This window comes from Poecilia mexicana, unplaced genomic scaffold (assembly GCF_051168715.1).
Source record: "Poecilia mexicana isolate PSO_F unplaced genomic scaffold, ASM5116871v1 scaffold_6, whole genome shotgun sequence".
NCBI lineage: Eukaryota > Metazoa > Chordata > Actinopteri > Cyprinodontiformes > Poeciliidae > Poecilia > Poecilia mexicana.
Window position 1 is genome coordinate 27,175,253 of NW_028263375.1, and position 144,179 is coordinate 27,319,431.

Here is a 144,179-nt window from a genome sequence, read left to right on the forward strand (position 1 = left end):
AGTATTGCTTAGTTATTTATGTCTTTTTAAAATGTTTGCTTTTTTAAAAGATGTTCATTAATCTTCAGTCTTCCAATATCACATGATTATCAAGTGATATTTTCAAATTTCCTTTCAACTATAACATTATTCTACTCAATAACACAACAGGCTGGATGATTGACTGTCGTGGCACCCAACCACTGGATGTAGCAAGTTTTCTGGGGGAAACCTTGGTTTTACTTTGTGAATTTAGTTACTGAAATAAATCAGCTTTTTATTGTATAGACTATGACTTGAAATTTGAAGCTACATGCATCAAATTCAAACTTGAATGAAGCAATTTGTGAATGTAAACTTCTGACCAGCACTCTGTCTCTTCAACTACACCTTTTCCGTTCTAGTTTCTTTCAAGGTAGGAGAATTTCTTTATTTCATTTTTTTCCCCAACGTCTTGAGTAAATAGGACAGATGCAAACATGACTGACAGGTGGTGAGGTTAGGGTGAGGCCATATCACAGCACATCTAATTACCCTTTCAAATTCCTAGCATTAATATTTGATTACCATTAAAACTGGGCTGGCAACGTTGGCACCGATGAATGAAAGGTGGGATTTTTTTTTTTTCCCAGAGTCTGGCATCATCACGCTGTCACGTCGCCGTGTCACCGGCAGCAGAAATCAGAAAGGCAGACGATCGTAATGACAATGATTTATGCAAATGCATCACGATTTTTTTTAGCAGTCTTGAGTTTCACATTTGCAAACGGCGTTCTCAGCGCGGGAGTGTGTGAAAGTTTCACCGTCGGTGTTTTTATTCATGGATTGGTTTTATGTGCATGTCAAGCAACAAACATGAGAAGACTGGCTCCTTTAAAAAACAGATTTTTTTTTTCTTCTCTGCCCAAGCTTCAAAACATAACCTCCTTCCTGCTAGGAGCCACAAAACCTCTGAGATTTGATTTCCATGTGGAGTGGAGAAAAGAGGAATACAGAAAAGCAAACCAAGTCTTTGGATTTCAGTCAAAGATGAAGAAAGTTCTAAAACTGCTTATAAAAATCTGTCCCTGAACCTTTTTACCCCTGGCTTAGGTCTTTTGAGCATTTCAGACGGTCACTCGGCTGTCAGAGCGAATCGATTTGCAGTTACACGGCTACCAGACGAACATTTAAACCCCTTCTAATAAAACTACAATCCCGACTACGTCTACCATCACATTGTCAAATCAGATCTGATTCGTGTTGTTTTGTAATCATCTCATGGCGGCAGAATAACCCATTCTTGCGTCTCTAGCATTTGTGTTCAGCCTCTCATGTGTCCCATTGTCTCTTCCACAAAACGGAGGAAACTGGGATATTCAGGACAAAAAAAATAAAATAAAACAGATGATTCAGCTTGTCAGCCATGAAGAGATTAGCCCTTCAAGTCATGACCAGGCCATTTCCTCCTTGAAGAGGCAACCAATTGTTCTCCAAATCTTTTATTTCAAAGATCCTCTAGGTAGGCATTCCTCTGCAACAGCTGCTTTTGTATCCAAAAACCTTGAACATACAGTCTCTTAACTATAGAGAATTCAGGTAGAAGTAGCTAAGAGAAAGAGAAATGTGTTCACTTTTTGCAGCATCACAAACCTAGAAGTATTATGTTCATTAGAGAGAGAGACCAAATCTATGTAGCTACGGAAACTATTTATTGGGCACATGGTGTGGCAGACCTTGGCATTTTTTAAGTGTCACTGGATGGCATTGAACTTAAAGTGTATCAACCCTCCTTTGAAAGCTAAACCTCCTTCCTTGGAAAATTAGAAAAATTCCAGCAAAGTGGGCGGAGCCAAGAGTCATGGCTGAGTGAGGGTGTGATCAGGATGAAAGAAGCACTGTTGTCAACGTATCTACTTTATCGTTATAGTTACCGATTTACCAGACTCCTCCAGTGACTTTCTTCACAACTCGTGATAAATACAGTCATTCTTTCTCTGTGTTGTTGGAGACTGTCGTAGCGACAACGCTCGGCCGAAGGCAGCCTGTCAGTCCTGAGCGAGTAGCAAGAGTGGCCATTAGCCGCCGTAAGCTTCTCCCACTTCCTCGTCACTGCAGCGAGTCAGTCGTTCAACACCATACCTTCAGCAATCGTCAGCTTTTATAGTTTTTATACCAGAACTGACAAAGTTGTACCAAGCCATACCGCTGTGACCAATAGGAAGTCAACTGCCTAAGAACCTTTTGACCCGAGAGGCCAGTAGTGAGACGGTTTTAGGTCAAATAATGTTGGACTTAACAAATTGCATAAAAATGTCAAAATTCACACAGAAACATAAAGATAGAACTCTAGGAAACCTATTTAGACAGTTTATGAGCAAAATGAAAAGCTTATTTGTGGGTCAGTTTCTCTTTATGTACAGCTTTAAAGAGCAACTAGCTTTATTTTCTACTGGTCGCAAGTGAGTTACTTTGAAATTCTTGCCTTAGTCTCTAGCTTCAGTAAGCATAAATGCATTAATGGAATGAGAAACTCACTGTGCACAAATTGGAAAAAGAAAAGAAGAAATATATACAGATCGCCACAGCAGACGCCTCGAGCCGCTGAAAATCATCACTGTGAAGTGCACAGTTCCACAAACTGCACAAAATCAATGGTTTAGTCAGATATCAAAATACAGGCATATGTGGGTATGTGCAGATACAGATATTGATGTTTTTCCCTTTTATTGCTTGGCGAAGGTGCGAGGAAGTTCTCTTCAATAAAATTGCCACCTGGCCAACTCAAGCAGAGTGCATTAGATCTTGCCTGTTGCTATGGCTACAGCCGGGACGGATCCTTGCTAGGAGTTCACTGGACTCGTCGGCAGGCAGACAGACTGGCAGGCTGAACTCTAATTTCCCTCAGTGCATCGGTCGGGCCTGAATGCGAAAATAACACCGACCCTCGTGATCCATATGGAGGAGTCCTGGAGGACCAGCTGCTCGGGGGCTTTTAAGGCCGCAATCTTTACTTCTCTCCCTCAGTGAGCCGTTTTTTATAAAATAAATATATTTCTGATGCAGCACAGGTCGTGTTGAAGCAGTCAGCACAGAGAGGGAAGCCACCTTCATGTGTCCACAGTAATTAGTTGGTATCCACAAACACCTTGAAGTTTGTCTTGTTTTTTGTTTTTTTCTTTGTTTCTTTATTCCATCATTAAGAGCTAAATATAACCAGGTCCTTACTAAAGTCTCAGTCTCTTAAGATTGTTAGAACTGGAAACCAATTTTGTGCGCGCTCAACTCTGGGCCTGAATTAGTATTGCAACAAGAGGCTGGTAATTTAATTTTGCCAATGGAAATTGGAAACTTTCAGTGAGTAGAATAATTTAGAAAAACTAAAGAAAACACCTAACCATAGCAAAAAAATAAAAAAGACTAAACTTTCTCTTGTGAGTGATGTTAGTGTTACCTTTCACTGTCTGGTATATTATAAGCTATCAATACACAAAGGCTCCAGTGTGAAGCACTGAATGTCATTTCAGTATGAGACTGCATATCCCCAGATGGTCATCACTGACTTTAAATTTCCAGAGTTGATTTGACTTGTATTTAACAACTGAACGGATTAAGTGCTGTAATTATGTATTTTCTTTCACTTTCCTTTGGGTTTACAGCCATGTTCAGTTAAAGCTAAAGGAGTATGCGTTTGTACTGAGAAGTATACATGCATGTGAAACTGAAAGAGGTACGGGTTAATAGCTGGGCCAGGGGACGATATCCATTTAAGGTAACAGTATGTAACTTTTATGAGAAAATATGTTTTGTACATATTTATTAAAACTGTCACCATGTCATGATATAGTGAGATAAATGAAGTATAATCATGTTGTAATACTCCTGAAGAAAACCAACCAATCAGAGTAAGGAGGAAGATCTTAGGGCTGTCAATCATGCTCGCCTGCGCACTGCTACAACAGCTTGGTGTTCCAGGAAAATAGTTTATCTGCTGTGATCGGTGGCCAGGGAGCAGCTGCAGGCTATAGCAAAGAGCAAGGGGGAGGAGAGTGGGCATGATTGACAACACTAAGACCCGCCTCCTGGCTCTGATTGGTTGTTTCTAGTTAGCACTGAGATAAAGGAGAGGAGCTCAACATTCTGTCTCATACTGTTAGGGCATAGTGACAGTTTAACAAACGTGACCTTCTTTTAATAAACGTTACATATTTCATGTTTAGGTAAGTAAGAGGAACAGTGCCATCACTATCTTCTCACAATGGCTTTGCATTCATAGGTTGCCCATTTGAGTGGCAGAAAGATAAAAAGCACAAAAATGGGGAAGAATGCACTGTAAAAAGCCAATAAAACAGATTCAGATGAAAGGAACCAGTTGAATCATGGCAGCTCATAAAGACAACTAGCATTCAGAATCAGATATGGGAATTTCAGTGTGCACTGCTTCTGTCCTGTTAGGTTTTAAAGTGCTGTGTAACAATGTTTTGATTATTATATAGACTGTTGATTGAATTAAAATTTTCTGCGTTAAAGATGCTAGCTTGACTTAAGCATCTATTCAGCAAGAAAAAAACAAAAGTGGTGCACGATATATCAGTACCAACATCGATATCGGTCGACATTAGTCATTTTTTAACATAACGGTCTCTGTCCATAGATAAAACAGGGCCCATATTAACAACCCGCATTAGTTTTCATGTTGCTATTTGTTTCTGGTTGTTTTTTTGTTTTGTTTTTTTTCCAAAGGTGTCAAAACCATACCGAAATATAATATCGGTAAATGTGGTTATAACAGCAATATTAATATCTGATATTGGCCCAATTTTTTACGTCAATACATCTGTACTTTCAATGTCTGCCTTTTAAAACATCTGTTCTTAATTTTGTTCACATACTGTGGGCTGTTATAAAAACCCATTAAGGAGACTCAAGATAATGTTTTAGTTGTTTATGAATCCGATATCGGGCCTTAAAATGTAACAATGAAAATTCTTCTATAAAATCTCCCTGGAGACAATTATTTTCTGTAATCTTCGAGAAATAATGAAACTTCCACAGGTGTTCATTATCAAGCTGCAGAAACACAGAGCAGATTAGTTAGAGACTTTACTGTCATATCCACCATTACATGCCCTATGAAACACCGGGAGGTTGCAGGAATCTGTGATTGTGTGGGTGTATTTGGTTTGAGCGTGACAGAACAGTGAGAACAAAGAGACTGTAAGACAGCAGCATATATAAGGAAAATAACATGTGGCATCAGCAGGTGATCTCAGCTTTAAAGAAGCAGACATACTCTTCTAACTAGAAATGTATTGGTTGGATTTAAGAAAGGGAAAAAAAAAAAAGTACTGCCGTATGCCGCATATTTTATGAGTTGGTGTGAATGTGTGCTGACATGTGTGAGGGGAAAGCAGTTTACTGACTTAGCCAGAAATCTTAAAGATGACAGAAGTTGAAGCACCAAGACAGCATGACAGAAACGACCCAGGAATATCTGCAGAGATAAACCGATGCGTCTGCCAGAAATATATATATGAAAAAGGAAACCATCTAATCCAAACTGCGTTCCAGTTACCTGGGAAGTGAGAACTGGAGCCGGGTTTGACCCGAGGTGACAGCGTTCTGGTTCAGAAGTCGGAATTTCAACATGGCGACGCCCGTAAACACTCTTTGCTATAGCTTTTACAACCATCGTTTTAAACTTTATGTTCCGTAATAAAACACCACTTTTCATTTGCTGAGTTTATTATTATGGGTGCTGCACGTGACATTGGCTTAAGACAAACTTTAACATGTGTGCCTTGTTAAATAAACTTATTTCCACCACAGCTGTTGACGTGAGGAGCGGCCATATTGAAACGCAAAGTTCACCTTATATGTCGTAACTGGGGAGAAGTCGGACTTGCTCCCAATTAGTAAGTTTCTTACTTTATTTATGGCACTTTCTTATTTCTTTGGTAGAAGGAGAGAGAGAGACAAAAGAAGAACAAACTATCATGAAAAAGGAAATTATTGAGCTCATTTGAATTTATCATGCAAGTAATTTACTTAATACTTAAACACAAGAAATACACACAACAGTACAAAGTGTTTCTGTTTCATAATCTATTATATTCTATCAATAACTATTTCTATGAATCACTCGACTCACTGCAGAAGCATCTATATGAGATGTCAGTAGTTTGCTTATTGCCATGGACCAACATTTTTTTTTTCATTTTGATTTATTTATATTTATTACTCTCTGGCAGTGATATATATATATATATATATATATATATATATATATATATATATATATATATATATATATATATATATATATATATATATATATATATATATATATATATATGAGACCCCGCTGGGCTATGATCAACATCACAGTTTTTGGTTCTCTCTTTTTTTTGACATCTTGTATTTAAAATGTCATATGAATTTGCCTTGGCGTAATTAATTATATGCTGAAAATATGAATGTATGAATATGTGGAAATTTGAATTTGTGTTCCCCTGATTGCATGGCCTGTAATTTAGGATAGACAGACAGATAGACTAATGGTCTGTCATACGAAAACACACAAAAGAGCCGATCACATCTTTTATTAGTGGCAGGTTTCTGCTCTCCAGTGGGGAAATGTTGTTTTGCTGTCAAGCCCATCCCTCTCGCCCGAGCTTATATTTGCGGAGACAGCTCCCAATTAAACACAGCGGCCAATGACACATATCAAAATAACGCGTGCCAGGAATGGGCTGAAATGGAGAAACTTGCGGCTAAATCTTTAATTTTCGTCCCGCGTTGTGGATAAATGGAGGCAGAGTTACCTCAGCGGTCCGCTTCCAACGACAATCCGCCACGGCAACAGATGTACATGCTATTCTACAGATACTGTACACTGAGGGATTTAGTTTGCAATGCACAGATTGGAAAATATATGTTTGTTTGTTTTTTGTTACAGAACAGGAGCATGGATGTTCACACCACACTGTGCCCTGTCACAAAAATTAGAGTAATTCATGCTGCAGCGCCTCATAAGGAGTCTGTCAATGAGGCTCAACCATTCTTTAGATTTCCTTTTTCATCAGCATCAAACACAGACCCTCGAGCGCCTCTGTTTCATGAGTAAATAAATTCTTAATGCCTAAATGTAGAACCGCAGTGCAGCTTTGAAACAGAACAAACAGAACCGAGCTGGCTTTGAACAATTCGTACCAGAGAACAAGAGAAATAAACGAAACGAAGCAAAGAAAAAAAAAAAAGAGCCAACAGAGGAAAAAAAAACTTAGAAAACTTCCTAATATGATATTTAATCTATTTTGTTTAATCAAGAACTGATTCTTAATTCAGGATATCTAATTGGATTGAGATTGTTAATTGTGGTTGCTGAGGCGAAGGAAACAAAACAAAAAAATTGATTATGTGGGACAAACTTCGAGGCGCAGAGCCATAGAAGAATATCGATGTAATTAAAAAAAAAAAGAAAAAACACACAGCATAAATATTCACACACGAGAGCAGCGTGACTGAACATCAGCCTAACAAGCCATATTTCTGACAAATACTCCATGACCTTAAGAGGGTTGACTCCCTCATTGACCTCTGGGGTCAGGATAAAAAACAACAAATCACCATGGATACAAGACACAAAACCTCAAAGGCATTTTCAGCTCCGCAACTTCAAAAAGTTGTATTCAAATTCTGAACTCGAACTTCACACACCTTTATGTGGTCGTTTAATTCAAGGTTTATGCAAAGTCATAATGCTGCTAAATTGCTTCAGCAAAGCTAAGGTGCTTAAGTTGGGCACAATAGCCTGCCAATCAGGAAAATGGAGGGAAAAATCGGAATAAATCAAAACTGTTAACTTTGCTTTTCCCGGCGTTGATTACACACCGAACCGCCTTGTAGGACCGAGTCAGAAAATAACAGATTACCCTCTTGGTTTGCATGAATAATGAGAAGCTGTGAAAAAAAAAATCAGCTTTTACTTGAATAATGTATTTCATAATCAGAAGTGGAACAAGAACACTGGAGGGACATATTGCATATATTATTACAGCCAATGAAATCTGCCAGCAGCGGTGAAATGGTAAATCAACAGTGGAATATTTATGACTTGATGATCTGGACTACCAAGCAGTTTCCGTGTGGAAATGCAATATTGCAATTCTCACTAACTCATAATTATGCATTGTATCAAAACCTGTCTGATTAGAGGATGAAAGCTTGTCTCAGTTGCAGGACAATATTTCTCATTTCTGTTTCTTAGTATAAAACCATCCTGCAAGCCAGATGTAGAAACTTTTAACTTTTTACATGTATATTAGTTCAAAGCATTCTTTTGTTTTTTTATATTTTTTTTAAACATTTTTAGTATTTGTATTACATGTTTATATGTCAGTTTAACCATTTTGTTTGATTTATTTATGGAGTTTAGAGTTGTATTTTTTGTTAACTCACTACTATAAAAGAATGTGGTAAAGGGCTTTAATAAATAATAACAGTTTCCAGTAGGTCTGTTAGTGTTGGGTTGATGTTTTCGCATGTTTCATAGGGTCAACTGGTCCAAATGGCTCTTGGATTTTTGACAAAAGACAAAAGTTACTGTACACTGTAACTTTTTTTTGGCTTCACACGAGTCACATGATCAAGTGCCGGATGCTGCCACGGGTGCAAACCACGAAGACGAAGAAGACAGGAAGTAGTCGCATGTAGTAGTAGATGATGTCATGGCATGTTTTTAATGACTTATTGCATGAACAAACTTCTTCATGTGTGATTTTTAATTGCATTTCTTATTTAATGGAAACATCCCAATTGAGATATTATGGTTTTTACACTAATGTAATGTAGACATTTGTAATGGAAACACAGCTGGTGGTGCTTGGTACATATGTTAACTATTTGGGCCTCTTCTTCAGTGGACCCTGCAACAAATCTATTGCAATTTGCAGAGTGAATTTGGACAATCACTCTGCTGTGATGACCTGTTATTGCCCTGGCACCGTCTGTGCACACTCAAGCATCCTTATTTTACAAGTCTTCCTCCATCCCCACAACAACTGAACCCCAATTTGGGATCATTTGAACCGCATTCACTCACAGTTTCACACCTCTTGTTGAAAACTAGTCCAAGCAAGACGTCACTCGCCGTGCTCAAGCGGCTGCTGGCACTCGTTCCACGTGCATTGTTGTCCACTCCAATTTCCACTGGAGTTTTCCCAACTACTGTCCACTGCGTTTCTCTGGCCTGCGGTTTGTAGCTGTGGAAGTTGTGTGCTCGGTGTAAACTCCAGTCTTGTTTTCCTGCTACAAATAGTAATTGGCATGTGGGTCAAAAAGTTCAGTTCTGCCTTCTTTTGACCAGAGCACCTTGTGCCATATGATTCCTGTGTGAAAACCGCCAAAGGGACTTGTTCTTTTTCTTGAGCCGTGGTTTTCTTCTTTGCCAGTTCTTGCATAGTGACCCTTTACCTTTCGGCTACTTGTATGATTAATGCAGACGCGGTCCAGCCTGTCTCTAGGTGGGCGAACATGTATTAGTAGATGGTTGGTATTATTTTATAACCTAACTCTGCTTTAAGCTTCTCCATAGCTTTCTCTCCGACCCGTCTGCTGTGTTTCTTGGTCTGTAAAATTCTGTTTATTCACCAATGTTCTCAAATTAAAACTCTTGACAGAACAGCTGGCAAGTGCTTTGTAAACTGAAGATTTTGTACTGACTTCTTTTCATTTTAGTAACTACATACAGACATTTTCCCTTTACCATGCTTGGCTAGCTTGTTCCCAACCCTACGGAGCAGTCGGTCTTCACAGCATTTAATTTGTTGGAAAAATTATCCTTACATTTCATCAAAAGCAAGGCCACACACACGCACGCACGCACGCACGCACGCACGCACGCACGCACGCACACACACACACACAGTTAATTTAGGAGAGAACATTTTACCCAATAGTCATCTTTGTGGGCTGCGGGACAAAACCAGAGTACCCAGAGAGAAACCATGACCTTCTTGCCACAGGGCAACAGTGCTACCGCCTGTGCCATCATGCAACCTTACAGGAAATTACACTGAATAAATTCAAAACCTTACATTTTTGAAGCATTTTTTTTATGACAGCAGAAATATTTTAACTCCAAGATATATCCTTATCCAGCCAACAAAATTATAGAAAAAAAAATTATTTGCAATTCTGTTTCTCCAGGGAAGGATTCTGTAATTTCAAAAGACTTACTGGCATGACTTTCCACTGAGAAATCCGAAAGGGTACCTCGGTCTGTCTGTGTTTGCATTTTTTTTTTCTAACAGTCTTCTCTGCAGGAGGTTCTTATCAATCTTGAGCTGCATGACAACCCGGTTGTCATACAGTATGAAAAATGTAAAGGTATCAGTGTGTGGCAGCAAAGTGGAAGGTTAGATTCTTAGGCATCCCAGTTCCAGTAACTGACTATGTAACCTTGGGAATCTCACCTAAAGAATAAATTGGTTATTTTATCTCGTACCTGGCAGTGTGTTCAAGGGGCTCAATAAGGGACCGGAGTTAATTTTCTTTAAAAAGATGAGTGTTCTGCATGGAGCTTGTATTTTCTTCCCATGGATTCACGCGTCCTTACTCAAAACAAGATCTATTGACAACAATTTGTATTCTAACAGTTATCTGTCTCTCTGACATTGGTCTGAGATGGACGGACTTTCCTGTCTTTTCTCACTTTCAGCAGTGCAGTTTTTGAGGAGGTTCTTGTTTAAACGCCATATCATCTCAATAGCTGTGTTTACACGCACAAAACTCATTGATCTGATTGAAATGGATTCAGAATAAATAACCCAAATGTAGCATTTGTACTGGCACAAAGCTAATAAATCTGTTCATGATGTCTGTTTACATGCACAAAGCTTTATTCAGAGTAGAAGCACTGAGACGTGCAGAGTTGTTAAATTTCCTCGCAGTGGCTGTAATGGCCCCCAAACAACCAATGAGAACAAAGTTCTGCAATAAGAAGGGAGGAGCCACTCAGAGTGAGAGTGAGAGCTGAGCAGCGAAAAGAAGAAACCATGGGAAGTCAGCTCTTCTGATAAACTTCAAAACATTTTCTCTTAGAGTAGATTCTTTTGAGCACAACCGATCTCTAGACTCATCACTTGCATTAAGGTCAGTGGTCATGATTGAAGACTAAAAACAAGAGATGGAGCTAAAAACACTTTTTGGAAGGTGGACATCCTGTTACATTTGAGATAAAAAAACAATGCAAAGTCATAGAAATAGAACATGACAACCTTGAACAAGAATGTTTTCAAATAGATAGTTTGGATAGATTTTTTTCTAAATTAAATGATCAATTAAAAACTGTTTTATATTTGCACGGGTAACTTATTAAAATTTGATTGATTTCTGAGAACTTGTAAACATATTGCTAAATAACAACAACAGCAGGGATGACAGAAGAGAAGAAAGCTCACAAAACAAATACAATTTTAAATTTACATCTCTCAAGCTAAAATAATACCTCAACTACAGTGTCAAATATCAGATGAGTAGAAAAGGTGATGCAGTTCAATCGATCATAAAACGTTCTGTCAAAAAAAAAAAAAAAACAGAACTTTGGCAACAAAATGGATGAACTCTAAGGCCTATTCAGGGTACGACAACAAAGCAAACGAGGGCAACTGTGGCTCAGTGTTAGAAAATGTTAAAGGTTTAATTCCACTTGCTGCACCGTTGTGAGAGTACAGGATCACAATCACAATTCACACACTTCATCCCAATAAACACACAATGCACGTAATGGGTTTCCATATTAAATGATACACATATTTCGTTTAAAGTGAAGGAGGGCCTTTGATGTTCCACAAAAGTGTATTTTTTTTTACGGGAATCCACATGAAAAATATAGATACACCAGGCTTTGTAGCAGGATACAAAAAACAGTGTAACAACAGCTGTAAAGAAAAAAAGAAGAGTCAAAACAAATAGGAGCATTTTGGAAAATGTTTCATCTGTGTTGACAATAAAATTGAAGCGATGCATCTTGCAGCAGGTGATGGATGGTGGTATAAATAGCAGCAGATGCTGATAGAAAGCTCCAATCCTCATCTGAGAAGGGCAGGGCCTTTTCAAAGCCTGCTTGCGTGTTTGTTCCCAGGCCCTTAATTAAGAGACCCTGCATTGCCACAAGTGTGACTCCACATGAAGTTATAACGCATGACAGAGCAAAAAGGAGGCCAGATTGCTTTTGGGCCCTTGTCCGTTCACTGGTGATCTTCTTCCTGTATCTTTTTTGAAAATATTTTCAACAGTTGTGGAGATTTGTGAGGACAGTGTATACACACACATACACGCACACACACCCCCACACACACACACACACACACACACACACATATATATATATATATATATATATATATATATATATATATATATATATATATATATGTTTTATCTGTGCACACTTTTGTGTAAGGTATCTTTCTTTGAATTATTCTCAATAGCTGTGGTTCAGTTACAAATGTGCACAACTCTTGTGCACATTTGTGTCTTTTCTTATTGTGTCGAAAAAACACAATTTCGCAATTGGACTGTTTCCATTAAATAAGAAAACAATAAGCCTGTTCAAGTTATAAGACAATAAAAATCATGGCAGCGACGAATGTAAACAGTTAAATGAGATGTTTTCATAATTCAGACATTGCGCTAGCATTCATCATCTATCAGCCGTCGCCGATTCAACACGTTATGGATTCAACACGTTTGAATGACACACAACCTTTTATAAACTGTGTGATGTTCTGAGAGCTCTGATATTGATATTGCATATTGTTAAAAAAAACAAAAAACATCTTCCTACTACTTCCTGTCGTCTTCTTCTTTGTCATTTTTGCCAGTAGTAACACCCGGCTGTTGATCATGTGGCTTGTGTGATGTGATAAATGTGTTTCTGTTGCAGGTAGTTTTACAAAATGCATCTATGACAATACGGCTACAAAATCGACCTCACCCTAGCGCAAAAACTTTTTGTCGAAAAACCTGATTTTTTTTAAAAAACTGGCATGTTTCTGTTAAGCAAATTTATCTTCATAATTGCAATTTACACAATTTTACGGTTAATGGAAGCGCAGCCACTATCAGCCGTACAAGCAGAATATGATATACCATCCTACATATAATCCAGATAAGTTTTGTTTACAGAAAGTAAACATTTAAAGGAATTACCGATTTCTAAGTCTAAATATGCAAATCAATATAAAGGTCTGAAAAACCCCCCATCAAACTCCTGACCTAAAGTGTCTAAGTCGCTAAGAGTCATTTAATCCCGTTGACATGTTTTGCAAAAAAAAAAACAAAAAAAAAAACAGAAAAAAACTGTTTTAAAATCTGCTCCTTACACACTTCTAATCATAAATTTTTCAAAGCTTTTCTGGGATTTGGCAAATGTCAGTGGTGACAGACAGTTCAGTAAGCCCAGAAGGATGTATCAACAATGCAGCCCACTAATGCACGGTTAGTGTCAGTCACTCTACTGCTCAGTCACCGCTTTTCAAAACTGCCAGGTTGAATAAAATCTGGACATAATAAGCCTCCATCAAAGTGACAACTCTCCTGCTTATTTTTCTTTTTTTATATATATTTATTTTTTTCTTTTGACCTCCACTACCCAAGTCTTTTTGACATATTAAATGCGATATAACTAAAAGTAGTTTGCAGTTATCAGTTTAAAGTAAATATTTCTTCTTAAAAACACAGCATAGCAACAGAGAAAAACTGTGTAGCAGCAAGTCTGCTGGGTTAAAATAACTAACCATTCTTTAAATAAGAAAATATTGAACATTTTTATTGATTTCATAACCGAAGATGAAGTTGGTCTGGTAAAAAAAAAAAATTCCCCCCCCCCCATAGTAAATAGCTGGAGCAAAACATCCCCTATCTTTATTATTGCATTTGATTGCTTTTCTCAACTGACACTGTTTATGTTTATCTCCGCCCTGGGAGTAAAAGTGTAATCAGTGCTCACGAAGGAGGTGTTTCAAAATCTGTCAAATGGGTATTTTAATAATATTGAAACAGAAGCTCATAAAGTTAAGACTCGATAATAATTCCAGGCAGGGCATTTCATGTTTAAATGAGTTCTCCATCTTAATAAGGTTTTCTTTACTCTTCCCGTCTCTCGCTGTTGCTATCCCAGGCATTTCGCTGATGCACATCTTCAGAGCTATGACTGTAAAAGCTGATTAAGTCTTAGCTCCTGGATTTTCTGTTTTACAAGCATTTAACTAAACAAGATGTAGAGTCACGAGGGCTGCACTCTGCCGCTGCGAGCCGAAAGCAATCATGTAGGATATAAAATCAATTAAGAGATTCTAAATTGTGGGTATAGCAGACATCATGTGCATATTTTTTCTTAAGCTGCCATGAAAGTGTAACAGTTTTCAAGTACATGGCAAGCTTGAAAAAATATTACTAGTCACAAGGCATATTTTGTTGTACCCTCAAAGAAGTAAAACAGGGCAGTTGTTCACATTGTGTTAATATTTTATTTCAAGTCAACACATAAAAAAAATGTTTGTTGTGTTTAATTCATTCTAGTAAAGATAACATGGTTTTGTCACATTTTAACCGAACAAAATAATTTTATTTTTGTGAACGCAACAAAATTGAGTTAATTGAATTAGGACGCCGATACCTCTCTTGGCCATAAGGGGGCAGTAATGCAACAACAAAACAGCACCTATCCAGTTTAAACCGGATAAGTCTGGCTGTTCATCCGAACATCTTTTACTTTTCAGTTGTTTGTTAGCTTGTAGCTCTGGATGCCTCTATTTATTTTCTATTTATTTTTTATATTTAAAAAAAAAAGTAAAGAAAGGTGTTTAAAAACGAAACTAAACGCAAGTCTGCAGACCGTGCTGCTGAAAATTTCAAAAGACTGCTGACATTACGATAACTCTGAACTCAGGCATCAGTAGCACAATGGTCACCAAGAGGAAAGTAGTGATACCAAAGCCTGCCATTCACATCTCTAATACGCTGAACATGTCAAATTGTGCAACGAGTCGCAGGAGGTCGGGAAAATATTGTTCTTCAGAGACAGTAGCTTGCAGACGTTAACAGACGGGCACTTTACTCAGGAAATCACAAACGCTCTTGTTAGGAAAAACTGGAACTTGCAACATTTTAAACCAGGCAGCGTTTAGGTCGATGCCGAAATTCCTGTTCCAGTTGTTACCTTGACGCACACAGAAGTTTTTTTTTTCTTCATACGACTTTGTCATAGTAATATTTCATATTAGTTACCAATGCGGTGTAACTATTGGTGAATGGAAGCAGCTGAAAGTCACACTTATTCTACACATAATTCAAGCGTTTCTTGTGATTGTCTAGCTGCACAACAGTGATGGTGCTGTTAAAACATTACTCTGAAAACATCAAAAGTAGCTGTTTCCATTGACCATATTTCTTATTCAGTGGAAACACCGCAATTGCAATTTTTTTTTGACATTAGCAAATGGTCAACAAACTTTTGGTCACATTTGCTTTGTACAGAGACTCTGAGCTCTTGGCTACTGGCAAAAGATTACTTCCTGGAAGCGTGGACTGTGTTGAGGTTTGAAATTTGACCCAGTCGCTAACGTTTGTACGTGAGGTATCTATTGCACCTGTTTGACCCAATGATGCTTGCCGGAGATTGACTGCGCTCTAAACAATCATCCTCTAGTGCGAAAACAGAAGTGCCGAGCTGAACAAGCTGGTTGTTAATGTTAGTTCAATATTTGGAAGAATGATCGAACTGATTCATTCACTTCCTCTGTTGCCACTTTGACTTCTGTTTTCTGATTGGAAAATCTCCTGGAGGGAATCCAAGTAAATGGGAGAAAGTTCAATTGCTGGCCACCTTCAACCACACTGTGAAACTCTGTGTATATGGTAGGGCAGAGTCCAGTCTTCGAAGGCCTAGAAAATGATTAATCTGCCTTTGACAAAAAACAAAGACTTATGTTTCATACTTGTGAACTTTCTAAGTTTCCTGGTACCAAAATATAGTGACATTTGCAATTAGAGTGAAGTCATTAGTGAGACATATTTGATGTGCCACAGACAGACGGATTTCATTTTCCACGCAATTGCACCCCCTCAGCTACTCCTCCATCAGTACAAGATGCAGTCCCACCGTGTGCTTGATATTTAGCCACAGGCTAGTCAGCTGTTAGCCTCTTTTATTTATTTATTTATTTTATTTTTTAATGGCCTACTTTCCAGCCAGGAAGAAGGTTTTTGGGACCTGGGGGAAAAAAAAAACTAGTCCCATAACAGCTCCGTGCCTTGAAGTCATAATTTGTACTGTGGTGCTGCAGATGTTGCACTGTGCATGTATCTCACATGTGATGACGGTCAGAAATGAGTTGGCGAGGAGCCAGGTGGGGTTTAGTCAAGCCAACAACAGATGTGCTGCTGATCCCATGTAAAAGTTATTTGAAGCTCCTGTTATTCCGTGTATGTGTGTTTGTGTGTGAATGGATTTACAAATGCAGAGATCAGAAGTGGATAGTCACTTTGGTTTGAGGATAATATTATATAATTATGCAGAGTAATAAAAATAATGCATTTCTGGCTGGATTAACCGCTACTTACTCATTCTGAGTACAATTGTTGCTTTTAATTTACAATAAATTATGATGCAAAGTGAGAATTTTTTAAAGTCAATATAGAAGGATATTAATTTATATAACATATGTATTTTTATTTTCTTTAATTCCACAGTTGTCATTCTGAAAATTATTTTTTTTAGGCTGAACTGACACCTTATGCTACAGTGACTTCAGATCCTTGAGAAAAAGTTTAAATCTTCAATAGTCCACCTGCCAGGAAGCAATTGTTTCTCAATAGCTGAGAGCCCAGATGCTTAGAAACGTAGAACGAGGGGCTGGTTTATACCAGGCTAGCTTAAGCTAGGAAAGAGCTAGTATTGCCAAGCTCTAAAGATACCAAAATACTCACAATGTTGGTGTCAGCACAAGTAGTCTGCAATCCCTCTATGTGTAAATACTCAAAACATGATTTACACCTTCTTACTTCTCTTTTAATTCATGTAGCGGCTTAATTCCAGTGCTCAGCATTTACAGCAGCTATTATTAAACTGTTTTGTCCTGACATGTAATCAATCTGCCATTTTCATCAACACTGAGCACTTATTTGGAGCTTGATGTGTTTTAGCAGAAGTAAATGGGGAAACTGCTATCGCCCTGGAGTTAAAGTCTCCGAGAATCTGCTCACTCTCATTTTCCCGCTCCCTCTTTCGTTCACGGTGCCGCTCCTGATAAACCTACATCAAATGAAGCAGAACAGGGCCTGGATGGCTTCTATCACAAAAGCAGAAGAATGAATATATTCCTTGAGCTACAGGGTAGAGAAATTTAATGACTTTAACACACGCCGGTGATTTAATTGAACGCCTTCAACTTCTGAGCAAAATGCATACTTGGTGTCACTCGCAGGCAGAAATGCTGTCAAAAATAAAATGAGAATTCTTCTAACAAATTCTTCACCTAACAAGGCGATGTTACTTCATTTTTTTTTTTTTTTTGCTTTGCTTTATTGTGTCATCAAATACAAAATTACTGAACAAAGTGATCCAGTGCCACTGGCATTGAAGCATTGGTATGGAGATGTAATGTTTTTAGTTAAGGCTGAGGAGTTTCCTGAAAAACTGATATTAGCCTCAACACTGGAAAACCTGGAATATTCTTACTGCTACTTATACTTTTAAGACTGGTTAATACTTTTTTTTTAGTGGATATTTTTAAACAAATTTGTAATGAATACTTTTATTTTATAGCACAATCAAGTATGTTACCTTTAGCTGTCATAAAAATTCTGTATTTATCAATATGACTAAAATAAATTTGACTTGGTGATTTAACGCCTTGAATTTGGGCTTCTGTCTCTTTAAGAAACTCATTCTTTCTGAAACTCCGCCTTCTGGAAGTCATCAAAACAACGCTCCTCTATTAGCCCTTTAGCAACATTTTTACCAGCGTTGCCATGAAGTACGTAATGAGCTTGGAAGCTTGGAAACTGAAGCTCTGAGGAGGAGCTTCGTCCTGGAAGGCGGGGCTTGGTCCACCCAGGCGTTTTGTACAGCTGCATGGTTGCCATGGGGGATTAAAGGATTTCTCAAATATGTATGAAAGAATCAAGGCAACACTCCAGTTATGTTCTTGATGAAGGAATAACAGTATAACATGATGTAAAGCAAAAAAAAAAAAAAAAAACATATTTTACTTAATACTTTCTTAAAGTTCTTCTTCCAAATGTAAAAGATGTATTGCTTTGCATTTATTGTCCTTTTTTCTTTTAATATATGCTTGAGACCACACATTCATCTAACAATTAGAATGGAAGATTGTATTTTCCGCATGAAATGCAAACCCAACAATAATATTTCTCTCAAAATAATGGAAATTCAAGAGCAGTTTAATTGTTCTTATCCTTTGCCTCATCCTGATCTTTCAAGGTAGGACGCTCACACTTTGCAGCAGATGTTATTCATTATCCTGCTGTTTATACACCACACCTTGCTGTAGGCAGCAGCACACTGAGCCAAGAGCTGATTCTATTTATTGAATACACAAGAACAACCAAACTATTAAAACTTGCCGTCTGAGCAACAGAACAGCAAGGCCAGCGGAGATAATTTTATTAATATAATTACACAAACCAGTGAAACGGGAAAAACTTCAATTTTTTTCCCTTCCTTTGTTCAAGGTACTGATCATTACTCTCACTGTTGGTTGGCATACCAATTTTGGGAGTATTCTTTGCTGGCATTATCTGGTATTCTTGTGTCGAGCTGAGATCGCCTGGCAAGGGAACGGGGAGGTCATAAAATCCAAGAGCCTGAAGCCAGAGCTTTGGAACGTAAATGAGCCTGTATTTCCTCCCCTTTCAAATTAATTGATTCTACTTCAAGAAAAATGAGCAGCAGCAGAAACTCGCACAATGGAAATTACTTTTACAAAGCAAAGGAGTAACTCACCAGTTCCTGGGGTTGCAAAATTAATTCGTCTGCCAAATGAATGCCAGCATTTCCACATATTCATTAACAATTGACTGCTTTTCTGAGCGTGACGGCACACTTGGTCATAATCTCGTTTATCTTGTGTTAATACTTGATTTTTGGGGTCTATCATTCAAGACCCCATGGCAATAAACCTCTTAATGCCAAAGACTTCTCACAGCCATGTTTCCTGCTGAGTCAAACATGACTGATGTTGCTGAATCACGTGCCATTTTTAGTAAAATTGAGTTTATTTGTACAAATAACCAACAATCTCATTTTAAATGAATGTTGCTTCATAGATCTGTTTTTTGTGCCATCTGGGATTAATACCTCCAAGTCACAGACTCTTGTGTAATTCTTTTAGACTATCATGGAAACTTCTCTTACGGTGCTTTGACACCTGGTAGTCCGGTAGGCTCGGCTTGATTTGAGACCAAAATTGCAACTATTGATACATTTTCAGATGGTGCGGTTCGCTTTCACCTGTATCCAACACGCCAAACCATCTGAAAAACCTGTTCACCCCCTCGCCTGTGGTGGCGCTGCATCACGAACCACTGAAGGAAATGACATGAAAACCTCTGAAGAAGACAACTTCCTCCTTCACAAAATGTAAACAGGAATAGAGTAGTGTCAGATGTTCGCGTTTGTAGGATTTCTCTCTTGTCTTTGGTGGAAAACTATGAGTTCTTTCTCCAGCTAGCACGTTTGGATCAGCTGCGCTGTAGTTTGCTTCCTGCTTTTATAGAGCGGCCTGTGCTCTGCTTTTATGGGGAATTTTACCTCCATAAGTCAAGAGCACACATTTTCAGTTTGAAAGCAGGATTTCATTTCCTTGTTCTCAAAACTTACGTAATACTCGCACTCAAAGCTTCTGCTCTTCTTCTAATATTCTCTGTGCTCTCTCAAACCTTTGTGCTCACGCTCAGATTTTGTCCTCACTCACAAAACTTCTCTCTGCACAGATTAAGTCTTCGCTCGCAAATTCTTTTCTGCGCTCTCGTGGAACAAAACTGCACCGTTGCCTGGCAACCGTCCCAGCCAATAGAATGAAAGTGTTGAACTGGGCAGTGGGAGCGTCCTGCTTTTCTGTGCCGCCAACTGGATGTAGAGAGAAACAACCTCAGCTTCCTGCTCAGAGTAACATGGACAAAACCAGCTTATTATCAGGTGTAAGAACCTTTAGTGCTTCATCTGTGAACAACTTTAATATTGAAGAACCAGTTTTAGCTTTCAATTACATTCCTCTCTATTTAAAATCATGACCATTCAGATGGTGACCTTCACAACTCTGGGATGATTGTAAAGTACTGGCATTTATCGCGGCCAATTTGGTTTCCTGACATATAAAATTAAGGTTCTGTAAAAATGCTTTGGCTCCTGTTTTTTTTTTTTTTCACAATTTGACATTTTGTGACAATGTGATTCAAAAATGTTATATCACAAAGTTGTAGGTATTTGCGAAACTGAAAACATTTTCCACACATAAAATCGGGAAAATGGGGGTTTTGAATGAGGAGAATTTACTGCGGTGTCCCTAAATACAAGAAATTAGAATCAATTTCATTTAGAAATTCAGGAATCACGTCGTATAGAACTGGCTAGTTGTATAGCTGCAAAATCAAGGATGGCTTTGAGAAGTTCAATGAAGGGTTAGGTTATAAAACTATACATAGTCAATCATATTATTGTTCAGTGCATTTCTCAAAACTGGAAAGATACATTTCTATTTCTACAAACGGTCATGACTTTGGCCTTTTTAAAAAAAAAAAAGTTTTAAGAACAAAGCTGGTTGCAAAAGAAAACCATGATGGTAAATTCTAGTTGAATATATCTGCTCACTGCACTTTTTAGATTCGCTTTTAGTAAAAATACATTTTTTATTTGAAAACTAAGCATCTTCTCTAAAAGTGTGCTCATTTGTGTCTCATCACGTAAAGTTCCCATAAAACACACGAACGTTTGTGGTTGAGACGCGACAAAATCTCGACACATTTAAACCGCTTTTCGGAAGCGACTCAATCAGCACCACACATCAGGTAAACCTCTTTTTTTTTATTCTCAATTATTAATCTTTTAGTTTCGCTCCGAACTGAAGCCTCAGAGATCAACAGATGTCGATTTCAGTTAAGAGCTCCCATGGCTTCCATTGTGTTGGCCTATTTTTTTGCGTTGTTGTTGCCTATGTGTAGTTTTCCCTTTTGACTCTCGCCACAAAAAAAAGGACTCTTGATTCTCTCCCTGAATTTGAAATTAAAATGAATATTAATCAATTCCCCTGGCAAGTCTCAACCGAAGTGAGAATTGAGTGAAGCTGCAAGATGTCTTACTGAAGAGCAACTCCCCTGCTGCTCCTCTATGTAACATGGTTTTCCACATCTTAAAGGAAGCAGGGGGGGGGAGGGGGAGGTCTTTTTTTTTATTTTATTTTATTTTTTCAAAAGACAGGCCTGACATCACGCTTGACAAAGCAAAAATTGTATTAAATGCATCTTTATTTTTCTATGGAAGCCCTCAAAACTTTTTTTCTTTGTTCTTCGTGGGATGGAAACCACGTCGCCCACATTCTCAGGTTTGTTCAAAACGCTGATTCAATCTTCTGCCTGGAATTTCGGAGAGCAGCAGGGCGCCCGGCGGGGGGTAAATCTGCTAAGGCTTCCGTCAAACTGCAGACGCATCATGAAATCGCACGGCGCCGACAAGACGCCGCATTTTATTCCTGACTGTTTAAACAACAGCAGCCGCTAATTACAAGCTTAGCATTTCTGTTAACACGCTGTTCATATTTCGGGGAGTTAAAAAAAATAAATAAAAAAGTAGTTGAATTGCGAGTGAGGATTAGGTTACCTTCCACATCGGTCATTTAACATGCTTTGGTTTTAATAGAGGGGGTTCTGCAGGAAATTTGCATTGTGTGTGTGGAGAGGAGTGGAGGCTGCTGAGATGTCTGAAAGCTTGGGAGACCATGCATGTTGCTGTGCCCTCTGGGAAACTAATGACCAATGCACAGAGGCTATGCAAGGAGGATCCCCAGCACAGCTCTGGCTCTCGCTCTCTGGTCGAGGGGATTTTCTCCAGTAATTGAACTTGAGAGTGGCTGCACATACAATTTAGGAGAAATGTAACTGTGGTGCGAAGCTGGATGATGCCTACATACTACAACACGCTTAGTGTGTCTATTGGCTTATTTTTTTTACAATACTATACTACTAAAAAATACTATTTATTTTGTTAACTATGTATATGTATATAAAAATAGTTATATTGTACAGTTTAATCGCAAACAGCGTGATCTATTTTCAATTTTAAATGAAGACAAAAATGATCCTAAAATTTCATGAAGACTAATTGTAAAGAACCCCAAATTAAGTTATTTGCTTTTGTCCTTTGTTGACACTTATTGCTTTTACTTGCGTTTATCTATGATTAACTTCTGGTTTGATGCTTTTATTTTGAAGGGACAGTAGCAGGAAAATTCTCTCTCTCCAATAGACCTGCAAAGAAAAGAACCTGGGTTTCAGCATTTCTACAATCAAGATGATTCGCCAACATTCACCTATTATTTCCATGCAACTCTATCATTCAACAAAAGTATAACATACATATTTTATCCCTGTTTGCTCAGTGACATTGTCATGATTTGTTTTTTTTTCCTTCCCCAATCATCTAAACTCCCAACTTCATTAGCTGCTCAGCACATGTTAGCCCACAGGATTCACATGTCAGTAGAGCCACAGTCGCAACAAAATGAGTCACCCCAGGGAAGTGATTTAATGGAGTGGTTTAAATTGCTCTAGGCATAGATGAGTGCCCCTTTGTTAGCAGTCCCATGAGATAGCAGACCCAAGCGGCAAAGACGTTTTGTTTTGTTTTTCTTTTTCCTCATTTTCTCACATTCCCTTGTCATTTGGACCTGATTGTTGGTGTGAATATGCAAGCATGGTTTGAAATCCAAACAGAAATGGAAACCAGTAAAGGGCCCTTGTTTGCTTTTCTTAGCACCGCGAGGAAAAGTTTTCAAAGTTTGGAGTCGTAAAAATATTTGCATGCGTCGCGTCGCTGGAGAACCCGAGGTGGGGGCTGCCTGTGTCATCGGGCCCCTGCTTCACTCATTACTGAGGCTTCCAGCTGTTTTACACCGCAAAAGTATTCCTTTATTTCCATCTCGCTGTGTTGTTTTTATCCCCAAAAATCGACTCGTGATGGAATGAATTCATTTAAACACAGCAGCGGATGACGGTAATTAGCCAGAATCCTCCAAATTACTCCTGATCAGAGATAGTACTTCAGATAGTGAGTTATTTTCCAAACCCTTCCTCGGCCCCACATAGAGTTAAATTATGCATGCCCAGTCACTTTGACTTAGTTTATGTATTTATTTAGGAGTTTTATACACAAATTGTTTTTTTTTTTTTTTAAGTTTTATTGGCTCTAGTGGCTTTTATTTGATAGTGAATTGTCATCAAAGTGGGTAATGAGAGAAGAGGGAAGACAAAGGTGACCAGGCCGGGAATCAAACCTGTGACAGCCTCCTTAAGTGGGTTGTTCTTAACTACTGCGCCACCACTGCACCCTTTTACACAAATTGTTAAATTTCAAAGCAGGATTTCACCAAAAGCCACAGGGTTACATAAGGAGAGTGAACATCCGGGTCGCTGATGTAAAATTTGGGTATTAAGGCGATCATAAGAATAGAAATAATTGTAAACAGTAAAGGTTGACACAAATACCTGCGATTTGGGGAGGAGCGAGTCGTTCCAAAGAAGACTGACTTTTCTCCTGCCAGATAAAGCTCTGACAGGGAGATCGCTGCAGACTGATGATCCACATTCTTAAATATGGATTCAGAGGCTGAAACAATTGGTGACAAAGATGATTGTCTTCAGAAGTGGCATCGATCTTTTCATTTTGCTTTCATATTGCTTGTGTGAAATGTCCGTAAAACAGTCAAACAGACGACAGACAAATCGGTGTGGTTATGCATTAAACGCTCTGCAAAGTGCATAACCACACAGGAGAGGACTTTTCTCCCTATGAATAGCTGAATCGTGCTCTGTGTCTTAATGCTCACCCATTCAGCAACTGTGACGCAGCTTGGTCTTTGCGTAGTTTCTGCTTTAACGTCTGCTGAACCGTCTCTCAAGTGCAGCCATTCTTGGGTTGCTGCTTTGAGAGGATCCACTCACTATTTGTCCACATTGATGATCATTTTTAGCAGAAATGGAGGAATTTGTGGTTTTTCGGGTCAACAAAACCAGCAAAACCGCAAGTTTGTTTCCATTTAACTAAAGAGTTGTGAATACGCAATCATCTTAATTTGAAGTACAAAAACATGTTCAAAATTATTATTGCTCATTATTCCTGAATTGAGTGAATAAAAGTATTATTTACTGTCCTAAAAGATGAAAACTAAAATTATTATTATTTTTTTTAACAATGCAAAGCCTGGCTGTGTCCTTTGATACTGTGCATCATGTGTTTTGTGTTCATCATTTATGCCTCATAGCCAGAATATCCAGAATATCTTCGGTTTAAATAGTCAGGAAGAAAACCTGGACTTTTCCTGCCCATGTTGGTTTTCCGTGGGCACTTTCCATTCTAGCTGCGCTGGATTAATTGGCCACTCTAAATTCCCTTTAGGTGAAGCTGTGCGCCTGTATGGGTGTCTGTGTAATGTGTCTGTGTGTTTGCCCTTTGGTCGACTGGTAGCCTGTCCGAGGTGTAACCCTCTAATTGCATCTGCTTGTTGGATGCTAAAAAGGGCCCCAAACCTCCATAACCTCAAGCATGATGGAACGTGTAGGGAAAAAAACGTGCAGTTAAAAAGTTCATAGTTTGGTGTCAAATGCAATCTGTCAAAGCTCTGCTGCTTCTTCTTCTTGTTTTTTTTTTACTCCAAACAAAGCCTCAATTATGTAACTGAGGGATTGTTTTTCTCAGAGCTGATAAGATTTCCTGAGGGTTCTGGAAATTAAAGAAATTAACATGTCAAAATAAAAACAGAAGACAAGCAAGATTAATTACTAGCGCATGTAAAAAAAAAAAAAAGAATATTGCATTAAAGTGCAATAATTCTTGCCAGTTTTTTCAGAAAATGAAACCCATGTAGTATATATATAATCTTCACACCAAGCCTTTGCTTCTTGTGAATTTGATGATTATGGCTTAAAGATGATGACAACTCAAAATTCAATGTCTGACTATTTGAATACTGTGAAAAAATGCCATTAATGGAAACTAATGGAGTCACACTCTAATCAGCTAATTAATTCAAAACACCAACAAGGAGGCACAGAATCCACAATGCTTGAAATCCAGTGTGACTGTGACCATCATCACAGTCATGGTGATGGTCAGTGATGGTTTGGGTTGCCATGTCAACTGCTGGTTCTGGTCCACTGGTTTTTCTGAAGTCCACAGACCACACAGCTGTCTACCAGGAAGTTCTAGAGCACTTCATGCTTCCTTCTACTGACGAGCTGAGTGGAGACGATACATTTTTTCCCAGCATTACTTGGTACCTCCCCACACTGCCAAAGGTACCAAAAGCTGGTTCAATGGCCATGGTGTTCCTGCTCCAGGTTGACCTTTAACCCCACAGAAAGTCTATGAGGTGTTAAGACGAACATGAGAGACACCAGACCCAACATGTCAGATGACCAGAAGGCATCTGGGCTCCCATTACACCTACGCTGAACCACAAGCTTATTGTCTGTGTGCGACGGCGCACTGATGCAACAATTTATGAAAGAGGACGCCAGGAGCAAAAAAAAAAAAAAAAATCTCACTTTACACAACATTCCAAATTTCTGATATTTTCTTTACGGCTGAGTTGTCTTGTAGATTCCCACACATTTAACACAAGACCTTGAAAAACACTTTAAAACCAATTCTATGCTCAAACTATTGAGTTCGTTTCATCTTCGTTCACGGAAGACAATGCAATTTGTCCAAGAAATAACTGCACAGGTGTTGCTGTAAACTCTCGCGGCGAGCCTTCGTGAACAGCAGAGCTCTGGCGCAGGGGGGACACCGAAATAGATTCTCACCATAATTAATGTAATTGTTTACACCTGTGTTTGACAAGCCATGCCATCCACAGCAAGGGGCAGACTGACTGCCCAGCTCGTTTTAAACCTGCAATAAACTACAGAGGGATAATGAGGGATTAGAAACAGGTGTCAGAACTCCAGGAGTGCACGTTGTTGAGCTTTTATCCGACTATCCGACTAACACCTCCTAACAGCGCACACTGCTTTGTTTGTTCTACTCAGAGAGCAATATTAGTTAAAGGGAAAGCAATCCCTTGAGAAAATCAGAAATACCGTCTGCAGGTAATCTAATCGCATTCCTATCATGCTTTATAACCGGGCATCATAAAGCTCTGTTGTCTCAGACTCCTTTAGATTATGCATAATTCTGTAGTGGTTGCACACCTTCTCCTGCCTGGAATATTAATGATATGAACTGAGCACCTCATCACATACCTGCAGGCTGATTCATGCTCACACACATAAAAATCAGCAACAACACAGAAGAAGAAAAAAATAACAACAACTGATGTTACAGTATCACAACACGTATTCAGTTTCTGTTTTACCCCATTCTTGGTTGTTGCTAGGTTACAAGGTTTTGCTGGTCTAGTTTGATCAGAAAGTCAAGGGTTACTTAACTCTGGATGTGGACATGTTGGTGTAAAACTGGTGAAGATGGAATAAGATCAGTCACATTAGCTGAGTTTGCATCTCAAATGGGAGCAAATCTCTGTCTGTATTTCATGAATGTAAAAAAACAAACAATTTTGCAATTGCGGTGTTTCCATTAAATAGGAAATCAATTTATTATCACATGTGAATAAGTTCACTTATTCAAATAAGTAAATAAGCTGCCCATTGTCTGGAACCCCCCCCCCAAAAAAAACTTCATCCTCCCACCACTTCCTGTTGTCTTCTTTGTGGTTTTTGCCAGCAGTAACATCCTGCTGCTGATCATGTGACTCATGTGAAGCGGAAAAAAAGTGTTTCCATTGCAGTTTTGCTAAATTATTCATCTATTTCGATAAGGCTGAAAAACAAAGGAAGAAAAAAAGTTTTGTCAAAACTGGTGTGTTTCTATTAAGCAAATGTATTTTTGCTACTTCTATTTGTGTAATTTTCTGGTTACTAGAAACAAATCTAGAGATGTGATCTTGAACACATCTGCAAAGGAACAATTTGATGTGCTTTATCCAAAATTACTGTTAATTTGTAACTTCCTAATTCTAACTACAACAATTAAAGTAATCCTTCCCTCTTTACATCAGCAGGAATCTGGATTTTTTTTTTTTTTTTGGTATGCCTTGGAAAGAGTTTGAGGTAAAATTAAGACATAAAAGTTTGACTTACAGAGGTTTTCCTTGAGGTTTTAAATTTGGTTTTAAATGGAGGCTCAAGTTACCTCAAACAACCTTTCATCCTGTTTTACAGAGCAGGGCTCTGGTCTGCTGAGAGACAATGAATAGTGCTAATTTATTTAACAAAGTTAATAATTCATACCACAACATGGTAAAACACCTCTAGACACAATGGCAAACATCTGAGAATTGCAGATTTTACATGTTTTGATTTACATGCAAGGTCACACATGGAGCAAATTTAGATTGACATGGGATATGAAGCTCCAATAGGCCTTAACGTTGTGATTCATAAATAATTATGTTGTCTTTAGCTGACATTATGCAACCGATTTTATGTGTAAAAAGATGCTGAGTCAATTTTATTATTATTATTATTATTATTATTATTATTATTATTATTATTATTATTATGTAATCCTTTAGTTAAAAAAAGGAGTCAAAGACAGAAATAATTAAGTTGAACCGTTTGCGTCGGTGCTTGACGAAACACACACTCTTGTTAAATGTTGTCTTGCCATAAGGTCTCCAGTGTTCAGTTCAGTTCAAATCACATTTATTTTGCTGTTCCTTTCAACATTTAAGTTTAAGAACAGACACTTAGTACTATATCCCAAATATTTTCGTTGTGCCCACATAACCACTCCAATTTGATCAGTTTCTTTTAACCAGCAACTTTTTTATTACAAGATGTTCACTTCCTTGTTGCATCTCTCTGATTTCCTGCCTTGGCAACATTCAAGCTGTTACGTATTCAGATCCTCGTTCGTTTGTTTTGTTTTTCAAAGCTCAGTCAGACTCTCTGGCTTCAGAACAACTCAGGATTTCTCTTCACATACACAATAAGAGCATGTTCAGAAAGGCCTTGAGTGAAAGTCTAGTTTCAACTCGTAATATTGAAACAACTGTAAATCCTTTGCGACGCCCGATGGCATGTTGTTCAACATATTACATGCTACACGGCCTAATAATGTGCTACTGGGTGAAGTTAAACTGCCTTAGGCTTGACTCTGCAGAGTCTTCTGGGTAAAACATGTTTCACCAGCCGGGCTCTCCTGCTGTACAGTCCCAACAGTCACAGTTTCCGTCATGCACAGACGATGCTGTAGACCACAGAGCCACTGTTTGTCTCCGGGTTACCAACAGAATGTGAACAATCACTTGTTTCTGCTGAAGCAATAGGAGTGGCAGTAGGTCAAGAATACTGAGATATGATCAGTGTTGCAAAAGTAAACTTGGATTGTGTTTTATTTGTGTTGGGGTGAAGTTACACAAAGGCAGTTATTTTAGTAATCAAGTAATCTATTGATTATTCTTTTGATTAATCGAGTAAAAATGTTGGTAAATTCTGCCAAATTTTTGTATCATATCAAACTTACTTTTCTGTAGCTTAGAAAATTAACCTGCAACAATAACAACTCGTTTTTTAAGTCAACCTGGACAAAAACACTCAAAAATCTATAATTAGTAATAATGAAAAAGACACACTCAGCTAAAAATGAGAGAAAATGATACTGTGGTTCTCAGTTCATTTGATCATATTCATTCAATTTAATAAACTCTCACTTTGTACAGCCATTCTTAGCTTTTCTGTCCATGTGAGCGACGGGATCTTTGGTAACCTGGTCACACACAGAAACACACCTGCCATCTATGTAAAGGCCTTTCAGTTAGCTAAACCTGTCCTGACATTGGCTAGGAAGTAACTTTTAGGTTTTCTGTCGCTGCTCTCATCAGTCGTGTTCATCGACTTTTTATTATCCGACCTCGTCTAAGACTCACAGAAAGACCATTGTTTCTACAGACTCTTGTGGGATATTTTCCCTCTGTTACGATGGATCCTCTGCATTCCTGGTTGCTGTACGTAGATCAGGAAATGCGTAATGCGAAGTGTGTGCAAACAAAACTCTGAACGGTGTTGTGTGTTTGAATTCTGGTCTTGTGTTCTTCTTCCATGTGCTAGTTTGCTAGTTTCCCTCCATGACTTTTGGCAAACTACAATCAGGACTTCATGGCTTTCTTGTATCAGTGGCTTTCTTCTTAGCTTGCTTTAATAGGAAGGACAGATTTTGTGGCTCGTAGTTCTTTGAGTTTGTTGGTTTATCAAAGACCAACTAGCTCACAAAACTGGGAATTTTCTCCCCCCCCGCCCCGTTTTCCGTAAACTATTCATGACACAAATAGTACATTTTAAATAATTTAAAAGTTTTATTCTGGTTTTGAGGATGTCATTTCTTCCAGCATTGACAAGGTCAGCTAAAGGTAAGAGCAACATAAAGCCGCTATCGCTCTTAGCTCTAGAAAAACAGTCATCTGATCCTCTCCCAGATGTTATCCTGCTAGTGCTGGATAGAAACCAGTCGTAAACAGAGGGACTCAATTGCCTTTTTCTATATCCTTTGGCATAGAAACATCTCACGTCTGGCTTGCTGCTTAGGCCGACCTCTATTCTGTCACTTAACCACAGATGATAAGACGGAGGGAGAGTGGTGCTGACTTATTCATGCTCAACCAATTAAGGGGCAAACACACGGTGTGGTAAATTTCCCACGCCAACTGGGTGTTTGTTGTTTGGCAACTACAAAACGACGACGGTCAAAGCTAGTTTCTGCTGCACTCTTGACAACACTTTTTGTTTCGCGGTAAGAAAATAGTGGGTGGTGAGTTGCATGAATGTGCAGAAAACAGTATTTATACTGAGCATTAATGTCCACATTTTATATGCAATATTATTGTCTCCCACTGAAAGATTTGCTTCGGTGTAAAACTCAGGATGTCTGTAAGATAAATCAGACGGTGGTTTGCCAGCAAAGTCACAAACTGATGAGCTGGCTGCACAGAGACTACAAAACTGCTGAGGAAAATGCGAAGCTGCAGTGTGTAACTTTTACAAAAACTTCTGTTTTTTACATATTTGTCAAGATGATCACTATGTTGTGACAGTACAAAAAAAGGCAGATAATCTGCTTTCAGTGCGACTGTCATTTTGAACAGATACACAGCTCTGTCAGAAACGACCAGTCAGAGCCAGGAGGAGGTTGTTAGCGCTGTCAATCATCCTCATGCACGCTTCGCTCACCCCTCTGTCTCTCTGCTAAGCTACAGCTGGTTCACCACATCATAACCTGCCACGAATGCTAAGGCTAGTTAGCATAGCCAAAGATGACAGAGAATAAACAGTTTTCCTGTAATGGTGAGTTGTTTCACCACTATTAGCACATTTAGCACTAAGACCCTCCTCCTGGCTCTGATTGGTTGTTTTCGGCTGGTGCATTTCTTCAGATGGCAATAGTAAGACATCGATCTTTTCAAAGATCATCTGTCTTATATTGTCACAACATTGTGACGGTTTTAACAAATATGTTTTGCCAGATTCGTAGTTGGATTTAGGTCCGGCCTTTGACTGGACCACTCTAATGACGTCTAGCACAACGTTATGAAGTATTCTGTTTGTAGCTTTTGTTGCATGTTTGGGGGTCATTGCCCTCATGGAAGCTGGGAGACAGAGTGAGAGTGAGCATGATGCTGCCACCACCGTATTTCTTTGTTGGTCAAAAAGTTCAATTTTGAATTCAACTTAGAGTCATTGTGTTTCCAAACTGGGACTTCTTATGGCATTTTACCCCCAATAATTGTCTTCTTCTATTCCGTTTCCTCCATTCTGTTTATTTTATTTTATTCAAATAATAGATATTGACATTAACGCTTATAGGATGAGCAAAAGATGGAACATTTTCAAAGCTCTTCCTATTGAGGCACTTAGCTACGCCTTGTGGAGTCCAGGAATGTTTTGTTCCTTGTTTGTTCACTTTTTGTTTTAAAACCAGGCAGATTTTGTTTCCCGGTTTGTTGAGGATTAAATCAAAAGCTTTTTTTTTTGTTTTGTCTTTTTTTGTCAGAAAACGAAGGAAATGCTGTTAGTCTCAGAATTTCTCTAGGTTGTTTTTTTTCCCTCCCCTCATCAGTTTCTCAGCTGCTAATTTATTTCAAATTTTTGTCACCTCCTCACTGTTAATTTATTTCGCTATCTTGTCAATTTACCATTTGGAGCATGAGAAGCCAATTAAAATATTGTTGAGTTTGTGCCAAATGTTCTGTGAGGAAGTAAAAGCGACAAACTTTTAACTTCGTTTAAACGAGGAGCTGCACAGCGGTAGTGATGTTAAATACACTTTCTCACAAACGGAGAAATGACAGAGTACAGCCCTTTGTTTTTCTTAGAAATGACAGTAAGGTGATGGCGAATTTATAAAAAAGAAAAGAGAGAGAGAAAGTGTAAATTAGAAGGTTTTTTTGTAATTCTTTGCTTTTTCAGTTCTCAATATTCCACTAAGTCATCAGGACAGACATTTGTTGCACTGGATGCATGTGGGCGCTGTGATTCTGCAATCAGCGGATGTGTTGAAGCTTTTTTTGCTTGGCATGTAGCCACTCCCCCCCCCCCCCCCCTTTTTTTTTAAAGATGCAAAGAAAACAGCCTTGAAGGCTGACAAACATGGCAGGAGACATCTTGATTAAAAACTATGTAGGCTTTTTATGTACTTCTGTACAGCATTAATTTATAAAACAGTGAAACAGATTTGATTCTTCCACATGAGAAGCATCTATACTGATTGAGAGTAAGTCAAGACAGCTTCCTCTGCGATTTTCTGGTTGTTTAGATTCTTGGTACGTCTTAATTTCTCAACAACCTGATGACAAAATGTCCAGGGAATCTTTCTGTCCTCCTCATAATGTGTCATATTGGTTTTTGTAGTGTTGAACAGCTCCATGGTATGAGCCTTGAAACTCAGAGACACTTTGTAAACGGCTTTATCAGGCAGTTTGGGTCTCAAAAATCTTTACGTGGAAACAGGTTTACTAGCTGATTATAATGAGAAATTAAATATTTTCAGGCCCTAATTCTCACCAAAACACAAACACTCAAAGTCACAGTAATTTTCAGCAGTCATTAATATTTTACAACATTGTTACACCCATTGGTTTGTGAAATATTAATAAAGCAACAACAAATACAGGCAACATTTTCTTTTGGGTACAACTACCTGCTTGATGTAAAATTATTATTATTATTATTATTTTAAAAGGAGCAACAACTCACGTTATTACCAGCATGGGGTTCTCCATTTATGCTGTCATTGTGGAGAAAACTTGGAAAGGAGAAGGAGTACATAGGCTGCGCTTCCGTTTGCCATAAAATTGCGCAAATTGAACTTATGAAAATAAACTTGCTTATTGGAAGCACGGTAATTTGGGAAAAACTCATGTTTTCTGATAAAAGTTTCTTGTGCTAAGATGAGGTGGTTTTTCAGTTGTAGTTATTATATATTTTGCAAAATTGCAAAGGAAACTTTATTTTCCCCATCATGCGAGTCACGTGATCAACAGCTGGATGTTACTACTGGAGGAAAAGATGAAGAAAAAGACGGGAAGTGTTAGGAAGATGATGTTTTGTTTTTGTTTTTCCAGACGATACGGATCCGGCTCTACCGGAGCTCTCACAGCATCGCACAGATCATAAAAAAGTTGTGCATCATTCCAACTTGTGGAATCCATAACTAATCTGTAAAATCACCGACTATGATTTACCCAAAAGGCCACATCCATAGCTACTCCCAGGTATGAGGGGCTCGTCGATCCAACGTCTCCTCTGACTGGCTGATACATGATGAGCGCTATGGCTGCATTATGAATATATTTCATTTAACTGTTTAAAAATCACAACAGTGACTGATGTAATGATTTGTTGCGTAATTTCACATTTTCATTTCATTTCTTATTTAACGGAAACGTCATAATTGCGAAATTGTATTTTTTCCGACATTGGCGGAATATAGAAAAAGATTTGCAATGGAAACACTGCTATTTATAGCAGCAACATCTTAACTCTACCAGAAAAACAAAGCCTGGGACTGGAGCTAGCAGCACGCTAGCTTACAACCACTGCTATCCTGTAAAATAGTTCATAAAGAAAAATCTGTGTTTGGGGCGTTTAGAAGCTGGTCATGTTTCCCACAAGTCCTGATGAGATGCATTTATATTCATAAGTTCCAGTACTGATGCCACTACTAGAGAAAATAAGCAAGGAATACTCAAAAGTCATAGCATTATGTAATCTCATGCTGTGATATGCAGAAGCTCTGTCTGCACTAATGAAGATTAACTCACCATTTCTTCAACTAGTCATTTTTTGACCACTTGGAGGCAGTCATAGACTCATCTTGAGGCAGTGATAATTACGTTTGGAGAGAAAACAAAGCAACAACATGCTGACGTTACTGCAGAACGTCTTTTGAGCTGCATAAAGCAACGCTTTGGAAAGATAAATGGTGTGGAAGCAGCTCGCACGTCAGCAGTGAGTCAAATTCAACAGAAAACACCAACAGCAGAGGAAGGTAAGACGTGGAGATTTCTCACCCACACAGCTAGACAAGCACCACTCACACAGCTAGTTGTATGTTATTAGTTTAAACGTTGAGGCTGTCAAGGGAGAGCAAAAAAAAAAGCTTGGATTTTTATTTCCCAAAGCTGGATGCCAAAAAACTCTTAAGCTTTCAAAACATGGGTAAATAAAATGAGACGGCGTGCGTTTGCTAGCCTTGCAGGATTCAGGAGTCTTTAGAGTGAAAAGCAACATATTTAATACCGGTCAGCACTTCAGGCGTCTTCCTATCTCCCCCCAACTCTTGATTCTGGACTTTTGCCTTTTTATCTGCTTCATTTTTTTCAGGGAAAATTTGCTTGAAGCCCAACACAGTGATATCCTAAAGTACAGAGCTAACATTCGGCCTAAACTCATCTAGAAAGCCTGGTCACAAAATGTCCTGAACGGTTTTCGGTAATCAATCTCATGTGGATATTTAATTCATAGTAACCCAATTTTATATGTGCTGATTCTGCTGATAGTAGTAATAAAACATCAGTGCTTTGTAGTGAGCAGATGGCTCTTTGTGTTTTTTTTTTCAGGAAGTGGAGGTTTACAGTAAATTACATGGAACACCCTGCAGGTATGATCTGATGACATCTGCTACTAATGTTGGTATTTATAATACAGCCGCCACAAAAGTATTCTCACCCCTGAAGGTGTTTTACATTTTACTTTACGATTTTTTTATGAGGGTTTAATGTGATAAACTGAGACAAAGGAGTAAAATTTGAGAATAGGGGCTTTTTTTTTTAATTACAGTGTACCTTAATCACTTTTGTACCGCTTAATGTGATTTACTCCATTTGCTGTTTCTGCTTCTCTTTTCCGGTGCTGGTTCCTCTGTCTTCAGGAATAAGGACTTCCTGGAGAAGTCCTGGAGAAGTGCTTGTTCTCCAGGAAGTGAGACTGGCAACATGTCTGCATCGCATGGCAACATAAGCTGCGTTTCCGTGACAAATGTACGCAAAACGTTGTCGATATTCAGTAAATGTTGAAAAAAAAAACACAATTTTGTAATTGCGGCATTTCCATTAAATAAGAAAGGCAATTAAAATCACATGAGAATCAGCTTGCTCTCGCGAGAAATCGTTGAAAAATGATCCCAAAACTACTTCCTGTTGTCGTCTTCAGGGCTTGTGGCGACATCCGGTTGTTGAAAACGTGACTCTTGTGATGCAAAGAAAATGTTTCCAAGGTAGTTTTGCAAAATAAACTGTAAAATTAGTAAATATATCTTTCTTTCTTAAGGGAGCATTGATAAAAAGTTCAGTCTTCAGATGACATAATCATGAATCAATGAAGTATTGATCCGGGGTCTAAACACAAACAGTTGAGACTTTGTAGCTTTTAATGCTATTTTGAAAAAAAAAATTATTTTATTTTCATTTGTGTTGCTTTGTCATATAAAAAGAAAGAAACTAAGTTTAGGACTGTAACTCAGTATAATTCAAAATGGTTGAAAGAGTGTGGACAGTTTTGGAAGGAGCTGCAGAAATGGCTTCATATTTTAATGAAACCCCAGTAAAATGCTCCATACGTCCCCAATGTGCTGTGCAGATATTAATCAAATGTTTTCGATAAGAAAGGCCTGATAAGATCCCAAGAACTATGGTTGCACAAGATAACATGGCGCAGACATCATCAAATACTTTGTACAAATTCATTTTGTTCAGTTTTCCTTCAGTACAGCTGCCTCAAAATTAATGTATGGATGTGTCGTGTGTGTGTGTGTGTGGGGGTGTGTGTGCGCGTGTGTGTGCGTGTGTGGGGATGGAAGCTAAATAATACATTCCCCAGATGGTGAAGTTGGTCACAGTCATAAATAATAATAATTAAAAACCACTGATATAAAGCCCCTGAAATGTTTCAGCACTGCTGCAATAAAGTTGCGACCTGCTCCTGCTTATTGCCACCTAACTACCTGGCATGCAGAGAAAGCCTCGGAGGCTTTATATTGTCGGCACTACAGTTTAACTAGACCTGCAGAGAGACTGCTGAAAGAGTAGCATTAGCGCCGCTAAACTCCATCCGCAGTGAAACTTCAGAGCCAGTCTGAGCATGTGCAGTCAGGGAGCGCTGCAGCTCCAAATCCACTCTGATGAAATCAGGAGTTTGAATTATTCCACCTTGTTTGTTTACTACACATAAATTATGCACAGAGAGGTGTGATGCGCCGCAGTGCAATCCAAGGGAAAAGGGCGACCTTTGTTTTAGGGAACGAGAAGATTATCACTTCAGGTCTCAACAGGAGCCTTCCTGCAAAGGAGCTCGGATATTATCTGCTTTGACGTTGTTGGGGGTTTCGGTAGATTTAGCTGGACTTTTGTAATGCATTGTGAACACAATAAGCAATTGATCAATCAGTCGCATGAAAAATCTAGTTGAACTCAATAATTTCCATTCTGGTTGATATTTTCTGAAAACATTCTGTGTACAGAGACATCATAAATCATTTCATTTATGGTTTTGGTTGTACGTGTGTGTTTTTGTATTTATTGTTTTTTTCTTACTGTTGTTTGTTTTGGATATTTAAAGTATCTGAGAGGCTCCAGTGTTGGACGTTCTTTGCTAAATTCAGGTGTACTGATCATTGAGAGAGCGATGTTGAATTATGCAGTGACTGATCCCTCACTTGGACACTATTCAGCCTCATATGTCGCTTTCCGTATGAGGCTGCTCCTGTTCTCTGGATTACGTTACCTTTCCAGGTTGCCCACGATTTAAATCACTTCTTAAAATGTGTTTTTATCCGTTGGCATTTGACTTTCCTGTTGTGTCGTTTTAGTATTATTTTCTCTTTGTCAATTTATTCTATCATGCTACTGTATGTGGACAGCACTTCGGTTTTTAAAAGTGCTATACAGATAAAAGTGGCATTGACAATGTCACTGACATGTTGGTATCAGTGTAGTATTATGTGTTTCCACAATTGGGTAAGGTCAGATGTTAAAGACTTACTCAGGTACATTAGGTGAGTGATCAGAAAATGTTTGCACTGAATTAATATGTAACCTAGCAACAGCAGAGCAACCGTTACTTTTCTTTTACATGATGGGGAATTCACTAAAGGTTTTAGCTGTGAGGATCTCACATTAGCTGCTACCGTAACTGTGGTGTTTCCATTAAATAAGAAACAATTAAAATCACACGTGAATAAGCTTGTCCACATGAGAAGTCGATAAAAAAACACGTCTCACCATCATCCTCCAACCACTTCCTGTCGTTTTCTTCTTCATGGTTTGCGCCAGTGGCAACACCCGGTTGTTGATCATGTGACCCGTGCGTTGTGAGAAAAGCGTTTCCATTAAAGTTTTGCGAAATGAACCAATTCCAAAAAATAAAAAATAAAAACAACGTCACCGTTGCTCCAAAACTAGTTTTTCGACATTGGGGCGTTTTGTCAAATCGTGCTTCCATATGGCCAATGGAAACGCAGCGAGTGGCTTACGCTGCGATAACCCAGGCCATGCTGTTGATGCTAATTATTTAATAATCAAAACAAAAAACCTCCTCCCTCTATTTTGTAGCTGAACCAAACAATTTATTACGTTTTCCAAAAGGACATCACCATTTCATAAGGAGGAAAAATATTCAATATAGAAAAAGAAAATCTATTTTTTCCCCTTCACATCAATATATGTGCAGAAACCTCTATTGTATTTCTTTGTCTTTTAGAAAACCCACATGCTCTCACTGTTGATACTTGCAACGCTATTTATAGCATTAAATAAATGAGAAAACTCAGCCCAGGATTAAACACAGAGATAAGCTCATCTAACAACACACATCCCAGAGAGGGCTTTACTAATAATCCCAGACTCCAAAGTTGTATTTACCTTTTAAACTCTTTCAAGGTTTTTTTTTTTTTTTTTTTTTTACATAACAAAGGCAGGGCTCACATTAAAACCTGCAGAATCAGACAGATGATGATTCTTCAATCAGCTCCTCGGCGGCGGGGATGTTTTCCTGTTGGCTCAGCTTTCCAGCTTCCCTTCATAAGAGCCTAACGCTGATAAATGACGCCGGCTTGTCACCGGGCTTTATTCACGGTTGGAGTGCGGCGCCGCACCTCCGCCGCCTCCTGCTCACTAACCGCGCGACGCCAGAGGCGACGCAATCCGAACCCCGCAACACGGCGCAGTTTTCGTTCGGGCGTTTCCCGAAGAACGGCACAGCCGGGAAGCATTTATTGACATCCCGCCAACTTTTACTTGATTTCAGTCGACGCATAATTAAGACAGTTCACACATTGGTAAAAACAAAAACGTGGTGATATTTCCCCCTCTCCACTCCCACCATGTCCTTCCATCATCGCCTCGGTGTTTATTAAACCATGGAAGGACCAGAGTGCATTATTAAAGGAGAAAATATTGAAACTCAGACGTTTTTCCTCCAGTTTGGTTTGTTCTCACACTCCTCTGCACCTAAATTGATTTCACGCTCTATGACTATCTGCTTGGGAAATAATGTGGGGCATTATTAACTGGGAGACGGGGAGAGGGGCTGGGCGTGAGGTGGGGGTGGGGGGATCGCTGGGGAGGACAGGAGACTCTGACGGAGGATCCAGGCCCCTCGATTAATGCCGCCGGTCTATGAGCTCAAGCTGAATCCAAAGTGGGCATTCAATCCAAATTAGCGTTGTTCTGTCGAGGCACTTCGTTCTCCTGAGCGCTGAGCCGTTCGCCTGTGTGCATCGGTTGTCTTCTGCTTGGCAGCCATATTGAGGCCATCTAAACCAACTAGTATGACACGGCAGGTTCTTTTTCTCACAAAGTAGAAAAAAATAAAACTTTACGCAATTAGTAGTACTGACTTTTATTAACCTTTGCTTGGTAGCTGTCAAATATAGAATACACTGACCATTAAAATGAAATATAGCTAAGTGTTATTTTACACTTTACACTTGAAGCTGTCAATGGAAAACGGTGATTTAAAAATCATGGTAAAAAGCAGAAAAAAGCTTTTCAAGGGATTGTTAGCTGCGTTTTCGTTGACCATGTGATTGAGCCATTTGATATCGCAGAAATAAACTCGCTTAATGGTTTATCCACTAAAAAAACCCATTAAAGGATGAGGGTTTTTTTTTTTTTTTTTGGCCATGTCTAAGTTGGTTTATTTCTCAAAACTGCAATAGAAACATTTTTTTTCAATCACATGAACCACGTGATCAATAACTAGATGTTTCCACTGGTGCAAACCATGAAGAAGACGACAGGAAGTGGTTGGAGGGCATGTTTTGTTTTTTTTTATTTTTAGCGACTTATCACACAAACAAATGTGTTCACATGAGATTTTCATTGTGTTTCTTGTTTAAGGGAAACACAGCAAATGCGAAATTGTGTTTTTTCGACATTAGGTGAATATCGACAACGTTTTGCATACGTCGTATAATTATTCACACTTATTAACGGTGTTGCACTGCAAGCTGATTTAGATTTTTCATTCTTCAGAAAATCCTGCTGGATAAAAGACACCTTTGGGTTTATGGCAAAAGAATCGCACTAACACCTTATATAAGACTTTATAATTGCAAAGTGATGTTCAAATTCTACTTAAGTGATGAACTTTAAAAAGAAACTGGATGTTTCTGTTCACAAGAGCTAATAACTGTATCATAACAACATGTAACATGTTTACTTAAATGCATGTCTGAGTTCATAGTTGTGTTTAAAGTCAGAATTTAAAAAGAAATACTCAAAGATAATGATAAAATAATAGAAGACGTTAATGTCCCAAAACTTCAATTTTATGACATTTTGCCGTTTCTGAAGCACAAACCTTTGGAAGCCTGACGATGTGGAAATAAATACATGACAATGCCTGTTAGAGGCCAAGGATTATATCTTAACATTACCCTAAAAGCTAATATTAAGTCATGTATAGATATCTCAGATTGATGCAGATATTTTGAGATTTTTATCCTGGAAAAAACCCAGTGTAAAATCGTGTCATTTTCCCTCTGCTGCACATGAACACACCATTTTCTGCTGGTCTGTAATGTAAAATCTCAATGAATTACATAAAATGTTTTTGGTTGTAATATAAAAAACATGAAAACATTCAAAGGGTGTGAATAGTTTTTCACGGTTGGATGTAAAACAGGATTTCTAGATGTTTAACCTAGCTAAAATAAATGCAAATAATACAATAAAAGGACAAAAACAAAACAAAAAACAAAGACCGTATTACACAGCTGCATGTTTCAAATATCTGTTTGACGTGTCAGGTGCAAATCGCAAAATAATCCTCATCCCCAGATGTTTTTCTGCGATTCCAGCAGGATCGACGCGCTAATTCATTTGGCGCGGGCCGGACTGCTTCTGATTCAGTTCACATCTCTTTGTCTGTCCTGTCAATCTTTGATGCACTGTTGGCTCTGACTCATTTTTCAAAACGGCGAACAGAACACGCACAGAAAACGGCGACAATATGACTCACGATTTCTGGAATCTGGTCAACAAAAAAGGGAAAAGAAGGGAGGAGAAAATAAATAAATAAAACCAAAAAAAAAGGAGGGGAAAAAAAAAAGGACTACAAAACAATCAGGCTCATGATGACACAGAAAGTGCTTTTTAATCTAATAGAAAGCTTTTGAGCTGTGAACTGGAGTGTGTATTGAGTGGAGGTAGTAATCCTCGGTCTGGCATAAGCTGCTGCTCCAGTCCTCCTACGCTGCTGCAGGGTGAGACAGACACTTCTCTGGATATTCTCCTCTGGTCTCTGCTGCGCTGCGGAAACACTGGCGGTTCTTTGTAAACAGCGCAGGCAGGACCGACCGACCCAGCGTCTCCGGTTGAACGTTGTGTAATGTTTTCTGCACCACTTGCTGCCGTGTCCCCGCGTCAGGCCATGTGTCACCCTCGCTGTCTACGTGAGACCAAAATAGTTCCCTGTGCTCCGTTTGCGTGTTCGCAGACTCTGCTTGGTGAGCTGGGAGCAGCTTGGCATCTGGTGCCTTGCTAAAAGGCATTTAGACAATTTTAGAACCTTTTTTTTGTTGTTGTTTTGGTCGCGTCACCTGCTCTACATTCATTGACTCACATTCTGCTTGCATGACTAGCACAACCGTCGCCATGATGTCAGGGAGCTAGCATGCTGTCAGATGGAGATTAGCTCGTCTGTAGATAAGGAAGTAGAGTTTCGACTGCTGGAGATGGGCGACAAAACCAGCAACCCCTCGAGGAGTAGACGGCCTTATTAGTATCCTGCAAGGACTTTTTGCTCTTGCTATTTTACTTTTGGAAAGGTATGGTGTGTAACCATGACAACGTGGTGTTGTTTTGACAACTTGAGGCAGCTGATTGGCATCTCAAAAGCCCAAATATTACCCAAACTATGAGCCTAGAAGAGGTGGACAGAAGACGACCAAAAAGCAAAGAGAGAAGTTCATAAGACCAGACACATCTAGGATGTTCTGGTCTGATTGGGACCAAAACGCCATCATTTGTTACATTTTCAGCTGGTGTGGTTTGCCTTCACACTGCACTGTGTCAAACGAGCCAAACTCTTTGAAAAACATGTTCCCCTCCTTGCCTGTGGTGGCGCTGTACCAACAACTACTGAAGGAAGCGACATAAAAACTTCTGAAGAAGACATGAGCGCAACTACCTTCTTCACAAAATGTGAATAAAAATGAATGTTTTCTTTGGGATATTTCTTTGGGTATTCCTGACCTGAACAAGCAGGTGGATGGAAGTAGATTTCCACATTTCACTCTGTACCACTTTCTTCCCTCTGCCTTTTTCTTTTTTTTTTGGAAGATGATTTCCATCACTGAATAATTCACTCTATCCCAGACATTTTACATGTGGAGAAAGAGAAGCATTTAGGTCACAGGACTTTAGTAATGGGGATCTGAGAGTTGTTTTGGCTCACACTGAGTCGGTCTCCCTGGCCAGCCACCGCTGACTTTGACAAGTTGTGTTCGGTTGAGGCCAACTGAACGGCCTGTCGGTCCAGAACCAGGCCACGGTCTGGAAAGTCTGGACAGATCCGTGAAATCTGACGCATCAGGAAATGTGTTGATTAACCCATTTGGTGCAGAAAAATCTCCAGACATCCGAGTGCTCTAAGCCAACGTACCCTTAGCAAACAAATGAACTAAGATCCTCTGTTGTGACTGATGATGAATCATTTAGCATCATTGATCATTGCCGTCTACTGTAAATGTTTGATAGTCGTTATTCCTGCCATGAATGACACAATGTCATTAGATTTACTCTAGAATGTGTTTCTTTCATGAGCCCCGGCTGGTTTGGGTGGCTTTTCTCTCAATATAAATATAAACCATAATGTCTGTATGATGCTTTATTTTTGTCTATTACCATTTGTTTGGTGATCTAAAATATTTAACGGAAAAGCAGGAGCTGAAGAAATTGATGATGGGTAAATATTTTCGAAACTCCATTGTAAATTGTGTGATTTTATTTATGTGTTGGGTGTAAAATCTTGTCATTTTGAACTTTGCTCAGCAGTGACACAGAGGAAGTCTGTGGTGTGGGGTTTTTGTATTCTTGAGGCGAGAATTAAAGGTTTTTGAACCTGATAAAGACCTTATCATTTAAACATAATCCCAGAACTGATGGAGGTGCTTTAGTTTGTTTTTTTTTTAACTGCAGCTGTTCCTCTTCTGTTTCATTGTTAGAAAGAAGAGGAAACGGTCAGAGGGATGTTTCATCTTTAAAATGTAATCATTAGAAATGTGGGGTGGGGGATGTGTGTTGTGCCTTTTCTGGTAGAGAGACAGAAGATGAAAAAAAACATATATAAGAAAATGTTACAAGTGATTTACAATGAAAGCTGAGCTTGTGTTTGTTTGGCGCAACAATTTTGCTGGAATAATAAGTTCCTGCTTCTTCTGTTTTCCTTATTTACTACGAGCAACTTGCTCTGTGTCAAACAAATCATGAGAAAATTATTCACATTTGAATCCACCACATTAACGTGATCAGTGACATGACTCACATCCTGTGTTTGGTTTTTCTTTTTCTGTTTGCTTTCAACCCTTTTCAGTGGCATCGGGCTCAGACTAAAGCAACAAAACAAGATGCTGAGAAAATGAAATCGCATCAAAGGTTAACACTGATTAAGATTTTAGCAGGTAAAACTACAACTGGAAGGAGTTTTGATTATTTTTACTGAGTATTTTTCCCACTTTTTCAAGTACGGTCTACAGTTGCTAATCTGTCAAAAAAATTTGTGCCACAGTCTTTATAAAACACAGTTCAAAATATGTAGCGTACCACATACATAGACAATACGTTTCTTCTGCAAAGCTATTTTCTCAATTTTTTATTATTTTTCTTTGTTTTGTTTACATTTCTAAAAAATGCTGAGTTGCACAGTTGTGGAGCTTAAAAAAAACAATAAGAAGTGTTTGCTCTAACCCCATTGGAAACATAGTGGTGTGAGCATCATGCTGTGGGGGGACTTTTCCTCCGCATATACAAAACTAGTGTGGAAGAAAATCTATTAGAGAATGAAGACGACAGTTCACCTTCCAGCAGGACAGCCACAGCTACACTGGCATATTCATGTGTCAGAATGGCCTAGTCAAAGTCCAGACCTGAATTAAATCAGGAATTCGTCGCAAGACGTAAGAGCTCTCCATCCAGTTTAACTGATCTCTGACTATTTTGCAAATGAGATTGAATCAAAATCTCTAAATGCATGTAAGTGATACTTGGATTTTAATTTTTTTTATTTGCACTCCAAAAACACAAAATCTTACCAAGTATTTTTGGATATAGGAGTTTGTAGTAGGTGAATAATTCCTTAGTACTGATGAAAATGTGCTGGTACTAGTAGATTATTTCACTTATACAAAAATGTCTTTCTACAAGAGGAATAATCTGCCAGTGAAAATAGCACTTTCTCATCAATATTGAGGAACTATTGACTTAACACACAAACTCCTATATCTTGCTACTTGTAAGTTAGTTTAATCTTATTTCAAGTGTACCGAGATATTTTTACTAGAAACTAGACCAAAAAAAATATTTGGTAAGATTTTGCGTCCTTAGAAAAAGTTCTAAGTTGCCTATTTTTTCCCCCCTCGGTTCATCATGGGTTATGAATGCTGACAAATCCAGGAATCCATAAACAAATGATAGCGATGCCACACTCTGCTGACAATATGTCACAGCTCCAATCCTCAGAACCGAAAGGACCAAAGGTTATAAAAAATGAATAACGCCAGGTGGTGTTGCAGCTGTAGGAAAAGAGGCAAAGACTGACAGATGCAAGATAACCACTGTTCTATTCTGCTTTCTGATGGCGTGAGAGAAAAAAAAAAAATGTTCCAAGCATGCAACTGGCAGATCTGCTCCCGGTTGCTGTTTCGTTTGAAGAATTTTCAATGCAATGGATGTGTCAAAAAGACGAATTTCCTGGAGTTCATTAAAAGTTCAAGCTTTGACTCAGGCTGACAATTGCGTTGACGCGCTGCAGCAACATTTAAGACATGGACCACATGACGTACAATAAATGCGTTTTGTCAGCCGTAGTCAACAGTTTTTTTTCCATAAAACATGTTTGGACTCTAAATTATTATTATAATTTTTTGATCCCACTGAAGTAGAAATATTTCACATAAGGTTGTTGCTTCCTTAACATTGACACACACACACACACACCCACACACACACACACAACACAAATCCGTATTTAAACCCCTATGCTGAATGGGAGAATGTGTTCTGTCACCACTTATTTAACATTTTATCCCTGATTTTACAGGCATTAGTGACAGATATGGTACCTCAGATCACTTAGGAAGGCGAGAAACACACACACACACGCATACACACACACTTTGGCGATATTTAAAAGGATTACCTGAGGCATGATTCCTGGGTGTGAAAAACGTAGCAGCACATTGGAGGGCCATGAACTGTAAAACACCCTGGACACACTTAGCACACACGCGGTCCTCTCTGCACAAGCATGTCACTGCTTTAGTTTAGCTTGAAAGAAAAAAAAAAAAAAGCAGTGTGGAAAAATTGTCAAAAGAAAAAAAAAAGTCCTGAAAAAATGCTGAAGTTATTTTAAGAAATGCTGTGCAAGTGGTGCTTCTTTTTTTCAACTGTGAATAAAATCATATAAACTAAAGCAAATACTAATACACATATGTTATACCTTGCCAAAATGTTCACTCACTTATCTTTTAAACATTTTGTCATTACAACCTCAAATGTCAGTGTATTTTGTTGGGGTTTTATGTGATATAGACCCAGGATGTGGGTCTATATCTATAGCATTTGCTACACGGCAATAGGCCGTGTAGCAAATGCTAAGGGTGCCAGGAGTCCGGGGGCGCCATGAAACAGGACAAGAACAAAAACATATTTTTTTTTTAAAAACTAGGTTGGAATATAATTCCCTAATATGAAAATTTCTGCACTAATTTAGATACATAGCAAAAAGTATTAAAATTACACAGCAGACAAAACTTCAGGTTATAGTTGTGCTGTACTAAGCAGATTAAGGAATATGGAGGAAATGTATGTTGAAGGGTATAATCCTAAGTAATTAGATTTTATTAAAACTATGTTCATTTGTTTAGATTACCTGCATTTGTATGTTTTCCTAATTTGGTTTAATATGTGCAAAAGCTAACTAGTTTAGCACTGTTGCTAACGTCACAGGGCCTCATTTAAGCGCATTGATTTACTGTTTTCGTGCCGATAGCCGTCACCATCTTCAATACCTCTTTGAAGAATCTGAATTAATGAGCTACACACATTTAATTTCCCTTTGAGAATTCAATTTTTGAATTTGAATTTGATTTACTTAAAAACAGCAGACAGCACTGATTTAGTCAAGGGTTGTCTTTGTTGGGACTGTATACACAAAAAGTACTTTACTAATTAATAGACTTTTTTTTTGTAAAAAAAAACAACAAACAAAAAAAACCTTATAAACATTGAGTAAACTACAACACAACCACCAAACTGACAGCATTGCAGCTTCACACATATAGCTTCGTTTGGCCAGTTTTCAAACAAAGACACCAATTTGACGGACTGTGTTTGGTGCCGTTTTACACAAGTTTTACAGCTTTATAGAGATCTCCAAAATAGTACTAATTCTCCAAATTAGTAGTAGTGTGTTGCCCATTCACTCATCCATCTCATAATGCAACCTGTACAGCTCCTCCATCTTCACCCTGACATCCTGTCTGCAAGTGTTCACCCACACACAGTCCTTGGCTATTTCTTCATTGAGTCTGTGGATTAATATCAATTTAAATCTTAACCTGTTATTAGTGTACGCATAGCAGCAGTAATGCATATTTGTGAACATAACAAGGTTAATTGTCAGTGAACTTTCTGCGAGGATTATTAATAAGTGTAGAAGGTGTAATCATAAATGTGGCTGTTCAGCTATATTATAAAACCGTCAGAGTAAATGGATATGTCAAGCAGTTCAGCCAAGATTAACCCGATCTGTCAGACTTATGTGTGATTTATAACTTTATGTTTGCTATTTCTGTACTGTGTATCTTCCTACAATCCATAACTGGTTTAAATTCTATTTTCTTAAATATTTGAAAGAAGTGGAGTTGTCATTTTTTGATGAACAGCTCAGATGTAGGGATCTAGTTCACAGGATCCCAAGGATGCAGAGCTTTGCAGCTATAATAATAAGGGACAAAAAATATGTATGCATCGAAATTACAATGTTGCAAAACGCACGTCTGACCTTCCTCGTGTTTTTTTTCTTTGTTCTGTATTTTCTCTTTAGAAATTGCAGTGAAGATGAAATTGAGTTATTCCAAATTGGTGTCTTTTGTCAAGGACATTGCAAAGAACAATAAACTGTTTGTTTCTGGCCTCTATTGTCTCAATGAACAATGGCCCACTTCTCTGAGAGTATAGATTGAGCTGCTGATCGCAGAGATGGAAACCACAAAGGATGCTTTCTTTGCTCATTTAGTCCTTTTGATGATTGAAATGCAAAAAAAAAAAAAAAAAAAAAAAAACAAGCAAAAAAACCACGACTTTAATGGCATACCTGAGATGAGATGTTAAAAGTAGAGTATTGCATAATAAAGAATCGTAAAATCCATTTCTTGGGTTTTGAAATCTAAATTGTGGTACGCAGGATGTTTTTTTTTTTAATTTCTTGGTTGTGATAGCATGTTCGATCTTTGGTGCTTGACAGTGATTGACAGATCTACACCAATGCTTCATGGTTAGGATGATGTCTTCAGTTTGGAAGACTCCCTCTTTCACACCAAATTTGATGGTGCCTTTAACCTTAATTTAAAGCAAATTAAATTAAATTAAGACTGCAAACAGCATCAAGTACATAAACCACATTGATTTTACAGAACACCCTATGACCTTGTGTGGGTGAGCGTACGTGTTGAAGTAAAAGTGGTTTGTGTTGAGTGGGTGTATGTGGGTGATTTTGTCACCTCGAGGTGCACCATTGTTAAAGTGGTGAGAAAGGAAGAAAGCTTGCAACACTCAATCCCCAAGAGCACCGAAGGACATTGGGACCTGGCAGTGGTAGGTTGCAGACATGTCACCTCTATCCCAGAGCATTGATACACGCCACACAGAGGTAAATCATCTGTGGAGCAACGGAGCAGCAGTTCTTTGGCCAAAGAGCCACAGGGGGGAAGCACAGGGTAAGACGCAAGGAATTCCGGCGACCTAGCCAGGACGTGATCTCTGTGAAAACCCCCAGCAAGAAGGTAGGTATCACCAAGCAAGAGACCCGCCCTCACCCCGAGAAACTCCAACACATCGGACAGGCAGTAGCTTGAACTCATGACGACCAAGGGAGGTCGGCCACATCGTCACCCCACCAAGGAACAGCATGGCCTCCAGAGCCCAGGTTAGCCTGCATTGCCCACAGCTAACCAAATGTATCTATGAAAGGCCAGCAGAGAGATATTGAAGAAGTACAATATCTAGCACGAGACTAGGTCTCTTGGTAAAATAAAATCGAAAGCAAACCTGAAAAAGGAAAAACGTTTCATCGAACTGTTCAGGAAAATCTAGCATGGGTATTCAGATGGAACCTGTGACATTGCTGCGTTCTCTGCTTTATCTGTATTTAAAAGTTCTTGAAAAAGATTTAAATACATTTTTTACAGATTTTGTTGGCACCTGTGGCCTTTATTAAACAATCAATTGACAGGAAAAAAGGTTAAGATAGAGGGGGAAGACATAGCAACTTTTTTGTACACATTTGTATTAAACCTTTTATCATTTGTTCACAACAAAATGTCTGACTCCAACTTACTTTCAGCAAGTTTTTCACTACTGGATTTACTAAAACACATCTGAAAACTTCCAATCCTCATCATGTTCATAATTATCTTCCAGGTTGATTACAATTACTTTTTTTTTGTCTCAGTGGGTAATTGTCTCAGCAGTCTAATCAAAACAAAATACTGCGGCAAACGTCATTATCTGCTTTTCCATAAATGACACAAGACTTGCCTTGAGCATTGCCTCTTACTCAGGTCCAGCAGTCTAATGAATTTATGAGGAATGGACATTGTTTCTTACCAGATATGCAAGGCCTGGCTTTGCCATTAAAGATAATTAAACCTGCTCAAAGAAATGAGTTGTGAGGGTGGAGTGGGATGGGGAGGAGGGGCTGCTGGGAAAGGTCTGATTGCTTAGACTTCTTGTTATGGAAGTTTAATTTGAAAACTAATCTCTGCAATGTAACTTCAGGCAAAATAAAACATGTTGAATTTGGTCAACATAAATACTTGTCCACAAACAAAGATTCTACAGTAACACTCTGGCTCATCTTGAGGCAGTGGGAGTGTAATACGAATGATTAACAGTGTTGGGATTCACTTTGCTGGACCCATTACTGTTCATACTTTATTATTTTTATGAATTACAGGCAACATTTTTTTAACTGATACCATTGTTCCAGTATCAAGACCTCTAAAGAGAAGAAAAGTGTGAAGTTTAAAAAGGAAAATGGTAAAAGGTGAGAGCTCAGGTTGGCTCATTAAACAAGGACCACAACTTCAATTTGGTAGTAAAATCAAAGAAAAGAAAAACAAACATTCTCAACACTGCAGTATTGGTTTAAGTGTAGAATTATACAATGTGTTAAACAAAAAGAAAAACTTGAAACTAACATAAAAATAAACAGAAAGGAAAAACACCAATCTAAGGAAACTAAATCCTAAAACACCAACAGAAGATAAGACAAAACTAAGAAACCAAAGGAATGAGTTAATACTATAAGACTTGGGGTGCATTCACACCACCCATGTTTAGCCCATTTTAATCAAATTCTAATCTGTTTGCCTATAAAGTCCGGTTTGTTTGGAGACGTATGAATGCAAAATCGAAATCTGATAAAACGAACTCTGCTCTCCCTAAAAATGTAGGTCTCTGTACTGTTGAAGTGAACTCTGGTGTGGTTTGCGTGTATGTGTGGACGCAAGCGGACCGGAGACTGGTCCAGAAGCAGGAAGCGGACTGTATCGCAGGGTATTCAGGGTAAGTACAACCAAAACAAATGTGCTACCATTGTCCCGTGGTAAAATACCACGGGACAATGGCTCAGGGTACTTTACCAATGTATAACTTCTAAAATCTGATGCTACTCCATTTTGGTTTACATTTTGTGTAGAAGGAAGTTGTGCTCATGTCTTCTTTGGAAGTTATCCTGCTGTTTCCTTCAGTGGCTCTTGGTGGAGCTCCACCACAGGGAGGCAGGAGGTTTTTCAAAGTGTTTGGTTCATTTAACACAGTTCAGTGTGAAAGTGAACCACACCAGATGAAAATGTAACAAATATTGCAACTTTGGTCCCCAGTATCAGGTGTGAAAACTGCCTTATTGTGCTCAAATAAGAAAACGTATAAATAAAACCATTAAACTCATGGACCCCAACATATCAGAGTTGGGTAGAAAAAGCCTTTCCCTTAGTCGCTCCCAACGCTCCAACAGCATAAATCTTAACACCAAGACAATCTGAAGAGGCTATTCTGTCCCGATGGAAGCCGATGAATAAAAACATCCGCGCTACCCTGAGGCAGTGTGATGGATTGGGAATTGTAGCATTTTCTGCTCAGATGTGAAACTAGGGACTGTTATTAAAAGGTCTAGGTTTGTTTTGCTTCACCACCTGTTCCATCCCTCCAAATTAGATTTTCTTTCCCCCTTCGTGACGCGGCCCAGAAGTTTCCCAGTCTACGCCAACGACAGCACGAACGCTGACGTTTCTTCCACACTTTATCACGTCTCATCAGTAGATTACACACCACCGCCTTTAAATGCTCTGTTTTGGGGCAATGTTCCCATTTCACATTTCTATTAGATCGAGCTTCTAAAACTGCTAAAATATTTTCACAGGACAGAAAATGTTGTGGACACAATTACCACGAGCTGGCATCAGGCACGTGCCGCTTTCCCTTTAGGGTACACGAACATGTCAGTATCGTGATTATATATATATATATATATATATATATATATATATATATATATATATATATATATATATATATATATATATATATGTACTTCATATGACATAGCAGCAGTTCTAGCTGCTGCAGTAGCAATAATGTGGCATTTGGCAGATTGTATCATTGAATAATTAACATATGTTCTCGCTCTCTTTCTCGCATGATTGTGATTTAAAGCAAACTTTCGTAGAGTCATCAGTTATTACAGAGGCTGCCATTACTCCTACTTTGATACAATAGTTTTTATAGGGTTTAAATGAATCTGAAAACAAAAAAAACTAGCAAGGGATTATATCTTTATAATATAACATTAGTGCTTTCAGTCTTACCCACATGAAGCCGAGATATTGCAGTTTTCCTGGAACAGAAATCTAAATTGTTTTGGTGATAATATGAGACATTAGGAAGAATATCTGTGCCACAGCGCAACTCACCTCCTGGGCTTCATGTCTCTTTTTTATCACGTTCAAAGGCGTTTTAATGAAGCTGTAAGGAGTATGGATGTCAGCTTGACTTTTATCTGAAAAAACTCAATGTCATTCTTTGAACGTTTTACTGAAAGCCATTGATATTGTGTCATGTGTGAGGTTTCACTGTAAAGAAAACCTCCTCATCTGCTGAGGGATGTTCCATGACACATTTCTGTTGTTTCTTGAATGTGAATGTGCGGTCGGAATGTGATAGTTTAATGTACACTCACCGGCATTAAATCAAACCAAATATACGGTTTTAGGTTAGTTAGGGTTACCAAAGTTTTTTTTTTCTGTTTGCTAAATACTAGAAAGAGAGAAAACGACTTTCTCTCTTTCGTGGCTTTCTTCAGCTTTAGAAGTTTACATACAGATCCATGGAATAAACCCGAATAGTATTGAATTTCATGCATTTCAGGAATGTTGTAACCAAGTGAAATAGACTGATTACACACAGATGGATGTTTAAAAGTCTTCACTTCAAGTTTTTTTTTTTTTTTAATGGCGCAATGCATATTAATTAATCATCAGATTATAGCCAGGTGGCTAATTTTCATCTCCAGTCCCATCTGCAGTTTTGATTAATTATGATGATTTCCCCCTTACATGTTATGAAAACATGAAAATTATTCTCAGAATATTGCTAAACTGCATATTAAAAATATATTTTGCATGTGCTATATTCAACAATAAGAATCTCCACTTAATTTCAAGTTAGTTTGAAAGCAAAAACTGATCATTTTCTTCAAATCGATTCATAAATAAAATCAGGCATTAAGGCTTAACTTAATGCCTGAAGTTAGATAAAAAGGAGGGGAAAAAATTTGCTTCCTGACTGTCGATGGTTTAGTCTGTCAAGGTAAATCTTAAATGTACACTTGACATATAAACAAAAAAGGGACGCAGTGCTTTGGGTCAAAACTATAACAATAAGGTCAAAGGGTGTCACATTTCACAGGTAAAGAAAAAATTTTAATTAGAAAAAATAGTGGGGAGAGGAAAGTAGGTCAATTATGCTAGCTTGACTTTGAAAACCTTAACATGTAGCTGTGCAGTGGAATCCAGCGTGTTTCGGTTCAGTCAAAAAACAAACAAACAGGGCGACCCACACACACCAACTTTCTGACAGATCATCAGTAAAGCAGGTGTTTAAGTTATCTAATTAATCATAACTCCATCAAATTGCAATTATAACATATTAATTGCAAAATAAACATTAAGCCTGAAAACATAAAACTGTAGCGGACTGTATGTTCTGTCCTTTGTGTGGGAAATGTTTGGGTGTTTTTTGGTGTCGAGTCCTGGTGGAGCTGTTGTCACCCGGTTGCTATGGCAACATATCTGCGTGTAGCTTAGCCGGCGCAGAGAGCGGGTAAAAATAATACGAGGGGTTTTGAGTTAATCTTCAACAGTTCTTCTGCATTGTTTTCCCATTGCTGTGTTGCACTGCACTATATTAATAATTCTACATCTCCAGGTTTAATTGTGTTAATGGGAGTGTTCTACTGCGGCAGCGCAGCTACGCATAGCAAGTAGAAGAATAGTCTTTTTGGCCTTTAGAGTTGTTCACATGTGCAAAATGTCTGGTATACGTGTTAATAAGACAAAATAACAAAACAAGAAAAGAAAAGAGAAACAGTGATACAAATCCCCCAGTCTTTTAAAATGGTGTCAACAGTGTACTTGCATTTCACACAAAAGCTATTATTTCTGTAATTCCTTTAGAAAACCTTTATTTTCTTATGGGGCCTTTTGCTACATGCCTGCTCTAGTGTTTCTTTATTTCAGTCTGAATCCTTCTTGCATGATTATTATTTCTTTTTTAGAGCAGTCAGAAATCCTTCCGGGCTTCTGTATCTGCAACTTTCTCGCTCTAATTTGCACTTACTAGGGCAGTGACATCATCACTTATTTCTTTTTGTCAAACCAGTTTGATCTCAGCTACACGCGTGTGCTCCTGTTGTTGCACTGCCAAGCTGCACACTAAAGCTCTCTGCTTATGCGCAGCTAGTGTCTTAGCTGCAGAGATCACAGGACTCAAGTTGCTTGAGTTGCTCTTTAATGTGTCAAGAAGGAAGTCCTCATGTAAATTCACCCCAGGAGCTCTTGGTTCCAGCAGTCGGATGTGTCACACAACTTGTCAGAACAAGGATAACGGGATACGAACAGCTTCTTCCTACCTAACGGCCTCTATTGTTCTGGAATGCTGAGTCGAACTTCTTGCACATCCTTGGCACTGTGGAGCAGTGTTAGAAATGCAGAGAGCAAGGACAAAAACCGAACTCCAATCTATAAAAACAGTGCAGCATGAAGAGGTATTTTATTCTGATAAAGGAGTGTATAAATAATAAACGTGGAGAGCAAAAGGTTTAAGTTCCAGCCATACAAGAAAAGTAAGTTGTACTGTGGATCTTGTTTGAATTATTGCTGTCACAGGATTAAAAAAAGAAGAAAGTATTGTTAGCCATGACTTAGCTAATTTCGTCCATGTAACATATTAGCTGCATTTCTATTACAAATGTGCGTAAATCTTTGTCAGTATTCCGCTAATATCAAAATAAATACAATAAAATAAATACATTTCGCAATTGCTGTGTTTCCATTGAACAGAGGAAATTAAAATCACGTGTAAATAAACTTGTCTGCTCAATAAGATGTAAACAGGAAGTCATTTTCATCAGTAGTAATAGCTGGTTGTTGATCACGTGACTTGAGGCGAAAAAAGTTTCCATTGCAGTTTTGTGAAACACGTCTATTTTGATACGGCCAAAAAAAAAAAAAAAAAAGAGCCATCGTTCTGGCCCAAGAACTTTTTAACGAAAAATGTCTTTGTTTTTTTCCCCCAAAATTGACGTGTTTCCATTAAGCAGATTTATTTTTGTTGTTTCAATTTGTGCAATGTTACAGTTAATGGAAACACAGCCAGTGTGTCTTGCAATAAATTTACAACGTTCATGAAATCTCAGCTGAAAGGCGCAAATTATGCGACTACCAAGCAGGCTGAAGAGGAAAACCTCAGATTTTTAAGTATTAACAAAGTTAATAAATTCAAATGTGCTGTGATGTTCAGCATCACTAGTCGGCTTCAGCTTTTTTCAGAACATTTTGGCTCATGTAGTTTTTATTGCAGATGTGGAAACACTCATTGACACTCAGCTGAGCAGACTCAGTTGAACCTAATGAAGTCTAAAGAGAACGCAGCAGCAGATTAGATCTCTTTATGTAGTGGATGTCATTAGGAACAGGGAATGTTTTCTACATTAAAATAACACGGAATTTATTAATTCACAAGTACGGGTGATATTTGTTTAAGGTGTAGTTTAATCAGTTCAACTCCAAATCCTCTAATTTCAATAAAATCCTTACATTCTTTAGAATAAATCATTGAAAATGTGAAAAGTCAGTAAATAAACAGCATTGGAAACTACCAATCCTGGGGGCAACCAGCACCAAACAACTTTTTGTTGAACAAATTCCAAGAAGATGATGTTGCCTTTCACCTAATCAGTAGGAAAGTTGTTGTAAAGTGAAAGGTGAAAAGACTTTCATATTTCTATTTACCTCTTAATAAAACTGCAAGGTAACTGGAGTTGATAAAACTGACTAACCAAGTCCTGACTTGAAACATTTTTTTGTGCAAGCTGGATTTGGATGGAGTCAAGTATTCACCAAATTGGCTAAACACAAGTACTTTCAATGACACCTAAAAGTAATAATCCACTACTTGCAAAACAGGCGCTTGGTGAAATTGAGCTATTTGGGTGTTTGCCATAAACTGTTTTCTCTCTTGATAAAATACTTGTAATTTTAGTTCATTTACAAAATTTTAATCAATCATATTTTCAGTAACTGAATGTTTCCAGAAATTCACTGTTCACTGTCATGGAACTTTTATCACAAAGCAGTCGTTTTGACTGCAGCAACTTACAGGCAGAACAGCTTTTAAATCTGTTGACAGGGTGCTGGTAATTTGAGTCTCCAACCAGCATTTTGTTTGAATTTAATTTCCCGCATGAACTCTATTCACTCTCTTTACATATTATCTTATTAATTGCCTTATTTATCAATGCTGGGAGTAACATGTTGCTAAGTTCTGGTTGCGTTCTCCAATTACGGCCTTGTGATTGACTCCCTTTTTTAAAGCTGTTACGTTTTTTTGTTTGTTTTTACATATGCATCGACTTCAGAATTGAAAGTGAATATAACTAGCTACTATTGAAATCATTTGAAAAGGGAAAAAAGTGATATATACCACTACATAAAGTGCAATATCAACCATCAACATAATAAATACACACGTCTTTGTTAAGATGCGCAGAAAGCTGCAAATGGCTTCCTGAATTACATGAATATTGCAGATGAAAACCCTCAGACAGAATCCATGTGACGAGCAGCTGATTGAAGGAAATGCCCCCAAGGTGAGTTTCACTTGTTTCACGTGTAGCGCGGTCTTTTCTTAGGATCCAAAGCGTGGAAAATGTGAGATTAAAAAAAAAACTGTTACTTTTTCCTTGAACTGTACTGAGTCAACACAGTGCTGAGAGGCTTCTATTGTGTTTGTGCAGCTTGCAGAAAACAACCTGCTAAAGCTGCTTTTGTGTTTCCCTTGAAATCTCAGCAGTGGTTTTATTTTCTCTTGTGTAAATGCTCTTGTTGAGTACAAGAGGTTTATTTAGATAGCAATTCTTGTACCCCTGGAAGGGAAAGAAGTCAGTCTGGAGCAAGTGCTCTTATTTACAAAGAGTTGTCTGAGTCAAATGTATTGCCTGAGCTGATGTAGACGTCATCATTTTCAACCTTCTTTTAATGACATATCCTCGTTGTAAGTTTGAGCGCACGAATCAACATTAGCTTGATTTGCCAAATTTATGAACACAAGGATTTTGACTTCAACTTCCAGTGAATACATTTTCAATATGAAAAAAAAAATCTGTTTTTTGTATCTATATCTTTTTAATTGATTTGCATATGAATTAGAGCAAATATACCTCATACTGAAGTGGGCGCTCTTGACTTTCTCGCTAAACTGAAAAAGAGAAAACAGGTTATCTAAATTACCCAAATTGAGTAAATTTGTTACATTTAATCACATTAAGTTTATCCAAGTAAATATATCGAGTTTATTAACTTGTCATATTAAGTAAGGGTGAATAAAGTAAGTTTGATTAACTTAATTTGATATGTTACAAATTAACTTAATTTTTCAAAGTTGGAGCTCCCCTCTCTTTTTTCGGCTTGGTAGCAGGGAAGCTAGGAGTGACACGCTTGTTTTGACAGACATGCTAAAATCACAGCGCCATCCGGTGCCCTGGCATGACAACTACAGCAGATTCAAGGTGTCACGGTGTCGGTCGTCTTGTTTAAACGTGAAACTTTTCCCCAATCAACATCCGAAATACCGACACTCGTGTAAACAAAGACAAATTAAGGCTCTTCAGTTAAAACATAATACATGAAAAGAAGTCAGACTTCTTTTAATTCATATTTTATATAGAGAGAGTTTTTATAGCGACTGAAGCTATTGTAGTTGCTTGATTATTCTATAAAATGGCACTATATGCCTGGAAAATACATAATACTTAACCTTTTAACCTTTTAAATCTGTTCCGGTTAGCACAAATTTCTGAAATGGATTATATGTGTTACATGATCTCTTTGTTCGTGGGAGACGAGTTACTCTTTCCGATGAGGTGGAAGCTAAGGGTCAAAAGCAAATGCACGTTTCAGCGACACGCTATAATCACAGCGCCGTATAGTGGCCTGGCATGGTAACTACAGTGATCTCGTCTAACAGTGGAACATCTAACAAATCGGGATCCAAAAATACCGGGAGTTTCCAGACAGTGGTCTCATCTAAACGTAGCCCAGCTAAAAATGGAGGGCCAGGTCAGTACACGCTCTTGTCAGGTCCCAAACTTTTTTTGGTCTTCTGATAATGAAAGAGGCTACTTACATCTCCCTCAAACATTCCCAGTGGGGGGTCTGAGGGCGGCTGTTGCACGGGGAGCTTTTGTGTTTTATAGTGAGATGTGGATGCGTTGGTGGGAGCTGTGAACGGCTGCTTTTCAAACCTGCAGCAGAAGCTGCTAAGGTTGTCTGCCAGGCGAGGATGGAGGGATGGGCGCTTGATTTTTCAGATAATTCTGACTACAATATCAGGTCATCTGCTGTGAAGAAGAGTTTCGGCTTCTCACTGTAGATTCTTTTAGCTGCTCGGATCTCTGGTCGGTTCTTCAGATGCCTTAGATGTGAGGTGAACCACGGTTTATTGCTAGTGTACAAAGTCTGGGTTTGGACACACACAAAAATTGCCACTTCCTGACAACCCAAACTGCAGGCTTCAGATGTTTTCATTTCTACTTAGGAATGAAATGAAAATGAAACCTTTATTTATCTTGAATGTAAAATGGCAGATAAAGAAATAAAATAATTAAGAAAACAAATCATAATAACCATACATAAAAATAAATTCATATCCAGTTATTCCACATCACAATTTATACCCCATTCCAAATTATATCTGTTCAATTAATTGATTATTAATTGAAGACAAGCATACTACGTTTGTGACGCACGTTTAACGCCAGGTTAGGTGAACTGGCCGCTCTCCTGAATTCACCGACCAATGTGGGACCAGAAAGAGAAACATATCAGCACTTATTCCTGTTATTTTCGATAACTGTGGCTCAAAGCTGATGAAAGATAAAATAAATCAGATACTCAGACAGTCTGAAGATAAATTAACAGTATTTTTAATAGTACAAATAATGTCAGATGCCCAGCTTTGTGATCTATTGTAATATTTAAATTTTCTGAAAAGCTACATTTTGGGTTTTCTTTAGCTAACAGCCATAATCACCACAATTAACAGAAATAAAAACTGGAAACACATCCCCTCCGTAGGTAATAAATCTTTGTTTCGCTTTTCAAATTGAGCAACCAAACAAATTGCCTTTCCCACCTGCATCTGCATATGGTAAATCGTTTTCCCCCTTGTTCACATACAGAATCTAATGCAAAAAAAAAGAAAAGAAAAAAAGTAAAAGTCTGAAAAGAACAAAAACAGGATTTTCTAACACTGTATTTTGTCAGACAGCCGAGGCATATCCAGGGCTTTTCTCTGCAGTGTAATGTGGGAGAAACGAGGATTTTCTCACCCCCGTCTTTCTTATTTTTTATTTTTTTTTGCTCATGACTCCTTTTTGAATATTTGAACACTGACTAAAGCTGGGAGATTCTGTCTCACTGAATGAGAAGAAGAATCATCTGTGGGCTCCTGCAGTGAGACTATTGAAGGAGTCAAAACAGTTTAGATTCGTAATATCTCTGCAGCAACGTGGCGCCTCGCCATTGTTGCATTGTTCATCCTCGAGGCTCTGCGAAAAGAAAGGCATTTCTGAGGCGTTCAGCTGCTTTCCTGACATCTACTCTATTTTACTTCACAGGATAAGTGTCTTGGAGAACAGCTGGATGGATCACAGTCCTTTTTTTGTGTTGGTAAGTCTTCTTTAATAGTTCTCTTTTCGAATGTCAGAATTTAAAATAAGCCTTTTGAAATTGCCCCATTGCGCCGTTACGACCTCCGCAGAAACGTTGCTTCTGTCTCAGGAAGCTGCGCTTTAGGATATTTTAATTATTTTAGATGCTTGAAAGAGCAGAAAGTTGATTGTACCGCTGATCGTAATGATTACGCTGCAATATCGATACCAAGTCGGTATCGGTATCAGATCGATACTTTAGTTTTAGGTTCTCTCTTGATATTTGATTATATTTGTTAATAGCAGTTTCTCAATTATACCTTAAAAATCGGTTTTCCTATTTTTATTTGCTCTCAGATGATAAATGATCTCAACTTTGTTTTAGTTAAGAATCCACACAGATTTGTTTTCTTTGTTTCCGTTTGATATGATGTATTTTTTCAGAAACTTTTAACAATTTGTCCACATTCAATCCTGGCTCTTCAGACACTAATTCAAAGAAAAAACAAACAAACAAACAAACGAAAAAAAAAACATCAGAAGTCAGAAGTTTGATGACATATCAATCGGTATTGGTATCACCAGTATCGATACCAATAAATACCCTGTGTTCACTTGGTATCAGATTGACACCAAAATATGCATTATGACTCACCTCTGATTTTCTTTTCTCACTAATATTGTCTAATTTAAATTTCTACGTTTCTAAAACATCTCCAATCTTTTCTTTCTTTAAATCTGCATGTGTGAAACAGAAACAGAAAATGAAGGCTGTAAAGGCTCAGACCGCTGGTTGAGACCAATCGGCTTAATGACTCGCAGCACATGTTCCCACATTCCTGATCATGCTTCTGCAACACGTTATCTGTCGTCATTGTGTTTGGGCGACATTACGACGAGACTTTACAATCACGGAGTTAAAATGATGAAGGCCTCCATTGAAATAAAAAAAAAGAAAAAGGAAAAAAAAAAAACAACACAATATCAGAAGGTAGATGGAGAAAATAATGAAAAATGAAACCCATACTCACCTGCAGATATCTTGGAACAATGCTGACAAATGGCAGCAGCAGCCCGGCTGTGCTGTTTTCATCAGATCACATCGTCTATCTCACAGCGGCACCTGTCTCAGCTACCCCATCAAATTTCAGCAGCCCGCTGTCCTTGAGGCAAGCAGGCAGCAGCCAAATTGTTTTCAGACTGGTTACTTCAAGGTGAAACAGCAACTGAGGTCTCAATTATTTCTCCGTGGCATATTCAGGACTGGAGCAGGAGAATTGGAAATGGAACGGCGTTATGGAACCGAATGGCCCCTTACCTCCTCGCCTATTTTAACTTGGCAATAATTGCCCAGATCACCTTGGTAATACATCTGCCTAGAAACAATACGCTGTCCTATAAAGCGAGCACAAACGATCTGTTCGGGACAGACATCTGCCAGCGGGGGACTTCATTTTAACAACAACAAAAAAAAGGGATTTAATGGCAGACGGTTTGGCTTTGAGTTTGGTTTTTATTTTTTTGAATTGGGAGTTCATGACTCTTTCATGTGGTCTTTAAATAAATAAAAAGCCTACACTGAGTCACCTGCAGAGCTTGTCTGGTTGTGACATATGGCCCGGGCCAAATTCGGCCTCGACAGATCGTCTTCTTGGACGCCGGCCTGGTTTCTCGCTCAATAACCCCGGAGTCCGGCCAAAAACAATAAACCGATAACGAAGCAGTCAACGCCATGTGAGTGAAGGCAGATGAGGGGATCAGGTGGTCATTTTTTTTACTTAGCAGCCAAGTTTGGGGACGTGTACGCACAACTCTCTGCTTCAAAGCAACAGCTTCAGTCGCTTCATCAGAGGTGAGCCCCGAACCCAGCAGCCCAAAAAACACCAATATGAATTAAATCAGGATTCTGATCAAAATGCTGTGCATATTCTCCAAATGTAAAACTCATATTGCGTCAATGTTTGTTTTTTTTGCTACAACCACAAACTGCAGTTGATTTTTCTTTTTCTTTTGTACATTTCATGTAATAAAGCAACAAAATCTGCAAAGTTGGAAAGAAAACAAACGACTTTGTTATTTCCAACAATTTTTTTCTTTTTACCAATAAAAGTATGAAACATGTGGATCTATTTGTATTCAACCACCCCGAGTCCAAACCACTTTTCACTTCGAGCTCAATGTCTTCTGCATTTCTTTAGCCCAATAACACAGAATGGTGAATCTCTGCGAACTGTAATGTATTGAAGGAGTCTGTAGATTCAGTCAGATTTAGGTCTGAACTTCAAATGTACTGTGAACTGAACCATTTCATCTCATCTTGTGTGTCCAGGTTTATTGTTCTTTTAAAAACTGAACCTTCACATTTGGTCTTTTGCAGCCTTTAACAGGCCATTTTTTAGGACTGCTCTTTCTTTAGCCGCTTCCATCTTCTCATTAACCCTTGCCAGGTTTCCACTCCCTGCTGAAGAACAGCATGTGCCTAGCTTGATGCTGCTATCACCATGGATACAGTGTGGAGAAAGTGTGTTAAGGATGTTGGTTTTCTGTCACACAGTGTTTTACATAAATCCAAAAAGTAACATATTGGTCTCATCTGACCTGAGCGCCTTGTCTCGTCAGGTTTTAAGAGTTTTGTCTTACCACTCTGCCTTAACGGCTGGTTTTGTGAATAGCATGACTAATACTTTCCTATCAACAGGCTCACTCACCTGAACTGTGGGTCTCTGCCTTTCCAAAGTCGCCACAGGTGATTTGGCTGCTTTCCTGATCAGCACTCTTCTTGCCAGGCTTGACAGGTGGCTTAGACGAACGGCCATGTCTTGATAAGTTTGTGTTTGTGCCACACTCTTCCATTTTCAGATGATGGGTTGATTGGCGCTCAGTGAGATGCGCCAATCTGATGTTTTACAAATGGACTTTTCTGCACAACTTACTCGTTGCTGTGTTCCTTGGTCTTCATGACCAAGGAAAGTCTGGTTTGTTTGGGGAGGTGTGAATGTGAAATCAATCTCTGGTTCACCTACAAACCTAGATCTCCGTCCAGTTGAAGTGACCTCTGGGGCGGTTTAAATGCAAGTAGGCCGGAGACGTCTCTGAAAGCAGGAAGCAAACTAGAGTGCTGGGAATTATGGGTAAGTGCAACCTAAACTAACACAAAAGTCTGGCGCTAGCAGGAGAAATGATCTTTTACCAGCGGCAAAATAGAAATCCTACAACTGATCAAAGGGATCAAAGGCATTGTGAAAGCACCAGCTGAAAACGTAACAAATGTTTCAGTTTTAGTTCCCAATCTAACCGAGTCTATCAGGTGTGAAAACATCCGTAAGGACACACCGGTGGAGCCTTTTTTCCAATAAGCGAACCTATGTAGACAGTTTCATTGGGTTTCACTGAGATTAGAGTAAAAGTGAAACAACACACCAAAGTTATCAGAGTTTTATTTTTAAAAATGGCTAAATACATATAATTTAATTATCTTTCTAAGTCCACATCACAATTACACGCATCTTCTTTTTGTCATCCAGAGTTGAAACATGTTGACTGCAAAACAACGTGGATATCTGGTGTAGACTTGACCTGCAGTTCTATAAAGTCCATTAGTGTGAAACCTGAGGTGACCAGAAGTCTTTTCAAATCAGATATATATATTTTTTTGTAATAGAAGATGTGTGGATAGGGAGTCTTTATCATTCAAGCTGTGTTCTATCAGCCGTGCCATAAACACAGGCCTGCTGTGCTCTGCCTCATGCGCTGGCCCCCTTTAACCTTTTGATTCGGTTAGTGGGAGTCCGCTGCAATATAAGCTGCCATGTCCAGTTTGTGAAACAATGCTTGCAAGAGAAATTCACTCGATAGCCCCCCCCCCCCCCCCCCCAGAAGCCAAACAAGCCGCCGCTCACTCCCGAACGAGAGGATATTTCCGCTTTAATTCGGACTTTTACTGAAACATGACAGGTTTACCCCGTAGAGGCAAAAGCTACGGGCCGAAGAAACAGCTCCACACAGTCTGGGGATCGGATTTTCCTATCAAAATCACAGGCCATTAAGATACATGTGTAAAACCTTCAATCAAAAACACCTGAATTCCCTTTGGGTTTTAATGCAAACCCGACAAAAAAGACTTTCTGTTCCTGTCGGTCAGATTTTCAAAGCTGAACATGGCAAGAGGGGTGCTGTGCGACTTTATTACATTTAAATTTTCAGCACAACATGAGGCATGTGTGACATTTTCTACATGTTTGGGATTCTTTGAAACAGGAGTGAGAGTTTCAGACAGGGAGAAAGCCTCTGTGACCTTGTGTTGAAATCATCATCATTTCCCTTCATTTCATTTCAAACAGACTAACCACCTGAACACTCGGTGTAATTAGAGCCTCTTGAAGGCACATCTGACACGTTTCAATCTAGTAACTTAATACTCGACTTCTTCCTCTTTTATGCACACAGGTGCTTAATGGAGATTGGTTGAATTACCTAAAGGAGCAAAGCATACAATGCGAGTGAAAATATTGAAAACTGCTTCTTATGTAATGAATAAATTGTGACTCAAAAGATTAGATAGAGCATTAATTAAGCAGGAAGTAATACTAAACGTTACCAGCAGGGGCGTTTCCGGGGGGCTGGGGGGGAGTTCAGGTCATCAGGTCATAGAAAGGCATTGAGGGTGGAAAACCCAATGAATAGTTACATAAAAGTACTTAAGAATAAAATAAAAACGCATTAATGTAATTTTTTGGCTGTGACCCCCACTGCAAAATTATTTTTACCTGCATGGTTTGACCACTGGTTACATGCATTAGCAAAATGGGTGTTTTAGCTCCATCACCTGCTGTTCTGACAGTGTACAAATAAAAATAAAATACATCCATAGTAGGTATAGTTCTGTAAACTCTGTGACTTATTACTTCAGCAGTCCAGGTTATTTCTGGAATGTATAACACAAACATAATAATTCATCATTTCTAAACATTTTAAACTTTTTAACAGCTCGATATCATTATAAATTAGTAGTTACTATTATTAGTTTTCATTTTGAGAAATCTGATGAAATCTTATTTAGTTCGACATGCTAATTTTGATTCAAGTGAATTAAACAGACAACTCAGTGGCTCTGTATCATACTGTAGTCATTATTTATACATTTTATATATATTCTACAATTTTTTTCTTTTTCAACATGTGTGGTTTGCTTAATTTGAACATTTCATAAGACTTAATACTGTAAGAAGGAAGAACAAGGATGAAAGGATACAATGGAGTCAAAATGAAAGAAGAAAAGAACAGCAGGAACGGTGGCATAGAAAGAAAGATTTAAAGGAGGAATGAACCGAGGGCACAAGAAAGGAAAAAGTGACATCAGGGAAGGAGAGGAAAGAAGGAAAGGCAACGCAAAAATGACGTGGCTAATGTCAAAAGAAAGGATAGAAGAAAAATGAATGAATAAAAGGAAGCTTTAAAGGAAAGGAAGGACACAAGGAAGAGTCTCCATGACTTGATTTTGCTTTCCACTCACAACAGGCATAGAAACAGCCTGAAGTGAGAAAGAATAAGAATGTCAAATGTTCCCATGGAGTTCTAACACAGTGCAGAAATGTTTTATGAAGTCGGACTGTCCACAAGGAATTGATAATCTTTCATCACTTTTTTTTTTTTTTAAGAATAGGCTGATTTGCTCATGTTTAGCCGAGCCATTTCCCAGAATCAAATTCTTATTTAATGGAAAAAGCTATTTTCTCTAATTTTACTGAGTTAAATTATTAATATTCCCTAAACATATTCTAAAGACTGTGATCCGTTTCTAATGGTGGGTAATTAATGTTGAGAGGCAAAGCAGGGGAACTGCAATTTTCCCTGAAAACAAGTCATTTAGAGCTAAAACATATTATGGTAAATTACTTTCCTGTCTGAATATAATGAGCCGTTCAATCACAAAAAAAACCCAAACATCACTGGGAATTGTTAATTTGGTCAATGACTCTCAAATGCTGCACCTGAAAGGTGAATTAGGCTTTAGCTTGAGCTAATTATCAAGGTCAAGTTATTGTTAATGGTTTATTGTTTTCACATTTTTCCATATTGTGACCAAAAACTAAATGGATTTTTGTGATATTTTGTTATTAATCTGGGGGGAAATGGAAGATAAATTAAAATTGTTTATGTTTTGGAAATAAAATTCTATTTCTCCTGTTTTTTTTCTGGCACCTAGGTTTTCAAAATATTTGTATCCCCCCCAGCCCCCTTGCGGTTCTTCTTAAATTCTTGACAGTATTGACCCAGACAGATGATTTAAGTTTCATAAATCATGTTACATGGCGCTGCAGTCACATGTTAACTTGCTGTATTTTAGTAATCAAAAAGTGGCATATTGTGAAATATTTAACACATTTATGTTCACCAAGGATTTACCCAAAATCATTTTTAAAAATTAAATTGTTCACCTAAATATAAAAAAAAAAATCAAAACCAGAACCACGTTTTAAAAAAGTCCATAGATTGTTTAATACAACATACCATATTCTCAACAATTCAACATCAACAAAATTTTGTTAATTGAAAAAAGAAAAAGAAAAAAAGAAATCTGCATATTACCTTTATTGCACAGAACAATTTGAATGTATTTTTCCATAGACTTCTTTTTTAGTATCTTTTTCTTTTGTAAAAAGTTGGCTCGGACTATACATGGTGGATATAGTCCAGGGGCGAAATAAAAAAAGTACGGGGTAACAAAAAGAAAGAAAAACAAAAAACTTGAACCCGCCCCGAACACCCTCAGATCACGTGGGACTAAAAAAAAAAAAAAACAAAAACAAAAAAACCGGCTCGATACAGTAGCCACACTTTGAACAAAGAGCATTCATATTCAGCAAGAGGGAGAACCGTGAGCCACATCCAGTTTGTTTAGTTTCTCTTTTCCTTTATGCAAAACGGATTACACCAAAGCTGCTTCAGATTGCTCCATGGGTGAAACCATCTGTCAGTCCGCCCATCTGCATATGCCGTCCTTACTTCCAGCCGTCACCGTGACATTATCTGTAGTGTCATCCACCGTAGACGCCTGTATACGGACATACACTTGTAAAGCCCAGATGTCCGCAGTGTGTACTTAAAAAGTTAAGGCTTCGACCCTTCGATTTAATATCCAGTACCGACTGGGGGAGCTCAAGGTGCTTGAGTTCTTCCGCTCCCTCGTGACACGGAAAGCACGTTTCCGCTTTGTTCACAAGCAAACCTGTAAGTGATCCAAGAAGGTAACGTTTCCATGGCTTTAATGGGGGGAAGGAAAAGAGAGGGGCGCTTTCATGAATGAATCATCAACTCTTTAAAAAAATAAACAAACCAAGAAAACAATTAATTATATTAAAAAAAACTAACTCCAGAGAAGTAACCAACAATGACAGAAATATTCTACAGCTTTAGGAGCACCACAACAAGTAGTTCTTATTTCTTGGGATCAGGTAGAGGACAAAGAAATGCTGTTACGGGAACAGAGTCGAGCACGATTTGGAAAAAGGTATGAGCACAAACTGTTAATTTACCAATTAGACCTGTAGTGAAAAAAAAAAAAAAAAACTGGATTAGAAGCACCGAAAAATAACTGGAATAAATCTCCTCAAGCCTTTTAGCCCAGAAATTTGACGTTTTGAGTTTAGTTAAATCTGTAAATGCTTGACGAGACTCAACCCCCAGGACCAAGAGTTTCACTGAGCAGCAGGACTAAACAAGATCGTTCTTTTTAGATTGTAGCACAGTTGTTGTGTTTAATGTTACATTAAGCATCAATGGAAACTCTTAATATATCAGGGAAAAAAGGATGGTTGAGAATTATGTATCAAAGTTTGTCATACATCCATAAAATTCAGCTTTACAAAGGAAAGAATACCAGACTGGTTTTCTTCTCCTTTCTGTCTGTAAACATTGCATGTCTGAAACACAACTACTCAAAATAAAATTTAGCAGATTTTACAATGAAGCACTACTAGTGCTATAATTACAATTGTAATCCAAGGTCTTATAACTGAAGCCAATCGTTCATTGCAATGTCTAGGCTCTGCAATAACAGCAGTCGTAATTAAATTGTGTTTTATTTTTTTATTTACGGTTTTTGTAACCAAGAATTTCTTGTTGTATTTTTGTAGCAAAGGATTATCAGCATTGTGACACAATAGAAAAAGACAAGTGAAAAAGACCATGGGATATTGTATTAACATTTTAAACAAAGATGTACCTTTATGAATGTGTGAGCTCATTAACTTAACATCCATTCAGCATCACAGAAAACAAGAAATGGAATGAACAGAAAAAAAGAAAATGATTTAAATATGATCTGGCCCCGAACTCTGGCTGTTTGGAGAGCTTTCTTCTTCTTTTATAGTTTGTTTTTTCCCCCAATCAATATCAGGAGGACTATGATCTCTGTATGACAAATCTGAATTTCAAATAATGCCCCCACAGGCCTTGTAGGAACCAACCTATCACTGGCTGTAGTTACATTCCCTCTTGTTTTTTTTCTTGATTTTTTTTTTTATAAGTCAGGAACTGGTCTCTTGTCAAGTCCACCAGTTAGAGAGAGAAAAAAAAGCAGTAATCTATGTTAACAGACCATGATCGACAGATTTGCAAAGGAGTCTTCTTCTCTAATTTATCTGGTGCTGAAGTCCAAAATCGAGAAACGCCACGCCTTTTTAAATCATTTTCATATTGAACTTGCGAGGAGCATCCACTGTGGTGCTGCTCATCCCAGCGTCCGATTTGCGTGGCACATACTCGATCTCGATGTTGTGCTTTGTGTTGCCTTTACCTCTGCTCCAGAGGAACAGCAGTACCAGACAAAACAGGACGACACCAAGAAAAGAGATGAAACCCATTGTGGTTGCAATGATTAGTGTCTTTATATCAAACGGGAAAGGGACATTGGGCTTTGTACCGTTAGCACGAGTCTCAGTGGGTTGGTTGGATATGAAAGCAAGACTGTTGTTAGGTTGGTGGGGCCAGTCCGGTGAATAACTATGAATGTGTAGGTGAGCAAGAGAGGTGTCATTTCCCCCGGCGTTACTGGCTATGCACACGTAGGTACCGTTATCTTGAATCTGGGCATAGCGCACCTCAAGGGTGCCATCTGGCAACACAGAGAGCCTTCCAATTGTCTTGGAGGTGATAAACTTTTTCTGAGGAGAAAGCCACATGATCACTGGAGCGGGATCTCCGTCTGCTTGGCAAGCAAAGTGAACAATGGCTCCTTCGTCAACAAATTTCTGCTGGGCTTTACGATCCCTAATCCTGGACTTGCGACACGTGAAGTAATTTGGCTGCAGAACATCCGGGAAGTCCTTGAACTCTTTGCCTTGGACGAACTCGGGAGAGGCGCAGGTGGGCTGCTGCTTGTTGAAGTTCAGTCTCCATCGCCTTCGGAAAACCCACAAGAGTCGGCAATCGCAGGCCAGGGGATTGTCGTACAAGGCCAGGGTTTCTAGATTTCCAACCGAATGGAAAGCTGACTCCTCCAACGTGGTAAGAGAGTTTCCAGACACATTTAGTATTTTCAGGTAGTTTAGTCCTCGGAAAGAGTAGGGCTCAATCATTGCTAGTCTCCCTCCAACCAGGTGAAACTCCTGTAGACGCAGAAGGTCATGCAGCTTATTTCCTTCTATGGTATGGATGGGGTTGTATGAAAGATTAAGAAATCGCAAATAAACCAAGTGCTGCAAGGCTACATAAGGGATCGTGGTCAGGTTGGTGTTGGCAATGGTCAGAGAGGTGAGATTTAATCCATACAAACAATTTGTGGTCATGGTATCCAGGTATGGCCAATTGGCTATTTCCAGCACTTTCAGCCGATACAGCCGTTTAAAAGAGTAATCCCGTATGGAATTGATGTTGAGGTGACGCAGCCTGAGAGTGATCAAACTGTGGAGGTGGGTAAAAGCCTCTGTTGGCACAGAAGACAAGTTGCACTTCTCAAGACTCAGGTGCTCGAGGCTGTTAAGGCCGTGAAAAGCACGGTGAGCGATGAAAACCAGGTCATTATCACCCACCTCTAGAGAGCGAAGGTTGTACAAATCCTGGAACATATAGTCTAACAGGATGACAATCTTGTTCTCACTTATGTCCAGCTCGGTGAGATTGCTCAGGCCCGTAAATACACCCAGCTGGATCAACTTGAGCTTGTTGCTGCGCAATCCCAGTGTCCGCAAGCCATACAGGTTATTGAATGCTCCGGGTTCAATTGTGGAGATAGTGTTTTCGCTGAGCTCCAGGTGTTCCAGGTTCTGAAAGTTGGCAAACTCATCTGGGTTAATCGTTCTGATGCGGTTCTTGCTTAGGTCCAGCAGTCTCGTTTCTGCCGGAATGCCCTCGGGAACGGTCATGAGCTTCTTACGATGGCACATCACTGAGCGCTCTGGAACGTTACACTCACAGCGGGACGGACACCCTGTGGTGGAGCCAGAAAGCACGGCGCCCAGCATCAGGATCAGAATCGGCTGCCAGCAAGCCACCAGGTAGCTGCGCCCAGTCGCTTCCCTGGCCACCATCTTATCGGTTACCTGGGTAGAAGCAGAGACATGGCAAATATTTTGTTAGACAATCAAACATTAATGATCTTAACTTATCAACTTAATTACGATAGCAGGTAGTTGAGTCTAAATGATGGAATGCAAACACAAGGACTTTAATGATTTTAATTCATAGGGGCTTGAACTTAATCTAGGTTTAATCCATTGGCCTTGACATTTTTAGGCATTTGGTTTGTGCACCAATCATAGGAGCTAAGAGGATGTCCTTCTCATGTGACTCCTGTGAAGAGAACCGGACAGATAGTATGACAGCTATTACAATATTTATGAGTAGGCGTAAGATGAATACAGGTTACAGTGAATTGACAGTTTTGGATTCTGTGCCTTGCAGTAGAGTCAAAAGCTATTCAAAAATGAAAGTCCTTCACAGACATCATGGTGACCAAAAAAAGGAAGTCACGATCTTAGCGAGAAATTCAAAGGTGCAATCATTCTGGGAATCTGCATTAGTCTTGCTGTACCACCCCCATTGAGTCTGCAGTGCACTGCTGAGCATTATTTCCACAGATCACCTTTCAGAAACTCAATCAGTTAATGCTATCCCCTTGACAAGAAGTGATAAGGCGCAGCTTCAGGTGGAATTAACTGCCTTTTTTTAGTAATCCGCATTATGGTGTGTCACAGGAAAATATGCTGAGCATTTTTTGTACCTCATTCTGGTAACAAAAAGTCTCTTTTTCTCCACCCCATAGTGTTTCCTTGCTGTGCCAGTCAAAACGCCAGAGGATTTAGCAGCAAAGGCAAGAGGACTCAATCAAAGATCGATGGTGGCAAGTGTGATATATGTGCTGTGGCTGACATGGAGCTCATGCAGTCTTTTGGGATAAAATACAGACCATGCACCACTGAGGGAACTGGATAGATAAAAATAAGCTTCTCGGGCAAAACAAGTCATATTTATTTCTGGTGCTTGGTGGGACTGCATCAGTAAAAATCCATGACAACTGGATAATTTGGCGACAAATTTAAATAACAGGGTTAGGGCCAGATACTATTAATTTTTGTTTACTATGTGTTTCAGGATTTGTGCAAGTCAAACAGGTTAATGGGTATTTCCTCTTAACCCAATGAAGGATGTTTTGTGAGATTCAGTAGACCGTAACAAATATATCAGATGGAGATTGCAGGGAAGGGAACAAGAAAATCACTTAAAAAATAGCTGACAGTTAATTATGGGGTGACATGCTACTGCCAGGCGGGCAACCACTAATAACTTTTTTTTTTCAGTGTATCACCAGACAGCTGGACATCAGAATAAAAAGGAAACAAATGTGTGGGTGTTGTGGATTGCATAGCTCAATTTCATTTAATTTTGTCGGAGGTCGAAGTTCAGATTGGGGATTTGACGATACCATCTGTAATCAAGTGATGTCGAAACACACTGAGGGGGCTTTGTCTGAGATCAGAGACCTGCGGCAAAGCCTGCTGGGCTGCATTCAGCCCCAAGCCATATGTGATCAGTCTTATTCCCCAACGTCATCGATTGAGTTAGTGCTGAGCGCAAGGCGCGCAGAGATACAGAGGCGGGCGTGTTGTGTGGCATGCTAAGACACCTAAGAAGCAGTGACCCCAAGCTCGGCTCTATCTGTCACCGTCTATCATGAAGGCATTTACATAGTGCGCATTAGCAAATGAGACGCTATTAGTTTCACTTCTGTTGAACATGATTTTGTTTAGGGCCCTATGAAATCAGTTTTATTATGTTCAAAATCCTGTTTTATTTTTTTCTGAATTACACTTTTGCCATTTTAACCATATTTTAATAACCCAGAAAGTATGTATTTATGGTGTAAATAGGAAGAAAAAAAAAAGAGTGAATCAAGAGCTGGAGGTCAACATTTCCTGTTATTCTGTAACACAGATGAAACCAGAACAGAACATGAAATGGTTAAACAAGGTGTTAAAAATTTATTTTCTGAAGAATTCAAAAATTATGTGAAAAACTAAGAATCTAATTTTCAACATTAAAAAAATGTCCCCTTGTTGAACATTATACTCCAAAATACTTACTAAATACTAGATTTTTTTCTTTTTTTTTTTTGGTCTTAAAGGAGCGTCTGATTTGGGACACAGAGCAATAAGAATCTTCAACTCTTGCTTCCACTGATTTATTTAAATGTTTAAGAGTTAGAAAAAAACGGGTGGGCTAAGTGGATTGCACAGCTCAACTTCATTTAATTGAGCTATGCAGTTAAATGCATAGGTCACTGTCAGTAGCTAGCAGTTAGCTAGAAGCTAGCTAGCTTGTCAATGTTTCTGAGTAGTCGTCGTATCTTAGTGCCGTCGGTCAATGTTGTGCTAACAAACATACAGAAAAGTTTTCTTCTGACTCAAACATTTCGCCTGCGCTAAGCTTTGAGTTATTTCAGAGGCCAAAACACTACTGACTCTACTGTCCTAAATCATAGTTTCTTGTTGATAAAGAAAATCAGCATATTCAGTACGTTTTGTACAGCAGTCTGGCTTTTGAACAAGTTTTTAGATGATAGTCAATAAATAAAAATTGCAAAGCCAAACAGTAAAACAAGATGGTCAAAAGTAAAAAGAAAACTAGAACAAAGACAAATTATACAGGACTGACCCATATGAGAGAAAACTAACATCAATTCTGAAGTGATCTCATGAGTAGAAAGCGACGAGCTCCCGCTCAAGGTGTAAATAACCTAATATGAGTCAGGTGTGATAATTAGCAAATTAGGTCGAGGTGTGTGGGCTGAGAGGAAAAAGACAAACAGAGGCAATCCAGGAAACAGGCTAAGGAAATATCCCATTAAACCACGGCAACAAACAAGACCTAAAAAAGCCAAACATAGAATCATACCTTCAAATTCTTTCAAAAGCAGAAGATCAAAAGCATGCACACCGTGACTGAGTCTGTTTCGATGAGGATTTAAACAATAATCAGTTTAAATGATGTGTATTTCTTATTTCCTGGCAAGTTTAGTTGGAGGGGGAAAAAATGTTGCTCACAGCCTCAGTGGCAAAATTTAGGAAAAATACAGACAGACACATTAAGATGAAAAATAACCTCCACTGGTAAACATTAGCAGCACTGGATTGTTAATGATCTGGCGTTATCGTTCCCTCACAGGCATGCAGCCTGAATGCAGCTCTTCATAGCAATCAGCGAGCTCCCAGAGAATTACATTAATTGAGGCGGAGTGAGAGCGGGGGCCACTTCCTGAGAGAATGAATATGTTGGAGAAATAAGACTACTGTGCTCAATAAACAAGGGCCCGTTGGTCCAAGACCAATAACTAGATCAATGAACGGGGGGGAGAAATGTTTTTGTGCCAGCGTCTATGGGGATCTGGAGGATGTTGCCTCACATGGGAGGCAGATGGTACCCAACGCTCCTCTGACAATGGAGCAGCATCGCTGTAATCATAATGAAACAACTACTACTCTGACTAGTAATTAGGCCTGGGCGATATGAACTCAGAATTTTATTTCAAAAGTCATAACAATAAAGTTTATGATCAAAAAAACAAATATTTCTGACTTATTTCTTAGGTGACTGCATAGTCCCCTGTTCATAGTGCCACAAACACAAATAGTATGATAAACGATGAGAAATACTCAACCCAGGATATGAAATGTAACTTAATATGCCAAATCTGCCTTAATCCAGATTAATGTGTACAGTAGAAATCACATTTAGCAGCATTTAGCGGTACTGCAGAAGCTAACATCAACAGTCTTTGGCATAGCCAATCAGTGCCAAGAAAAATGAATGGCACTCCTCAATACTGTGTCAAGTAGGATTACACTGAAGTATTTCAGCTTCCCAAGGTTCATTCTCTTTCACACATTTTGGATTTTAAAAATATGTCAATATGTGGGTTTTCTGGGTATAATTTTGGAATAATTTCACAAAAATCTGAATGCTGAACAACAAATAGTCAGAGGTCCACTGAATTGTCAAAGGAGCAAAAAAAATATAGTTCCACTTATCATTGCTGTCAAGATGATATTATGAAACAACAGATTGTTAGAAAGACAAGCAGTCAAACTAGAATTTGAATACTTTCATTATAATTTGGTAAATCTACTCGTTTTCAAATTAAATTTTCATGCTAAAATGTATGATTTGGAAAATATATTGCAAATACTAATCAACAGGATAGATTTTTAAACCAACATTGTACATTTAGTTTTAAATTTCTGTTAATATGTTCACTGTGTATTATTTTTGCATAAGGTAGAATCTCACTCCAGCTACTGCATATATATAATATTTATATATTATTTTTATAATATATAAATATATTATTTAAAGTAATTTAATTTTTTTATTACCAAGTAAAAGTTTTGGAAAATTTAATTAAACTTAAATATATTGTCAGATCTTAAAATTATGCATCAACATCAAGAGAATAATAATAAAAAAGAGATTAAACTTCAAAAAGACATTCTTGTTTTCTAAATTATTGTTGTTTTTCAACTTTGTTGAATAAATGTCATGTAATTTTGCGTTTGTCATCTCTGGATTACCTTGCAGGTATATTGCTTTATCTACACTCTTCAGCATGATAGGTTTTTCTTTCTGTCTACATTAAATCTTTGGCCTTGGAAATACTTAGACCAGTTTCATTGTCCGACATGCACCAGCATCCAATGTTTGTGTTGTGATGGCGGCGCATGTTGAATAGGCTTCATGTCTGCACTTATTATACATCGCTGATTTGTTCCCTGCTCATCTGTCTGTCTCCATTAAATTCATCACAATAGACACAATGGTACACAAGCAGGGAGAAGACACATCCGTTGCCCAAAGCTTTAGTTTACCTGTCACAAGACATCACTCCCAAGCCCTTTTAAATACCATTGTTAAATACCTGTAAGCTGCTGGGAAATCCACGAGATGATGCTGACGTTATCTGCAGCACAAAGTGTTAAAAGCCTTTAAAGCCTCTTCCTTGGCAAACTGCTTAGTCAGCTGCCAGGCTAATCCTCAATGGCCAAATGCAGGAGTGGATTTTTATTTACGTGGCTCTATCCGTGGCTTTGACGGTCTTTTCCTAGAACACTTGGTTATAAATGTGCAACCTCGTTCTTTACACCCTCTTTGAGGATGGATAAGAAAATAACGCAGGCCATCGATTTCTGTTATTTTCAAATGAAGTAGAGAAGCACTGATCCACTTTTTCCACTTCCGTTACCAGTACAGATTTTGTACCGGAAGATACCGATCACCGAAAACGCAGCTGAATTGATTTAAACCGTTTCTTTTTTTAAACACAAACGTACATGTACTGAATTACGAATGTATTTGAGAACTCTACACAAGTACAGCACACTTAAATACGCCTAAAGTAAAAATAATAAGGCCTGTCACAATAAAAAATTTTGCCTGACGATAAATTGTCTCAGAAGTTATTGCAATTAACGATAATATTGTCATTTTGAAACCATTTTCAAGTAATATAATGCTAATGGCATAGTAATGCTAGAACATATTTGCAAAGATCAATAAAGTTTTAATTTTATTGAACATTTAACACTGGAACTGGTTGACTAGCTTAGTTAGCATAATACCCAATATCTAATCTAAAATTTGTTCAATATCAAGACCAATACAGATATTAATATCATATCGGTGCCTCTCTAAAATGAACCAGTCTATATGATGATGACATGAAGTTAAATATGAATCAAACCACTTTGGTTTGTACAATAAGCAGGAGCCTCCACTTTATAGGGAAAAAAACAGTAGCAGCCACAATTCAGGTTAATTCATCTTAACCATTAGTTTCTGACCTTTAGCTTGCTGAATAAGACTGCTTTCACAGTACCTGAGTGTTGGCTAGCTGAATTTTCAGGAGCAACGATACCCTTCTGTCATTGAAAGAGCTAAGCCGCCTACAGGGATTGCCGGCTAGATGTGGACCTGTGAAATGGCAGGGCTTAAAAGTAAAGCCGACTGCAGACAGATGGACAGTATAGCCCTAATCCAGGCAAAGAAGCTGGTTGATGCAACAAGGTGCAGAATTCCAACAGAGCGCAGCTGCTGTTCTGACAAAACTACACTCTGAAGCCTGTTGACATGTCCCCACTGAACTTCACCTCGCACCAGGGTCATTTATCGTTTCTGTGCAGGTGCTCCGGCCACTGATGTCTCACTTTACCTCGCAGAGATGAATAAATCCACGAGAAGATTGTGCTTAGCATGAGGAAAGTACCCCAAACTAGGATGAAATGTCAAAGTGGAAACTTAAGTGGAAGCATATTGGATTTAGAGTGCCTGACATCTTCAGGTTTAAAGAGGGAGGGAGGTGTTGGAGTCACACATGAGCCCATTGGTTTGGTGTTTCATTACGCCAAATAAATGTGTAACACATTTAATCGGACCAGCTCAAACGGGCTGCATCCATTCAGGACTAACTGGAGTCACCTTTAAGGTAGAGACTCCAGTTAGTCTCAAAAGAGTCTTACAGTTCACCAAAACTACAATGGAAACACTTAAGAGTCATATAATCAACAACAACTGGCGCAAGGCACTTTCTTTGTACTTTGTACTCATTTGTGCTTATGACTACTAATGATAGTCATCTGTTGCTACCACTGACCATAAAACTGAGGAGTTTAACATTTCAAAACTAAATTTGCTTAATGGAAATGCTCTCGTTTTTTTTTTTTTTTTTTTGCTAAAATCAGTGATAAACCTGTTGCAATAGGCAATTATTCAATTAATCACATGATATATTAAAAGGAACTCAATAATTCCCATTCTGGTGATTAATATTTAAATTTTGTTTAGAGACATCATAATCCATTTTAGTTATGGTTTTTAAGTGTTTTGTTTTATTTATTGCTTTTGGTTGTTGTGTTTTATTTTGAAATTTAAAATCTCTTCCAGTGCCTTTACTAAATTTATGTTTATTGGTGTTTGAGAAGATGAACTTGCATTATTATGCCATTATCAATATGTTACCTGAAGATGATCTCTCAACAACAATATTATCGTTTATCGCAGTATGATAAACGATAATATGACCAGAAATGCTGAGGGACAATTTATCACTCAGCAAAATTTATCGTTACAGTCCCAACTATTGAGTTTTATGATTGAAGAATACGATTTCAAAAGTTTTTTGCAGAATGTGGCTATCAAAGCGAATTTCTAAAACTACACCAGAATTTGTTCATACATGTTCAAACTGGTATAAGAAGGAGCCAGAGAAAAAGAAAAAACAACTGCAGCTGCAGAAACTTCTTCGCCCAGCTCCCCTGTAGTGAGACGCTCCTTTTTTTTTTCTCCACTGAGGCAGAGAGAAAGACGCATTACAGGCCCGTCACTCACACACATAAAAACACACGCCCAGCAGACGCGGCGAGGTTTCTACTTGGCATGTCGTCTTATGTGCCGCACACCCACTGGGAGAGCCGATCTTCAGGATTGAGGGACTGACTGAGCCGCTCCTCACCGAGGTAGTTAGAGATGTGGGCTTTGCTCTGAGTGCCACGGGAAACGCCAACCCTCGGAGCTTCAACCACCACGAATAAAACGCTGCGACAGATCTCCGGCAATAAGCATGTAGGAGAGACAATAACCGCTGAAGGTCAAAGGGGCTCGAGCGTTTTGGTTGTGTGGGCTTTGTGTAGATCAGACTTTTGCCAAGATATAGTGCTAACAAGACCCCAGGAGGTGCTTTTAGAAAGTCGACAATAAGGCCAGACAAAGTTTTTTCTTTTTTTTTTTTCAGTCAGCATTTCTGGTCATGTTGGCTAATAACACTTTCAGATCACAAACTTTGTTTTGCAGGGTGTAAAAATGGCCCTCAAAAGGACTCAAAGCCTTAATGGCTGCCATAGATGGTGCAATGTCAGCAGAACAAAGGAAGCAAGTTTAATGCAGAAGTTTAATCTTTTAAACTTTTCATGTGTTACTTTTGTAGGTGTTGGCTTCATCTGCACCTGAGCGCAACTTTGACTTTTCCTGACAAAAATCAGTGACAACAAATTTGAAATTACAAAAAAAAGTTAGTGGTTTTATCCAGATGAATATAGTCAATAGATTACAGTGTGAATGATAGTTTGTACAGAACCAACCGGATATGACTCTGCACCCAATAGAAATATTTTATGGTCACTAGGGACAGGAAGTAAATACATTTTATTTAAAGAGATAAATATACATTTTTATTATCAGGTAAAACATTTTTAAAAACAGAGATGATGTCAACAGGAAACATCATTATACCCATAACATTAACAGTTTTAATACTTTCATCCCCTACGATATGGTTTAATTGCAGAGTTGATCTGCAAAAATATTTTTTGTCCCTCCAGGGATCTGGTAGCAATTTCCAGTTTCACTTACCAAACATATTCAAAACCCCAGTGCAAAACAGGTACCCACTTGTTCGGATTGTTCTAACAATGGAATTGTGCAATTTCCAGGCTCTCTTGGGGCCGAGGAGCTACTGATGGTAAACTCCATTTTTGCAGGGTGCAGGATCTCAATTATCTTTCTGTAATGAAGTAATTGTTCATCTCCACTTTAGAAAGCCCCGAGGGACTGAAGGATTGGCTGGGCTCTAAAGCCTAGTAAAATATGCAGCACAAGTACCAAATTTATGGTCGTCGATTATAAAAATATACAATATGTCATATTTTTTCACTATTTGGTATTTGAGGAGTAAAAGCAAAGACCAGGCAGTTAGAAAGGTAGATAATTTTATGCTCAATTGGTAACTAACAACAGAGCGATGTTAACTCAACAGCCACTCTTGAGTTAAGATGAGAACTGTTGCATTGCCTATACTTGGATTTCAAAATAATTTCACTAATCTGAAATAAAAATAATCATATTTAAAATATTTAAAATACATTATGTGTTTTCTTATTAAAGGGACGGCATTATGTAAAACCAACTCTTTTTTTTTAGCTTTATAATGTTATTCCCACATCAATAACAAAACTAGAGTGTTGCTTTGTTCCATTCATGCACGTTTGAGAAATCCCTGAATCTCCATGACAACGCCTGGGGAAACCTAGCTCCGCCTTTAAAGACAAGTAGCTCCTTCAGACTAGCCAGCAGCAATTAGCAAACACCCGGTCAAACTGCTCATCTGCTGAGCTCATTATAGGAGCTACTTCTCAGTGAAACCCTAATAAAAACGTTGTTAAAGGGTTAATAGAGGAGCCATGTTGTGATGACTTCCTGAAGGCCGAGTTTTAGAAAGAGCAGGAGCTTTTAAAGAGACAGAGGCCCAATTTCAAGGCACTAAATTAAGAAGTCAAATTTCTTTTAGCTCAAATTTATATATATGAAGCATTTCTATAACAACTGAAGTTAACAGTTGTGATCGTACTATAAAATGTCACTGTTTGCCTAGAAAATATATAATGATGTCCCTTTTAAATAAAGCTGCAAAAGAATTACAAAAATGTGAAAAACACTTGAAGAATGTGTTAAAATTCCTGGACAAATGTTGCAAAAGCATCAAAACTTCAGTTTTTGTTTTTTAGTCAGAGTTAATACTTCACATCACCAACTTTTATGCAGATAGATAAAATTGATATTACAAATTCACATTTAGTTCAGTACTAACAGTTGGTCCTTAACAAACAAGACCTGAATGCATAGAGAGTCTTCTACCAGAAGCTTTTATTTTTTGTTGCTTTTGGTTAGGGTTGCTCTTGCTGTCTTTTGGAATAAACGCCGCAGTGAGTCTTCCATACATGTCTGCAGGATACGGCTCTAATAGCAGTGACTACACTATACTAGTTCCTCAATTAGGAGGGAGTCAACATGGAAACATGCCTCAGTTTTATAATGAATAATTAAAACTATATCTTATCGGCTGCTGGGACGTGTGATGCGCACAGTGTGAAAAGGCTCAGGGCCATACCGGCTTTAATTGTGAGTGGCATTTAAAAGCTTTCCTCCCAGTGTGGCTGAGAAAATGTCCACTTTGCTTTAGCTGAGGCTCAGGCTCGCAGCGAGGCCCTTTTTTCAGAGGGAAATGAGCTGTAATTAGTTGATAAAGAGTCAACCCTGATGCTGAAAATGCCACACCAGTGCACTGGGATCGGCGACCGGACGATACTGGCGGCTAACGGGGGATAGTGGAGGAGAGATTAGGGGCAAAACGGAGAGGCCAAGGGACGCCTGACAATGAGTACCGCTTGCAGCTTTTATTGTTGCAAATCAGGGTTTCTTTATGGTGAACATAACAGGCTTTAAATGGACTTTACACAAATAAAGTGGAAAGGGAAGGCAAATATATCTGGATATATTTGCTTAGTGACAGAGATGTTCTTAGACAGAATTCAAAACAATAAAAATAATGCATAATTGGTTTCTTGGATGAACAGCCTGGCGGTAAATATCTTAAGACGTGTGAGCTCTGTCTGAAAATCAACTGCTACACCGTGACTTCCTGAGTGATAATGAGGTAATCCAGTGCTGATTACTGCGAAAATGTCTTCAGTCTTCACTTATTTCTTATAACATTTATTCCAAGCGGCCAGACGTTGCTGTAATAAATTATCTTAAGGATTTCTGAAGGTTTCATGGTTTTCCTTAGATTTTTTTTGTAGTTAATTTTCAGTCCAGTATCTGACCATCTTCACAGGAATGTTTTTTTTTTTCCTTGGACCACTAATCGCTCCCCTCTGAACTAATTTAAGACACTTAATTTAAAAAGGATCTTTAAACATTTTATTCTCATTTGTCAGTCTTCCTCAGTGTTGAGTTTACAGCACAATTAGCTGTCGATGTCAGGTAAAAAAAAAGGACAGCAACAATCATGAGAAATAGTCTGAAAAGGAAACACTGCAATTGCAAAATTGTGTTTTTTCAACATCTGCGGAATATCGGCAATATTTGTGATGGAAACGCAGGAAGACTCAGTTAGCCGTCTTTGGTATAAGTGAAATCTTAAAAAAAAAAAATGAAATCAGAAGCTGATTTTAGAGAGACTGTATATTAAGGTTGGTTTGAGGTTCATTCGCCATTTTTAATCGGTTTCTGTTGCTTCTTTTTTAAAGACAGTTTAGAAAATTAATTGTGATCATCTGGTCTTTTCTTCAAAACATTAGTAAATCGCTGTGGTCCGTCTACTGCTCTTTCACACACCATGTGACGTCACTTCTGCTTTTAATATAAATAATTAAGTGTCACTAATAGCAGGCTGGCTAGAAAACAATATTTCAAACAACATGAAGACTTCAGTCCTACAGAAAAGAGAAATGTGTTTTCTCTTCCAACCTCCAAAACTAACTCTATGTTGTTCTTAACGAGTTTATTTGGGAGTTATTTTATCTTATTTTTTACACAAGCATAACATTTTTCTTTTTGGTCCAGAAATCTGATGTGGATGTGGTTACTATAGTAACAAATGCTGCTTAGAAAGGTCCCATGAGGAGTTCTGCACTGAAGTTTATGTTAAGTATTCTTTTATTTTCCTTCCTGTTCTTAACAAATCACTCAACCAGAATCTGATGGCCTTTAGGTCTTAAAGAGAAGTCTAAGAAATCCAGAACTGTTAAAGGCTCAGGAAAAAAAACTCAAATTGGCCTCAAATTCCTGATCATTGAATGTCTAAATAAACTATTTGCAAACCCGTATCTAGAATAAATATATTGATTCAGTCAAGTGAACACTAGAAACACTGGCAGGGAAATGTCGGCAGCGATACCGATCCAATGACAATGTCAGTTTGGGTAGCAGCAGCTTCTGCCAGTAACACAATGCAACCTGCCAGAAGTCCTGCTTAGATTAGACTCAGAATACACCACAAAGAGCCAACAGTGCTACCCTGGACTTCAAAAATAACCAAACTTTGTTCTGATTGGGTTATCTGATGGATCAAAATAAAGTTTCCATTTAAAGGATTTATCTCACGCGTTGAAAGTTATACCATTCGACTCCGCCTGATCTGTCGGGTTCAGATAGAGACACTCAAAACTTTAATAAGTGTTTCATGCAAAACCAAAGCTGCAATATCCACAAGTGCAGCTAAATATATATCGGACCATTACATTTTTTGTTTTTTCCTTACACACAGCAATGTGAGAAAACGTAAAATCTGTATCTGGTCTGACAGCTATCACTGAGTCACTTTCCTTTCCTATGGGCAAGGTTTTTTGGCTCTTGTTTCAGTGGGTGCTAACCTGCACTTTCATCTGTTGGCTTTTAGGGCTAATGAGAGTAGACCCGGAACATTTGAAATTCATAAAGCTCTCCGTCTGCTCGAGAACGCGCTATCGGAGACTCGTGACCCATGTTCCCACTTAAACAAATCAGCTGATTGTTTATGCAAAGAAAATGGCACCTGTTGAGTCATACAAGTCACCGTACATGACAGGAGCAGTCATCGGGACTTCCTCTAATGAAACAGACTTTAGGTGTAGCAATGCAAAATAGAGGTCAGTGTAGGTCAACTCTGCAACTTTACATCTGATGTTTGTCAAATCACCAATGCAGCATAATTTACAAACAAATTTTGTAAGTCTTTTATATACATGTGAAATATCAATATCAATATATATGTCTAATAGAAATTTCAGTATTTTCACTGAACTCCAATCCAGCATTCTGGGGGATGTAGGCAAACAAAAAGCTTTAGATGTTCAACCTTTAGATGACGACTAGCTAAGCAAAGCTGGTGGCATCAACTAATTCACTCACTATGTTTCCATTACAAATGTGCACAAAACTTTGTCAGTGTTTACCTAATGTAAGACAAAAAAAAGTTTCTCAATTGCTGTGTTTTTGTTAAATAAGAAAGACAATTAAAAATCAGAAGTAAACAAGTTTGTTCACGCAACAAGTCATCAGCTTTGTGGTTTGCATCAGTGGCAACATCCGGTTGTTGATCATGTGAGTCGTGATGTGAAAAATGTGTTTCAGTTCCAGGTTGATGAAAAACAAAACAAACAAAAAAAAACAACTTCGACACGGCAAAAACAACTACCTCATCTTGCGCCAAAACATTTTAGCGAAAAACAAGTTTTTTTTTCAAAATTGTCTTATTTGCATTAAAGAAATTTATTTTCAAAATGTCACGTTGCACACGTAGATGGGCAACGGGAACGCAGCTTCTCATTATTTGGTTGCCTAGCAACAGCATGTTGAGTAACTTGCTTAGCAACAGTTTAAGGTTTCATCACTGTCCCTCGTAACTGCCTAAAATAAACTACAACGGCGTAGAGTGAAAACTGTGGATAAAACAGGAAACGTTACGCCACCGACTTCGCAGTATTTCTGATATTTAAAACAAAAAAACTAATCAATAATCATTAGAGATGTGCCGATCAGGTTTTTTCCTGCCGATACCGATCACCCATGAGGGCCGATCACCGATACCGATACCGATCACATAATTATTATTTATTTATGTTTTATCATAAACACTACTGGTTACATTATGTGGAAAAAGGAACCATGAATTCACCTAAATTTAGACAAAAATTTGTTTTTAATAACTTTTTCCAAGAAGAAAACTAAACAAAACAGGCATTGTGCAAATTGTACTGCTATTGATAATAGTATCTTTAACAGACTGATAACATATGAAGGCTCTGAAGAGGCTAAATAACGCAAAGAAACAAAATAAAATCTCTCAACATTGCCAAGAAGTTCAAGTATAAAACTTAACATTCAAAGGCAAAAACAGGTTCCATTACAATAAACAATCCAGAGTTACTGAATGAAAACTTCCTGTTAGCATGGCGGCTAGCTGATTACTGCTAGTTCTGATTGGCTGTTTCTGACTGAGCGGAGTAATTATGCAGAACAGGGAGGAGATCGATTATTTTTTCAGAGATTATCTGTCTCATGTTAGGACAGCGAAAGTTTTAATACGTATGTAAAATTTATTTTTTTTAAGTTAGATGCTGCAGCTTTAAGCAGAGGTTCAGTGAGAGTCACCACCAGGTGGAGCAGAAGCGGCGCTCCGTCTGTGAAATATTACTACCTGTAGCGTAGCAGCGGTTCAACAGTGAGAGCAGAACCAGCGTCTTACATCGCAGCTCGAAGACTTAAATAATTTTCCAGGTTATTTGTTTAGCTTTCTAACCGTCATGCTAATCCGGGTGAGTGTTTGTAGCTGTGCGCTGCTTTACCTGCTATCTGATCCTCCGTATGTCTTTTTTACTGCAGTGAGCCTCGATGTAGCCAAACTCCGTCAAGTATGGCGTTGTTTTTATGCCATATTAGCTTCGTTGTGTTGATGCATTTTGACCTGCTTCACCCCACGTGCTTTAATTTTCCGCCGCAACACGCGAACTTCCCCATTAACTCAGTGCGATATAGTTCCACATCGCTTAGGATTTGTTGCTACGCGGTTGCGCAGAGTGAAGGAAAGAGGAGACCAGCTGCACAGGCTGCGAAATGAGGAGCAGGTGATCGGTATCGGCAACAAGAGCCAATGATCGCCGATCACCGATCATGCACTTTTTCATGGAAATCGGCCCGATTATGATCGGTGACCGATCGATCGGCACACCTCTAGTAATCATCTATTGACTGATATTGCATATATTGTGATAAGTTTTCCAGCCATATCGTCCAGCCCTACCAAATCGAGAACATTCCTTTTAATGTTCACCCCTCCACAATCCCCAGAGTGTTGGCTGATCCCGCTGTGGCTCCAGTGTAGCGATAGGGGCTCTTAATCCATGTCCACTGAGAGATTGCCCAGAAAGATGAAGCCTCAATTAGTGAGATAAACCCCCACATAATGACACGTAGACACAGCCTGGGAAATGAGGTCTAAGCAGAAACAAAAGAGAGGAAAAACCAACAAAAAACTCTCATCTCTACGAAGGGTAAAGATTCCCTTGGAAGACGCTGGAAGTGAGGAGCGTTGAGTGGACGGAGAAAGGAAGCAGTTCACTCCTACAGCTCCGGCGGGGAAACATTGTCCCACTATCTGAGCAATCCACCTGCTCCAAATGCTTTCGTAAGAAGCTTAGAGAAGAAAAAATGCTGACCTTCATATAATCAAAGATTATGCACAGCAAAACAACAACAGTTTTAGAGTGCTTAAGCATCAGAACTCAAGGGACTTCCAAGCAATTAAAGGCAAACTTACTTGTCTAAGCTGTCCTTGCATCATCCCGTTCCCTATCTTTGATTGCCTGCTGTAGGAGAGGTGGGGGGGGGGCATGAATATCGTAAGGAGAGGAGATATTCAACTGTGTTGCTCAGCTATCTGGAGTGTTACCCAGAGGAAAGACGACACATGCTTTCAGAAAGACAATCGAAGTATTTCACAGGCTAGGTGAGAATCAATGATGAGGTGAAGCTGTACAGCACTGCCAGGTGGTTTAAGGAAACGTTTGTGGTTTCATGATGTTCTTACAAATAATTGTAACATTATTATCAAATAAGTCAGACTTCACACTAATGATAGTAAAGTAAAAAAAGCTAATTTTTAAATAAAACCACCTAAACCTCAAAAGTGGGATTGCCATTTGGAGGAAATGCTGGACCTTATTTCTTAAGGTAAGGACACAGCCGGTGCACACAATATGACTTGAATTTCTTTTTCAGAAAACTCTTGCTTCCCTGCAGCCTTTTTGCTGAAACCGCCTCTTAAACCTCTGCCCTTTCTATGCTCTTATTTGTAACACCTCACTGATTCTGAAAATAGCTTACTTTTTAGTCTTATTTACTCAGTAGCAGCATCCACACTGAAGGACGCTGTTGTCAGCGTGTCTACTGTGATGCATTCACAGATTAGGAAATGGTTGGGTATTTGAGTTTTTGACACTGAGTTTTTGGTCAATGGCCAGGGCCGATCAAACTGAAAGCTGACTTACGTCACCATTTGATTTCAAATGAGGAGGAATAAAATATCAAGCTTGGTGCTATCTGAACCTTTAAGTTGATCTATATTAACTGTGGTTAACAACATGGGAGCTCATTTTCATTAGCTCCTGTTTTAGAGATCAAAAATCTCTAAAACAGGTCTAGTCTAGCAACAACAGAGAGGGTAAAGATGTCATGTCGAAATCTAAACAAGTTGAATAACATGTAGGAAACAAAGTCTTTCACAATAATCACTCTGCGATTGCTGCAAAGCCATTTCCTAAGCTTTATTAGTCCAGTGAAGCAGAGTGGGAGCCATTAGCCAGAAATAGAGAACACAGGGAAGAGCGGCGACTCGTCATAATTGATGACAACGTGAAATCTGCTTTCTACCAGACGTTCCTGAAGATGCAGTGTCTGACTACATCAGTGTAGTCAAACACTGATGTAGTTCAACCATCAGTGTTTGACTACAAGATCGGGTTGGATCCTACAACCTGACACTTGGGTTGTGGGATCCAAAGTAGGCTCAACTTGGAATGAGTAAAAAAAAATAAAATGGTGCTTTTGAAATGGCCTAGTCAAAGCCTGGACTTTATATTAATTGATTAAATAGTGATAAGTTAAAAACTCTCCAATTTGGCTGAATCTAAACAAGTACAATTGCTGACTTTCTGCCCTGTTTCTCAGCAAAGAACAGGTTTTTTTTGTTGAATTCTGCAAAACGCGTTTGCAGACACCAAAGTTTACAAACTCCATCTTCGCCGTTTTATCGTGTCATCAGTCCTGTCTGACATCTCGAGATGAAACAAGAAGCAAAAATGTGAAAATGCTAATGAATGTGATGTGAAGGTCTCCGTTTTCCTCTCAGTGTTGAAGCCATCGCCTCTTCAGTCTGGATTGTTTAGCAGACTCGTATTTTTAGAGCTGGTCTTGCGGTGAGGTAACAGGAGCGGTGGATCAACAAACAGATTCCCTCCTACCTGGGAGTGCTAAAGCACCATTTGAATTGCAAATTCAACTTTGCGTTGTGATCTGAAACAATTAGTTGTGTAATGAGTTAATTGTCACAGCTATTTAAAAATCAAACACATAAGGCATGTCATAGACGCTGCTGCTGTGTTGCACTGTATATATCTGGCAATCTAATGTTACTAAGACTCAAATAGACTGAAATATGAAACTTATAGTCTTACTGACTTCCTGATTAATAAAAAATTAAAGCTCTACAAGCGCATTCATAGCTAAATTGGTATTTCTTGCTGTATTGTTCTTACCCGACACATGAAAATCAGGAAAAGTGATGACATATACAGTGACAATCCCTTGGTTATTATCCATCCACTAAGCCTGTTCTGAAGCTAATAGACCATCCATGGAAAATGGTATAAACACTGCATATTTTTCTTATCACATTCTTACTCATTATTGCCAAAATGGCAGAAATAAGTGCAAGCAACTGCAAAAGAGCTGAATTATTTATCTGTCATTTGCATATCTGCTACAAGTTCAGGACCTGGTTGAGGAGCGATTCTATTACAGAGAGAGATATTACTCTCGTGTTTCCTTGCAGGCTGTACAACCAGATTCACCCATTTAAGAGACCTTTTTCTAAAGCCATACACAGGAAACAATAAAAGTAGTTTCTTTGTGTATGTTGTTTTTGTCTTTCTTTCTGTCTGACTTTGTCTCATTTTGTCACTTTTGGAACTTTTTTTTTAGTCTGCGGCTGAATCAGTTGTGAAGGGTTAAATTGCCTGACCCATCCTCTCCCCCTCATGGCCTTCCACAGACCCGATCTCTTTCCTCTCCCAATTCCCAAAGGTTCACAAACTACTTTGCACTTCAGTGGCGGAGCGTCGCACGCCAGCACTCTGCAAGGTCAAATGCCATTTCATTTTCCTGGTCTTTGATGGCTGCCCAGCTCTTTCATCGGCCTCACCCTCCCGACTCACCCCCGTGCTACCTTCGCCACTCTCCAGTTAAACGGCCCTCGATGTCCCCGCCTCACATTTAGAGGACGGAGTATCACCCAGGGTAAATATCTGTTCAGAGCTAATACTAAATATTTGTTTTTGTTTTTTTTTATCATTTAAACATAATTGCCCAAAATTATGTTTTGCTTTTCCTGCATGTGAAAAAATAATTCAGGAAAGACCCAGTAATAATTTTTTTTTCTTTTTAATTGAGTTTCTTTTTCTAAGTGGCATTGAGATGAACCATTTTGACTCTTATTAACCAAGAGATAGAAATACTATCACAATTTCATGGTGTTTATGGTTTTATAAACGTAGAATGCCATTCAATCATCTAACAAAAGAGTCAAATAGATTGGCAGGACATCAGGGTTTTTTGTCTTTCCTGATTCATTAAACGTATAAAAACTAAGAACTCTCATCATTTTTGGTTACTTCTTGTTTCACAACTACATTCTGCTGGTGACAACGAGCTTCTGCACATTTTTTATGTGTAACAATTCTTAGAAAAACTGAGGATGTTTCCACACCTGCTAGTCTGGTAAACTCAGTTGGAATTGGGACCAAAATTGCAACGTTTGTAGCTGGTGTGGTTCACTTTCACACTGCACTGCGTCAAACAACCCAAACTATTGGGTTGTTCCCCTCCTTGCCTGTGGTGGCGCTGCACCAAGAACAACTGATGTAAACTACACAAAAACCTCCAAAGAAAACATGAGCGTAATTTCTGTCTTCACAAAATGTAAACCAAAATGTAGTAGCATCAAATTCTAGTGGTTGTAGGATTTCTTTCTTGTTTGTGATAAAAGACCACAAGCTCCTTCTCCAGCTAGCCTTGGCTAAAGCATTTGTTTGGTTGTATTTACCCAGAATGCTCTGCGCAATAGCCGGCTTCCTGCTTTTGGAGCAGACTGGTTTGCATCCAAACTTCCCTAGAGTTCACTTCAACCACCAGAGTTCGCTATTGTTCACAAACCAAGAAGAGTACGATGAAAACGGACTAAACAGGGCTGGTGTGAACGCACCCTAAATCTGTCAAAGCTGGACTCGGCAGATCAAATCAAAGAAAAGAAAAGCAGAAGTACATCTCAGCCAGACTGGTGCATCCTCAAATATCTTATATTGTTTATTACAGTTAGGATGTCATCTATAAGATTAATTTATTGTAATTTCTAATTTTGAAAGAATGAATGTAATTGGTGGTGCTTTTTTTGGACCACTTAGTTGAGACACTAATGCATTGATTTGTGTCAAGGCAAGGCACATTTTTGCTTCCCAATAATCTGGGAAGACATATCTAATAGAATTAACATAAAATGACACTTTGAATTTTGCTTAGCAATGAAATCAATTTTATAAAGATTACTAATGTGGGAGTAAGGAGGCCGTGTTCCTGCAAATTTCAGTGGAGCTCTGACTCATGTCCGAGTTCTGGTTGGAATATTTCAGTTTTGTGGAGGTCCATCAAACGAACACATCGTTTATGCCACCCGGTCCGGTCGATAACCCGTAATCTGACCTCTTGTTTCCTCCCAGCACGTTCGCTCTCTTCCATCAACAGTATTAGCTGTTCTTTGTTGCAGTGCTCTGTTTTTCCAATTCCCTCCTCCCTCCCCCTCTCTTTCTCTTACTGTGTTGACAGTGAGTTGGTGAAAGAAAGGCTGGATGAGGAAAGAAGAGGAAAAAGACAGGCTAGACAGGCGGACAGAAGGAGTGAGCTTTTAGGAAAGTTAAACCAGGAGAGGAGAGAGGGAGAGAGAAAGAGATGGACGGAGAGGACCAAAGAGACGGGGTAATATAGCTTTTAGGGAACTAAAAGCCTCTCCCCCTTTTTTCCTCAATGCAAAGGGCCTGTTGTTTTGAATCACATGACGAATGGGAGCTGACTTTGAATGGATGAAAAGCAACTTCTCTGATCTAACAGAAATGGAGGGGATAATGGGCCTGAAGCATGTTAAAATGTTTGAATTATGTGACAACACTTCAATGAGGAAGCATCATGGTGGATAGCTCTTCTATTGTTCTGGCAGCATTTTAGAAAGGGGGTGTCCATGTTCTTACTGAACTCTAATCGGATTAGTGCCTTTTAATTAAGCCTTCTTAAGGACCATTAAACAGAAACGGAAACTGCATTAAGTCAAAAGGTAAACCAAGAAATTATTTACTTTTAATGGTAAAAATATCTTCTGGCACAAGATGTTGCTTAATTAAAATGACATTTATTTTCAGAAGTCTGTTTTATTAAGGGCTGTCGTTCTGCTAACAATATGTGACTTCATATGGTGAAGCTGTTTTTATGGAGCATAAGTGATTTATTCTTGTTATCCTCTGAGTATCTTTGAGACTTTTATTTTGAAGAAGGGAACCGTCAACCACTAATGACGCTAATTGGCATCTGCTTTGTAAAATCCTATTACCACTAAACGCAGCAGCTATGACTGAGTTTCACTATCACCAGACCAAAATGTTAAATACTCGTGCATAGGCCTGTCGCAATAAATCATTTGATCATATAATAAATTAAAGCAAGCTTAATTTCTATTTGCATGATTTATCATTTTTCTCTTTTCTCTCTACAAAAACTGGATGACAAAAGTCTTCAGTCTGGTGATTTGGTCTAAATTAACCCTTATTTTGAAGGGCAATTCTGTCTACAGAAACTTTATATTTCATTTGTTATTTTGTTATATTTCAGAATTGAAAGTTCATTGATCTTTGAGAATGTGTTATTGCATTACTACACCATTAACTCAATATTTCTTGAAAATGGTCTCAAAACAACAATATTATCATTTATTGCAATAATTTCTGGATGAATTTATAGTCCAGCAAAATGTATTACTGTGACAAACCTACATATGTATAATTATATCATGATTTTAGGTGCATGAAACATTATTCCTAATAGTCAGAAGGACAAGAAGGGCATATTTTCAGTGGAGCTGCTGCTATGTTTCAAACATGCTGCTGTCATATTGGATTGAATGGTTTAGATTAAGGCAAAACTCAAAACTTTTTTTTTCTATTTTCAGGGATTTTTCAACATGGAACCCAAAAATGACTTGATTAAATTCTGATCATGTAATAAAACTGCATACTTCAGCCAAAATGTACCAGTGTAAAACAGCTTTATCTTTTAAAAAACATCAAAACAAAACGTATGAAGCCCAAAGGTCAAACTTGTGTAACTGTTTCAAATGTCTGTCAGTAGGATGTTAACATAAAAACATCAGTATATATTATGCTGTTTCTATTTGTATAAAGAAAAAACGACGTTCTTAGTTTCCCCCAAAATACTGCTGGATCTCATCTCGTTTCCATGAGCCATGTGTCAACACAATCCTACAATTTACATAGGAGCCAAGAACTCATTAATTATGAATGCTTTCAGTGACTGAAACTCACCTGAAACACACCGCCAGCAGATTTGCCATAAAACACAACTTCACCTTCAGAGCCCCTGGTTAGCCCACTAGACGGAGGAAAGGGAGCCGAGAGCACTTGCACTTCACCTAAACGCTGAACTTTGTGAATTCTGATCCTCAGTGGGGTATTTTAGCCGCCATTACAGCAGCGGGGTGGTGCTCGAACTGAATTCTTGCTCCCACTTATGGAAAAAGATCATATGCTCCATTCGAGTGGGGGTGCGTAAGTGGAGCTGCTTCTGTCCCACAGTTGTGTTTACAATCACTTCTGAATAGAGTCGTTCGACATGATGAGTTCAGCAAAGGCGATGGCAACGTGTTGTGATATTTGCCACACAACCCTGTCTTACTGCACAGCAATTCCTGCAGTCTCTTCTCAAAGAGAAAATAGATAATAATAATAATAATAATAATAATAATAATAATAATACTCGCGCATAAATCAAATGAAGCAATAATCGTCTTTGTCTGGGAAAGAAAAAAGGACCCTCGACGTAACCTAGAAACTTCCTTAGTTATGTCCACATACTGTACCGTCTGTACAACATATGGGCAACAAGCTGCAAACGACCGAAAGTACAGAATGTGTTTTAGCCTGGGCAATGCTAACTTGGATGACTTCCACTGAAGCGCTCCGGCTCCAGTCACCCTTTCAAAGCTGCCAGTCAAATGCCTTCAAATGCCTCAGTCGATATGATTCGCAGCCCCCTCTAGCAGATTAGCAGGGTGACATTAACTCAGTCATTTAAAAGATGGACGAGTGAGTCTTCCTGGCAACAAAAGTGCCAGAATAGACACTCGCTTGTCCCGCATGCAGTGAATACAAATGCTTTCGCCTGGAAGAAGCGAAAGCCCTCTGTCAGCACAATAACATTTGCCCAACCCCTGACCCGCTGGCTTGTCCTGTAGCTTTTTAAGATGATACGTTTTTTAAAGATCTACAAACGGCGTAAGCAAAATCCTTGCGTTCAGCTGAAAACAGGAGCTGGTTGAATACTTGCAAATGCAAAAGACCTGTCAAGATCTGATGCAAAACAGATACAGAAATTTGTATGATTAGGGGGCGACCTTGTCTTTTTCGGATTACGACTATGATTTCAGTGATGAAAACATTGGGAGGTAATGAGAGGGTTCAGTATCTTTGACTACAGAGGATGCTTTGACATGAGGACTGGGTGACTTGTGCATCAAAGAAACAGCCTTCCAGTTGAAGGACGCCCACTCCGTCGACTGAGCTGCAGCCGTTCCGCACAGCATATCTAGAGTGATAAACATGTCTCTGCAGCAGAATTACTTAATGTCCAAGTGAGCGGGCACGACACTGCTGCAACGCTGACAGGAAGAGGCTGTTTCTGTCTTATTCCACTAATCAACACCTCCCAGACATGCTGTAGTGATTACGTTCACGTGCACTAATCCTCTTCTCTTTCTCACTTATTGCTGGATCTAGTGCAGAAATCACAATGTTTACCACACTGAGGGAGCAAATGTGAGAGGAGTTTCGTGGATGAAAAGGCAGCTGTTGTTGCAGTCTATGAACTTTGTTGCTATGTCTACGAGGAAGCAAGCTTTTGTTGACTCAACCAAAATAAGAGATGTGAGGACACGCACTCCTGGGAGCCAACCACTGTACTCCTGGACATTGTCTTAGGCATACATATTCTTCTAAATGTGCTTTTAAAGCGGTCTGTGGAATTCAAAGCACTCTGCAGGATGTCATTAATGGCACTTAGCATCAAATTAAGAAGATTCTGAGCATAGTCGAAGCTGTGTTAGGATAGAGTCACCCAAAATAACTGCAGCTGGTTTTTTATTGTCTTTGACAGGTAGCCAGACAACACTAATCCTCCTCCCATCACCCCCTCCACAAGAAATTAGTGTTATGGTTTATCTTGGTTTTCTGTGTTGAACAACGTTGCTGTGAATGCAGAACATGTTTCCTTGAGTCTACCAGTTGTCAGTCTGCTGTTGGTTCATCAAAAGCAGAGTAAACATTGCGTAGTTGAGAAAATATTGAGGTACGTCTTAGCTCCAGCTAAAAATCCAGCTCCTGAATGTATCCAGTGCTGTTTTCTGGTTCAGTATAAATGTTGCAGCCATAATCTGAATTGGTATAAATCACTTATGCTAAAGTGTCTGACATTAAAGGATTAAGGACAGTGAAATTTTAATCAAGCAATTGATTTTTGATGATTCATTGAGAGGCACCGTGACAGTACCAAAGGCCAAGTGAAGGACAAATAGGCAGCTGGGTTGCTACCTTACCACAGCACCGCAGTTTTGATTGGGCTCTGTGTCATAAACAGATAATGACGTCCATTTAGTCTGAAACAACAGCTTGATGTTTTGTCACTGGCTTGGTCTTATCAGTACTGTTGACAGTATAACAGTAAAATCAAACTGCATTTCAGTGTATAACTGGATTTTGTGGAGCATAATTAAGCAAAATCCAAATCCTAATTGTATTACATAGATATAAGATAAACATAAACACAACAAATGCAGAGCCACTTGCTTAATGACAGGAAGCCATAACAGGGCGCTCAGGTTGCATTACGTTTAGGACAGATGCTTCCCAGGACTTAACGCCTCTAAAAGGAAAAGCACTGCTGAAACCGCAAAAAAGAAGAACCTTAAATCTCAGATGTCTTTTTTTTTTTTTTTTACAACAATCACAACCATCCTTCCTCCTTTAATTCAGCTGACATCCACCAAGGACAAACAAGATCTTCCCTCTCCCTCGCATCAAACGGCCACTGTGATCCCTTAGCAGGGCCTTACATGCAGATGCCACCCAGCCTAGGGCATTGCCGAACCGAGACACTGTGGCATCAAGTGGAATGGCATCTGACTCCTGGTTTAAAAAGAAAAAAACAACATAATTGGCGTCCCGTGTGAGAACTAGCAGCTCCATGTCACTGTAACATCATGTAGGTAGAGTGGTCTCACAACTGGGAGCTAATAAACACCTTGTCGCTGCAGTAGGTGTCAGCTTTGCACCCCCAGATGAAAGCGTCTCCAGGAGACATGAGAACACGTCATAAGCCGGTATTAGCCCACTCGCTAATAACACTGCTGGTCATTTTGTGTGGCAGCAAGAGAGAAAAAAAAAAAAAAAAAAAGCAAGGCTGTGATCAGTCACCGTGCTCTAACGTTACCGTCCGCACCGCCGCCACCCACTCTGTCTCGCCTGCTCCGGTCTGCTGTCAAATCTACGCTCAAGCTGATTTCTTCCATGAATTATTAATGCAGCGCGCACTCTGAGGCTGCTCTCATTGTTTTTCTTCTCCGTTCTGTCTGTATATGATTGGATTACTAATACACTAATATCTAAGCATACCTCCATGAACCACGTTACGAGGAGCATGATTCTTTTCCTGGGATATCTGATGCTCCTGCATTAAACTGGCCGCTACGCAGGAGGTTCGGGGTTATTGCGAGCATTGATCAACGGTTGCCGTAATTCAATACGGGATGTCGACAGCGGGGTAACGCTGTAGGATAAGACAGGCCTTTGCAATATGCCAACCCCGCCCCCCACCGCGGGGCAAAAAGGTGAATCCTATTGATGGCACTAGATAGCCAAGGTCAGCTACAGCACATTAATTTAACGAAGGCACCCAGAGGGCCCATCGCAATGCACGCTCGGCCCTCTCTGCTATAGCGAAACGGCCATGATTAACTAAGGCAGAGCCCGCCGGTTGTTGAGGAAATCCAGGAGAAAACTTAGGAGCCGGGTGGCGTGAGCCCACCAGCAGCAGATTAAAGGAAACAATCAGTTTGATGGGGTCATTTGAAAGTCACTACAGGTCTGGTAAACACAAACACAGCACAAAACAGTCACTTTTATGGTCATCACTGAGGGCTGGATGGGGGGGAATGAGGAGTGTGCCACACCCAGGCCCCTGCCTCCATGTGATACCTCAAAGTGTATCGTCTAACTATCACATTGGATTGTGGGTTCTGATAAAGCAGGAGAGGCTCCTGCTGCTCCTCTATCTGCTAGTCTGCTCCCTCCAGTTATTTATAACATATAAAGCTTTATGAATAACCGCAGGCACAGCCTGCACTGGGTTTTGTGTGCATTGTAGACGTTTTTCCCCTCTCCCTTTCTTTTACACATAACATACACTCAGAAAAGGCAGAGTGAAAATGAGAATTATCTGGAGCCACTGGTGTAATATTTTTTCTTACTTCTGCCAAACGCTGCCTTGAATAACAAACAACAGACAGACGGAGTGTGTGCAACCACAAACCATAAACGCGCAAGTTTCTTCCTGTGTCCCATATTGTCGCAGCCGAAGCTATATATAGACCCCTGCTGACTGTCATCCCGTTCAAAACAAAGAGTCCCAAGTTAATTCAGGAGAGAGAGAGAGAGAGAGAGAGAGATGGGGGGGGACAGAAAAAACCCTGCATATCTGCAGAATCCTGCTTGCATTTTCTCTCTTTTTTTTTCTTCTTCCTCCTCTCAGCTGCCCATTTAAGAGATAGCCATCTTTTGCAGATCCATTGAAAAATGGCATTCACGGGTGGTTCACGACTTACACACGAAGACAAAATGTTATCTCAGCACAGTCAAAACGCTGGCAAATAAGGGATAGACTAAGGTAACGCTTTGTAATTGCAACTCTCCACCGTTTTCACTCACCCACACACACACACACACACACACACACACACACACACACACGCACCAAACAGAAAGGCAGGGTCTACATTCCGTTTCCTTCTCACACACTCACCCAGTCTCCATCGCGGGACAATTAAATTTGATGAATGGTTTAAGCCTTCTTCACCTTACAGACATGGACAGTATGGTGGATAGGAGAGGGAGGGGGGGAGGAACACGATAAGCCGTAAAAATATGTATTAATCATAAATGTAAAAATAAAGAACAGAAATCAGTGCTGATTAATGTTTATACCTGCAGAGGACGCGCCTAAGCTCAAGTCCTTATTTTCTGCTGGTCTGTGTTTCTCTGTCCTGTCTACAGTACAGATTCTGCTCTGACCGTCGGAGGTACAGCCTTATTTTTCATATTTATTTTGCCCCATATCTAACATTACAGTGAGTTCGGGGTTTTTAAGAAAGACTCTTTCCCTCGCACTGACAGATATTTCCCTCCGAACAGATTTGGCTGCATTATGTATATCCATGTCTTGCCATACCTATGTCTTTGGCCGCGCGCCACATTAAACCGCATTTACAGAAACGCAGACAGAGAAACGCTCAGCTACGGAGACATTACTCCAAATACAGAACAGGGACTTTTAGAAGCCCACACAGTCCATCATTATCGTTTACAGATACTCACCTGCGGTAGCGCTCACAGCTTCCAAGCATGCTTTCGCATCTCTCCGAGACGGCAACTCCCAGCCACCAGCACTCAAATTGAGACGCACTATCTCAAGTCCATCCCCTCCCGCCTTTAAAAGACGGCTTTCACCAAACAAACCGAGGGGAAACGCACACCGCCTGATTTCCAGTGAAATTCTCCACAGCGACCGCAGCTCTAATGTATGTTTCAGACGAAAAAAAAATCTTCCCCTTCAAAAAACACACACACTAAAAAAAAAAAAAAAAAAGAAAAAGAGAGAGAGAGAAAAAACACAAGCCTCGGTCCTCTGTCTCGGTGGTGATGGGACTCCCTCCTTCAGAGCACCAAACTCGTCCGATAGGGTACCGGGAATAAAAAGGCAGGAATGCAGATGGCAGGTAGAGACGGTTATCGACTCCCACGCGCGACTCCTCTGTAAGCAGGCGGGTACGCGGCTCCTTGATGCGGTCTCTCCTCAGCCACTCCGCTCTGAGCAGCCCTGCGTGTGTGTGTGTGTGCGTGTGTCGGTGTGTGTATGTGTGACTGGCTGTCGTCAGAGGCAGAAGCAATCCGCCTACTTGGAAAGGAGGGTTGGAGATGATCAGCGGAACGCAGTCCTTACCCGGGATCCAACTCAAAGTGTGTCTCTCTGTGCGCGTGACTTGTGTGCGGTTTGAACTGATGGAGCGCGAGCCTGTGAGGGAACCGCTACTTTGCTGTTATTTATTTATCTTAACGTTAATTTATTTTATTTAACGCTAATTTCTGCATTTTTAACTCCAAAAAGGGAGGGAAATTGCAACAAAACACCCCGCATTATCTCCGGAAACTACCGATAAGCAGATTTAAACACGAAAGAAAAATCAAATTCCTAACTGAGGCTGAATTAAGAGTGATAGGAGTCTGTGAAAGGCTCGCAGTACCTCGTTTGAAAGCCTGATGGCGCTGTGGGCTTCACATACAGTGGTCATATCCCTCTTTTCCAAGAGGCGGGCCCTGCAGAGTGTTGTCTAACACATATCTGATCCTTTATCTATCCCCCTGCGAGTTTAAAAATGGGGTCTCAGGCACCGCCGGGGCAGAGACAGGAGAGGAGTGTTTAAGGCAAAGAGAATAAATATTTCACACGGTTAAACTCCTATTTCTTTCACCCTCCTGTAATATGTTCTGAAGTGAGAGGCGAGCACATTATTGCTCTGTAAGTGTCATAATAGGGGACATTCAATGTCACCGGATGGCTCTCAATGCGCAGGATGTGAATTTAAATACCTCTTAACAGTGTTACGTAGGAGCTGAATGATAAAGTTTCCTTTGTAATCACTGCCCAGGGTGCTCATTGATTAGAAAAGGTTAGTAATGATGGGGGGGTGGGGGTGGGGGGGAATAAGTCGCTGCTTAACAGTAAAAAGGTCCAGATTGTGAATCACAGGGCTGCTGCTAATAAGCCACAGAGGTTAAAGGAGTTCTGCTCTTTGGTTTTACCCTCGGGGAGTACTGCCCTCAGAAAAGAACGTGATAGCCAATCTGAGACTCGCTTGAGAAACGTGAAATGCGGTGAAAGCGGTCCACCATAGGAAAAAGATAAAAGAATAAGATAAAGGTTGATCGTCGAACTGCTCCTCTGAAGAAGTATAATAAAAGTTGAAAAGAGGACACAAATAGGAGCTGTAAAGCGTGGATCCATTTCTATGTGTGTGTGTGTGAAAACGCTGGGAACGATTGTGTGTGCAAAAAAAAACACACAAAAAAAACAGCTGAGAGTGAAAGGTTCTGCCACAGAGCGAACATTTTCTGTTTCTGTCTTTTCTGTTGATTGCAGCTTGTTTTAAATGTTTGGTTGGTATTTCGGTATTGTAACTTGTCGGTTCGTATGTCTGCATGTGCTCAGTTATGTTGTGTTGCACCCATTGTGTTACTATGTTGGAGCTCCTGTCTCTGTGTCCCATGCAAAGCCTATGTTTACTGTTCTGTGTGTCCTGATTTGGTACCGTTGTCCTGCGCAGCTGTTTGCCAGTAGTCATTGTCTCTTTTCTCTCAACAGGAAGGCAGCAGAGCGCATGTTGCTGTCTTAATCACTTCTGACTTTAATTGTATTTCTTTCCTACTTCAACAGATAAAACGGTTTTTGGGAAGAGTATAGATATTTTCTGACAGACTTATGTCTCGTTCTGCAGTAATTTTAAATTGACATGAAGCCTGGTAACCAAAGTGGTTCAGAACTCCTACATCCTCTTAGATCAAAGTTTTTAATAGAAACACATTAATTCTAGACATTTTCTAATTAACGTTACACTAGTATTGATTATATGTTTGACTAACTTAGTGTTATAAATTCAGCCTGATTTAGACAATACCAGTGCTGTTAATATGAAACTACAAATTAAACTAGTTCAAGTCATGTTCATTTTAACTAAATGGTATTCTCCTTATTAAATTGTAATTAATAAAATATTAGGTGTTGTCAGGGCCGTGCAGAGACCACTAAAGGGGCAGGTGCTCAAAAGGGCACATCTAACCGCCTTCTAGGACAGAATATTAAAGCCACTCAGCTTTCAGAGTTTAATAAACAACGATAAATTACAAAATTGTGAGATATACAATCAAAGCTAAGGAAAATCTCTATATAAAGCATACAACTATGCATATGTAAGATAATTTATTAGTAATTTCTTTCTGCTGGTCTATTTGTTATATATTTGATTGCTGCATCTCTCTTGCTATAATTTGAAATAATAGGTGGTTTTAACCAAGTCATGCAGAAAGGTCTAACCTGAACATTATATCATTTAATAAATCTAGTTGTATCAAACTTCTCCCCAAAACTGCCAAAAACATTGATAAATATAATAAATACTACAAAAGAGGGTAATTTAGTTAAATAAATATTTTATAGATGGGTTGTCAAAAAAAAAAAAAAAGAAATTCAAAGGTTAAAATTGTTGAACTTTTGGGATTTAAAACCATGATGAGAATAAAATAAGTCAGTTAAATATGTAGTGACAGGGTTAACTTTATTCTTGCAAAACAGGCTAATCATTATATGAGGTTTTAAAATTGAAAGAAAATATGAGGATTCAAATTAAAATTGGTCTAAATTGGGATTTACAAATGAGCAATTATGGAACTGCTTAAAGGGGGTAAAACAGATTGACAGGGAAAAAAATCTAGTTCTATGTGTAATTGTTGATCCAATGCCTAACATTTCTCATAATCATAATTTACAGTTTTTGGTCTGAGACAAAATAGGGTCGTCTTTTATTACCTGAATGGAAAATATTACAAGGGATCTTAATTCAACACGGATCATAAACTTTTCACACTATTGATGATACTTTACAAGCCTTTAGTGTAGCGGGTTGCTTCTTGTTAAATGAGGACTATTTGATTGAATTTAATTAAAAAACAAAAGCAAACATTTATATATGGTTCAAGATTTCTGGTAAAGTTTCTATTTGGGATAAATCTTATATACATTTCAAATGATATTTCTTTGATAAAACATGACTGTGGGCAGTTTTGCACATTCATTTCATAATCTGATCCTTTACATGATTTTTTGTTTGGTTTCTGATTTTGAATGAATATGCCAACACTTAAAACAAGCAAAGTTATTGTTGAAGGTTGAAATGTGTTACTTAATTTAAGCATTTATTTAACATTAAGAGGAGAACTTAAATAACAGATGTTATTGATATATTGATGCTCTATTGGCTTAGTATGAAAAAAAAAAAGCCTGATCTTCAGCTTCAAGGAGCAACCCTTTAAAAAAAAAAAGGAACACTAATCAGATGACGCACAGTCTTAAATAATCTTCCTTGCTCTCCTCATCACCTGTGGATGCTGCTGTTCCCTGCCGGAGGTCCTCGGCTGTTCAGTGCATCACTTCCAACACAGAGAAGGGCAGCGGTACCAATAGAACCCCACCTGCCTATCAGATGGTTTCCCGGAACCGAAAGACGATCATGGAGCCTCGGCCTTCTAGACTATAAGGGCAGTACTAGAAGTATAAAAAAAAAAATATTTTTCCTTTACTTTAGTATTCATTATATAATCCATTAATTGTGCTTTTGTTGTTTTTTGTGTTGCAGAATAAAGTCCAATCCTTTCTGGGTGTGCCGGGATGTGAGACTGTGGGCGCCTTCCACGATTGGTGGACCAATTTACAGCTGAAACGCCACTGAAGCCTCACAGGCCTGTCAGGGTTTCCCATCGGGCGGCGCTGCCTGTGCATCTGGACACACGCAGAAACTGATTTGATGTTGATAGGTCTTGTTATAACAAAGACTGATCTGATTCCATTTTATTGATCTCATTACAAGTAAATCTTACTGCATTTTATGCCTATTTACTAATTTTAGCTTATTAATCTCATTATATTTCTATCGGACTGCATGTGATGCTGATTTACCCCATTGGTTTGCAATTTTATGATTGTATTCGTTTTATACTCTGTTACCCTTAAATACTCATTAACTCTAAGATTCTCTTAACATTTCATTGAATTTGTTAACATTGCATCCTTTCTATGGTTTCTTAATTTTTAAATATTATCTTAACATTTTATTCTTTTTAACATTTAACTATTTTTTTTAACACTTTAACATCTTTTAACATTTCATTTCTTTACATATTCTTCATTAGACTGTAAGGGAGACATTGTGATTTCGATCCACCGCCTCGGAGGCGTGGGGTGCCCTGTCTGTTTTTACCTCCACCAAATGCAAGTGAAATGAAATGAAAGACAACATGAATGATCAAATACATGTCAACGTCTGTAACAGCCTCAGGGGATGTTTCCGGATAGGGACAGTGTCTACTCTAGCGTTTGTCTCCCCCTTTATTTGGGCGGAATGATGAGACGCTTTACCAGGTCGAGAAAGAGTTACATGCTGTTAGACAAAGGCCCCGTTGTAAAGAGTTACATTTTTGATTCTGTTAGACGCCAAGGTCCATTTCTCAGAAAAACAGAAACTTATCAGGCCACAGAGACATGGTGTGATTTCAGGGAGGGTCTTCAGTCCATACAATCAGCTACCCTCCTCCTTCTCCTCAGACGCTGCACAGACTTTTTTAGAAACTCTTCTCGAATGTGAGGGTAAAAACGTCTCCTTTCAGCGCTGAAAGTGAATAAAATAAGTAAAGTCTGAATGCTTTTCTTGGCTGATTTTATGCTCCATGTGTCGATACAAATTATGATTCATCGATTAAGATTTCTATTCTTAAAACTCATTGGTTAAAGAAAGCCAGAAAAAAAGCACAATTTCCATTTTCCCACAAGAGGTTGAACTTCCAACAGGACAACAGCAGCAAAACAGCCAAGTGCTCTGAATAAACGCCCCAGTCAAAGCCTGAACCTTACTTCAGTTGACAATCTGTGGCACCCGTCCAGTTTTGACTGAGCCTGAGCTAATTTGTAGAGAAGAACGGATGCACATTCTTCAGATGTACGAAGCAGGAGAAGTCCAAAAGACTTGCAGCTCTAAGTGGAACAAAAGAGGTGATTCTACAAATTACTGAGTAGATTACTGACAGAAATCTTTTAAAACCATCTGTCCTTTCGCTTCCATATCACAAGTAAAAGCACACTGAGTTTGTTGAGCATTCATTAGTAAGGTACTGCATCAACATGTCGTTGCCCGACCTGGGCCTGACTTGCATATTTCAGCGAAATATCTCCTCATAACTCGCAAAGAAAATGAGGAAAAAAAACTCCTAAAATATTAGAGCACAAGTGTTTCTGTCCTTCCTGTATCCTAAAACCTTTCTGCAAAGACCCACAGGACTTCTCGAGTCACTCAGGCATCCCAGCTACATGTGAATGTCATCAGCATCAGTTCACGCATGGCCAAGGCAACCTTGCACCCTCGCACCCCTGGCCGTGAAACCCCTCCTCAGGGGAGGGAAGGCGTTGGGGCCGAGCTGGCCGTTCTTCTTTCCAGATCAGCACACTAGAACTGACCGGATCGAAAACGTAGCCTCAACAAAATACCCGCCTCCCTCCACCCCCCCTCCTCAGGTTTCAACCCAGCTGCCACGTTCCGCCTGCGAGTGCAAACGTCGAGTGGAAAGAATCCGTTTGAGTTGTGATGTTTGGGCAACACGCTTCGTCCGAGCAGCTGCTCCGTAATCCCTTTTTTTTTTTTTTTTTTTTTTTTAAATCAACACTGTATGTGGTGACAAATTTGGTGGTGGATGAGAGCGCCATTCAGCAGAGGAAGAACGCACAAGAGAAAATGAGCTTTGGCAGGATGCACGTCATGGGAGGCAGGAGAGAGGCTGGGTTCACAGTCCGGGTCGCCGTTCACTCCGCCCCGATGAAGAGCCCCAAACAACATCTGAGGTAACAATGGACACCTGTGACGCCACTGGGTTTGAGAGCATCCCGTCAATGATTAATTTCTTTTGTTCTCAACCGCGCCGCGCACACACACCTGAAATTTTTGCTGTGTCGGGAGTGATGTGGTTCTGTCACAAGGACATGCTTGGCTCCATGAAAGGCCTGGACACGGAGCACAATCACATCTCCAGCTAGGGAAGAAAGTACAAAGAACTCTGTTTTATGTTTCATTTATGTCACGAGAAAAGGTTGGCTCTGACAAAACTAGACGAATGAAAGCTCAGGAGGGAAGATGAACTTGTAAAAAGAGATATGAAGTCTGGATTCTATCCTACGTTGATAAAGGAGTGAATTTCTGCCAAAAAAAAACTGATCATTTTTTAGATTAATCTCAGAAATGTTTTAGAAAAAAGGTAGAAAGTTCTGTTGAAAAGTTGAAAAGTCAAAGATATGCCAGGAGAAAACACATATACTTTTTGATATTAGTCCCAGAAATTTTCTAGAAAGAAACGGGAAAGTTTCAAAGTTTTAAAAGTCAAAAATGTTCTAGAAAAACAGAGAATTTTTTTTAGATTAATTTCAGAGATTTTCTAGAAAGAAATGTGGAAATTTCTGAGTTTCAAAACTTCTGAAATTTTTTCTAGTTAATTTTTTGGTGGAAATGTACTTCTTTTTTCTATTTACAGTTGTCCTAAGTATATGCGATAATAACCTTTAACAGAACAGTACGTTCTTTGGACTTTTGATCAGTGACAACAGCTGTAGACCCACATGAGGTTTACAATTTGATAATCTTATTCCTGTTTAGTGGAGGTGACAAAACGCACGACAGCAGAAAACAAGGTAGAGAAGAAAGATGGAGAACTATCATACAATCACGTCTGCATCCGGGAGAAACAAAAAATGCTAAATCGCAAATAAAATATACCATCAAATATTTTCATGTATGTCTCACTGCATAATTCAGACTGGAAAGAAATGCATATATCCTTGAAATGAATTAAACATAGACTAACCATATCACAAGTCAGATATTTTTTTCATGGCTCTGTGCCACAGTGGATCATGAATATGTTTAGCTGTCGACTTTGATCATGAAAGTTCATTAGCGTTGGCTAATCCTCATCCTGCCACACCATTAAGAATATTAGAGAAAACACATTTTTTTTATGTATCCAAGCAAAATAAAAGGATGCGCTCTTTGAAACCGCATCAAGGTAAACAAACAGTTTTTTCTTTTTCTTTTGGCTCATTCTTTGTGATCTCCTAACCCACTTTGGGCCGAGTGTTTCAAGCCGTACACACAGTCTGCCGCAGACCGCAGGCGGTGACATAGTTATTAGCTAATCAATCAGAAAATAAGGCCAGGTCTCCTGCCATGTCAGCCCCTGGAGGAATCCAGCAGCTGAAGTGAAACAATCATAACCAGTGTTGACAAAACTTCTGCAAAATGTACCATAAGACTAGGCTACAATATCATATATATATTAAATGTACAAGGAAGCATTTTAAATTCAGTAGTGTGTGTGGATGCATTTTGGGGGCTACCTTGTTGAAAAAAACAATGCTTGGCTGGTGAATCGTTAAAGTTGCTCTGTAGCTTCCTAATAGCAAGAAACTAAGTTTTACTATTGACACTATTCCTCTGCAGCTCAGAATATGAAACACTTCCATCCTGAAATGGATAAAGAAAAAACATTTAAAAAAAAAAAATCTCATGCCATCTCATTGTTTTAAGTTGAATACATCTGTACATTTATTCAACTTAATACAGCCCTAATGCATATATTGATTATTGCACATGTAGCTGTTTTGATTGAAAATATTAGTTCAGATTTACAAACGATTAATTTACCAGCTGACTTTTTCCTGGTGTAAATATTAGGAGGACCTCAATGTAAAGCTTCCCTCTTTAGCTGGAGGTGGAAAACCAACAGCAGTGCTGCTTTGTATTCGATTAATCTCAATAGACAAACAAAAGCTGAGCTGGATTTATACGGTTGTGCAACAGGGGAACTAGAGCCAGCCTTGTTTCCTGGCTTTCTTTATAGTCAGTGAAGGTATTGGAGAACGGTATTCTCTTGTGGCTGAACGGAAAAAAAAAAAAAAAGCCTTTTCAACTTGGACTGCACTATTTTAAGGAAAATCAAACAAGGTGAATGATTCCTCTTGTGTTGTGAACTCCTGCTCAATAAATGTGTTCTACTTAAGTAAAAGAGCGTGGCTTCAGGAGAAAGACTGCTCTCGTTATCCTTTCAAACAGGGGTGTACGAAACTCATTTTCGTTTTGGGCCAAATCAAGATCATGAACGCTCTTAAAGGGCCGGTTGTGCTAAAATGTGTTGATAAAACCTGTTCACAAACGGTTAAAAATATCAATGAATTCTTAAAGTTAAATAATATTATTGAACACCTTCTCAGTCCCTCCAAGATTTTACAAACGATTTTTTTGTGATATTTTTCACAATAAAAATCAAAGTGGTTGTGGTACTAATTTGGAAATATTTGCGCTTATTTATGACAGTAAGTGCCACTTTTTGTTACTCGCTGTATAGATCATGGACTATAATCTGACATCAGTTAAAACTGAGGCAGCTGTTTAGTACAAGTAAGAAAGTTTCTGACAATTTTTGAAAAAAAAAAATCTGTAATAAATTACCAATTATTAATGCAAGAAAGTGCAGGGATTTGTTCATTTTGTGTGAATTTCTGTGGTAATTCTCAAGAAACTGGAGGAACTGATTGATACAATTTAGCAATAAACAGATAAAAATTGCATTGAGTTGACTGATTACATAATATTTAACCACACTTTTTTAGTCTAGACTCTAGAGGGCCACATAAAAAGCTATGGCGGGCTGAATTTGGCCCACGGGCCTCGAGTTTGACACGTGTTTTAGGGAGACATGACACAACATCCCAAAAATATGTCTTATATGCTGAGTGAGCAAGTCTTTGAGTTCTTTCAAAGCGTACAGTCACAGCAACATTTTGTGCTGTTATCCCCTCTCCCAATAAAAACAAGAAAAAAAAAGCAGAAGCCCAAAGTAACAATTACTTTCTCATCGTTTTTTTTTTTTTTCAGTACTTTAGTCATTCTGGTGAGGAGCAGCTGACAGCCTGTCGTCCTGCGGAAGCAGTTTCTGACAGCAGGTAAACCCAGTCTTCCCACTCAGGCGTAAAAGAGAGGTTATTCTGAACCCAACCTGCTTGGTCATGTCAATAATATGACAGTTTTCCAGGAACTGGAGGGTTCAGAAATATCCGTGCTGTGGAAATATCAAAGACGACTGACCCTGGCACAGAAGTACAGCAGAATGCTGATTGTTGAAGTGCACAGACAGTCTATGGGAAGCAGTCAGTGTACAGGTTGTGTAGCAATGTTAATGACTCATCACACAGCCAATAATGCCTGAACTGCTGCTAGCAAAAGTGAGTAACCCCCTAAGTGAAAATGTCAGGATTGTGCCCAATTAGCAATTTTCTCTTGCCTGTGTCATGTGACTCGTTGGTGTTCTAAGGTCTCAGGTGCAAATAGGGAGCAGGTGGGTAGGATTGGTTGTTATCACTCTCACACTCCGTCATACTGTCACTGGAAGTTCAACGTGGCTCAGAAGTCTCTGAGGATCTGACAGAAAGAGCCCAGGCTGTAGGAAGACTGTCGACACGGCGGCCAAGACCACACAGCACTTTTACCGGGACAGCTTCCCCTGTCATGGCCAACCAAAAAGTTTATTTGCTCAACATTTGGAAGGTGCTGTGGCGGCGCAGGGGTTAAGACCAACCCACATGAGGAGGCCTTAGTGCTCGATGAGGCCGTCGCAGCTTCGATTTTCAGCCTGGTGACCTTTGCCGCATGTCTTCCCTTTTCTCTCATTACCTAATTTCCTGTCTGAGCACTTTCAAATAAAGCCCACTAGAGCCAAATAAACGTCTTAAAAAAATTAAAAGCGCGGTCAACAGAGACTGAAAGCATGTCCTCATTTCCTCCATTTCCAAACTACAACTAGAGGCAGACTACAACTTAAAAATAGCACAGAAACTCATCGTTCATAACTCCTCTTTCTGATTGGCCAGGATGAAATGCATCCTGACAAATCAAGCTCAATGGGACAAATCCCAGACGATGCAATGAGGGGAGATGAGAATCGAGTGCAGCTGTGTTTGAGGCCAATGGCCAGACTAGGAAAGTATTGTTGGTCACACTTTGGATTCAGTTTGGACATTTTCACCGTCACTTAGAAGTTAATGACATTTAAATGAGCTATTTTAAGAGCCCAGCAAATTCACATGGTCATACCAGCTGTAGACTGACTACTTTACATCTTCAGTGTTGTCCCACCTGAAGATCTAATAAAACATTTACAAAAATGTGAGGGGCTGTACTTGCATTTGTGAGCTACTCCACACAGCATCAATAACTTCTGGTAAAATTGCTCAGTTTTGCATTAATGTGTTTGTCACATGGCCGATGCTGTTAGGTCATTCTGCATCCTGCTAAAATATATTGAGACATATGGAAATTGCAAGTGCCACATTAAGGTCTGCTTTAAATTTATTTCTAGGCTAGATTAGTACAGTTTGCAAATGCATCCCCTGCTCTGGCAAAGCAAGACCAATCAGTCTTTCTTTGCTCTGCCCTTTGGGATCTTCTCAGCACTCGCTCCCTAAAAGCCAGTACTATTTTTTAACCACTTTAATCCAGCATGCCTATCTTTCTGACCTTTAAACTGACTGTGCTTCACAGGGAAAGGTACTTATTTCCTGTCTAAAATCCTCAGCCTACTCTGTGTTTACTTTTGCACTCTTTCTCATTCCAGGCATTTGTATGGACATCAACATACACGCACATTAACATGTCAACTGTGTGAAAGATTTGATTCATGTGTGTGTGTGTGTGTGTGTGTGTGGGTGTGCGTGTGTGTGTGTGTGTTTGTGTGCGTGTGTGTGTGTGTGTGGGGGTGTGTGTGTGTGCGTGTGTGTGTGTGTGCGGGAGGGGGTGCAAAATTTAAATCCAAGGAAAATAGAGAGTGTTGATCCAGGATTGTCAGAGTTGCAGTTTTGAGAAATGTTACCAAACACAGTAAGAGCTTTGCATTACACTTTATCTAACTAGGAACTTCACCAAATGCATTTTCGTAGGACTTTATCTGCACATTTCTGTTTTTTTTTTAAAATACATAAAAACAGAAATGTTTTTACTCTGTTTTTAAATAAACAGATTAATGTTTGTGTCACCTGCAACTGTACTGTCAGCCAGCAAGTAACAAGATTTTAATTTAACTGCCTTGCAAACCTGAATAACACAGTTGTGTTGTGTGCGTCATGTTATTTCTTTCAGAGAGCAGCTGAAGTTCTAGTCAATAAACTTTAAATTGTTCAAAGCACTATGTCTTAAATTAGAATAAAATATTTTACTGTTGTTACTGGTACAATAGAAAGATGAATTATGACCCGGTTGAGTCAAAACAGAATATATACATGTTAGCATTAGCTTAGCATTTCAGGATTTTAAACTAGTCCAAATGAAAACATCACCAGATACAGGAAGTTATTTGAGTTAAATCTACACTATCTAACTTAAAAGTACGTTTTTTTATATATTTATTAAAACCGTCATCATGTCGTGACAATATAATATGAAACAGATAAACTGTGAAAAGATTGAATTCCTCTGTCGCTGTCTGAAGAAATGCACTGCTGCCTGTCAAAAACAACCAATCAGAGTCAGGAGGAAGGCCTTAGCGCTGTCAATCATGCTTGTGTACACAATGCTAAATGTGCTATTGCTAATGTGCTATTGGCAGAGGAACAACTTAACGTGCCAGGGGAACTGTTTAAGCAATGCTGACTAGCTTAGCATTCATAATAGCCTCCGATGTGGCGATTGGTTGTTTCTGACGGAGCCGTGTGTTTACTCATCAGAGAAGCTTGATTTTTTTTTTCACAGACCATCTGTCATATTATACTGCAAAAACATAGTAAAAGTTTTGGCAAATATGCAAAAAAAAAAAAAGTAGATTTAAAAAAAGTTATGTACTGCTGCTTTAACCCTGTACCTGGTCTGCGTAACAAGGTGGCCAAGAAAACCGGTTACTGTATTTTCCAGAACATCATTGCCGATAAATACCGATAAAATATTTTAAGTTTTCAAGCACGTGCATGGCTTCGATTTTATTCATCTTAAAGTAACGTTGAGTTGGCCCTCGGGATTAGAAACTGTCTCATCTGACAGAGCTATCACATAATACACACCACATACTGCATGTACATAGGAAAAACAATTGTAGACTATATAACTTTAACCGGTTGACGATCTGCCAGGTGTGCTGAAAAGATCACACTCTGTATGTCAGTGAACAGCCACACACACAGATAAAAAAAAAAAAAAACTACACACCCTGACTCAGACATTGTCACTCACTCTCCACCTTGCAGTCACTCATTTTTCCTGACTTGCATTGTTGTGCTGCTATGTGAAACGACTGCTGGAGAGAAAGTGGTAAAGCTGCAGATCTGGCAAGGCTGAAGGGAAAATGGACCTTCAATGGGCTTTGAATGGCTAACACTCCTGAATAAGCATTATAATATGGGCTTGCAGGCAACAAGCGAATGTCACAGGAATTGGGTTTGGCAGGACTGACATTCGGCTTCAGACTCTGACAGGAGGCTCGCCATAAGGAGAGTATGCAGAGAAAACAAAACAAAAGGTATTCAGAGTAGAATCTGTCCGAATCTTGAATGCTTAAATGGAGCACAGCTGGACTTCCCTTCCTGTTTCCCTCCTCATCTAAAAAAAAAAAAAAAAAAAAAAAAAACTTAAGTTCTGATCATGAATTTAGAGTTTCATGTTTACATGCCTGTATTAAAGAGGCAGTGTTATGTAAAATCAACTTTTTTTTTTAGCTTTATGTCACGTTATAATGTTATTTCTTCATGAAAAACATACCTGGAGTGTTGCTTTGATTCTTTCATGCATGTTTGAGAAAACCTTTAATCTCCTGTGGCAACAGTTCGGCTTAAGGCGCATCTCCTCCTCCTCCTCCTCCTTCTCCTTCTCCTCCTCCTCCTCCTCTTCCTCTTCCTCCTCCTCCTCCTCCTCTTCCTCTTCCTCCTCCTCCTCAGAGCTGCAGTTTCCAAGCAGAGCTTCCTCCTCACAGATCTCCCACTCAGCTCCTTCAGACTAGCCAGCAGGAATTAACAAACACTTGGTGGAGCGGCACATCACCTGAGCTAATTATACGTTTTTAAAGGGTTAAAAGCCTTCATGATTTCATGAAGGCGGAGTTTCAGAAAGAGCAGGAGTTTCTTAAAGAAACAGAGGCCCAATTTCAAGTCGTTGAATTAGGAAGTCAAATTACCTTTAAGTCATATTTTATATACATATCATTTTTATAACAACTGATCGTTCCTTGGTTGTGATATAAAAGTGGCACTATGTGCCTGGAAATCCCATAATACTGCCCCTTTAATATCACTATTCACTAAGTGATCTGGTTCTAATTTATTTCATCCTTTCCTTCAGTCCTCGTCGCTCTGCGCAGTAATGCATGAATGAGTCTGAGTGTTGTGGAGGCAGTAAAAGGTTTTATCTGTGAAGGTGTTCAAGCAGAGCAGAACAAATTTAGATAGAGATTTTTTTTTTCTCTTTATGAACTTGAACTCAAACAGAAAAAAAAACACCAATCTGAGGTTAGAATGAAACAAAGATCAGTTTGGAAGACACTTTTAATGCAAATTTGACTCTTTTAATTGACTTTTAATGCAAGATTAGCAAATTTGCACTAAAAGTGTCATTATTTACCAAACGACACTTATGTCATGTTTATGACGGTGCACTGTCAGTCTCATAAAGTGTTACCCAAAATATTCCCATCTCCAACAAGTTTCTTAAAACAGCCAGAAGAAAGAAAACGTTACTAAACGGAGAGCGTTTGTTCGGAACGAATCCGGCAAACCGGTCCTACTTTTGTTACTAAGTGGTAGCAAAAACAACAAATTGGATTGAATGGTTACATTTCCCTGACAAAAGCAAAACAAACTATTTACCATGCAGTTCTCTCTCTTCCATTTAACCTCAGCTCAGCGTAAGAACGACTGTGAAGAAAAATGATGCTCCCATGCCTCTTGCACACTCTGCTTTGGGCAGACTATCATTCCCATTAAACTAATAGGAGTTAGCTTCTTATCTCGCAATGTCTTGGCAAAGTCACTTCCACCCTTGAACAAAACACAATGTCTTTTAATACCGGGGCTTAATCTATCACCGAGGCCCAAATGAGACTGAATAATCCTCTCCAATTTGCCTTCTTGTATTCTACATCATCCTTGATTTCCTCTACATTTTTATGGGAGTTTTTCTCTCTCTCTCTTTGAGGACAATGATGCCGTCCTTCACCTTCACAAGCAGAATGACAAGAGTTTTTTTTTTCTTTTGTCACCTAATACAATTTAAAATGCTGCTACAGAAACAATGTTTTCTCTTTAATCCCGTCCATATCGACTTGTATTTAGCTCTATTGAACATCCTATCAACTTCCTGATCGACTATTTCCAAATTTTGTTTTCTTATTTATGAATTCAGTCACTCAGATATTTTTGTTGTAAATGATAATCTCTAAATTATCCTGAGCGGTGAGGAGTAGAGATGGGACTGATGGCTGTTTGAAAGGAACCAAATCTTCAGGAAGAGTTCACTTCAAATGTAAATTTTGTTTTATAAGAACAAGCCAGAAAAAATGTAATCGTCTGTATTAACAACCTCAGTATATTCTTACAGAAAGAAAATATGTAGATATTTTGATAAAGTACAAAATTTCAAAATATAAATGTCAAATACACATGCAGCTTTTTTTTTTTAAGTGTTGTCTGTACTTTTATCCAAAAACAAAATAAAAGAAAAATGTAACAAACAATAGAGGGGAAAATTTGGACTTTTCCTCCTAAATTACATTAATACATTTTTATTCAAACAGAATAATAAGAGCTACTTATTGTGCAGAGCACTGAAAACAAACCAAGTTGTAAAAAACAAAAAATAAAAACAAAGAACGACTCTCACTAACTGAGATTCGAGTAAAGAGGCGTTCAGGAGAATTGGATCGTTCACATCACCAGCTAGTGGAGCCACCTACAGGAACGCAGGTGTCATGACAGCCTATCTACTGGGAGCAGGAAAACTTTTAAGAGAAGGAAGATAAGGGCTTTCAAAACGGACTGGATGCATGTAAGGCTTAGATTTACTTTTGGTGTAGAGAGGTTGCAAGTTTTCGGACAATGTTACAATCTTTATTTTGTTCACTGTGCGTTATTTGTAATCTTTCCTCCCAGTCTCTCAGAAAAACCAACGCTGTGGAAGCTGCAGCTGTTTTTATGCTACATTGTGATCCAAATTTGGCTCGCAGATTACGCTCCATTAGTTTTCGGTCTCATTAACTGTGATGCCGTCGCTGCAAATGTATCCCACGAAGACGCAGAGTTGCTGTGATGAACAACATCTGCTCCTGGCGGCTCTTTCTGATGTCGTGTGGAGAAAAATCGACCCTACAGGTGTTAGCTAGCCCACCTAGCTGGTATGCTAATAAACCACATTTATTATTATACATTGTGTTTTACAAAACTCTTTCTGAATGGAGCTCATATGTTCTTTATGGGATCTCATCTCATTTATCGCTTTTCTATTTTCTCTCTTTCTACCACAAAATGGATGATGAAAATCTTTAGTCTGGTTCTTTGATGGACATTTTGTTAACAGGGACTTCATAATTTATTTTATTTGATGTTTTATTTATTTATTTATTTATTTATTTATTTATTTATTTAAGATATTTAACATGTCTTCCAGTTCAAGTGTTTAAATGTTCATTATAATTTTTTTTTTTTTATCTTTGAGAATGTGTTCTTGTATTTTTATGTCATTACCAATTATATTACTTGAAAATGTTCTCGAAATAAAAATATCATCGTTTATCGTGATAAGTTCTGGAACAATGTATCGTCCAGCCAAAATGTGTTACCATGACAATACATACTAAGGTTGTTATTTTGTGTCAAAATGGAGGTAACTGGTGAGTAAATGGGCCAAATTCTCCTGAAAGCTGTTGTTTTTCCATTTGTGGGCATCAGAACGAGAAGGAATGGAATAAAACAATAAAACATTATTGCCACAGACTTGGGAATAATTCCAAGTCTGTGGAATTATTGTCAAAAAGAAAAATCCCTTGTTTTTTGCCAAATATGATTTTGGCAAAAAACACTTTTGGCAAAACAAGTGACATTGTTTTCTGAAGGTGGCGATATTTAGTCGCCTTTAAATCACTTCCAGAATCCTGTTCGGAAGAATGAAAAGCGCCTCGTATGAAAAGACTCAGAAAACGTCACATTTCCATGTCCGTGTCTTTCCTGGAGAATATCTAAAACACACACGCACTTAGTGATCATCCACAGCAGAGCCTCCTTTATTCTCCTGAAAGAGCCATTCGGGATTTCATTTTGCCAACAAGACAAATGTTTTTCCCCGTAGACAGGTTATTATGAGCAGCGCTTTGGCCTCACACTCCTGCAGATATTCCGCTCAAGGCCTCTATAACAATGGCCCCGTTTTTTCTTTATTTTTTTTTATTTATTTTTTTCGGGCGCCGGGCGCCATCCATTGCCAGCACCTCTCGCCTGTCATCTCGCCGCACAGACAATGGCTTCCTGACATCAGAGCCTTCTTGTAAAAGATGTTGCCGCTGCTCTGCCTCGGTGCAAACACACACACACACACATACACACAGAGGGAAAGCCCCCCCAAACAAACATGAGCACACAAACACACACACACAAATCTAATCTGAACCTGAATCAAATCCCATCCCTTTGTTTTTTTGGGACCGCAGTGGAGGGAAATGGTATTGGGAGTAGCGTTCACTGGTAATCATTTCTTCACTGCAGGGTTTTTGGGGGGTTACTCCCTTCCCTCACTTTCCCTCCTCCCTCTGTGGCATCACATCATCCAAAGGAGAGAAAGATTTCAATCACTTTATAGCCACCACCTCGGCTTTGGCAAATTGTTGACAGCTAAATCCATGTTGATCCTTTGAGTGATTGCAAGGCGAAAAAAAAAAAAAAAAAAAAAAAAAGAGAAGAAGCCTAATCTCATTTTCTCCTCAGGTCCTGAGTGCCTGCGAATGAGCAGAAGGTTTTCAATGCACCTCTAGATATATGGAGACGGCGTTTTAAAAGCAGTGAATGTATGTATGAGTTACGGACAACTTCAAAAAGACAAAGCAAACAGGATGAGACTGTTAAAGCCGTAAGTAAAGAACATCTATGTATTTCAGTATTACTATATATTATATATATATATATATATATATATATATATATATATATATATATATATATATATATATATATATATATATATATATATATATATATATAGTTAGAACCAGCAACTGAATAAATTTCTCACTCTTTTAGGTTAAATTAAAAACTCATGTTGTTTTAGGTCAATTAGAATGACTGAGATTATTTTTATTTGCTAAATACCCCAATGTTGAGAGTAGGAATATATCTGAAATGTATTAAATAAATGATAATTATAAAAAAGGTTTATTAAATAAAATTTCATTAAATACAAAAAATGTATATCAAAATTTTTTTGATATAAAATGTTTATATATATATATATATATATATATATATATATATATATATATATATATATATATATATATATATATATTTCCCTCCTGAGCTGCTACTGCTGTCTGAAGAAACTTGCCGCTCCTGGTCAAAAACAGCCAATCAGATCCAGGAGGAGGGGCTTAGCGCTGTCAATCAACCTCATATACTCAATGCTCAGTGGACTAATGGTGGAGAAACAACTCACTATTACAGGAGAACCGTTTATCAGTGGCTATGCTAACTAGCCTGTGCATTCACAACAGGCTATGCTAGCTGCAGTGTAGCAGAGCGGTGTGTTTGAGGCTTTAAAGTACAGTCACAGACCCATTTGAAATTAGTATGTCTGAATTGAAATGCTGCAATTATTTTCAAAATTCAAAATGCTGAGCTCTCTCCCTCCAAAGATCCAAAGCTTCCTTGTTAATGAAAACATGCAGCCTTCCTACCAGGGCCTTTATGAGGTAAGTCCTACCCTGTTGAAGCAGGGGAAATCTGGGGCTAATGCCCCAAATATCTAGTCTGCAGCTCCAGCAGAATGTTCCTTTTGCGTCATTGTATCAAAAAATGTTTGAAACGATGTCTGATTCTCTGAAAAAGACAAAAAGTCAAAGTTTTTCTCACAAGGAATGAGTTTGCAATGAGGATGGGAGGTAAAAACAATCTGCTTTGTGTTAATGAGCACAGAGCTTCAGAACAAGACTGGGTATTCATCTTCCTAGACGAGGTTGAAATGCTAACTCCAAGGCTCAGAACTGGCATTAAGTCTTGCTGCTTTCCTAGGATCTAAGAGAGAAAGTAACAACCATGTGCTGTTACAGCACATGGTTGATTATAATCAACTGTACCTGATTTACTGGACATTAGCAATGCCTAAATCCACTCATGATCAATCACAAAGACATTAAGAATATGTCAAAAGCTATCTACTGCAATATTTTATCTGCTTTAAACAGAAATTCTCTTAAAAAAATCCCAAATTATCTCTTTAAGGGAAATAAAATATTGCTGCAACGTAACTTGGATCCCACAAATCACCTAAGCAAAAAAACAAAACTCAGCTCATGTCGTGAGGTGGGCAGGTAGACCCCAAACATGTTCCTCATCTGCATCAGATCCACCTGGTTTTGGGAATTCATTAGAACAGGGTCGCTCACATAGGAGAAAAAGTGGTTAAGAAAAATTAGATGACATAATTACAGTCACACATGGTCAACTGAAGTCCAAACAGATGCTTAGAACAGATAAATGTGTGGATGTGTCAAAACTTTCTGCAGCTGAACAGAAACAAAACTGAAGTTATTATCTTTGGACCTAAAGAGGAATGATGTAGAGTCAACATACAGCTTTGGTTATTACAGCTGGAAACTAGTGATCAGGACCAAAATCAGGGTGCAATGATGGACTCTGACTTGAACCTTCAGAGCCACATAAAGGTGGTTACAAAGTCGGCCTTCTATCACCTAAAGAACATTTTCAGGATTAGAGGACTAATCCTTTAGCAAGAGCTAGAGAAACTCGTGCATTTATCTTTAGTTACATTGATTACTGCAACTAACTGACTACTGACCTGGCGTTCTGACTAAAACCAGGAAGTTAAAGAAAATCTGCCCCGTTCCACAGTCCCTACACTGGCTCCCTGTAACTCATAGAACAGACTTTGAAATACGTTATAATTTATAAATCACTGAACGGTTTAGCACCACAATACATTAAAGATCTGCTGTTGTTGTACCAATCTTCCAGACCCCTCAGGTCTTCTGGTTCTGCTCTGCATCCCCAGAACCAGAACCAAATGAGGAGAAGCAGGATTCAGCTTCTATGCACCACAAATCTGGAACAAAGGTCCAGAAAACTGCAGCTGAAACATTGAGTTCTTTTAAGTCAGGACTAAACCCCCGGCTGTTCAGAGTTACGTTTGATTAGCAACAACTGGAACATTGATCAACATCTGTGATGTAAATTTGCTTGATGATTTTGATGATCACATTTGACAAAATGTGATGTTTCTTGCTCGTTTCATAATTCATGACTGTGTGGTGGTTTCATGATGTAAAGGACTTTGAAGTGCCTCGTTGACTTGACTTGACAAACTACCCAGATCTGAGTCTGATACGATGGAACAGTCATGGTAAAAAGAAAGTGCACCCTGTCATTCCCCCAGTTTCAAACACTTAACTGAGCCGGTCTTCATTGGGTTCATTTTAAATCTCACCTTGAGAACACAAAACAGATTCCACCATGTCTGCTTTTGTTAAACAAGTGAGAGGTGAAAAGTTCGTGAAACATTAAACGCACCACCAATACTTTTTATATTATACCTTCATTTTGTCATAACCACACACGTGTTCAGACACATTCACCATTTCACAATGCAACATAACTTTATATGTTCTAAACTTCTGAGCTCCATCTAGTGTTACAGTGAGATAAAATCACTTCAGATTGCTGATATCCAACAAATGGAAGTTCTTAGAGGAACCCGGCGCCCCGGGCCTTTTTTTTTTCTCTTTCTTTCTCCAGCGCCTGCCTTAATGCTGTTCATGCATGTGTCACCAAAATACATGAGTCATGAAAAAGGATATTAGCTGACGCACATAAGCTGCGAAGCTTAAGAAACACACATAGAAAGTTTTATTTCCCACAGAAAGACCGAGCTGCCAAAACGACATCTTCGATAAATATTTGATCATACCCGGTGCCATAATAGCGTTTCCTTCAACCAACCCCTGTTTGATGTGCCATTTAAATAGCATCAAAGCAACAACGGCCCCGTCGAAACAGTCAGAGACATCTAACTGCGCGTCACTTTGAATTGGTTTTAAATAAATGAGAGAATTTACCTTCAAATCTAACAGAGAGAGAGAGAAAAAATAAAATAGCCGCCTGCTTAGCTAGATTTTTGCTAATACTCCTGTGTGACTCCCCTGCAGTGTGTCACACACATTTCCTCAACCCGTTGTTCTCTATTTACCAGCCGAACGTGTCGTCTCACTGTCCAGTATGCTCTGAAAAGACTGGATGTGCTGAAGTGTAACTATCGTAGTTTCTTTCCACATTGCTGGAGAAGTGGAACAGAAGGCGTTGTACCTAATCAGGGCTTCATAACCCGACCGCCGTTGACAAACTGCCTTCAACAGACTAAAATAGTTTTTCATCTGCTGTACATTAGAGCTCCACTGAGGCAAATCCATTCCATTTTCGAGCGTCATCTGTTTTCTTAGCCCAGTGTTTTGGTGCTAAATAAATGACTGACAGCCTTGCTCTTCAATCCTGTACAAGGACAGTGAAGTCCAAATGCTTGAATTTGCTCAGAGCAAATTTCTTGAGTTTGTTCAAGGTGACTCAAGAACATGTGAACACTGCGAGCCAGAACCATTAACCCCAGTGTGCTAATTACACATCTACGCCACTGTCAGGTAAAGAGAAAATAAAATCCCATCTAAAAGCTGTAGTATGTTTTATTAAAAAATAAAAAATATGTTAACATATTTGTTAAAAGTGTTAGCATGTCATAAAAGTGTCAGATAATCTGCGAAAAGATCCATCTCCTCCTACCTGAGCTACTACTGCTGTCTGAAGAAATACGTCACTCAAAAACAACCAATCAGCCAGGAGGAGGGTCTTAACGCTGTCAATCAATCTATGTGAGTGCTGCTCAGTATGCTAATGGAAGAGAAATTACAGGAAAACTTTATGCGGTGGCTATGCTAACTAGCCTTAGCATTCACAACAGACTGCTATAAGAAAAAGCTGTAGCATAGCAGAGAGAATGATGAGTGTGATTGACAGCGCTAAGACCCTCCTCCTGGCTCTGATTGGTTGTTGAGAAACTGAATGAGTGAGAAAAGGGAGAGGAGCCTGATTATTTTTTCACAGATTATCTCTCTCATTACGTACTGTGATGATGTAGTGACAGTTTCAACTAATATATGTAAAAAATATTTTTATAAAAATTACATACTGCAGCTTTAAAGATTGCCAAACGTGGAGCCATAAAGCCTCTCACTGTGGAAAACAGAAAACATTAATTAGCCTTTTCTCTGTTTCTAAGCAGAAAATTCATTAAAAAAAAAAAAAAAAAAAAACTTTTTAAAAACAGGAAGTGACAGCCATATCTGCAAAACGAGATGCAATCTGGATAGAGACTGCATGATATAATACAGTTGTGCATGGAACTATTTTTATTTTGTAAATCAATAATTTTAAAAAATGATTGCAATGGCAGTCCAGTGAGAGGCAAAATATCAGGAAATGTGGGTGAGCAAAATGGAGGAAGAAAAGATTTCACCTGACAAACATAACAAATGTCTTTCTATTAGAAAACCATTTTACCTCATGATTATGAAAAAAGGATGTTGGGACCATGAGGTGATTGGGTTTTATTTGTTAATTCAATGGCTGTTCCTTTAAAATGATCATTGTTAATGTTTAGCCATAGCAATTAGCTTCAACTGTAACTGTTTCTTTTCTCTGTGTCTGAGCTAAATGAATGATGGCCCCTTCTGTTAGACGTTATAAACCTGTCTTGACTTAGTTGTGGAATTAAACAACACAGTGGTTTGATAAAACTGACAACATAAATGATTAATTTGAGTTGAATTAAAGAGAGAAAACGTGTCTTATCACTATCACTGCTATATGTCGCTGTAAACCCACAAAGTCCAACCCAAATAAAGCAGGAAAACAAAAATATTTTAACATCCCTAGATGGCTTGTTAATAATGTAGCGCATTCTGTTGTCATGTTTTGCATATTAAAAGTGAAAACGTTGAAGTCAAAATTATAACCACCTAAATGCTGTGTGAATTTCAGGCTTTTTGGATTATAAATTTGGTTATAAGGAGTCAATCCAGACGGTGAATAATGGGGAGATTGGAGCGTTTTTAAATCCTTCAGCAGGGTGCCAGATTGTTGTGTCTCCAAACTATTCGCTCTCAGACAACAGTTCTCCTGGCTTCTTTATGTGGTAATATTTTTTCAAGTTTTCCAAGTGGATATACTTCCACTTCACGATCTCATGAGACTTTGGTTCTCGTTGTTTTTCTTTTATTATTCTTGCTCTTTCAAATAATTCCTATTTTCAGTCAAAGAAATGAACGCAGTCATCAGGTCACACAAGCCTGAACAGAGTGAGAAAAGGAAGTGTGGTGAAAACGATGGCATGAGCTCTCATTTCTTTAATTAGCTACGAGTTGCGTTGCCTCGGCTGCGTTTTTGTCACCGTTTGCCGGGGGCTTGGGGGCGGAAGTTTTTAAAAATTTCATCTGACCTTGTTGGAGTTGCACCAGCTGCTATCCAAGTTCAGCACGGCGCCACATGGCACGCGGCTTATTAATTACAAAGTTTTAAAATGAGAAACCACAAATCCACAGCTCTGTCTTGTTTGATTTACAACAATGCTCGTTCCAGCGACGGGCAACCTACTGCGATCCAAAGCCTGTTGGAGGCGCACACAAACAAAGCTGATTCTGTCAACATTTGCTGGAAACGTTTCAGATGCGAGCCGGATTGAATTTTTACCGCTCGGAGAAAAAGAAAATAAAAAGGGAGGGCCTGTTTCACTGACTGCCCTCGGGGAAATATTTGTTTACTCTCTTATTGTTTTGAATAACTTGAGATCTTCAGAGACTCACAGGATGGAGTCTGGAATTCAACCATTTATTGACAAATCTGCTGGCAGCCCTGGTTATAGATGTGCAAAATGCCTTAAAACAAATAAGTTAGTAGAATTATCTTATACTGACGCATGTAGAAAATCGCCCACAATCTTTATTCTGAATGCATTAGTGCAATGTGGAACAAATTCATTTATTAGTCATAAAGTCATAATGGAGGCATATTTAGATGCTAAAAAGGAAACTCAGTCAATGACATCGTCATCATTTTCCATTTCACTTTGTGATACTTAAAGGGGCGATGTTTTATAAAATCAACCTTTTTGAGCTTCACATCACATTATAATGTTGTTCCCTCATCAAAACCACACAGGAAGTGTTGCCTTGATTATTTTATGCATGTTTGAGGAATACTTTAATCTCCATGGCAACCATTCAGGTGTGCAAAACGCCTGGTTGGACCTAGCTCCGCCTTTGAGGACGAAGCTCCTCCTGGAAGTTGCATTCTCCAGGCTTCTGAGATTCCGCCTCACAGAGCGGCCCTCCCTCTTCAATTCCCCACTCAGCTCCTGCAGACTAGCCAGCAGCAATTAGCAAACACATAGTGGAACTGAGAATCTGCTGAGCTCATTATAGCAGCAACTTCTTAGTGAAACGTTGGTAAAAACATTGTTAAAGGGTTAATAGAGAAACCATGTTGTGATGATTTCCTGAAGGCGGAGATTCAGAAAGAGCAGGAGCTTTTAAAGAGACAGAGGCCCAATTTGAAGGCATTAAATTACAAAGTCAAATGTATCTTAAGTCATATTTGATATATAATGCAAACTGTTAACAAGGAAGTCTAGTCAAAGCATCATCATCATTTTCTGTTTTACGTTGTCGTATTTAATACATGTGAACGTTTACTGCAAAAAAATTAAATACATGCCCATTTCTGCAGGAAAGTCGGTCCTTTAAATTACCAGATTAATCATAAAACTGGTTACCGGATTAAATCGATAAAGAAAATATTTGCTTGTGGCTGGCCCGGTTGGCCCAGAGAACACCACAGAACCCTGGAGTCAATGTGCCGAGCTCACCTTCCACGATCTGCTCTCATTAATCGCGGCTGGTTTGCCTAATATTAATCAAAAGCAACGAGCAGCAGCAGGAACATCAGGTGTCACCACCGCCGCCTCTTTGTTCCAGCCGTCTTTCAGAACGCATAATGTACAGCCATAATACAAAAGCAATTTCACAGAAGCATGGAGATCAGCAAAGCAAAAAAAAAAAAAAAAAGCAAACAGCCGACAGCAAATAAATCCGTTTAACCTCCCCGACCTGTCTACTCTGTCGAGGCAAGTTACCAAACGCATAAACGTTTGGGACGCGCACACACAGCCCAGCGTGCGGAGAGGCTGAATGTGATACGCGGCACATTCAGGCTGCGGCATTGTGAATGTTGAACTGCCATAATTTCCGCCCTGCATTTATTATGCGGGGAAACTCTCTCTTTCTCCCGAGCGCCGCTGTTTGTTCCGGGGTTACGGCCGTGTTTTGGGGGGCAACGCGCCGCTGCTTTTTTGTGCCGCTCGCTCTGCCTTTGCAGCGTTCGTGTGCAACAGTGAATAGAGGTTCGTTATTAGCCTTTTTTTCTTTTCCTTTGGTGACAAAAAGCCAATGCTGAAAGTGACCGCCAAGGCCTTTAAGAAACAGCGGGGTCAGACGACAGAGAGAGCCCGACTTTTCTTCCACCCGCTAATTAAGTAGAAATGAACTCAGCCACGAACGGGCTTTGATTAGCCAGAAGCAACGCAGGAAACTTCACAGTGACCCCCCAAAGCCTCCTCCTCCGCTCCAGCTGTTTGGAGGGCCATGCTGGGTTCAGTATCGGCGAAGAGGACAATTATACCTGGTGGTGCTCACTAGTGGGGATAAGAGGATCACTAACCGCTTAATTATGTGCTGGGAAAACAGATTTCTAGTGAGCAAACTCCATCTTGCGTTACTCATTAGAGTAGCCTGTAATTAAATGCATCAGCATTAAGAGAAATAATTGCACACTCCACTGGGGTTTTGTTTGGTTTCGTCTGTCGATTTATTTCATTTGCAGCCAACAGTCATAGAAAACTTTAAATCAAACTGGGTTTTTGTGGACGGTAAACATGAATTTCCATCTGGAACAAACTTCCAGAAAACTGCAGAACAGCTGAAACACCGAGTTCCTCTAAATCGAGGCTAAAAGTCCAGCTGACACAGAGTTGGTGTTGGACCATGATAACTGGAGCATTGACCAACATGTTTGATGTGTATTGATGACTTTTGATGACGGCGTTTGACAAAATGCAACGTCTGTTAGTGGTTTTCTCAATTGGTGACTGTATGAGGTAATTCAAATAAACTGAATTAAAACAAACAAAAAGACACAAAGAAGTAAAACTAAACTATAACAAAAAAAACCCAAAGCTGCTCTAACTTTGGGTCTGATTAAGTAAACAACACAATAATACAGTGAAGGGGAACACAAGCAAAAGGCAAAAACATCATTATGACATGCAAACATGAGCAAACCATAATTGGCAGTGATGTAAAACAAATAAATAAATCTAATATGGCGGTAGTTTGATTTTTTTTTTCCGGGTTGAAATATTCTGAAGTAGCTGTCAAACATGAAAGGCTTTCACCGTGGGAGCACCTTCCTCATTTTAACTGGTTCTTGCCTCAGAAGAGCCATTATTAAAGTAGCAGGTGTCTTCTCCTGGTCGGGAACTTCCCCGTGGCGCCGCATTTCCATCCGAAAATTATGACTGACAATCATAAAGGAGATGATGAGAGAGGATTAATTAAAAGAGGAGAAAGGAGGGGGGAGGTGGGGGGGGGGAAAGGAGCCATGTCACCGTAAAACTGTTTCTGCTTCAACAAGCGGTAATAAATCTGAATTGTTCCTCCATCTTATATATATATATATATATATATATATATATATATATATATATATATATATATATATATATATATATATATATTCATATTGTGCTGCATATGGAAATAGGAAACAGAAACAAATGTGTGACTCAGTTGGATAAGAAAAGCAGGGTCTCGGTGCCAAAAAAAATGAAAGAAAAAGAAAGGAAAAACAAATCTCCTGCTTTAATGCTGACCCACTTCTCTAAAGACAAGCAGTGTGGCTCACACGCCAGGCAGAGGAACATGTTGAGCTATTATGTCTTCTGATGTGCATTCAAATTGCCAAAGCGTGACTACAGCGTGCGCACCGTGCAACGCAAACTTTTTAATAGGCTGCCATTCAAACACTTTAGAGACGTGCCGGCTCTTTCTGCGGTGCACTTCATTCGCTTAAACTGAGGAAAATTTCCCGTTTTTGTCTCACTAGCAAAAATAGGTTGGAACTGGCTGTGTTTCAGATATCAAATTTGAAAAAAACTAAACAAAAAAAAAGAGAGAAATCATGTTGGAGGTTAAATATATTTTTTACATACTTTTTGAAACTGTTGGTATGATACGAGACAGATAATCTATGACAAAAATAGAGTTCCTTCGGCTTCTTTTAGTCTTATCTAAAAGACTTATTGGAAAAGGCGCTTGTCACAACGCCGGCGAGAATCTGAACATTACAGTCGGGACGGATCGCTGTGAGTGTCCTACTGGTACCAGAGGCAATAAACACTTTCTGCTCCCAGCTGGAGTCGAGCCACAGCCACAGCTGCAAGATTAAAAGGTCTCCTGAACGATTGATTGGGAAAAGGTGGGCTCGGCGTACTGTGTGCAATTACACACACTGTACCTCTGCTTTGTCAGAGGTGTAAAACGTTTCTGTCAACTGACGTGTTTTTTTTATTTTTTTATTGTTCTGTGTGAATGTATTAAGAGGGCAGGAGGCACTGTGTAAACATTTTTTTTTTTTTTTTAGCTTAGCGTCATGCTATAATGTTAGTTCCTCATCAAAAACACACCTGGAGTGTTGCTTTTGATTCCTTCATGCATGTTTGAGAAATCCAGCCCCTTCCTCCTCACCTTCCCCACTCAGCTCCTTCAGACTAGTGGCTGCAACAAACAGCAAACAGGAGCGTCGGAAAGAATAGGATCTTCTTAAAGAGATAAAAGACAATTTTTAAGACAGCAGATTGCAAAGTAAATTTTCTTTTGAATTATGTTTAATGTCTGCAGAGTTTTTTTTTCTTTTCTTTTCTTTTTTTTTTACAACTGATGGTAACATAGTTACTTTATTGTGCTATGAAGTAGCACTTTGTGCCTGTTATATACATAATACTGCCCCTTTAAATCTTCATAAACAGGAAGGGGGCTGAAGACCAGTATTTAAGTGAAATCTGCCCTACCCCTAAATCTGCTGTTCTTGTACCTTTAAAGAAACAGAGCTGGATTAAAAATTAGATATATTTTGACAATATTTTACCTCTTTAATTTATAAATAAATAAATGTTTGTGCTGCACACAGTGGACCCCTGGCATTCATGGTGGTTAGCTAAGAAAAAATAGCTAAAATACGTGAATACTAGTTGAGACACCCTCTAAAATTACTTAATACTTCCTTTCAGTAGTTCGAGAACCTTAATATTTATTAATACATATTAAGGAAACTGCTTTAGTGCTACCACCGAAGCTAAAATCTGCAGTTTTTCTTATCTCTGCTCTTGGGGGAACAGCCAATCAGTCTAAAATGTATTAGTTTCTGGATTGGCTGCTTCGCAAACGTTAGCTAATAACATGTCAAGTAGCATTGAGCCTTGGAAGTTCAGCTCCTCAAAATGCTTTTTTTTTTTTTTTTTGGTTACTTTAGATGCGTTTTACAAAAAAATCCACAAGCAGGTATATTTAAATAATCTGAATTTATGTTCCACAGAAAAAAAGATCGCAAATACTGACCTGTTATTGGCGTACCGCTAAGACCCACAACTTTATTAGCAGGTAAAAGTGATGGCGTTTGATTGCTCTGGTGCTATTGCAACATATAGAGCGCTACATATAAATATACATTGCACTTAATATGTTCTTGTAAAACAATTATGAAAAAGAATACTCTCCCCTCTTCTCTCTCATATATTCATGCTTCACATTTAGTGGCTCTGCCACATTAATAGCCCTAACAGCAAACACTGATGCTTCGTGGGCACAACGTGATGAAGTATGAGTGTGTGTGCCGAGAGCTCTGAAAACATTTCACCACGCGCCGCGTGCGTCTCCTCGGTTATCAACGCGGACGCTTGTTGGAAACTCTGCATGGATTTGCTGCTCCTGGTGGAGAACTCTGGTCATTATTAAAATCACAATTGGACATTCCCACAGGTGCCGTTTATGATTTCCAACGACACGCTAAATTTCCCCGGGTAGTAAATTTGCTTTCTGTCCTGCTGGGAAATCTCAAGCCATGAAACATTTATTCTTGTGAAGGAAAATAAAGCATGTCTGCCAGAAACTGCTGGAAACGACGGCTTCGCGTTCACACGGCGATCCCACACTCCGACTCGTCATTCCACGTCCCACCGTCTGCTACTTCCGTTCCTATCAGGGGCTTTTCAGTGAATGGCAGTGAACTTTTTCATGCTGAAGTAGTTTGTTTGTGCAGTATATAAAGAAATAGGTGGGTGGAATTATTCATAACGACAATGGAGAGTGTGGTCTTGATAGGCAGACATAAAGAGTCGTTGAACTGATTGAAGGGAACTCTCCGCTACGCACGGCCAGCCAAATTGGAATTGAAACTGGAGGCTTTTAGAAGCCTGAACATGTAATTCATCCCATTGTGTTTGATGTTTACTCCTCGGCCTGTAAAACCCGTGCCAGTCTTAAAAGTGACCTCGCAATTAGTGTGGACTTACCAGACGGAGAGAGTCTTTTTTCGTTTTTTCTTTTGCATCGCGGGAAGGTCTACATGCGACCTTGCAGCTGCCGTTTTCTCGCCGCCCCCTCCAGCCCCCTTAGGTCTTTCTCAGTGCTTCCCTCCGTTTAAAGGTTATTGACACAACGCTGTGATGCGAGAGAGCTTTGAGACAAACAGGCTGCATAATTGGCTTTGTGAGGAACTCTTTTTGAAGTCCCAAAGGGTTCTAATGTAATTCCCGTGATAGTACCATTATCTATCATTGCTTTCACCTTCTTACTGCGATGCGCCCAAAGCGGTGAGTAATCGTGGGCAGAGGGGGAAGAGATTAGGACCATTTGGTCTATGATTCCTTTGATGGGCGCTCTTTTTGCGAAAATGATTCAGTGCCCTTGTTGTGGTCAAAGATTCCCCAAGCAGATTATAAAGACACCTTTAGCTCACACTTGGGTAGAGGGTGTGTGTGGGGCTGAAGTGTGTGAGGGACGGGGCATACGGGGGGGGAGGGAGGTACATTGTTTGCCGCCGCACTTCTGCACCCGGCGACCCGGGTTTCCAGTATCGAGAAACCATCCCTCAAGTTGTAGGAAAACAACACCAAACAAATTGGTTCTCAGTAGAGGGTAAATGACTCTGTTGCAATTAATGTTATTTTCCTCACATGGTACACATTAGTTACTCCCACGAACAGCTGCTCCATGCCTTTTTAGCAAGACTGCGTTTCAAGACGGCTTTGTTGTAAAGAAGCGCGAGCGAACACACACACACACACACACACACCCACACACGAACGAAAACACACGTACTCTCTGAAGGCTCGTTTCAGCGTCAGCAGAGACGTGGAAGAAGTCCTCAAGCTCATACGACTCACTGCAAAAGTAAACATAACCCTGGGACTTTCCCCCGCATTTTTAGAGTAAACATGTAAACGGATATAAGAAAAAGTTTGAAAAGTGTGGCGTTGGTATGTATTTAGCTTGCTCTGCTCCGAGTCCACTCAGTGAAAGGCAGCGCAGCTCAACTTTTTCTCCACCAGGTTTATGCAACTTGAGAACGTTTGGCCACATTTCTGTAACGCAGCCTGAATGAAGAGCATCTACAAACATCAATTCCCAATACAGACCAGCATCGGCATTGGTCCAACACTTAAAACTGAGTCAATATTAGCAACCGATATTTGTTTCAATCTTGACGTTTGTTTTCTGTTGGGAGAGAGGAGGAGGTCGGTTATTTGGTGTCATGTTTGGTCATGTGACGGGGACAAGTGGAGCACAGAAGCAGTGGTGATGTGGTTGTTGTTGTCAAGGTGTAGAAAGCTAAGCTAGGTGAGCGGCATTAATTAACTCACTCATTATTTGGTTACCTAGCAACAACCTGTTGAGTAACTTGCGCAGCAGCAGTTTGAGGTTTGGGCCACCAGGCCTCATAACTGGTTAAAAATAAAAAAAATAATGACATGGAGTGAAAACTGTGGATGAAACAACAAAAAAACTAATCAATAATTATCAATATCAACTGATACGAAATGCTTGCATCTTTATATATTTTTCAGCCCTGGTAAAACATAATATCAGTAAATATCAGGTGTGGTAACAGCATCATTAATATTGGATATTGACACTGGCTCAAATTTTCTTATCAGTGCATTATATTATAATCTACATATGCTAAAGCTAAAGCTAACTGTTTTGGTTGCCATGTTTGTATAGGTCCACATCTGTACCATATCCGTTCTGTTCCAGGTGTTTAGAGCTTAGAGTGTCTCATGGAGAGGAAGCCTCTGTTGACCCAAAATAAATGGAACATACAGGATGTATTTATGATTTCAACAATGTCTGCTACAGGTTTTAATAATTGTTGACGTAAAACACTTTGAATTGCCTTGTTGCTGAAAGGTGCTGTACAAATAAACTTGATTAATCGGTTGATTGATTGATTGATTGATTGATTGATACAACTTTATCATTGACCTGTCAGCTGTATGTTTTTGGTCAGCATGATAATATTTAACAATGTTCTCTGTTAAACCTCTGGCATCCTCATAAACCAGATGGATTCATCGTGAGATTAATCTGCACGCCGGTTGCTACTCATGACTTCTATAGGTGGTTGGTTTCATTTCCAGGTATCAGAACGAAGGCAGTCGAAAACAAACGCTTTTAAATCTTTAAGCTCGACGATTGTGCGCCACCTCATGCTGGTTTATCACAATCTACCAAAACTTCATCAACCCGTGGCTGTAAATCTTTTGCAAGGCACTAGAGAACCAATAACGGTTGGCCGTGGAAAGTGCTTTATAAGAACAGGAGCGGTGGCAGATTATATTCACATTCCCAGCTTGCAGGACCCTCTCTGTGGCTCTAATGGAATATTATTTCATCTGTGTCTTGTGTCATCTCCAGCAAGGGCTGCTTTCACTTCGTCAAATTCCCTGGAACTGTAGCGCTAGGACACCTTTTCTAATTAAACCAACGTGCTGCTCACTGTACATTGCCACGCTTTGTTGCTGGCAGAATAATTGGCAGTATCAATTAGGGTCTAGTCATTGTCTAGCTGTCACACTGGCACACTCCGCCGCTCTCCGGGGCCGTAAGAAACAAAAAGACGTGCGGCTTTACCCGAGTAAAAGCTTCAGGTAGTAATTTTTGAACAAATTAAGCTCCTCGTTAACAGACACTCAAGTTGTTCAAACATCAGCAACTTTGATTTTGTTGCGCCAGTTCTGGAGGCTTCCGGCGAGCTTCCGCTTGATGTCTAATGAAAGTCGGCAGAAACAGGAAGTCGTTGTAGTTTTTGCTTTAATTCTGGCGAGCTATCCTCTCCACTGCAATTTTTAGAAGCAAAACATAAGCAATAAATGTTAAAGATTTTATTCTTTTTCTTCCCTTCTTCAAAATATCCGCCGCCTGGGATGAAGAAGCAATTTCTTGATTTCTTTGTTTCTCTCCTACACGTGTACTGTTGACCTTGAGGAGGAATACTGCTGTGATCATTGTCTCTTTTATTTCCGCCCGTCTAGCATTCTGTGAGAAAATGGGCTGCTGCTCTGAAAGGCAATAAGCAAAGCTTGCTGGGCTGAATATTAGCCGTTATTTGTTTGACCCTCTCGATGTGTAAGTGAGTGAGACACACAAGGAGAAGTGCTTGTTATTTTACACTGTGCTTCACATGTAAAGGAAAAGGAAAAATCAACTGTTTTCGGTGCATGGGTACACAAAGTAATCGTCTTGAAAATGAACTTTTATTTTACACGCATGAGACGGTCTGCAATTTTTATTCAGTCACCTCCAAAACTGGATAGAAACTGTCAAAGGAAAATGTTGTTGAGCTTTATTCTCTTTCCAATTGTCTGTTTAGCAATTTCTTCGTAGTGAACCAAGAGAACAGATTCCTATCGAGCCAGAGCCGGGTCACGTTTTATTTTTCCTCTGGCTGCTCAGCTCTCCCTCTCAGTGGCTCTGCGCTTGTTTGGATTGGTAGCATCCAAAGAAACTTTGTGCCACTAGGCCAATCAGATATGAGGACATGGGATCGTACCGTTATGTGAAAACAGAGAGGGGGGCAGAGGGAGGAATTCATAGAGAATTTTATAAAAAGTAAGAACGTCTGCTTTCGTACCAGAACAAATACATAAAATACAAGGCTTCTCATAAACAAAAGGTTTTATTAGCACACAAATATTCATATTTGCTAAATTAAGCTAAAATATGAAGCCACATAACTTTATTCTACCACATTTTCTAGTGAATGTAAAGGTAAAACTCTGGAAAGCTGAATCCTAAAAAACTGACAAGATGGTTCTAATAAATCCAGTCAAGGTAAAATTAAAAGGCAACTTTATTTTAAAAACCTAAAACTCACTGTTTATATCTTAATCCTAATTATTTTTCCCTACTGTACAACCAATAAAACAAAGGCAAATATATATTCTTGGATCTTCCAGCACAAATTCAAAGAAATTTTGTAATGACATTCCTAAATTTAACTATCAGAGTTTCCAGAGCAACAAAGGAAAATATGCCTGGATAGAGAATTGGCCAAAGTTTTATGAGACATGCAAAGTTGAATACTGCTTGTTGGAAAACAATGGATTCATTCATCTTAAAGCAGATTAACAGTATGATGTGGTTATCTGTTAACCCATGTGTCATCTTTCATTCATTGATTTAATGGTTTCCATGTCTTTAAATATAAAAAAACCTACGCTGAAGCGTTTGTAACCAAAATTATACCAAATGAACTTCATAGACGAATTACTTTTACGACTTAGACAGCAGCTTTTTCCATGTTGGAGAAACTGATTCGACTTCATAAGCAGCCCTTTATTTCCACGTCTGAGCTTTAAATATGCTACATCATATTCTGATTGCTATTATACTGGAATATGAGCCTGTCTAGACACGTCGTAGCTGATTGTACAGTAGCTAATCTAATCACACCTGTCTTCAAGCGCCTCACTTCTGGTAACGTTACTCAGACATGTTCAAAAAAGTAGAAATTCAGCTGACCATGTAGAACCACCTCACAATGAAAGCCATTTCATGACACATTAAAAAAACAACAAAATGAAACACCCAGAACAGGTTTTGTACAACAGGAAGTAAAAGACTGCTGTGTTTTTATAAATCCTTGGCTGTAATGTGAGGAAAGTGGGAAGACATTAACTTTGCAGTGTTAAAACAACTGGTTGCCATGGAGACTAGATGTGGGCTAAAGAAGAGGCGATGCTGACCAAGGTCTCACACTGACAGGTGCTGTTCCCTCCCCAAATACTCTTTGATCTCCAACATCAGAAAAGCAATATTCAATTGCTGTTCCTCCTCTAACGGATTTTTTAAAATCATAATTCATTTTAACATAAAAAAAACATGGCCTGCTGTACCGAGCCAGGTTCTGCTTCTGCTGGAGGTTTCTTCATGTAAAAGGTGAGTTTTTCCTTTCCGCTGTCGCTACATGCATGCTCTGTATGAGGAATTGCTGTAAAGTCAACGACAAGCAATTTCCTGCTGTTGCTAGTTCAGGACGGAGAGACTCCATGACTTCGTCTGTCTTAATTCAATTAACTGGATCAGTTGGAATAATGGATGCATAATTGAATTTAAATACGTTTTTTTACAGTGCGTCAAGACATTTGTTGTGATTTGATGCTTTAAAGATAAATGAAATCAAATTGAATTTTTTACACCTATAAACAGGCCATGACCTGCTAATTCTGGATTCTTTTTAAAGACGCCTCAGGATGTCTCTTTCCCACTCATAAGTTTATTGAGAAAAAGCCTCAAATAAATAATGTGGTTTATTTCACATCTTCCACGAGACAAAAACAAACACAATGTTATTTCCTGACTTCCTGAGCCTTATTTCATGCATTCCAGATAAAGGCAAATGGCATAGTAAAACGCATCAACCCTAAGTAACAACAAACTCGCTTATTGAAAAATGTTCTTCCGGCTGCATTCTCTCCCCTCCATAGGTCACCGCTGAAACATTAGATGCACTTTCCGTACTGATTACAGCTACGCGGCAAACACAGGCGGCTCAAATTCCATCACGCAAATAAATGTCCTTTCAGAATAACAAATGCTTCATCGAGACAGAGAAAATGTGCAATACGCATCCACCGTGGCTAAGATAAATAAGGCCCGTAATGCTATTCTCAACAATGCATTTATACAAATATATATTTATATATAGGAAGTGTCGACATCAGAACAATCTCAATGCACAATTACGGCAAACCATTGTTGATCGAACATGGTCGGGTGCCGACAGCCGTATTGTGTTCCAGGTTGTCGGTGAGCGGTGGTCCGACCCCGCCGCCGCTCGCCCACAGAAACAAACCGCGCTCGATTACACGATACACAATGTCACACATATATTATACACAAAATATGACCGCTTTAATGCCGAACCACTTACTTTATGAAAGCAAAATGGAGCGGCGCTTGATTCCTTCCTTCTTATTTTTTTATTTTTTTTTTCTCCTATAAAATACCTGATTCATACAGCAGCTTAACAGTAAGGTTAACTATTGAAGCGGACTTTTTTCCGTGCGTCACCAAGACCGCATTTATATTCGTTTCCGAACTTTGTTTAGGAGTTGAAACTGATGAATTTGGAAAGGTGAGAACCTGGAAGGAGAGATGCGAAGGAGCGCCGGGCCGCTGCGTTCAAAGGCGGGTCTGTGCGGTGGATCTCTTCAAACGGCATATTTTATTCCGCACACGCAGTCAAATCTGCCTCACAAATATAGAAGCACAGCTGACAAAAAAGTGAGTCATAGAAAATATCAACAGAGAAATAATGCAAATTAATGGATAGTTATTGTTGAGGCTCAAACGATTGCTCAGCTGGCGCTTTGGTAAAGGAAAGCTTTGGATGATTTGTTTGTTTCTCTTGACTTCATACTTTCAAGTTCTCCAGATTTATTCACCAACTTTCATGTCCATACTCCACCTCCTCACATCATCCAACATTTCATACCTCAGGATTTAGACAGATGCACATTTTGCTTCTTAGCTGAAATATTTTGATTAGAGATAAATCATTTAAAAATCGTATTTTATTTAGTTGTATATTAATACATTAAAAATGTTGTATTTATTATGGTTCTTATCTCCATTTATCTCCTGCTTAAGATAAAATAAAAATACTAATATGATCTATTTATGTTTTTGTAATTTCTTAATTGCTTTAGTTTATCCTTTGTGTTTGTTTTTTTGTTTTTTTTTTAGTCATCCAGAGGGACTCAGAGTAAGAGCCGCTGCTCCTCCATGTCGAGAGGAGCCAGTTGAGACTCGGGCATCTGGTCAGGATGCCTCCTGGACACCTCCCTGGTGAGGTGTTCTGGGCATGTCCCACTGGGAGGAGGCCCCGGGGAAGATCCAGGACACGCTGGAGGGACTATGTCTCTCGGCTGGCCTGGGAACGCCTTGGGGTTCCCCCGGAGGAGCTGGAAGAAGTGGCTGGGGAGAGGGAAGTCTGGGCCTCCCTTCTGAAGCTTCTGCCCCCGCGACCTGACCCCGGATAAGCGGAAGAAAATGGATGTATGGATGGATGGATGGAGATGGATGGATGGATGGATGGAGATGGATGGATGGATGGATGGATGGATGGATGGATGGATGGATGGATGGATGGATGGATGGATGGATGGAGATGGATGGATGGATGGATGGATGGATGGATGGATATCCTTTGTATTAGTTGTATAAGTATCATTGTTATATTGGGTTTCAGTTTCTCTTTGCTTTATTTTCAATCTCACCATTATCTCAATCTCAGCTGTTAATCATTTCCTCATTCATCCAACCTGCTCCTCTCCCCACTCACACAATTTGTATTTTTTATTTTTTTACCTTTCCTCCGTAAGCAAACATTACAACAAACATATGTTGCTTTTAGGGATCATATTACCACAATTCCTTCCAGCAGATGAGGATTATTAAAAGAACGACTTTGTGTGATTGAGTCTCAAAGAGCATACTAAAATGCAAACATTTTCCAAACCAGTAAATTCTGGTACAAAACCATCCAACTAACATATTAGAGTGAAATGATCAGAGTTCAGCTCAACAGGCAAATACTTCATGGTATTTACAATGTAAATAAAGTTAACGAGTTCATAACTGAAAATGAATCTGTTCAAATACTCAGTCATTTATACAGCATCTCAACTGGCAGTGCAATTAAGAGATTTTTGTTTTGACTTTTTGAAGTTACACGTTTTGGCAAACTATGCAAGCCTTTTGGGACAAAAGCGTAGTTATTTATTCAGGCTTGCTTTAAATGACCCTTTTGTCTGTAAAGCTGCTGACGTTAATCAGGATTACAGCGGAGACAAGACCAAACGAGCTGAAGGCGCCGACATCACTGCACCCGGCCGGTGCACCTAGTTAGAAAAGCAGAATAATGAAAGACATTGCTATTGAATGCAGTTGAAGTTTGCTGCTCATAAAAGACGTGCTTTTATAATTGTGATGTAAGAATATAATCCTAAAACAAAGGTTAACAAATTGGAGTAAGAAGTGTGTAAATGTTCTTAAAAAACAAAAAAACAAAACAACTTCTCATTAACAAACATGTATGTGCAAATATTTGACTAATTGATTTATTCATAATAGTGCTCACAAACTAAAATACCAGCTAACCAAAGCTGACTAATTAGGAAAGTGCAAGAGTTATGTGATAAAGGTTTTAATTCCTGGTTTAAATATATGGCCTTCCACGACACCATAGCCTGGTAATTGCCTTGATTTTGCCACTTGATTCTCATCTCCCTTCACTATGTCAATGGAATTTCTCCCATTGACCTAAATTCCTCTGGCACCATTTCAACCAGGCCAATCAGCGAACAGAAGAAGTCGTGACTGATGACGCTGAATTGCTCACAGACACAACGAAACAGAACCGGAAATCCACCAATTGGGTCCCCCTACCACCGTCGCCCGCAACAGTGAACCAAGCATCTCGTTCAGCACGTCTCAATGGAGGATGGTTGCTTACAGCACAAGAAATTACCGGTAAGCTTCACTGCGTTACGTGTGTCACGTCTCCAGCAAGCAATCGTTTCTCCGATGGTCCAGACCCGTTGTACGAAGCAAAGCCTGGAACAAGGGGCTGGTTTTTACCAGGCTAACAAAGCAGAATCAAAATGCAAAATGCACAACAAATTTAGTTGACAATGATCAGTTCCACTCTTCCAAACACCTGTACCCAAGTCACACTGCTTCCCCCATAAGTTACAGCTGGAGGATCCATCAGAGCATCCCAGCAGCTTGATTCTCTGTCAGAAATACCAAATACTCCACCATTTAAACAACTAAGACTACAATCCCAACTGGCCACTCCGGAGGTCATCGGTCGACCACAACAGCCTTAAGAGTCCCAAGGTGACAGACGTAAACCTCCAATATGGTGGCTAAATTCAGCTCACCATTCTTCCGTTTGACTTCAACAATATGCTCAATCTGTGCCTGCAGTTTTGTAATGAGCACAACATTGTTGGCATGAAAGGCCTATAGAAAATCCTAATGCAATCAAGATGATGACTGACATTAAATTTATGGATGTTATTATGACCTTTAAACACAGAGAGCCACAGGCTAATACGTTGGATCAAACCAGCAACAGACTGTGTCCTTCAGTGTCATAAAACATGAACGAGGTCCTACAATCTGTCACTCTGTTCTGGATTCCAGCCTGATAAACACATTGTAGAGACGCCAAAAACAAAGTGACTTCAATGGAAAACCATTTGTCAGTGAGGACCTACAAACAAAGCTTAATGAACTCTTATGCAGACCGCTGAAAGGAATAATGAAGTAAAATGCAAAAGAAATTCAATCCATTACGGAGATATGGGGTTTCTGCACAATATACTCCCAAAGTGTGCTTTTTTTTTTTTTTTTTTACTCTATTGTTTTTACTCTGATAACACTCAAAAGGAAAAAAAAAATCCTTTTTACTCATCCTGTGCTTCGGGTTCCTTTGTAGCAACTTTATAGCTCTTTTACGGACACATGCTCTCAATATTGTGCTCCATCATCCTATTTCTAATCCGTTTAAACCATCAATGTTTGACATGGAATCAGCTCAAATACTATTACAGCCCAACCTTGGATACTAGTAATATAATTTTTGATAGTATAGTGCACCAAGTGCGGTGCGGAGAGATGACCTTCACTTACTGATCCCTCACAATCACCGTAAAAGCAGAGTCTCACTGCAGCGGCATACACGAGATAAGACCAAAACCTCCGTGGCAGAAAAGTAGCAGCTACTATAAAAAAAGAAGAAAAAAAAAAGTTTTCTGGCAACCCTATTTCTAAAATCGAACAATCACCAAGAAGGAGAGATGGCAAAGTTACCAGATTGATTTGTAACTTAGCGATGATTGACACTCAAAAAAATACCATTGTTTTATAATAATAAGCAACCAAAATGTTTGGTTAACGAGTAAAGATTTATCTTTATTGTTAGCTGCCTGATGTGTTTGAAGCTAAAGCTACACTATATAACTTTTATAAACATATGATCTTTACATATTTGTTAAAACTGTCACAAACGTGACAGCTTGCTACGAGACAGATAATTTGCGAAAAGGTCGAGTTACTCTGCCTCTTCCCTGAGCTACTACTGCATCGCTTCCAGCCAAAAACAACCAACCAGAGACAGGAGGAGGGTCTTAGCGCTGTCAATCATTCTTGTGAATGTGCTGCTCAATGTGCTAATTGCAGAGAAACAACTCATCGTCACATGAAAACCGTTTAGCCACTGTCATCGGTGGGCTACTAGCCTTAGCATTCAGGACAGGCTTTGCTATGTCAGCTTTACACAAACCTGTTGCCATAACAACTTAGTCACAACAGATAGCTGACAGAGCAGAGATTACGTTCATGTGTATCAGGATTTAATACTAAAAACACATTTTCCACACAAAGAACAGAACTTTCAGTCCACTACAGTGTCATGTTTTTATGCTTGATGTTTATTTTGCGATTAATAATTAAAGTGTTTGCATGAATTCCAGTGGTGGTTCATTAGCTGATTGCTCTACTTATGATTTGTCAGAGAGTTAATGTGTGGATCGCCTTTTGTTTTTGGTAGCTGAACCGAAACACTGAATTCTGTAGCATGTCTTCATTTTAAGGTTTTCAAAGTCAAGCTAGCATAGCTGACCTACTTCTTACTATTTTTTAAAACTTTTTACTCACCTCTGAAATGTGACATGCTTGGACCTCATCTAGTTGTCAGTGCTGAAAATTAGTAGCAATACATTGCATCACTTTTTCTTTTACATGTCGCATACATTTAAGAGTTGTGTTGATAACCCGACCGCTAAAAGCAATAGCAGTCGTTGTTGGTGAGCAGCTGTTTTGCTCCCCACTAGGTGGAATCTTGTGTTTCATTGCCTTTATGCTCTGTCTTATTGTTTTCATACTGAATTTGTATAAATTCATATTTTCTCATGAATACACACAAAAGATGTTGTAATGGTCATGCTAACTGTGCTAATTGTCAGTGTATGGGGAGATGATTGAAATGAAAGACATAAGATCTAAAATGGGAACTCTATAATCACTTTTACTTTGATTTGAAACTGGAATGACTTGGTTTGGAGAGATTTCTTGGATATTTCTTGTCATGTTGACAAAAAATATGTTTAATGCTCTTCCTCTGGCTTCATATCACTCTCAAAGATAAACCAAAATTATGTTAAATTTGTAAGGCCAGATCAAAGTTTCATAAAAAGCAAGAACTTATGACATTTTTCTCATTTAAGCCACAACTTAAAAATGAGCTGCCATAATCATAACCACGAAAAAACTGAATAAATGTGGGAGTAAGTAAAAAAATGAAAATAATAATAATAACAAAAATGGCATCTCATTAATTTAGAAAAACACATCGATGTTCTGTTGTCGGTTCTCCTGAATAAGGCCCACATAGAAATAATTACAACATCCGTTCCATATTTAAGATTAATGGCAATTGATTTTCCATTTACGGGACCATTAATGCATAAATCACAAGCATTAGAGATGAATTCCCTCAGGAAACCTTAATATCACCCCCGGTAACGCAGCCTATATGCTACACACACACACACACACACGGGCGCACACACACACCTACACACACACACACACACACACACAACAAAAGCCGTCTGACAGTAACACGTCTGCAGACGAGAGCTCTGACAGCAGCCGGGCTCACGTTACAGACGAGCTTCTTTGTATTTTCATATGCATTCACCCATCAAAACAGTACATAAGTACATGACCTGTTTCCATGGCAACTGCACTTGACAAAACCAAGGGTAAATAAAATGTTTAGACAAACACATTAAAAAGGAGGGACTCAGAAACGAAGGTACTTGGACATTCAAAAACAAAACAAAACAAAAAAAGAAAAGTTCAGCCAGCTTGTTTTAGTATTTTAGGTGTGATGCTGCCTGTTTAGAACAATACAAAATACTTTATTTGAATTAGTTTACACGCTGCTACCGAGACCACCCTGTACTCCAACATGTTCACTTAAAAAGTAATAATGTTTCTCTTTTCACGAGCTGCCACACTAGCAGTTAGCTTGACGCTAACCACAGAGCTGCACCTTGTAAAAACGCCTCTGCCTGGCTTCTCTGTCGCTTTGAAAGCTGACCTTGGATACTTGTTTTGCACTTTGCAGGAAAAGATTAGAGGAAATCTTCCTGAAACAGACATTTATTTATTTTTTCTGTTGCTCTGAGAGATCTAGCTCTACTTTGCCTCAGCATATAAAGAGACATTTTCTTAACTGCAATATTGACAGAAAAGGGAAAATGCTTTTTCATGGAGGGGAGGGGGCAGAAGGGATAGATTTATCTATCTTTTTTTCTTTCCTCTATCAAAAGTAGGTCAAAAACGAAAGGATAAGAAAGATGCAGAGTTTTAGTTCCGTGGGAAGAAAATGAATCCGACAAAAATCAAGCTAAACTCTTGGTTCATGTGACCCTCCACTAACTACTACACCTGATTTAATGAAACCAGAAAGAGCTTTGCGTTACTGGGACGTATTTAGGTGGGCAAATAAATAACAATCTGAATCGACTGGTGATTAGAATTACAAAACAGCCTTTTTTCAGTTTTCTAAGCCAGTGGGTTCGTGAAAATTTCCTCCATCAATCTCATTTGGATAAAACAATGTGTGACAGTATTTCACATTGAACTGGACTAAAAGATATGCTCTGTGAACTTTATTCCTTTTTGTTAAAGAGCTTACAAACAATACATTCAATGCAGTTTTAGTTCAAAACCTCGTCAACACTTAGTGACACTTCATAAACATACTTTCAGACCTGAAGTCAAAGTCACCTTGAAGATGCTGTGTGAAGCTGGTAAGACAACATCTAAAGCCCTGTTCAGACGGGATAAGCATTACACGGGAACCCCATGTAGTAAATAAATGACTCTCCTACGTTTTATTGTCCAAATATTACCAACTCTAACCCAGTTTCTGTTTAGCAAATAGAAAGACTTTCTATTTTTCTAAACGGTATAAAACAAGAGAGATTTGGTCTGATTCAACCTGAGACGTGTGTTCTTCTATTCAGTGTATTTCTACTGTATATACCTTGAGCTACTGCAGCTGTCATTAGCCATTCTGCAATCAAGCCAATTATTTCTTTTCAACTAGTTGCCCCTGGTTTCTGCGCTGTAAGACAAGAGCCACAGACGGTACACAGTGAATGAAAGCTCAGCTTGAACGCTGGGAGGGAGATGAAGATAATTGGCCTGTTACATTCAGCGCCTGAAGCCACGCCGTGAATGAAAAGATGGAGTTTTTTTTGTTTTTTTTGTTTGCTCCTACAATAACATTTTTGTTTGCTCCTACAATAACATTTTGACAAGACTACAAATATACATATATCATTTCCTTGGTCTATTCAAGGGCTGGGGAGTTGTTGTTGTTGTTGTTCATTAGCAAAAAATGGAGTTTACAAGAAATCCGGAAGAGTCCTACTGTCGGCAAACACGCATACGTCCGACAACTGTCCGCTGAGGTCAACGCACAAGCAGACGACCGCTGACCCCGCGGTGGAAATGAACGGAAGATGGTACAGATTCTCACATTGCATTGATTAATATTACATAAGTACCAGATGGTTGTGATAAGCAAAATGTTGTCCATCGTAAAAGGCTTGGGATTTTAACACCTTATCTAAAAGTCAAAGATTCAAATTGTCTTTATTCCATTGAAACTTTACCAGGCCGCTACCAAAAACAACAATGGATTGTTCAGTTAATATTAAAGGGGCGGTTGTATGTATTTTCCATGTGCATAGTGGCAAGTAGCAATGTTACCTTCACTTTGCTAACTGCTGCTGCCACTAGTCTGAAGGAGCCGAGTGGGGAGGGAGCGTTATCAGAAGATAACGATCGTACAGTTACCTTGACCACTAAAATATAAACCTGCAGTATTACATGAGGATAAATGCGAGTTTAAATCCAGTATTATTTCCATTTTTTCATTTTTCCTTCCTAAGGGTTCAAAAACGAGCAGATTCTGTCTTGATGTCGACTGCGTGACGTGTCACAAGCAGGTTTTTCAAGCGGCGTGCTCAGCGTCTCATAATGTCATCGGAGGCAACTTCTGTGTGCCAACTCAGAGAAGAGCCTGAGAGACAAGCGGCACCATCACAGAAGTTCTGCCCAGTCGGATTCATCTAGCCTGATGGACTCCTACTTGTGTGTGAAGGCGGGAAAAAAGTATTATATTCCTCCAACCTCTGAATTTGTCCCTGCTTGGTGTCGCTCGATCACATGCAATAATAAAATATGCTGAAGTTTCTAGTTGTGAGGCGATGAAGAGCAAAAGGTTTCTGAGTTCACCAAGACGGTCCGACCAGAGACTCAATCTATTCATTCATTCACTGTATCTAAATAAAGACTGTGAATGTCTAAATGTCTTTCCAAAATGACACAGTAAAAACATTTCAAGCTTTTATTTATTCATGAATGTCCCTGGTTTTTCAACTAGTTATCTTATTTGCTTTATTTGATTGGTTGCTAAACTTACATACCATTTATGGACAGATAAAGGTATTCTTTTAGGTTATTGCTACTTTTATCTCATTATAATACACATAATCAATGACTGTCTCCCAATGTAATACATTATTTAATATCCATAGTGCATTTCCTTTGTAGGCCCAGGGCCGCATGTTTATCGTCACACTAAACAAATGGGAGTTTCTCATCAGAAACCGTGTGGAAAGCAATGTTAGAACAACCAAAAACGTTTGCTTGTCAAGCCCTGAAAAACTGTTTCATTATTTACAGCGCATGCATATTTAACGTGTCCTGTCAAAACTGGAAAAAGTCAGTACGGCTTTGAAAGTCGACCAGCTCGGTGCCATTTTGGAAAGCGTGTTTCTCTCTTTTTATCCCGGTGGCTTCTGGTAGAGAGCGGCAACACGTCCAGCTTTAAGACAAGACTTTACATCCGCTCTACGTCAACAGGACGTAAAAATGTTTTATTGTTGGCTTGTTTTCAGAGTTTGGTTTCTGTTTTCAACCAATTAGAAATGATGAATCAACATCATCATGTCTAATTGAATGATGATTTTGGTGAAGAAAAGTTTAGTCCAGTTTTGACTTGTCCATGTATTTATGGTTGTCTTACTCTAAGGTGGCAAAACTTTGTATTTTCACAAATAGAATAAAGTTTCATAAATCTCAAACTATGTTTTATAGCATTTCTGTCCAGAGTGGAGCAGCGTAGTTGATCAGGTTAAGTCTTTGAATGTTGAATTAGAGATGACTAAGATGCTAACTTGAGCGTTGTTAGCCAAACAGACACTTTGCCAGTTGTAGTATTTTCACATATCCTCCTGACTACCAGTAGTTCATTTTTGTCCTCAGTAGAGGACATTTCTAAACTTGAATGTCTCCCACCCCCTGCATTCTACTGAATTAGTTCCTTTTGGTATCTATAGAGGACATTTAGGGCTTTTCAATGATACCACATGTGAAGGGGTGGGACTTTTGTACGTACCTTTTTCTAATTCATAAAAACGGCGTTCATCAGTAATAACACATTTTATGGGAAGAGACAAAGTAAGTGCATAAAACCTTTTATTACCTTACAAAGACTGTGGGATTTTTTAAAAATGGTGATTGGACAATATTTTTTTTCCTGGTATATAATCCAAAGTCTTTTGTTATCCTGGCATTTTTCCCCACCGAGTACACAAACAGAAGCTACATTTTTTTTCAGAACTTATGTAAATGAGTGTTATGTGTAACACAATAGGCCGGCAGCCCAAGAACTTCTTCTTATGCATCAAAATAAACTTCTTAAAGGGGCAGTATTACGTAAAACCGCCATTTTCTGACCTTTACGTCTTGTTAAAATGTTATTAAAAACATACCTGGACTGCATCATCATTCTTTTATGCATGTTTCAGAAATCCTTTAATCTTTTGTGGCAACCGTTCAGCTCCGTCTCCCAGTTCCTTCAGACTAGCCAGCAGCAATTAGCAAACGTCTGCTGAGCTCATTAAACGAGCTACTTGTCAGTGAAATGCTGGTTAAAGAAAAACAACAAAAAAACATTATTAAAGGGTTAATAGAGGAGCCATGTTGTGATGAGACAGAGGCCCAATTTCAAGATGTTAAATTACAAAATTATATTTGATATATGTAGCATTGTTTTTAACAACTAAAGGCAACTTGACGGCTTCTTGATTGTACTATAAAATGGTATTATATCCTCTAAAACACATAACACATACCTCTTTAAACATAAATTTAACCTTAAACAACATTAGATTTCCGCATGTCAGCAACTACATTCTTACAAGATCTTCACATGGAGAACTTATGCTCTGAGCCTTTATGGAGTCATAAAAAACCTCTGGTGTTTGCTTTCTAAATTCATATTTAATGGGGGAAGGTGTCTGTGACAAAGAATATGAAAACTGAATCAAAAATGAAACATCTGTAATGAGACAAAGACTGACAGGCCGCCTCAAGTCATGACGAGTCAATGATTTTACAGACTCTAACAACTGAAGTAATTGCTTTACTCAGGTGTTCGTCGAGGGAAAAAAAAAATCACGACAGGTAAACATACAATCATGGCCTCCAATCAGAAATACTCATATATTTTGCATTGGAGATTTGACAAGGCCACCTGTTTAAAATGCACCCGCCGTGTTGCCCCTGTGAAAACAACATTAGTCTCGATTTCACAAACACGCTGTTGAGGAGAAAAAAAAAACAAAAAACGATGCGGGCCACTTCCTGCAAGTCGGGCAACAATGATCTTATCGCACGATCTTATGTTAAAATCCTGCTGTTGTTACCATTGGCAGCCTGAGACAGTAGGAAGCTTTGAATACTTTCAACCAGGTAGGATGTTAGTGCATCCCAGAGCGATTCGCTTCACATTCCCGCCCCGTCTCTTTGACATGGATGCAGCTCCCCTGCGCGGCGGAGGGTATTCATAATTCAAAGGTCAAGTTGCGGGGGCTTTTGTATGCATGACGAACAGGAACATTTCTCATTCCAGCTTGTGGAGAGGTGTCCTCTTCTCGTTCTTATGCAAATGATGAGTCGCTTCTTTTTATTTTTTTCCTGGTTTTAATGCGGTACACACTCTGTGCTGTGCGGCAGGATTTGATCTCCTCTCTGGCGTGAAAGTACAACAGCTTGTGACGCGCCGTTCCTCGACGACGGCTTGAAACGCCGACATGAAACCTGCCTCACTGCAATGTGTCTTTGTTTTCACCAGAGGAGCGGATTGCTGTGATCTAAATTTAACCATGTTAATACATTTCAAATGTGTGAGTTTTATTACTCTTGGCGGCGTTAGTAGTAATGTTAAAACAATAATTAGTGTACTTTGCAGCAATTTGCCAAATGTAACACGCAGCGCTGCGTGATTATGCAGTTTTGTTGCCAATTTTCTCTCAAACGTTTGCACTACTTTAAGCGAAATCAACGTTTATTGATTTTATTGGGCTACTCCGACGTTTTTTAAATGTGGAGGAATAAAGCGTAGAAAAACAAATCAGAACAATACGGGGTTGTTGATTTTTTTATGATGATGATGGCTGAGTCGAAATGGAAGACGTCTTGGAGATTATACAATGTAGGTCAAACAGAGAGGGACAGTTACTGACCATTTCTGTTTGCACAATCTTTACTGGGTTCTACTTTATCTTTGTGTCAGGATTCAGTTTCTGGCGACGCTTGATTTTGTGTCTGTTGTCCATTTCCGTCTATCCTTGCCCACGCAAGAACATCCGGGAAACTGAATAGATTTTTATGCAATTTGGCCTTTCATTCACACGTAAACCCCGTTTAATATCACTAAGAACTATTATTTATAAAAAGTCCAACCAAAGTGAAGATTTGAGAGTTCTTCTTGTGTGTGTATATTGGAAACATGAGATTTAGAGGCCCGCGCATTGCAATCTGCGACAAATAATGGAGTGATGACGTCACATATTGTGACGTTGTTTGGCTGTGCTTAATCCCTAACAGGAAGTCAAGTTTGTTTTTGAAGGATTGTGATTGGCTGACATAGGTTTTGGCTTTGCCCTACACTGCCCCCTGTGGGTTTGTTTAAAACAACACTCAGTGGTTTAAGTTAGTGGGTTTGTGTGGATGAACACTTTTCTTTAACCAATCTGGTACGTATGATATTACATACAATACTTTTATAAAGACCTGGTCTTAATTTTTTCATATGTTTGGGTCATTATCCTGGTTTAACATCCAAAGATGATTTTTTTTTGTTATTTACTGGTAGATCAGCAGCAACAACTCATGTTGTTTCAAAGAGTTCAATTTGCCTCTGACAAGGTTCACAATATTTTACCCCTTGTTTTAAAGGAGCAGTATTATGTGTTTTACAGGCACATAGTGCCATTTGACAGTATAATCAAGTAACTATGTTACGTCTAGTTATCATAAAAATGCTATATATTAAACATGAATTAAAAGAAATTTAACGTTCTGATTTAATGCCTTGAAATTGGGCCTCTGTCTCTTTAAAAACTCCTGCTCTTTCTGAAACTCTGCCTTCAGGAAGTCATCACAACATGGCTCCTCTATTTTTACCAGCGTTTCATTGAGTAGTAGCTCCTTAATGAGCTCACCTGGTGTTTGCTAATTGCTGACTAGTCTGAAGGAGCTGAGTGGGACTGGGCTGTTCTGTGAGGCTGGAAGCTTGGAGCCTGTAACTCTAAGGCGGGGCTTGGTCCAACCAGACATTTTGCACAGCTGAATGGTTGCCATGGAGATTAAAGGATTTCTAAAACATCCATAAAAGACTCAAGTCAACACTCCAGGTATGTTTTTGCTGAGGGAATAACATTATAACATGATTTAAAGCTAAAAAAGTTGATTTTCCATAACACTGCTTGATCATCTGTAGCAGGAGAATCAGTAAATGTAGCAAACGCTAACCAAAGCAATACACTCAGGTTATTTAGAGTACTATGTAATTTATTCCTTTTCTGACTTTCTCCCTAATCATTACACGAATTTTCATCTAAGCCAGTCAGACATGATACAAATTACAATCTTAAATCCAATTTTACTGCAGTTGAGATGTTAAATCTCGCAATAATTCCACTTTAAACCACACTCCTGTCTCCAGTGACTGCAAATATCTGCAAACACATAAAGAACAAACAAACAAAAACAAAGACAGAAAACATTGGCCAAGCTAAGCACTGAATCAGTAAACGCTCGGTGCTTTATTTAGTAGTGAGCAGGGTAAGCTATGCTATTTTTCCTCCTGGCACCTTATGACAATGCTGAAAATACAATAAAAAAAAAAAAAGAAGGAGCCTCACCGCCTTGCCTGCGCGCCTCATACATCTTCAGTCATGCGGAAGGCCGTCCGTCAGTTTTACTGCA

The 144,179-nt window shown here is 39.0% G+C and overlaps 1 protein-coding gene across 1 annotated transcript; it reads right to left on the reverse strand.

Annotated features, from left to right (window-relative positions):
* Window positions 1–64,712: 64,712 nt before the first annotated feature.
* lingo1a (leucine rich repeat and Ig domain containing 1a) lies at window positions 64,713–96,427 on the reverse strand. Its single transcript, XM_014995660.2, has 2 exons — window positions 95,295–96,427; window positions 64,713–68,780 (listed from the first exon to the last, which is right to left on the reverse strand). Exon 2 carries the CDS (start codon window positions 68,766–68,768, stop codon window positions 66,921–66,923), a length of 1,848 nt encoding a protein of 615 aa, XP_014851146.1. The 5' UTR covers window positions 68,769–68,780; window positions 95,295–96,427; the 3' UTR covers window positions 64,713–66,920.
* Window positions 96,428–144,179: the final 47,752 nt, after the last annotated feature.

Coding starts and splice junctions, on each gene's coding strand:
- lingo1a (XM_014995660.2), bottom strand. CDS start 68,768: ATGGTGGCCAGGGAAGCGACTGGGCGCAGCTACCTGGTGGCTTGCTGG.